Below are 144179 nucleotides of genomic sequence, written 5' to 3'. Positions count from 1 at the left end.
ATTTCCCCAAAATGGAATAACAATTGAATATCGAGCTGTAATTAAATTTTTATTTTTGAAAGGCAATACGCCTTCACAAATCAAAGATGAGTTGGACCTCTGTCCGCTGTATGGTGACTCTGTGCCCACCATCGCCTTTACCACCGTAATAATTTTGCGGCCCATCCCTGAAATTTAAACGTTCAAGGTCGCAGGAGCTTGGAAGATGAATGAACGTCCTAGGGCGTCCAAAAACTGTTAACCGACTAACGATAACACTCGCTGTTCATCAAATTGGTACTAGACTGCACCCGCCGCGATTAAAGTTAGGGAAATAGCTCCTGAGATTATGAAGATGTCAAAAGAAACTGTTTGTCACATAATTAAACCAAGATTTGGGCCTATAATGAGAGAAGCTGTCCGCGCGTTGGCGTGCCTGCAGATATTGCTTACGCCTAGACCACAAACGTGCGCGAATGAACATTTCCAGCGCTCTGTTGGCTCAGTTTAGAGGCAATAAGATCGAGTTTTGGCGCCGATTGATAACTGTAGACGAAACTTGGATTCATCATTATACGCCCGAAACAAAAAAACCAATCTAAACAGTGGATTGAAAAGGGGGAACCAGCCCCAAACAACTCTAAAGCTGTGTATTCGGCTGGGAAAGTGAGGGCGAGTGTTTTTTGGGACAGCCATGGAATTATTTTTATCGACTATCTTGAAAAAGGAAAAACTATAACAGGAGCATACTACGCATCATTATTGGACAAGCTAAAGGAAGAAATTTCGAAAAATCGGCCACATTTGCAAAAAAAGGAAGTCTTGTTCCACCAAGACAACGCACCATCTCACACCTCAACAGTCGCCATGGCGAAAATCCACGAATTGCGGTTCGAACTGCTTGACCATCCACCTTATTCACCGGATCTAGCATCAAGCGACTTTTTTTTGTTTCCTCAACTTAAAACTGCGCTCGGCGGCCAGAGATTTTCGTCAAATGAGGAGGCAATCTCTTTCGTGAACTCGTATTTTGCAGACAAAGACGCCAAGTACTATTTGGAAGGTTGCAGAGATGGGAGCATCGTTGGGAGAAGTGTGTGGAGTTACAAGGAGACTATGTAGAAAAAAAAAAAAAAAAATTTTGAAAAAGTCGCGTGCATCTTGGTTAGGTCGGTTATTTATCGGACAGCCCTCGTAAATGTATAAATTATCAGCATGATGAGCTGAGTCGATTTTGCCACGTTTGTCGGTCTGCATTTACGCAAACTAGTTCCTTAGTTCTTGAGATATCGATCTGAAATTTTGGACACGATTTGTTCTTTCGAAGAAGCTGCTGCGATCGGCTTCAAGTACTTATAACGTCAAGAAATTTTTCATAGATTATTGTCTAAAGCCATATTGTAATCTCCGAAGAAATTGTTCAGAACGAATCACTATAGCAAATAGCTTCTACAATACTTTGTATGGAAAATTCACAAAATAGGGTAACGCTGCAATCTCCGAAGAAATTGTTATAATCGGATTAATATAGCATATACATAGTTACCATATAAACTGACCATTCAAAATGTAGTTCCGGTAAAGATCTAGTTTTTTTTTTTTGCAATTGTGAAGTTAACGTTTCTTCTCTTTTATTTTTTTTTTTCGATGAAAATGCAAAAGTGTTGCATAAATTCGAAGGTAAAACGTGCTGTGATTATTGAACGTGATTTGGATTTGTCGGTTAAAAGTTTCTATATGTATTGAAAATAATTTTTTTTTCTCACAGCGTGTCTTTGAGTTTCCTGTACCCTTCAGTCCTATTCTTGCACATTTTTCTACGCCGCCATCACTCATTTGTATGCATGGCAGCTGCAGCAGTTGACGCAGTCCACTTAAGTATGTGTATTGATCAAGTTTTTCTTTCTTCTCGTAACGGAAATGTACAGCAAGTCAGCAAGTAGCATTCGCAGTTTTCAATTTGAAAATGCAGCATACATCAGTCAGCTGACCACTTGTGGCCCAAAATAAACCTTTTATTGAGATTGTTTGGAATAATTAGTCACTATGCAGGCTTGATAACAATACTTTGTGGTTATTGCATTTTTTGTAAATAATTTGGATACATTTTAGCGAATGATGTTAAATTATACTAAGTGAATATTATAAATGGAGCAGACGGTCCATTGCCCGACCATGAAGCGGCGGGGGCTGATGGACTGCCGGCCGAGCTATTCAAACTCGACGGCGAAGAACTGATGAGCTGGCATCAGCTTCTTTGTAAAATATGGTCGGACGATTGGAATTTAAGTACGCTCTGCCCAAGCCACAAAAATGGAGGCACACACAGAATCTGCGCCAACTACCGGGGGATAAGTCAGCGCATATAAGGTTCTATCAAAGGTATTACGTGAAAGATTAAAGCCCACCAACACCACAACTGATTAAAATATACATATTTATACCTGGAAAATCAACAACCGACCAGATATTCACCATGTGCTAAATCTTGGACCCGTGAAAAGAGAAGCGACACACACCACCTTTTCGTCGATTTCAAAGGTGCTTTTGACAGGAGCTGTCTTTATGCCACGGTTTCTACGACAGTAAAGAAGAAGAAGAAAATTATAAAAGAAATAAATAATTAATATCATTTATTGCCCTAAACATATGATACTGAATGCCCTTCATTACGTAAAAAAAATCCGAAACAATCAAAATCAAGTGCAAAAAAATAAAGGCACGATTCCGATTACTTTGGCGGAAACGAATTTCCGTATAAATGGGGTATGTGCGGATAGTGGAGCTTCTCCAGAGAAGGAATATCCAAAAATAAAAATAACTTATATTTTTTAAAATATTCACGATTAAAAGTTCAAAAATTTGCACTAAAAACACATGATATTTATCTATGTTTTACTAAATTTTTTTACATTTTTCACTTAGTATATTTAAATATACACTCTAAACATTGAAATGAGTTCACATTTCACTTTTTTTTGTAATATTTTACCTAAATTTATTAATTTAAAAATCACTTAGCACACCCATCGCTGCAAAGGTTACATTGTTTACAATTATGAACCAAACGAGCGCCGCCACGTCATAAACACCAAATTTGAAGAATTCTTAACGATTTTTCTTTATTTTTTTGCGTGATTCTTTTTTATACATTAATTATAATAAAAAATACTTTCCGACACAAATAAGTAAAAATCTAAATATGATAATATTGTGAAATGTATATCATATCGTGGTGACTGAAATACTTTCGCATAGTACTCCTTTCTGCCTTTGGCTGCGCTTTAAAAAAATAACCCTGGTCGAACGAATACTCGGGGTGACTGAAGTACTTTCGCGTAGTACTCCTTTAAAAAAATAATCCTGATCGAGCCAATACCCGGGGTAACCTAACTATTTTATTATGTAATATTATTATATAATATTATTACCTAATTGTTTATTAAATTAAAATAAGAAAAAATCCATATGCATGGAAAGATTGTTTATAGTCATTTTAATTTGAAATATTAGGTCTACAACTTTTTACAACGTTTTCCAATAGATGTCTCTAGGGTCAAGGACTGGTCGATTAAATCGTTTTATATCGATCTTGGACATTTGTGTCAACATTAACCCAACAAAATATTTGTAGAGATCTGTTTGCATCCCAAACTTATTCTCAACTGAAAATGTCACTTTTTGAGCCGATTTGTCGACATTTACGGAAAATTTTGCTTTTCTTTTTTAATTCCAAGAAAAGTGCGGCTGAGGCTGACACATCCATAGATAATACTATTACTCTACTACTACCATCTATATGATTTCTATTAGGTATTAAAAAAATATAGAATTTTTGTAAAGCAACTTGTGTTAGTTTACAAAAAAATGGATCATAAAGCATTTCGTGTGTTAATTAAGAACTGCTTTTTGAGGGAATAAGGGAAAACACTTTTGGACCGTTTTTATACAATAAAGCCTTAAATTTACAAAAAAAAAAACGGCGGAAGCAAAGTTGTAGACCAATATTATTTATAGACACACTTGTTTTTATTAGAACTAAGATTGCTAATGAAAGAAAGAGGAATTATATCGAGAAATATAGATTATAGATTATAGAAATTCAGCGAATTGCTCATATTTGCTTATTATCTATCATATGGCAGCGCTCCTTTTCCTCGTAATTGTTAGCACATAAATGATGGATGTATTCAAATGTTTATAGATTAATTTAATTAATTTAAAGTAAAAAATGTGCGAAAAGTGTGTTTAATGTGGTGAAATAGCTTGTTAAAATCTTCGAATTTTGAGAATTGAATATCTCGTAAACTAAGCGTTTGCGGTCTTCCTCTTTCCAACGGAACTTTCAGATCGCGGCGCCAAAGAAATCGGAATTGTGCCAAAATAAAAAACCAAGCATAACAGAAAAAGTGTATAAAAATCAAAACAAATGCAACAAGATAAACACTTGTATGCATAATTAAATGTTCAACCGTAATAATAAAATCAGCAGCAACAACAACAACCGTAAAAATAACGCAGAGCAATAGCTATAAAACAATGCAAATAAAATAAAATCAACATCTACAATAAAGTACGATAGAACAATTAAATAATAATGAAAAACAAAAAATATACAAATTGTGTTAAAAATATGTGACACCAGCTGCTACTACCGCGCAAACAAAGTCATTGAGTGACCTTGTCGCCAACAACAAATACTTATGTATGTACCTATGTAGATATGTACATGTGTTGAACCTCGGTAGCAACAGAAAAAAATTAAGCAAAAATTAAATAAAATATTTGTAGCATTTAAAAAGAAATAACTAGAACAAACTTATTGTAGAGTGGAAAAAGTAATTTCAATGTTAATTTGTTGTTATTTCTTCGCTTAAATTAGCAACGTACGTAATTGCCTAAAAGCGTATGCATATTACATATTTTATTCTATTTTAGTTCATCAATTAAGTGATTTTTTCTAATTTATTTTTGAGTCTTAAAATAGCACATACACACACTCTCAAATATATAAGCGAAATACATATATTTGATTTGCTTTTTAATAACTTAAGCTTCCTATTTAATGCTTAAATCCTTCGGAACTCATTGCCATATTAAAAGAACTGAAATGAATGTATTATATATTTATTTTTTATTATTTTAACCGACTTTATTATTTGCGTCGTTTTGGCAGAAAGCCAAGTTCTTAATAAAAACATTTACATATTTTATAAATAAATTTTCTCATATTCCACATATAAAAACTAAACCAACTGAAAAGTTACGTTTCATATACATACATATGTACATACATATACGTTCATACTACATGCCAGTATACGTCTAAAGCAAGCTTAATAATTGAAAAATTTTTAGTAAGAAATTAAAATTTTAATTCCATTAGATTCAATTTTCAATTACAATTAATACAAGATAAAAAATTAAATGTCCGGTTTTGTATGGGAATAAAAATTAAAAGCATTTAGTTTTTAATTTATTAACAAAAATTTAATTTTTAATCCTAAAAAAAAGATTTAAAAATTGTTAATATATATTTCGTGTAAGTTTATCGACCAGTGAGTGTTCTAGGATATTAAAAGTGATGGCTCTGTGCAAGTTTAAAATGGTAGAACACGAAGTACGCAAAAATGTCAATTCTAGAACAATTTCTTTTTTAATTATTCTGGTTTTTTTGATTGGTTTTTAATACGGCATTTGGTATTAAATTTGATTTTAATCCCGTATTTGGGTATACATTTTCATTATCTTTTTTCAGTCTGGTATTTGGAATTAAGAATGTGATATTTATATTTTATTCAGATTTTCGGGATAATAAAAGAAAAAAAATTAATTCATATAATTTAATTATTTGCAAGCCTGGTCTGAAAAATAAATATTACAGTTTTCTTCTGCTAATTAGTTTGAGTTAAGTTATTGAAAATCAGGACACTACATTTAAAAATACAAATATATATTGAATTTCTAATACTAATTTAAATTTTTTATATTTATATTTCTGTACACAATTGTTTCCCTCTCTATGTTTTCATTTTAGTTTTGTCGTTAACCTACTTCCAAATTAGCTTAACATTTTACAATGCTGGTTTTCTTTTTAATTTGTTCTACTTTCAATTAGGATTAGAAATATTCGCAAATTGCACTACTATTGACAACAAATTTTTGTATATGCTCACATACATTCACCGCCTGTCATGCAGCTGCTTTTATAAAGATATATTTAAATAAAAACGCAAACCAAAGAATTCCTAACCAATGCTTTTACTAAATAACTCAGTATTTAGATGCCATAAAATGGCAGTAAACGCATTGGCATAGTCCCGACCGACCGCAGCCTAGTGCCGTACTGCTTGTATGGTGCTGTGTACTACATACATATGTAGCAACCACAGCCAATAGCAGAAGTTTCCACAAGCCACATTTTCTGAGTTATGCAGCTGCCTCCAGTGAATGCCTTAAAACTGGAGCAGTAGGTGGGCTTACGTAGCAGCACACTCAAACGCACCCGCCCCTTAAGTATTCACACTTTCTAAGGTACTTAAGCATGCATGCATGTCAAAAGCAGCTCCGAAAACTTTACAAAATGAGTGCTCCTGTTCCGCAGCTGTACCCACGCATGCATTTCCTATGTCTACCATTCTTTGGAGCCTTTTTTTTAATAATTTTTCTGTTTGCATCTTTCGTACGCAAATTCCCCATTTCTTGGGTTTCCTCTTTAATGTTTGTGTATCTCCTTTCAAATTTCCTCTTTTTAAATGCAATTTACAATTTTCACAAAATTATTAAAGTTTAAGGGTTTTGGCGTTTTCGTAATTGCTAATACGAAAACTTGTGATGAATTGATATATTAGCTGATACAAAGTTAACTGCCATTCAATGCCAAAAAATAAATATAGCTTAAAACACTAAAAAAAAAACACGTCAAACTAAAAAGTGAAAAATAATTCTTAGTATAAGCTAACACTAATAATGAACCCGAAATTCGTGTATTATTGTGAAAACAGCGTGGGATGCTCGCATGGAAGCATGAACAACGACAAACGAATTTTACTTAAAGTTACTACTGAAGTTGAACAAAATGCGAACCCATTTGTTATTAAATAAAACTGTACATAAAAACCTAACATTTTCAAATAATTCTGTTTTGCGAAATTTCTATTTATCAATTGCTACACTTTACTTATTATAAACTCATCGTAATAAATTAATTTAATTTTTACATTTTTTGTTTGGAGCATTGTGGTTAGGTAGACAGATGTCCGACGACGCTGATAGGCTTTTTAAAGGCCCTCTTTGAATCACAACGTGCTGTTGATAAAGTTCGTCAGTACAAAAATTTTTACTTGCACAACCTCCGCGACACCGTAAAGAAACCCTCAACGGAAAGTCGCGATTTTTATTTTATGTATTTTGTTCTTAATATGGTATTTAAGTAGAGGCAATGTGAAATCCCCGGTTTATTTCTATACATATATCTAAATATCCATATAACTGGTTCTTATAATGGGTTTATTTTTTTACTTCAGAATAAAAAGCTAAAATATACGTATCTGCAATTTGCATGAAAAATTTATAAATTCCAATCGCTCACAAAAACAAAATCATCAACTCCAAGATAAGTAAAAAAATAAACAGAACACTGTGAGCAATCCAACACGCGTTGAAATAGCAAGGCCGAGAATTCACAAACAGTCATTTAACAAATTAAAGATTGGGTCGACTGAGCGAAAACTACAACTGCTTTATTGGCGCCAAGTCAGGGCCCGCTGCCACGTTCAACTATTCTAACGTTTTTAACTATACCTTTGGTACTGCAGAGTGGGAGAATACTCGGAGTACAATGAATCAGCAAAAGACCCACCAATTTCTATGAAAATTAAACAAGTGTCGTAATTTTTGCAAGCAAGCTTACACGTCTAAAATTTATTTAACTAATTTTTACATTTGCCTTTACATACATACATATATTATGGAAATTGTTAACGAATAAAATCACATAGGAAAAAGTTGTAAAATATTATGTAAGCAATACCCAATCACTAGCTACTTACTAGGCGTGTTAAGTTGGGTAGTGATCGAAAACACAAGAAGTAAAGTTTGTAGCAGTTAATGAAAAATGTAATTACTTACCTCATATAATAACCAATATTTGAATTATCTTATTGAAATTAATAGAGCATGTTTTACTAACAACGAAGTATCTTTGTACCTAAAATAAATAAAATTGGTACTAAGTTAGTACTTTCACTATCCCTATTATACCAATTATATGATTGTCAACCTTCGGTTGGCTTTATACAGTGATATCTTAGCACAATCTTAGTTGAATGTCGAAAGTGTGTGAATTATTTCTCCGATTACCCCAACTCCCGTATACAATTAGGGTACTCCCGACTTGTCATAACGCATCGTAAAATCATAAATTTTTACACTTGTGTAAACAATTTTGTTAGATTACACACAAAAATTATTTTATGCAATTACAATTCTCAACGCTATGTTTTTGTTTCATTATACAAGGAGCTTTCCAAAGTAAACAGGACTTTGAAAAAAAAACAGAACAAATGGTTTTTTTTCGGCAAAATCAATTTATTTTATTAAAAATAGTCTCCTTCCTTTCCTTTCATGGGCAAATGCATTTTTCCGAAAAGGAAGAAGTCGCATGGTGCCATATCACGTGAATACGGGGAGTGATCATCGGTTAATGGTTAAAATGTGATTTTTGGTCAAATAATCGGTCACAAGCGTCGATCGATTTGAGCAATTTTTGGTCGTCAGTCAATTTGTGCGGAACAAACCGTGCACACACCTTTCGTAAGCCCAAATGTTCGATCAAAATGCGATAAATCGAAGTTTTGGAAATGTTCAATTCCATTTCCATGAACTTCAACGATGGATTCGGCTGATTTTTGATGAATTCACGCACAACTTTGATGGAATTTCCGCTGATCACGGATTTTGATTGGCCCACATGTTGATCATTTATGTCTTCACGACTAATTTGAAAATGTTGAAACCACTCGTGCACTCTGCTACGGGATAGGCAATCATCGCCATAAACTTGTTTCATCAATTGAAACATTTTGGTAAAAGCTTTATCAATTTTAAAACAAAATTTAATGTTGGCTCTTTTTTTAAAGCTCCGATACTACAAACATACTGACACTTAAAACGTAATAACTTCATTTCCATGCGATGAAATGTCATGACATTCTCACTGCACAATCGATAAAGATAGCAGATTCTAACGCACCAGTCGAGATGATGCCACCACCAGTAGCTAGATTCCTGTTTACTTTGAAAAGCACCATGTAACTTATAAATTTATGAGACTATTTGAAACCCATATGAGTAGTACATATATAATGAATTTCTTATATATTTTTTAAAGCGCTTATCCAGAATATTTCGATCAGTGTGTGAGTTATATAAATAAATACATTGTTCTTAAATATATCTGAGAAATGTCAAAGGTTAATGCCCAGAACTTTCTCTGTTCCCAATATACCTCATATATTGATGAATTTAAACTGTATAGATTGTTCAAAATGTGTGATATTTAAATGAAATTAAGTGGATAAATTTAGCACTAAATAAAAATAAGATTGTGCACTAAACTCTGTTCCGAGTATAAAGGTAAATTTTAGAGACAACTGACAAAAATCCATTTGAAGTACTTGTGAACGTAAAGAAGTTCTACCCAGACATAGCTAAGCGATTTTTATAAAGAATACATTTTCATTACCTTATAGGTGTGGACCGATTAAAAAAAAAGTGAATTCTGGAATAGACGATGGATCCCAAGTGATTTTAAATTCCATTGAAAAGGATGTCAGCGTTATACTTTACCTACATACATACATATGTATATATAAAAGTTGAGGGATTAAAAGGCATTCGAACTTAGGGATTTACACCACTAACTGCAACAAGAAGTTCTGATATGATCTCTGAAACAGCCTGAAATTCAAAATTAATTACCGTATTTAACTCTCAGACAAGATTCACAAAGCCAAAATAAAGTCGTCTACTTGAAGAACAAATAACTATTAAAAAAAACAAGTTTCTTTGTGATAAAGCAAAAAATTCTTTCAATATCTATTTCGATGCAAAATGACTAATTATATCCAACATTTGTTTTTTTTTGCAAAAAATTTTGCATTCACGTTTTAATCATAAACGAGCTTTGTTTTTAGATACAGTATGGCTTGGCATGTACCTACATTATAAATATACAGCAACTGCCCGTACTTTCTTTTTTAGACAGTAGTTATTACTTGGCATTAATTACCTAATGCGGTGTGCTGCTAAATTATAAACACGGAAAGTGGCGTTTGCCGTACCTATCCATGAATAAGTATATGTATATGTATGTGCACATGAATATATTATATACAATAAAAATAAAGTTGTTGCTCTGAACCCGTTGTAATATGCTTGAATGAGTCATTGTACCTAATAGGCAGCAGAGTACTTGCTCATTCACTAACCGCTGCCGCTATGCATTTTAAATACTTATTTGCACTTATTGATACACAACTGCACCACATATGTATGTATGTACGTACTACTCGTTGTATGGAAGCATGCATTTTGCCTTTTCAGTCATGTTGTTTTTTTTTATTCCCGTTGTGTCAAATTGTAAACTCCAACAGACAGATCGACAAGTAACATCATTGCCAATTTTAACGAAATTTTCCCTTTTCGTTTTGGCGAATTGACGTAATTCTCACACTGTTTGCATAGACATATGTACATAACGTTCTCCATTCTTGCTCATACATACAAATAAATACATTTATGCATATGCAAACTGTTTTCACATTTCTTCTTAAGCCATTTATTGGCTTATATCCAGCTTTAATACTTTAACTTTAACTTGGCCAAACTGACCAATATTAAAAAAGGTAATAAATAATAGAACGAGCTACGAAACTAATTAAAAACTTCACACTCTTGGCCACATATTGGCTCTAATGACCAGTTTATACTAAGCGTGCTGCTATAAAAACAAAACAAAATTCTATAAATAATAGCGTTTGACACGCGCAATATTTTTCTAATAACTATCTGAGATATCAACGGAGATGCCAAACCTTCCAATTGCTTTTGATGACCTCAATGTGACTTCTGATATTAAAATTTGAAATTTAGCAAGTTTCTTTAGAAAAGTAGTTAGTCTATCATTCGGAGAACGGTGGGTTTGAAACTTAAGCACGTAAATCTATACAAATTATAAGGTACAAGGCCGGGAGAAGCAGAGGAAGAAGAAGACTTTCACTCCGTTGGAGAGATTAAGTGGAGAAGGGCCTGGCTGCACTTAATATCTCGAATTGGTGCAACATGGCGAAAAAAAGAAACGACTGGCGCGGTGTTGTAAACTCGGCTATAAGCGGTGTCTACGCCAATAACGAAGAAGAAATATTTTACTTACGGGTTCCGAAATATGCCTTCTTTGTGAAGATGTTTCTCTACATCCATTCAGTTCATATGTTTGTCAGTATCTAAAGATGGGCGGAAGTCACACATGCTTTTCTTCTCAAGGAGTTGTCGGAACCGTCAATATCGCAGCACTACAGCGTATATCTGCCATACAAACTTAACGATCGGAATCAAGTTTTTTTATGGAAAACGTTTTTCTTTGACAGGATATCTTTATCAAATTTAACATGGAACTGACAGATCCAAATCAAGGGTTTCTAGGTGATCTTTTGCATTTGTGAAGGATGCTATAGCTTCGATGCAACCGAATTTAACGTTTTTCCTTATTCTATTTATTACTTCGTTTTCATCAAATTTTTAAGCTGAGCTGACAGTAAAATAATACATGTCATTTTGCATTTAATACTTGCGAATACAACTACACGAATTATGCACAACTTATCAATTAACTGCAACATCTGTTTTGGTTCCCAAGGAAGTTTTCAGCATGCCTTGCGAACGGTATAGATAAAATATGTTAACGTTATGTATACTGTATATTTATTTTAAGGTTATGTACTTTTGCTTGTTAACATCGAAGCATTAATTAAATGTTAGCTATAATTATATAGTGAAACCATTTTAACTAACCTTTCTTTTACTTATAATTCCAGGTAAGCACTCTTGTCCAAACCACATTATTCTACTGGTTGCCAACAGTGGTCATTTGGCCGGTGATACACCACAAAGGTAATTGCCGGCCATTGAAGACTTAGATTTGTAAGTACATATATGTGTAAGTATTTATTAATAACCTATATACACTGTAACACTAGTTTATACTCATTTTGCGACTATGATGTTAGAGGTTGTTTATAGCTAACTTTGAGTTGATTAAACTAAAATGATAGTAAAAATTTCATAACACGTAAGAATAGTGTTGCATTCAGGGGTTGTAGGAGTCAAACCACAACCATTTACTTAACTAAATAAGAATGAAAAATATCTGTAAGTGATGGAAATTTTTTTAAACTCAAATTAGTAATTAGGACACATCAAATGGCCCACAAACCTCTTAGCATACTCGTATCTATCGCAAATTCTCAGATTTGTTGAGTAGTGTAATAAATTTTTTTTTCTGAATTGTTCTAAACATATTTATATGTAAATAATTGTGTGCATTAGATATGTACATATGTATGTCCTAGATACATATATTCTTGCGCTTTCTTAAGATGTTTTATTATTAAAATCGAACGTGTGTATATTATACTCCTCGTATTAGTATAAGAGTATACCCGTTCACCTATCTACGTTTGTTTCTCGTTGTGTTTTTTTTAATTCAAATATTTTTGAATTGTTCTTGCATGTAATCTCTGCACCCAAGTTTTGCTTTCAGACTGAACCGGTTAGCGTACAAACTATGAGCTGCTTTGTAGCTTTAGAGTTAGTGGTGCTTTTAACCTTGAAATCTAAATAACATACTTTACCATATAACACTACACTTGACTCGTCGTCTGTAATAAATTAATAGTAGTAATTATTATTATTTAGTTGTTTTTTTTTTCTCTACATACATTGCTGCAGTGTTGAATATTTAGGTATAATGAATGTTGTAATTAGTCAGCAACGCAGTACAAGATCATGAACGCAGTAAAAATTAGACGATTACTGCAGTCTAACGGCTTTGTAAAGATCAGCTGTTTTAATTTACATGAATATAGTGTTGTCAGTGTGTAGTTTTATGAATACTTATGTACATGTTTTGGCACAAATGCGTAAACGTCTTATATAATTACTTTTGTATTAAAGACTGTAAATTGAAATATGGAAAGTAACTCGAAAAAAGAGAAACTCGAGTTTGAATCGTCTTATTTTCCTGTCCTACATCCTAAAATTGGGGAGGAGGTAGCTTGGGACCTCGGAACGGGCATTCAAAGTCACAACAATTCATATATAGTACATACATATGTACATACAAATCATAAGCATGTGTTCAATTTTCATGTAAGAATCATTAGAATTTTTTTTTGCTTAAAAAAAAAAACAAATAATAACATCACACAGGTACTGGCAGGGTACAGTAATTTTTATTTAATGATATTGATAGTTCTTACTAAGCAAGAAAAAGTTTAGTCATAATTTGATATGAGTGCATAATATGTAGTTCACAAATATTCCTGGAGCATTGCACAGAACAATGTAATATTTAAAAGGCATCAATCAAATTTTTGTTTTACTACCTGGGTTCTAGCCGTTCGATTACATTCGCTGAATGTTGAACAAACCATTACCATATGATTAGACTTCGCCCTCTTCTGCCCTACACCTGCACCACTATTATTATATACAATAACAAGAAGCATGCCATAAGTACGAGTACCACATGTGTAACGATATACGACGCAGTAATATGCGCATATACCGAAATATACAAGAGCACGGGAGCACCCATTGCAGAATCTAGTGATATACTCGTATGACCGGCTGATTCGGTCAATTTATTGTAATTGACTATTGTGCATGGCTATTGTGAATTGGCGCACGTTCTGCATTTATTTTTAACAAAAAAAAACTGTAACAAATCTTTATAATTTAAATAGAAATTATAAAATCTATTTAAAATTTACCTACCTCAACAATTTAACGTCAAAATATATATTTAGTAAAATGACAGCTAGCACAGGGTTGTAATTATATTTTTGCGTGACATTACACGAAATTGGTCTGACATATTTTACAGCCCTTGCAAATATTTTTCTGCGTGTGTTTGTTGTTGTGCCGTTGCATTAGGTGGAAAAATTTGCAATTGCACCGTGCAAGAGTTTTGCAAGACCAAGAGAATCCCCCTATTATATTTTACGTAATTCATTTCAAGGGATAAGAAATTTGAAAAAAAGTTTGTTACATCAAAGTATGTACTATTCCTTAAATGATTTACGAAGTAAAAAAAAAATGTTTATTGAAAATTTAACTATTCCATTATATTGTTATCATGTTTGATGATATCCTTGACAACAAGCCGAGCCGTGCTTTTTGGTTAGTTTTATTATATTTCTTGTTCCGTGAACGTGAACGTGAATTTTCGTAATAAAGTTGAACGATTTGTAAACGTTGTTCAAGTCTTAGTCTTCCAGTGATGAAAATCAAACAATATTGAACAAAAATAACAGGACAGCTTGACACGACTCACGCGCAATCTGCCAAAAAAAGGCTATTGAAATTAGTACTTCTATCTCTCTTATAACATTACACGACTATTTTCAGATATATATTTTTCATGGTAGAAGCATTAAATAACACTAAGGGGATATTTGAGTAACTGAACTATCACATGACTTATTAAGTGCTTTCTGATGCATTTATTTCATAAGAAAAGAATTATGAAATATGTTGGTGATAACCATAAATATTCGCTGTTTTATTTCAGCTTTGTTAGTTGGCGCTATTGATAATCTCAATGAGAAAATATAGTATGGTTATGTATGTACATAAGTACATACATTTTAAAAGTCCAAGTAGTTGTAATAATACTTGCGGATTGAAATAAAATTGGACTTGTTTGTTGTTATAAGCAGTAAGTAATCTTAAACAACTTCAGCACGTTGGCTATCTAATCTACGGCCTCCATTGAATTTTATTCAAGTATAAATGTGCAAAAATGCTGAAGTTCAAGAACACTGCGATAAAATTGTGATTAATTGCTTCGCATAGCGAAGAGGAAGAGATACAATAAGAAATGAAAAAAAGTAGAATTTGCTTTGTGCTGTAATAGATTATTATTATTTTTTTATAAAGAAACTGTAAAAATGTGGAATTTAGAAAAAGTACAAATATTAAAAATAAATTACATCAAAATAAATTTTAAGTTTTAACAAGCTCCTTTAATGAGTATTTCACTATATTAACCACAATAACTAACAATTTTTACGTCTATATCGAAATTTGAAATGTGATACAGTGTTACAAATAAGATTTCTGTCAATAAGAATGATTTTAATTATTAGTTACATATTGGGGAAAATACGCCAATCAGAGCAGCTGCTGCCGTTATATAAATAGCATTTTAATTTTGGTTAAATATATTAAGCTATCCTCATATAATATTCTAGTTTATCATAACTTACGTAGATAAGGGGTATTTATATTCTTATTTAGGTTATATAAATATACAATATGAGTGATTCAGAATTGTTGTTTTATTAACTATTTTTTCATAACAATTACTTGTTTGCCACTCTAGATAATGACACTTTTCCTCCTATATACACGTTACTCTTATCGCACTCTGAATCGTTTACTGGCATTCTATTTATTTTGCGTCGCAAAAAAACTGATTATTATGTACTATAACTCACCCATGTACATACTATATATATGTACTTATATTTTTATTACATTTAGTGTAGAGTGTGTGTATCGAAGCACTGATAGTTAGCGACAAAATCATCCCAAATTGCTATTTGAAGTATGGTTTTGGTTGTTGTGGGAAATCTTTATGTACTGACGTGGCGCGGCGCGTCCAATGGCTTAACTGATTAAATGTTCGACATAAAGTAATTAGTTATTATAAATATTGAAGTAATAAAGTTTTAAATAGTTGGTTACATATTTTAATGCTTGGAACTCATTACCCACTCTCCACTTCCGCAAATACACTAACCCCAATAATAAGCCTTACTTTAATGCCTCATTTCTTGCATTCATTATTTAATGTGCTATTGAGGTTAGTTGCGAGTCATTATAGTGTGCTTGCTGTCTTCTAAAGTAATTCTTTAAAATACTTATTATTTATAAACTACTTTTATAGGGTAAATGAGCACATTTATATATAATTTAGTGTGGAATTTTTGTATGGTGACATCTTGGCCATGCAAAGACTTGATTTTGGTGATTGTGACAAATGAGCAGTTTCTTGAAGAGAGAAAGATGTGTGAAAAATTTCAGATCTCAAAATAAAATATATCTTAAAAACTGAGGGACTAGTTCGCATATATAATGAAAGATGGACAGACATGAATAAATCGACTCAGCTAATCATGCTGATCATTTATATATATTTTTTATATTCTCTCCGATATTTTATTTTAATAAACGAATTTTTTCCTTAAATTTATATTGATTTTCCAAAAATACCAAATTGCCATTAATAATTTCCTCTTGTCCATTTTTATTTCACTTTTTTTTTTTTGAATAAACAAATCTCACAATCAGCTGTCTAAATGCACAATTCTGCCGTCTGTCACCATAAAATTAGAATGCGCATTAGCATTTCTTAACTAATTAAAATTATTCAAACGATTTTTTTTTTTCAAAATTACGCCATTTTGTTAATTTTTGATATTTTTCAAAGATCGTAGGTCATTGTATAGGAAATATCTTTAAGTTTAATAAAATTTTTGAATTTTTTTGTTTCAGCTACTCATTCGGTCGGAATCATGTCAGCAGTTGAGGCACTTTTTTTTTTGCACCTCCGAAGACGGCCCATAACTCCGTTATTTTTTCAATTATTTTGTAAAAAAAATCCTAACATATAACTGAAAATAAGCCTTATTACGTTCAAAGAATTTCCAAAAAAATCAATTGTTTACTTTCTTTAATTTTACGAAAATCGCCTAATTTTTCATGCGTTACACTGGTATAGCCCCTTAAGTTCAAACGTTACAAGCGTTGTGCGCAAAGCAAAGGTTTTAAAAGTAGAAATTCATGTGATTTGATTACAAATCGGCTTACGTGAAAAACACAAGTTCGACAAGATATATCGAACGACTAAAGCAGAGACCAGCTTGATTCGTAATACCCTATACATATGTATATGCACATATGCATAAATACATATGTATGTATGTATTTAATGCGGAGACTTTGTTTGGCCCATACGAGGTAGTGACTTGTTACATTTTGACTTTGCTTTATTTAGTTTTTCTTCTCATTACGTCTGCTCCGTATTTCTCGAGCTGCACACACGTTTTAAGCTCATTAAATGTTGAAGGAAAAATAAACCAAGCCTGTAAATTAAATAAAAATGAAAATGAAAAAGTACATTTTTACCGATAAAGCAGCCATAAAACCGGTTGAGGAATACATTATCTTATTTTTGCTGCTTTTAAGTCTTTTTTTCTTTCTTTGAATTTATTTATTTATATTTACGTTGTCGCTGAAGCTTTATTTTTTCTCAAAGCAAACCCCTCGCCTCCCACAACTTCGGCGCAACTCACGCTCCTACCAAAACATAGTTAAAACTCACAGACGTAGCAGACATATCGCGACTCATCTGCGTATATATGTATGTATGTAGACCTAATGTCCGTGAGCGTTGGTTGACGGCAGTGGCCCGTTGTTGGTTAATCATCGACATCCGACATTGCTGTGACTATCATGATCGACATCATCAACAATATTCAAGTGACGAGTACATACCTACAAACAGGTATATATGTATTTACGTATTACCCCATAAATTCAAAGAAGCTGCACTTGTTTTCTGGTTTAACACGTTCTTTATGTTGTTACTGTCATACTCGTGCTTGTATGTATGTGAAGTTGGCAACGACGTTGCCACTGTCTTGTCGTTGCTGATGTGGTTAATGCCGTTGGCGGCAGTAGGTAGAACACACGAAACTATGGTCCACATGTTGTCTCTATGCTTAACGTTGACGACGTCTCACTGTCATTCGTGTTTTTGACGCAGTTAGTTGGTGTGACCGCGCTTGTCTGACTAGTTTTGTTGGCAACATTGCAAATGCATTAATGCTATTAATTCTGTACCTCACTTGTCAGGTAATGCCCTTTAGCTTTAGCCGTTTCCATTTCTCACAACTTGCAAGCCACAGTGCAGTACGGGTACAAACATATATGTATGTATGTATAGAGATAACACCCAAATACTCAGGTTTCGTGCAAATATCGTCAAACTACATGCATTAACGCATTTATTTCAATACATTCAACATCGTAATGGTCTCACCGTCATAGTTTTTTACCCTGTACCCTAAAGTGGCTATAATAAAGGATTTTTCATTTCCTCTAACTGTACTGAATGTTAGTGCTTTTGTGGACTATGATTTGCGTTAGTAAGGTGGTAATTTAGATAATATTTGCTTATAGAATTAAGAAAAAGCAAGTTGGTGTACCAGACACAGCCCAGTCCTCAAGGTCGAGTATATCTGTTAGACCTTGTATCTATCTGTATAAGCATAGAAGAGACATTATAGCCTTATGATTCTTAAGTAGTCTAGTATCTTGATCAAAAAACTGAAAAAAGTTTTCTACGAAAATATATCCCTTTACTTAATTTTATGATAATTGAGAACAGCTGTTCGCTTCAAAGTAACAAATATAGTTCAACTGTTCGATTACTTAAAACATATTATATTGTATATTGAAGCTTTAACATTAATTTTAGTCTTCTTTTACCAAAATTCATCTGGTTGACATTAACTTAAATTTCGAGTCCTTGTGGTATCACCACCTTTTAAAAAATGACGCGGTGTATCATTCAAGGCCAAGAACAAAGCAAAAGTTTCACACGATAACAAGATTAGCATTATGACATCTTACGGTAAGATAACAGAAAAATGAAACCAAAAATACTAATAATAAATACTCCCACCGATGAGATTTTTCCGAAAGAAAGAGAAATGTAGCAGCAAAACATATTTTTCTATAAGTGTCTTTTTTATAATGCATTGAAAACTATTTCCTGCGTTACGCAGCAGAAGTAAAGCACTCCGTTATCAGCTTAGGTATAGTATTAATCATTCAGCTAATATTGAAAAAGTTTTTGTGTGCCAATAAAAAATCTGACATCATGAAATTAATAGCTGCTTTTCATATACACTCTGCGCAAATAATTTTTTATCGAAACAATCAAAAATTTGTCTGTTTGTAACTATAGTTATATTGTATAACTATAAAGAGGAAGAATATTTGCAAAGTGATGAATTGTAATAGTAATTAATAATATACACAAATGACACATTGTGCATTTTGTTATCGAGGAAAGATAATATATGCGATAAACATAAGGTGAAACAAGTAAGGAAGGACTAAATTCGGTTGTAAGCGAACGTTTTACATTAGACTTATGGGAGCTAACGGAAGCATTGATCCGGTTTAACCCATTTTTGACATAAGGATATATTATTATTAAAGAAACAAAATTTCTAGGGTTTATAGTTATATATTTAAATATCATCCGTAAATTTTTTGGATACGAAATATTTGATATTCTGTCTTTGGGAAGCAATTGCCCTATGCATCTCGCATGTGCATTTGTCGGACAAAAACAAAAAATTCGAAGAGTCATATTTGTTAATAACTTATCTTCTAGTTACACTAAGTAAATTCCAAAAAAAAAAGTGTAAATTTTTTTAAAAATTGGAAAATATATAAGTATATTAAACTTATTAGGGGGCTCTCTTTAGTGAGATTTGTTGTACCAATTTTGTATAAAGTTTCATCAAGATATCTTAATCTTTAGTCAAATTTTGGTTTGCACAGAAGGACAGATAGTCAGTCGAATGGAATTCATCCCATCTTGACCGTTAGGTGAACAAAAAAATTTCATTTTGTAGCAAAAGTTTAAAAAGTCTGCTATATTTTAAAGAGGTACAGGAAAAATGACAAGATATTGTATTGTGTTGTTTGTAGGTTTTGCTAATAATGTCATAAGAATATATTCCTTTGTTCAATGACTAGATAACGTTATTTCAAAAGTATGTGTAAAATTTAGACAAAATAACTTTATAACTTTTCGTGTCCACCTACTTAACAAATGACTACAATGTCATTGATTACAAAAGTTTGAGATCTATGAAAACTTTTTAAGTTAGTCAAGAATTAGTTATAGTGACTGTTATGTCTGACGAGCTCAAATCCGGTTTTCTATAGTTGTGATGTAAAACTAAAATCGTTTTTTCTAATCCTGTTTATTCTCCACAAAATTAAAAAAATCAAATCAATATTTTTGATTTGTAATTAAACAAAGAAATGTTTGCATACACTATTCTAAATGATTTAAATTTATAATAGTTTTTAAACCATTTTTGCTTTCCACATATTAAGTAAGATGTATATAGTATATATTTTAATATTTATTTATTTATTCGCTCACTCGAACATACAGTGACATGTATTTGCTTAGTTATACGATTCTTAATGAAAAGTTGTAGAAAAAACTTATATATTATATATCTTTAACGTGCTATTTTCCAAAGCAATTAGAATTTGCATTTGTCACTGAGCTCAACACAAGTGTTGTTTCGCCTCTTTGTATTTGCCCAAATCATTCACGCTTAATTATTCAACATTTACCTAAATTTATATACACATACAAGGTGGGTTCCAAAGTACACAGGACTTATAAACACAGAACAAATGTTTAGGCAAAATCAATTTATTTTATTCAAAATAGTCTCCTACAACTTTTTGCACGTTCAAAAAGCATGTCGAACGAGTGTTTTAGCTCATTGGTCGGTATGGCCGTCAGTATGCCGGTGCAAGCCTTTTGAATGGCCTCTACGTCTGCATAACGCTTTCCTTTCACGCGAGTGGTTAATGATTAAAATGTGATTTTTAGTCAAATACTTAGTCGTCCTTTGAATGTTGAATTCTAAGCAATTTTTCGTAAGCCCAAATGTTTGATCAATATGCGACAAATCGATGTTTTGGAGATGTTAAAATCCATTTCCATGAATTTCAATGATGATGTCGGCTGATTTTTGATGAATTCACGCACAGCTTCGATGGAATTGCCGCTGATCACGAATTTTGATTGGCTCACATGTTGATCATTTATGTCCTCACGACCACTTTGAAAATGTTGAAACGTAAAGTTTTACCAATTTTAAAACAACATTTAATGTTGGCTCTTTGTTCGAAGCTCATTTTCGCACCGATAACACAAACACACTGACACTTAAAACGCAATAACTTCACTTCCAATCGATAAAATGTTATGAAATCACCGAACAATCGATAAAGATAGCAGATTCTAACGCACCATCCGACATATGGATGGCGCCACCAGGGGACGCTAGGTGCAAAAAGTCCTGTTTACTTCAAAGCGTACCTCGTATTTCATGCGTAATAAATTGCAGTATCCAATTATTTTTGACTGCTGGCGCCCCGTACATCACACCAAATAGCACACCCAGTGCTTTCAATTTACATACCTTCCGTTTCTACTTATTTGCCATCACTGTTCTAGCACCCGTATTGCTCCATATTTGTAGGGGCACATAAATTCCAGCATGACATTCTAAAGCTATTTTATACCAATATTTTCCATTTTAAAATTTTGTATTACTGCAAATGTTAAGTAGAAAATTTTCCAACGGCGCACATACGCATACCCTCTACATTTATACTTTTATACAAACATTCAAATGTGTATAGTATGCTAGTTACCGATGTGGCGCGCAGAAGTGCTAAATGAGTAAGCACCTTTGTACATACATATGTACAAATGTATGTACTTCTGCAACCTCGATCAAATCATAAAATGTCATTGTTATCGGAATGATGAACAGCCCACGCGCTGATTTTAACTATTCGTTGAATTCTTAACGCCCAGGAAGTGTTGCTATGTTCTTAGGCAATACTAGATATTTGCATTTTTCATTATTTAATCTATCATTTTTTCTTGAGATCTCTGATTATTGGATTACATTATTTTTGGATTTTGTATTGAAGTCTTTGAAATTTTATTTTAAAACATTCTGTTAACATTCTGCTTTTACTTATTCTCTTGATATTCTTAGACAAATAATTATAATAAATGATCAATAAAAGTCTTTGTATGAAAACTCTTTTTATTTGACAAGAAATCTTAACAAAATTTGGTATGGAATATTGTCCAAAGCAATGCTACAATCTCCGAACATATTTTTTTGCCTTATTTTGCCCACAATAACGGTTTTTTAATACTTTTAAAACTCATTGACGTCAGTTGTTGACCCTTTTTTAAATATAATTTAATACCGTTGTACCGATATATTTTGGCTCTGTTTTCTCCATTGCCTCTTCGCAATTTTTGGCCGCTCTTTATTTTCTTTACATGTGATTATTTCTTTACACATGAATATTCTCAATTCGTGTTTGTCACCCGCAGTTCTAACAGTGATTATAGTTTCTAAGTAAAAGCATAAACTTACTTTTTGATTTTTTTTATTTACAAGAGCAGGTGTAACATCATTAACTTCTTGTTTCACAACTTATACTCTCTCTCTCCTTCAGTTTAATTTCATACATACCAACATTTTAACAATTCCTTTTTTCATAGAATTAAGAATTAAGTATTGAAAGAGTTTTCTTTGTTGCCAATTTCCAGGAGCTTTTAAATTGTGAATGACTCGTATTGCATTAATAGATAATGATCACGTCTGATGTTTCCAACACAAACAATACATCTTCATCAGCTGTTATGCCTAATTGAAAAATGAAATGTTGCAACAGCATCGCATATGGTTTCATTGCAGAACAACCTTACTTCATTACGAATTTTGTTGTTTGCTTGTCTGTCACCCCATTTCAGCTGAAGTTAAATTTAAAATGCCAAGCACAAAGGAAGGTTTCAGGCAGCGCCCAGCGGTAGACACTCAAAACGTGCCTGCAGACAGCTTCTACAAAAATAGCAACATTGGTTACCGTAAAAAATATAGCCAAAACAGGTCTACAAACACACCTACCGAGTCATTAACAAGTCAAAACCAGCCCTTTACTGCAGCAATAAAATGCCACCAACCTTAGCTACGCATGCTGAAGTTGACGTTGGCGCTGGCGTTATGTGTTGGTCACCAGATTTTGCATAAAAAAGAACTTTTGACATTTAAAGGACGTTGAAAGCAATAAAGTTTGCTTAACTCCTTACTAACCAACGTCAACGGTAACCTATTCCAGCCATTGTGAACACACAACCACACCTTTTTATGTGTATATACATATGTATGTAGTATGTGTTCAATACGGGGTGCCTTCTTTTACAGGCAATTCAGAAATGTTCTAAAGTTCCGTTATTGATTAAATGTGGCGAATGTCTGCAGCGAATGCGACAGGTTGATCAAAGGGTATGTGCTCGTTGCATATGTATATATATTTTTTTTAATTCATGTAGGTAGGTACATATGTACTTCTATACTTATGTATATGTATAATTATATTTACATATGCACATCAACCCCTCAGCACCACAGGGTGTGTTGTTTATACCGTGACATTACAGGTGGAACGTCTGTGGCGCATTAATATCGCGCTCAGCTCCGCTCTCGTGAGTGAGCGTAGTCTTCTCGAAGGCTCAACTCTCAACAACGGTAAATGTGCATACATATACATATGTAATGTGCCTGGCTGACTACTGTACGTCCCCTGTTGTTCTCCTCTCTTCATTGATTGGCGACTTGCTTTTATTTAAGGTGTTTGTTTGAGGGTGTTGTTCATGTGGTAGGTCTGCTCTGCAGTCCTTCAGCTGCTGCGGTCGCGAAGTTCCATCCTTTATTAATTTTTATTTACCTTTTATTGTTTTCTTCGTAGAGCAACTTCACTAACATTTAGTCAGGACTCCTTTGTATACAGTCAAGGTTGTTGTTTTAATATACATATGTACATATATATTTTATTTTCTTCCGACGTTCCACCTACTACCATTGTGAACTGACAGCCTGCACGATACGTTTTGCCTGATTAGAAATTTTTTATCTGATAATAAAAAAAACCGTAAGGCGGAGAGCCTTGCCGTTACAATTAAGAGGTTATACTTGGAGAGACTTTCTGAGGGGTGTCTAAGAAACAACTTTTTGGAGCATCAATCGTAAAAAAACAATTCTTTTACCTATGTACGTTAATGTCGCTATATCTCGGGCAAATCTATTTATCTTTGCATATTTGTTTCGAAAAGTAATTAATATTTTATTTTTATGTTGTAGTTACTCTAAATACATATCAAGTTAAATGCGAACACAAAATTCACAAGTGAAGTGAAGTGAAACATTTTTGGTTGCCAAAGATGAAAAGGACTTTAAAGCAAAACTAAAACTGCGCTTAACCGAAGAACTTCTATAAATAAACTGGAGTTTGATTATTTTCCAACTAACTAAACACAAGAATAGCAAATTTTTTGATACCCTTTTTGATATCCTGAGCAATATATACAGTCTGCATGCGTTCAGACCATTAACAAAGCTTAAATTGTACGACAATATTGATGGAACAGAAGGGCTGCTACAGAGATGGGTGGAAAATAGTAATAAGCCATAGAATGGAACAGAAAACAAAATGCGCAATAAATTACGAAACTATTTTGCAAAAATAAAAAGGCATCAACAAAATGAATGGCCCTCGTTAGGCAAACAAAAGCACAAAGCAGAAATCTTGCAACAACACTATGCAACAATAACAGCAAAATACAATATAAGGCGAAGAGTGCCAGGATGACACAACTTTTTGTATATATGTATGTACATACATATGTATTTTATATATTGGTACATAAAGCTAACTGAGAGCGACGAGAGATTTGCTAATGGTGGAGGAACGACTATCTGCCGGCTTCCGATGGAATTTTGTTGTGAGACTTGGGGGGTTTACTTAAATGTTTTATTTTTATAGCTTTGTTCTTCAGATTTGTTAAATATCTATCGCATGGCCGGTCTGATACCAATTAACAATAGCAACTTCCCAATGCTAAGTTTACTTTTTTACGTATTAATGTTACACTAACGTGTTGTTGGAAAACGCAGAAATGAGACGGACGAGTTTGTCGGGCACTCACATTTTCTGAACTTCGTTTGAATATACAGTGTATCAATCAATTTTCTTAATAGACAAAAATTTCTATCAGAATAAAATATTAAGAAGACCTAGAATAAAATATAAGTAAAATATTGATATGTTGGAGTTTAACTTATATTATCTGTAATATTTTTTAATACCATTTGGATTATTTACCTTAGATTAACTTCCTCGTAATCAACCACTTTGAGGTTTTCATCATGAGTATGAGCTTCAAAAGTATGAGAAAACAATAAACAAAACGAATCGTATGTCACTATTCTGCAAACCACAGGTCAGATGATGAAAACAATCACACATTTTTTTTTGCAATTTTCGAACAAATTCAAAACTTCAACTAGAATTTCGGAAAATAATATTTTCTAATTTCTCTAGGAGTATACTGTAAATTTATAGACCCCTTAACTTAAAACATTTTCTATTCATCTTTTATTACATTTGTTTTTTTTTTTATAGTTATATATTATCAGTTTAGGTCACTGTACGTGCATATTGAATTTCCGTTAGTTTACTTGCGTAATTCATCGTTTACTCTCTGGGGTGGAGCCGCCCAACAGCGAGCAGAACTTTAGGGTAAACAATGCAAATTCCATCCAAGTCAACAATAAAACAAAATATAAAAGCAAATACAATAAAATAGAAATGGTAGAGAACGCTGGAGCAATGCTTTCCGGGTCGAGAACGTCGTCTACTATTTCATTATATCACGAAATTGTTTTTCTCTCAGTTATCTTTTACAAACTAATGATATTCTGAATGTATGAATGTACATACATATGTTCGAATATAAACATATGTATGGTATATGTATGTACAATGTATATGTATATAAAAGCAAAATTACCATTGTAAAATTTTTTTTTGAAAATTTCAAATACAATCAATAAAGTTTACATACACCTAGTTCTATTAATCTACAACACCTTTATTTGTTTTAAAATAAATATATATTCTCTCTTTTTGTTCTATCTATTTCAAAATTTATACATACATATGTACATACATATATTTAACATTAAATATCGCATATCAAAATATTTTTTTTTTTTTTGTACGCAAATCAAAAAATTAATGCTTAAAATGCGCCAATTCGTATCAAAAAAGTACATGCACTTATGATTATTTACAACAGTTTTATGTCTATTTATAATTTTTTGGCTTTCATTTTATTGCAATTATTGTCCCCAGACATCGACGCATGCTCCCCACTCATTGTCTATTCTATATCTATTTGATTATGCCAGCCTAAATAATTTATAAATTTTGTTTCTTCGACGCTCTTTGAATTAAATTCAGCTCTAAAATACTACAATGTCATTTTCCAATACTGTTTGGTCCATCCAACATCCAGTCTTCAGAGATTTTACTCTCTGACAATTCGACGGTCTGTTCGGTTTAACAACTCTATATTTAAGCTCAGCTGTGCTCAGATTTATTTTTGCCTGGGCAGTGTATGTATAAGTGTATTGACGTTGGTAACTTGTTCTGATAAATGGTGTACATACATACATATGTATAAAGACTTGTTTTGCTTCTTTGCATATAATATATTACATATTCATACATACATATGTATATGTACATATATTAGATCTGATAGCAATGTCTGATTGTGAATGATGTAGCCCTAGCAGACAGTCATCTTGTTTCCAAGACGTCGTTGTCCCTTTATTATATAGTACATATGTAAGTATGTATGTACATGCATGCTACACTTTGTATCCAACCATCCCGTCCTCGTTTCTGTTGTTGATATCACTTCTACTTCGTAAAAAATGTACATACTTATATACTCATCTAGATATACATATGTATAACACTGACTCGGAAAAAAATTGTGGAAGGGTGTGGAAATCTATAATGCACGAAAACAGAATAAATACGAGTAAAACGACAGTGTCAGCCGCCAACAACAAACTTTTGTAGATCGTTAGCGAGAGACCGAAAAAAGAAGCCGACGTTGGCGAAGTGAATAAAGCATGAAATTGTATTTTGATAACTCGGAGGTAAATATAATACCTAGTAAAGATGTCCATATACATATTTATTTACATAAATCACAAAAATTAATATATGTACGTATGTACATATACACTAATTTTTACGTGCTGTTTTATATTATATAGAGCCTTTTTATACAGCGAATATAGAGCATATACATTGTTGCCACATGCCGGCATTATTGAATACATGCACATACTTATGTATAGCACATGCGTATATGCTGGTATATAGTATATACTCACGAGTACATAGCGAACATTTATTACTGATTCCCTTCGCTGACATTGCTGCAAATAAACGCAAGTCGCAATGTGCTTGTGTATTGCAAACACATACAAATAAGTGGTGCATGTACGTGGATACATGTTGTCTGGCTGCAGGTTGGCGCAGTAAAAAGTTATTGATTTTTGAAAAAAGCTTTACTCCCCCTAAAAGTCTCTACACCCCGTTTACGTTTGCTTCGTTTGAAGTTTTAAGCGAAGTTTTGTGATTAAATTCAAGTTTGACTCAATGTAAAAAAACAACAACAACTATAAACTTTAATGAAATCTCAGCAAAAGTTGCAGGAAAAAATAATCAAATTACTCAATAAATTCAACAGTAACAACTATGACTAGAAATCGCAGTTTTTATGTCCGTTTTGTTTACCAATTCCGGTATTGTTTGAATGTTCTTGTATGGCTTAGTTTAAAATATTTATTATTTACTTTCGATTTACGAGGTTTGTTCAAAAAGTATCGCGAATATTGTATTCCTTAGCAAAGTGTTTATTTATTCATTAATATATTTTTTTTGCCTTTATAAGTAATCACTCGCACATTAATACCATGTTTAGACCGAAAATTTAGGAATTACATTCACTAATCAGCCCGTTCTCACTGCCGTTAGAAAGATCAAAAAACAGCTGTTATTGTCATTCAAGAATTCACATCGCTTAATAGTTGTCAAAAGAAAAGATTGTCATATAGTATTTTGAAATATAAGCTATCTTCTTTTAAATATTTACCATATAATAGAAATAACGGATGCATATTTTCATTTGTTAAGTCGATTTTCAGGTAAAATTAGATTCATTGCTTTAAACAAAAAAAATTTGTTTACATTTTTTCCTTTGTAGTGTCTAAATCAGCTGGATCAGTTTCAAATCATTTCAATGAAGTGAAATGTATGAAATAAAAAGTTTGATCTCTTGTTGACATTTCGTAAAAATTTTAAGACAATTGGATAACTACATACAATCGATGTTATTGATCAAAAAGTGACAGCAGGCTTTGGTCACCGGTCGTAAAATGCATTTTGAACAAAGAGCAAATATTAAATTTTGTTTTAAACTTGGGAAAACGTTTACTGAAACATTTCAAATGATGAAAAAAGTTTATGGTGATCAGTGCCTATCCCGTAGTAATGTGCATGAGTGGTTTAAGCGATTCCAAGAAGGTCGTGAGGACGAGAGCCATCACCGAAAAAAAAGTCGTCTTCAGATGTCAAAAATAAAGACAATGCTGATTTGTTTTTACGAATCCGAGGGTATTGTACACCGAGAGTTCGTCCCACCTGGCCAAACGATTAATGCTGTGTTTTACCTTGGTGTTATGAAGCGTCTTTTGTCACGCATTCGTTGTGCTAGACCACAATACCGTGAGGCAGGGTCCTGGCGCCTGTTGCACGATAATGCGCCGTGTCATCGGTCGACGCTTGTCACTGATTTTTTGGCAAAAAACTCCATATTAACCATTAATCACTCACCCTAATCACCTGATCTGGCACCCTGTGATTTTTACCTATTTGGAAAATTTCATTTGCCTATGAAAGGACACTGGTTTCAGGACATTTCATTTAATTTTTTTAACAGTCCTGCTTCTTTTGCGACAGACCTTGTAAATTGCACCTCTTACAGCTTTTTTTCCAGTGGTGTTATCATGGTCAATTTATGTTCTATCACAAAGCGGGGCTTTTCTGACATTACTTCGCGCTCATACCCAATTTTTTTTTTCTTTATTTCATTAATGTTTTTTTATCTTTTCTTGACATGCTCGGTCACGTCCGGCACGCTCTTCGTCGTTCACATCTTCTCGACCCTCTGAGACGATAAACGTTGCGTTTGTCCAAGGTAGCTTCTCTCCATTGCTACAGTCAACTTTCGGAATGCGCCCGCGCATTTAATTTTGTTTTTCACACATAATGTTAGACAGATTTTTAGATCCATTTTTGGACTATGGAAAAATCGAAAATCAACCAAATGGACCAAGAAAAACAGCTGTCAAAAATTAACTAAACATTCAAAATGACCGACCTTGTCAGCATATGTAAGGAATATGAGTACCAACATAATGCAATAAAACAATCGAAAATCGAATATCCGTAGCCCGCGAAAAGTCAAAATTCGCTATTTTTTTTTTTTGTACAAATTTTGTCGATACATGAGTTGTAATTTTTATACCCTGAACAGATATTCAGTTTGCCATGATATTTGTAACACTTAGAAGAAAGTCGGAGATCCTATATTGTATAATATATGTACTTAGGTACATATAGGAACGTAAATGACAAGCAAGATGAGCTGAGTCGATTTAGCCTTGTCTGTATATGCGCGAGAAAATCCCTCAATTTTCGAGACGTCGATTTAAAATTGTATAGTTGCTAAACAAACTAGATTACAACTTTTTCATTGGAAATTTTACACGAATTATTGTTTTAGTCAGCGGAACGATCAAAAGAAGTTTTTGCATAAGTACAATCAGATGTACATATGTATATGGTAATCTTTTGTATTTGTGAAGGATATTGTACTTAGCTAAGGCGCAATCAAAGTTAACGTTTTTTCTTGTTAGTCTTGCTCTTAACACATTCGTCGTTTTAACTCAAATTTCTAAAAAAAAATTATTTAACGGTTGTAAGCGAATTTTTGCAATATCTGAGTTGTGCATATTTTTAGATATTTTTTTAGGCTCCTCACACGCATTCTTTTTGTAAGTAGCGCATTTTCATTGCTTCTTGCTCTAAAAGAGTGTTACATTCCTGGGTATGTATTTATATATGTACATACAAGTATATACTTACAACGTTGTACATTTTTGCTCTTTCAACTTTACACCCACATTTTTTATGCCTAAATCAGGGCGTGCTCTTATTTTCATTACTCAGTATTTCTTGGCATATTCTCGCAAGAAAACGCCCTCGACAGCACCCTATTTACTGTTCGCCACACTTGTTCAAGTTAATCCCCATTGACGTTCTAGTTTATTTAATGAAATTGCTTAAATTGCACGGTCGTAACCGCAATTTGCTTCAATGAGCTCTATATCGCACCTTTGCTGCTCCACCTTTGACATTTGGCATTCCAATATTCCTACATTAGCGTCTACAATTTTATTCTTAGCTCACTAAATTTACTGTCCTCCATGGGCACAGATATTTGTGCTAAATCAACAGCTTAGCTTTTCAATTATGTCTCTGATGTACTTATCTAATGCGTAGTCATTTGACTTCGCCAATCGCTAATGAAATTCTCTTTACCCCAAAATCTCTTTTTACAATAAATTATCGGAATGAACCGTATATTGGCAGCTGATATAGGGTTAAAACATTGCGAGATATATTCCTCGCCGAACGAAGTGACACGACATGTACTTCTAGCTAAAAAACAAAAATTGTAAGAGATCCGTGATCCGGACAAAAACTCAATTTTATATTGAAACATATGTACATATGTATACATTTCTACTTCATCTAGTAACGGCGTACTCAGTGGCATTTTTTAAAAAACCTTTACCGGATTTTAATATTTTCTGTAAATGAGATTCGATTTCAAAAGTATCTCCGTTTTCTTCCTCGACAGTTTCTGCAAAGAGTTCGTTTAGAATTTTAATATTTTTCTCCCTATAAGTTAGGAATTTGTAAAACAAATACAATCTTATAAGTACAGATGATTACAGTCCCGGTAACCAATGCGATGTCACGAATAAGGTTAGACTTCCATTTAATTCTATTCCGTGGTTATTATTGGTTTCCGATTTTAAAATGTAACTTTTACATTTTGGAATGACGTCTGAAATGAAATAAATATACATAAGCAAGACGGGCAATTATTCGATAACTATTAGGGAACAGAATTTTCGATCACAACGTTATTCTATTCCCTCTTTTAATTTTCAATACTCTACAAATACCAAGTTATGTTGAAAGACATCAATAGACTGCAAGTTATATATGTATTTTCTTTCTCGCATTTCTATTTAATATATTTGATTTTATTTAACAATTCATGTACCGTACTTATGTAACAGTTATATTTTCTTTGCTATATGGGTTTGTATAAAATGAATGCGGCCTCCAGCTGTCCCCCACTTGGCGCTCAATGCCATTATATTGTGGAAGTCTAAAAACAACGGCGCTAGGGGACTAGCAAAAAAGTGTAAAATTATATGGATTGTAGATTGTTTGGAATTTTTTCGTAATTCACCTTATTTTACTGCAATTCTAAAGCGGCTTTCATTTCCACAATGTTGTTGGTTGCAGCAGGGCAACGAATGTAAGGCCGCTAGTGTATTGCATTTGTGAAAGGCATAGATTTATGCCACGGTAGAATAACATAGCCGATGTGCAGCACACTGAGACACGCTATTGCCGCATTTAACTATATCTCTATACTTACATATAGAAAACATAGGACAGAGACAGCGTCGTTTTGGTGTTGCAAATATGCTTTTCTTTCAGCGAAAAAGTTCAAACAAAGAGATAGAGGAAGAGTTAAAAATGTTTTAATGCATCACATGTATGCGTACTTACATATGTATATGTATGTATATGTTCATACATATGTGTGTGCATCATTTACGCCCACGCCTTGAGCTCGCAAGCGGAGCGAGCTTCTAAGCTTTCACATGTACGCCACACATCGTCCATCTGTCGTTGACCACACTTCAGATGCACAATAATCATAAAGCAGCATTCATATAAACGCTACTGCACCTTTATCAATGAATGGGAAATTTATTTTTATTCCCTGGTTTTATATCTCTAAAAACAAACGTCGGTAGAACCTATAAAGTATACATATAGTGAATATCATGATCAGCGTTTCCAGCTGAGCCTCTACATACTTGTATATGTACATACATACATATGTATGTATCTGCAATGCAGTCCCTCAGTTCTTGAGATATCACTATAGCGTATAGCTGAAATTTAAACTGACCTATCAAAAGATAAAGATTTTTTTATGCCCTTTAAGCTATACAAATTGCATCTGTGAAGGGTATTATAGCTTTTACATATCATTGGATATATACATAGCTATTACATACCAAAACTGATATCATGGTTAAATTCAGTTTCATTTCCTTTTAGAAATCACAAAACTTTAAGACTTTTTTTTATAATTTAATTTTTCAAAAAAGTTTAGCTAAACAAAAACCTGCAAAGACGCAAAATGTTGTTCCAACGGTTCAAAGTGGTCACCATCCAGCTGCTGTAATATTTTGGAGGAGAGCCTCTTATAAAGGCATTAAACGTCTTCACTTCTGTGAAAAAGGGGTTGAACGCACTACGCCGGGAGAAGTGCGAACCCGATTCCCAAATACGATGGAGGTTTACTCATACATCAAAAATTATATTGTACCCCCGCTGTAGTCAACTTAGTATAGCGGCAGGAGCCGATACATTGCCGGGCCGACATCAAACACGGCGCGCTGTAAGAACTGATAAGTATCAGTATATTAAAAATGGCAAATATGGATTATTTAGTTTTATGACCTGCCAACTATCAGGTGACAAATTTGAGACAATAATTTGTGACTAAAAACTAAAGACTGTTTGGAAATAGTAAGTTGGAGACTTTACTTCGAAATGTTTCAAATAGTGACCATAGAGACTGGCAAATCAACAAGCGCTGTATTCTACCCTGCGCCAATGTACTGATAATAAGACCAGTGAAAGGAGAATCGACACTAACACATAGGGGTCGATTTCTATGCTCTTGCAAGATTGGGAGCTGATATTGCAAAAATGTCTGAATTGGGGTATCCCGCCAAATATACAAGGGCACGTGTAGAGCACCCATTGCAACACGAATCTAGTGATATATGAGCGGGAAGGACTGATTCACTCAATTTATTTTAAAAAACGACTATTGTGCATGGACAAATTGGCGAATTGGCCCTTCTGCATACATTTTTAACAAACCTGGAAAAAAACTGTAACAAAAACTTTAACGAGCAGGTAATCTTAAAGAGTGTACAGCTGCTGGCGTAAAAATCTAATTAAAAATTTACCTTTCTCAACAATTTAACGACGTAATATGTCTTTATGTAAAATGGCAACTAGGACAAGTTTTTATGGCGTTGCAATTTTATTTTTGCGTGACATTGAGGACACGCCAAATTGTGACTAAAAAACATGTTTGGAAATAGTTTCTGACAGTGGGAGACTTTACTTCGAACAGCATTGCAAATAGTGACCATTAGACTGCTTTGTTGTTGTGCCGTTGTAAATCTGCCATTCTTGCACCGTGCGCCGGGTTTTGCAAGAGCAAGAGAATACCCCTAATATATGTATATAATAGAATATTTTACTCAAATAATGGTCACCATACTAATTTTAACGAAAGTTAGTTGCCTTTACGATGATCATATTCAAAACACTCTCGTCATTCGCATAAGTTCTACTAAAGGAAATAATAAAAAACTAAATTTTTCATAATTCGATAAATTTCTTTGTAGTTTAATTAACTACAACGCAGAATTTTTGATTATTTGAATGAACTTATGGAATTATGGATAAAACATTTTAGAAATGTAAAATCATTAATGTTAACTAAACTTCACTAAATTATTACACTTAAATACAACGATTCCATATTTTTTATTATGTTAACTTTAGTTTACTTTGTTATATATACATATGTATGAGTGTTAAATTATAATTTTTGAAAAACATTTGGTAATATAAAATTTAAAGTGTAATGTAATGGGATTGGGGAATATAGATGGCAAAACTAATTGAACACCATATATTTACCTACTAATCAATCATAATTCAATTTGCATTACTACCTAATCAAATCCAAGCAGGTATGAATGAAACATTTTCAAATAAAGGGAAACATGACGGAACTCAAATTAAACTAATAAAAAACTTTTTTCAAAATAACAAATGAGTTTCATGGGAACCATAGAGTAATAAGACGCAGCTAACAAGATGGAAAAAAGACGAAATAACGTTTAACCATCGTATTAAATCAGTATTTTTTAATTGAAGTTTAAAGGTTAACATTTTTAAGTGCAAGCAGCTTCTACGTGGGGTCTAAATATTTATAGCAATGGAGAACGTCCTCTCTGATTCAGGTGAGGTGACTGCAATGCAAAGGTTAAGATGGGAAATATCCTAACCTGATATTTGCATTTCGTGCCAACATTGTTGAAATGGCCAATTTTAATCTATTGTGAATGAAAAATAAGCAACACTGACAGATATTTTACAAATTTTCAATAATAAACCAAGAAATTTTATGTTATGATGTTATGTTATGTTGCAGTTTTAAAAATGACATGTTGATATGTTTTTGTAAAAATTGGTCGGACTGCAATGTTTATCTTCTATCCATTTTCATTCAAAATGTTATAAAAATGACAATTAGCAGTTTACGAGAGTTTCAAACTCATAAAGCTGCCGTCTGTCACCTACAAATTTGGATTTGATTTAAGTGCGCAGCTAATCCGAAATAACGCTGCCGTCTGTCAAGGCTATAACAGCACTTACATATGTATAAAGTAAGCAATAAATATTTATGTATATACATATGTACATAATTTCTTTATTAAACGAATGTGTCAAATATGTCTTAACTTATGGCACGCTTTAAGTAGAATTAGACAGCACATCATCTCAGACCTAAATTCTGCACTTCCTAGAATGTGAGATGAAACTTTCTATCCAGGCTTAAGAAAATAATTGTATAAAAGAATGTGAAATAAAGATATTTCTGTTTAGTACCCTAACCAAACTCACTAGATTCACGTTTTTCGTGATTTTTTTAAAAGCTACAAAATTTGCATGCATGTACTTATGTACATATGTATATACAATATGTATGTATGTATATTCTGCAGCTTTCTTAGTAATATGTAATATTCGCTTGTTCTGAGACAATCATAAAATAGTTACATACACACAACTACCAAAAACATATGTATGTATGTATCTATATTACATTTTTCAATGTTGTTCACAATACGCTCACACTTAACCATGTGCTCTAGTACATTGCTTTTGAGGTCGGAAATGGCGCGAGTGCGCGCGAAAGTTGTAATTTTTTTTTCCAACATCAAACAAATTATTAAACCCACATGGTGAGCGGTCGTCACAAGCAACGTTGTCGCATTTCCGTATATATACGTTATGGACAATTAACGAATCATCCGTGGTACTAATTTTCATTCTCAAAAAAATTACATATGAATTTGATTTAAATTCAACTAAGTTATATTTTTATTATGTACTTCATATCAAGTGCTATTTGTAGCAATAAAAATATTGGAACAAAAGAATTCGCGTTTTACAAAATACAAAGGTTAACAATAATTTGTTTTTCAAAAAAATTCGATGGACAAAAAAATAGAATCAAAAACTTTTTTCAATAAAACGAAAAATATTTTTTTAAGGGAACTAATAGATCAGAGTACATTGTAATGTATTCTTAATCGTGTAATCCCGATGCACATCTTCTAGCATAGACCTAATTAGGCTACCGAAAGTGTTCTGTGGAACATATACCAGACCTTTGTACTTCTCTCAGAATACATTCTGCTTCTATTTTTCGGGTTTATGTAGGGGTGCAATATTTTCCTTAACAATTTTCCGTAAGTTTTTGATGAGATTCAGATCTGCTGATTACTCTGGCCAAGCCATAACGCTAGCACCCATGATCTGAAACCATTTTTGGCAAGACCCGAAATATGTTTCGTATCGCTCTTGTTGGAATTGCCAAAATGCAAAAGCCAATTCCAGCCAGCATTTGAGAATATGGATTATCTAAAACCTTAACGTATTATAGCGGTCTAATGTTTTCTTGTATCCAAAAATTTATAGGTTCCGGAACACAATTATGAGAAACAATACTAAACCAATATATTGCCCCCACAGCGTTTGAAATACCTAGTCGTGTAGCGGACGCACATCTTTAGTTTTTTTTGGACGTCGGACTCATGCATAACTATCACATTTCCTATCATATTAATTTGCATTGAGGACTATAAAATGTCGAACCATTTTTTTTTCTAATTTTCAGCTCGCCCTAATTAATGTGTCGTTTTGCAAACTGATTACGATTGTATCTATGTCATTTTCTACTTAAAATAAATTGCACCTTCGGGAAAATGTGCCAAAGCAATTTTTCTCCACAAGTCGTCTTCTTACTGTTCTTCTCGAAGAAATTTTTGCAAATAATCTTTAATATGAATGGCTGCAGAGGCCTTTAACGGTACGCGCATCGCAATCATGGACAATATTTCGAACGACTTGCGCAGTCATTTTTTTGTGATCGGGCTATAGCGTTTTTCAGATATTTTACGCCTCATCAAACACAATCAGTAAAGGGACATATTTAAACGTGGATATTTGCAATTTGCCGTTACGCATGGAGAGATTTTGCAAGAGAGATTTTGGACGCACAATCTTTCCCCCTCTATAGTAGATTAAGTTTTGCTTGACCCATTTTTTTGGGAAAATAAATTGATAATTGATACAAAATATTCATTCCACAGATCTAATTAGTTAATAACGAACTTTTTACGCTTTTGTAAATTCAACAATTTTTCATTTATAAAAACTATTTCGCTATTGATTCTATTATTTTGTCACTAAGCACGAGGCATGCTATTTACACTTTTTTAAATTACAGTTAACTGTAAAAATCGACAATGCTATCTTTTCCTCTTTTTAAAGTACATATTATTGCCTTTTATTATGCCGAAAAGTTACTACATAGATGAAAAATACCGTTCAAAAAAACAACTTTATGATATTACGTTTCAAAGCAACACCTTTGATTCTATTTTATTGTTTTTTTTTTTTTTTCCATAACTGTACGTCATTAACGTTCAGCCGCTAATCGGTAAAAAGCGCGAAACATGGCAACAAAGCTTTAGCTACGGCGATCCAAAGTGAATAGTGAATAAGTGAATGCTTCTTCGCGTGTTTTATTACTTCAATATGTGTTTTTTGTTGTTATTTGTCCACTTTTTAAGTTTGTATAAACTATGACTGTTTTGTGTGCCGCACCGATCAGAGCTGGTTAATGTCTACTTAACGCCTACACCGTATAGCTGAAATGAATTTGTAAATATGGTTATACATACATTTGTATGTATGTATGTATGTATTTAAATACCTGTGGACACGGCAAACATACGTATGAGTATGTGAGCTTATATTGACATGCTAAATTGTTCAAATACATACATACGTATGTATGTTTGTTGAGCACATGTATAAAACGCATTTCATTATTGCAATTTATTACTAATTTTATTTATTGAACTTGCTCACTTATGGTACATACTTAAGTATGTACATGCATACACATACATATGCACATATGTACATATATACAGGCTTACTAAAGTACGCATTTCTTGAAGATGTGTGTAGAAAATATGTACTTATGTTTTATTTTTGTTTAAGGAATACGTAATAAGAAACAAAATCTGAAAGAATATTTTTCTACTTAAATAAATTAAATTCAAATTAACGAAATATTAGATTTTACACATAAAAGAATATACATATACGCTTTAAATATGAATAAAAAGTACGTATGCAGTCGCAATGACATTGAAAGAGCCAAGGCTATAGTGGTTTCTTCCGATATTTTACGCCTCTCCCCCCTCAAGTAAAACTGTTTTAAACGTGGATATTGAAGTAAAGTATCGAAGTTTGACCTACAAAAAAACAAGAGATTTAAATCTAGCTAGATTAAGTTTTTGTACACTTGGAAAATAATTGATCTTTAAAATCTTTATAAACATAGTCTTAACCATTATTCCTTGACTGAACTGTAGTATGTCAACGCCATTTGCTGTCATGGAACCCACTCCCCCTCTGGCTGATTCGGCCCTACGTTAGCGGGATTCACTCTAATATCTGGTCAAGGGCTGTTATTTCGGCGGTCTAATCCTGTTTGGATCGGTAAATTTTAGGTTAAGTTTGTCATTATTGGAGCAACACTGAACAGTACAGTTACCCCTGCATTCTCCTGAACCGTGCTGACATTAAATCAAAGCAAGATACCGTTACAACAACTACGAGTCTTACGTTTCAAAACACATTTTTGCAGACTTTTCTGTGGGCATTACCTCCGAAATTAATATTTTTATTTTCATCTAGGAACACTACGAATTTCTCACATGTAGTTGAATATGCCAAACGTTTGGTGCTGTTTACATTCCTTAGTTATATTTATGTACATAGCTGCAGAACAAGTAGAGGAGTAAAGTTTTTGCATTGAGTGATATTGCAAAATCATTTTCTACATATTTTGCGAGTTTTACAGGAATCCGTCGTGGGTCATCATCTTCTTCTTTGTTGACGTACACAATTAATTACAAAAAACACTCCTATATAATCTAGTATCATATAATTATGTGATATCACAATACTGTAACACAACAAAAATTTTTTACTGCAAGAAGACTTAAAACAAATAAATTTAACTTTCAGAGTCTGTAATAAGCATTTCATCAAAAGCAATAAAATATCCTCAATCAAATCAGATTTATATTCATTACATATGTAAGTACATATGTATGTACATACGAAATTTAGCTCTTATTCTTATTATCTTATACATATTAACATTGTAACGAATTCAATGTATTTTATTATTATTTATTTATGAAAAAGACGTTGAAAAAGCTCCTAGAAGTAAAATGCGTTGAACCCATTATACGAGGGCTGCTATATATATTTCTGGCCTAATAATGAAAATAGGCATATTTATCAACGAAAATGTTTTTTTTTTTAATTTTTTTTTTTATTTTTATTTTTTTTTTTCGTTGGATTTGGCTCGTCTTGGAAGACCCACACGGTCGATTTCTGCTTTGCTTCGGGCTCATACGCATAGATCCATGATTCGTCACCTGTGACGATCTTATAAACGTCTTTTGAAGCAACGTATTTTTCGTATTTTTTCAGCATTTCTTTACACCAATCCACACGAGCCCTTTTTTGAGCGATTGTCAAATTGTGCGGGATCCAACGAGAACAAACCTTTTTTACGGCCAGGTGTTCATGCAATATCGAATGTATGCTGGTGGGAGAAATGCATAGGCCTGCCTCTATCTGAAGGTATGTTACATGACGGTCTTGCATTATCAGTTCACGTACGGCATCGATGTTTTCTGGCACAACGGCTGTTTTTGGACGACCTTCACGGAATTCGTCTTTGAGTGAGAGTCGGCCACGATTGAAATCGTTGTAATAGTTTTTCACAGTGCTATAGGATGGTGCTTCATAACCATACAAAGATTTTAGTTCATTGATGCACTCTTGTCGTGATAATCCACGTCGAAAGTTGTGAAAAATGATCGCATGAAAATGTTCACGAGTTAATTCCATTTTTTGGCCGAGATGAATTTTTTAATTCCATGTAAATAAAACAATTCACGATTAAATGACAAAACGTTCTGAGTGATGTTATGCAAAAAAATGTCAAACTTTCCAATGGAAATGTCAGATTGCACCTGGCAACACTTAGTGTTGCCTAGTCCAGAAATATATATAGCAACCTACGTAATTAGCATTCAAGCACTAAGTTGGTTACTTTAATATACATATGCACATATGTATGTAAATATAAGTTATATCATAGATACATTGTGACAGAAAAGCACCCAGAATTGTAATTAAATGATATTTCAAAAAATGTATTCTGATATGAATATGAGCATCTCCAGTCAAACAGTTTGTTTACAGCAGCTGCTTAAGTCAGTACACCACAGTAGTGCGTTGCGATTTTTATATTGGATAAAAATATCGAACAAAAAATTTGTTCCACATTCATAGAGAACATTATAACCGACGATGAGTTATGAGTCTGACATGCAAGCAAGTCAATAAGCATCGGAATGGATCCCGTTTTCCGTCGACCGAAGAGATAAAACAAAATTCGCTGGAGAAGCTGAAAGCTATGCCGAAAAGTGCTTTTAAAAAGTGTTTCGAGGGCTGGAAATATCGTCCGCATAAGTGTATAACATCTGGTGGGGATTACTTTGAAGGCGGCAAAATAAATATTTATAATTAATTAAATATTTTGCGTTTTATTTACAATTTCCGGGTACTTTTTTGCCATAATATATACAATGAAAAAAAGTAAAAGTAAAGTAAATTTTCGAATTTACTCCCTTTATGATTGTGCATACCCTTATTATTTCATCTAATATATTCTACCACCAATTATAACGTATGAGCAGTGGAGTGCTCTTAATTCTTAATATTATCAGTTTCTTGTGCCATTCTGTCAATTTTTATGCTCATAACTTACTTTGTTATATTTTTTTTTAACAAATAGTACATAAAAGTTTCGTTTCCAACCACCTACTTTATATAAGCGTACGGACATACATTCATATGTACTTATATGTATGAAAAGCAACTGTATTTATCATGTCATGTTATCAGTATTGATTTTGACATTTGTCGGTTGTCTGTTCTTTCATTTGGTTTGCGCGCGCTCAATCAACTCTTCTCACAATCACTATATTTGGCCTACTAACGCGAGATTATTCACAAGGGTAAAATGTTTTACTTTAGTAAATAAATGTGAAAAGTGATAACGAGCTATGATCATAGAAGGCGCAATTAAATAAAATACCTATACGTACTATAAATATGTAATTATTGAAACTTATTTTAACATAATTTTGCGTACCTGAGTACGTATGTATATATTTACTCGTATGTATGTATATGCGTGCAAACAGCCAAATATATGTACATGTACATATTTAAATACATGTAGTATATATGTATGTATGTAAAACATACAGAATATAAGTATTTGTACAGCTATTATTTATAGTTTAAAAGTTATTTGCATCTAATTTACAACTCATTTTCATTATTTGCAGGTAAGACATTTTCTTCAACTTATTTTCGGAGAGTATGGATGTTGCACAATATTGTAAACAGTTCACTATTAAGGACTCATATATTTCAAATCTGATTGAAAGAGATTTATTGTAAGTGTCTTGTGCAATTTATTAATAACTAAATAAAATTAGTTTACAGTGGCTTAAAGTAATGATGACCAGGACGGAACGGAATATTCAAAGTAAAAGTCAAATCAGAAAAAATTTAATAATAATGTTTTTAGTATTTTCTTGGCAGTCCTTTTTGTCACAAAACAACTCTCAAACGATTTGGAATTGAGTCCACCAACTAAGCAGAAAGAGATTGTTTATTTTAAATTGTATATTGTTCCACGGTTCTTTTAAGACAGTTATCAGGTGCGTTTTGTTGATTATTTAATTTTTGTTGCAAATAATTCCACTCGTTCTGAATCACGTTCAAATCAGGAGCTTTGTGCTTTTTGTCGTTGGTCTTCTATTCCCAACTTCCAAGCACTTTTACATTTGACTTCAAAAAATTCATGGGGAAAGCTTAGTATAATGTCCCAGGATTTCGGAAATAAAATGGGTATGTACGGATAGTGAGGTTCTCCAGATCAAGAAAATATAAGTATGTACATATGTATATACAGTGCTCACAGCTTATTTCATGCATATGAATTTACAAAATTTGAAATGTTATATCTTGGCAACAAAAACACATATCGAAATAATTCGAGTTCCTAGTTGTTAATATGAATGTGTAGTTTATGAAAGACACTCCATTTATTATTTTTATTTATTATTTAATAACTTATAAACAAAAAACCAGAAACGTAAACAAATTTCATAGCACAGCTTATTTCATGCAGTGTACTTTTAATTAAAAATAAGATAAATGAGTTGTTTAAAACTTGTTTAATACTTAGTATGATATCCGTTAGCTTTTAATACAGCTTTTAGTCTAGCTGGCATGAACTCAACTAGCTTCTTTTGTACTTTCTGTTCCAATTTTGTTCCACTCTTCCATAATAGCACTTTTTAGCTGTTCCTTATAACTGATGCGGTGTTTGCGGATGTTATTTTCTAACAAAGACCATAAATTCTCCATCGGGTTTATGTCAGGCGACTGGGCCGGTGGATTCATTAGATGTGGACAATTCCATACTAGCCAGGTCTGTGCTATTGACGCTTTGTGTTTAGGATCGCTGTCCTGATAATACCGGAAATTTTGACGGATCCCAAGTTTCTCGGCACTTTGGATTAAATTTTCTTTCAATATATTAAGGTACAATGTTTTGTCCATAATACTCTCAACAAATACCAAATTTCCAACGCCGACTGCAGACATATGTACATGCCCATACCATAACACTGCCCCCTCACAGTATTCCAGAAGTTAAAATCCTTGTTTCCAGCTCCCTTGCAAAGGTAGCGCGGCTTAGTTGGTTTTTTTTTTTTGCTAATGAATGGCTTCTTTCGGGCTACTTGGCCATCGAAGTCATGCGCACGTAGTACCCGACGCACAGTTTCAGCACAAAATGATTTCCCTAGATCCTCCTGAATCTCTGTAGTTAATTTTGGAACTGATAGCCTCGGGTTTTCTTTAATTACACGCACAATTGAACGCTCGTCACGTTCATTTAAAATTTTATCTGGTGCGTTTCGGCCTTTATTTTGAATGCGACCTTCATGCACGAAACGCTCAACTATATTTTGCACTGTAGCACTACTTAAATTTACAATCTCAGCTGTGATTTTCCATTTTTGAAATGGTTTATGACTAATTCTCGCTGCTCAATCGTTGTACAGGCGCCCATTTTACTCAAATTTGTATACTGGTATACTCGGTACTCAAAAGCACATTAAAACATTCTTCAAACTTACTGAATGCCAGCCCTAAGGTTTAGAAGTGCCTAGTAACGTAACCCAAGCAACGAGATTTTCCCACAACATAGACGAGTGGGTGCATGAAATAAGCTGAGAGCAAAATTCCTGGAAGGTAGCTGGAATTCTTGACTTTGTAAACGTAAGATTATTCTTCCAAAAACTTTATTTTTTTACGGCAATATAAAATCGATGAAAAATGTTAAATTTGAACTCATCTGAGAAGATTACATTTCGCCAATCAAGTTGAGTCCAATTTTAATGCCTTTTTGTCCATCGTAAGCGTTTTTGACGCATTTTTGAAGTTATAATAGTTTTTTTTTTGGCACGACGAGCGTTCAAACCAACTTCTTGAAATCTTCAACAAACAGTTCTTGCGCTAACTTCCGTACCGACACCTTCAAATAACTCCACTTTAATGTCCTCAGCAGTTTTGAAGCGATCCCTCAAACTGATACGTTCTATCACCCGATCTTCCCTAGAACTTGTCTTCTTCTTTGCGCCAGAGCCAGTTTTTCTTTTAAGAGACCTGGTTTCATCGACATGTTTTAGAAGTTCTCCTATTGAAGATTTGCTGAAGCCAACTCTCACTAATTTCCCGAATGGTAAAAATGACTGCGAGCAAGTTTGATTATCTCAATTAGGCGATTTAACAAAGTGTTTTGAAATTTTTTCAATAAAAATAAAAAAAGTTTCTGAGAATAACAATTTTGTCGCGGTATTTTTTAACGTTTGAAAAGCCAACTTTATGAATATCTGATGCTTATTTTTGAGAAACGAAAATTAGTTGGTGAAATTTTATTTTGAATGAAAAAACGAAAATTTCTTTGTTAAATATGTATATGGGAACCTAAAAAAAAAATAGCGACCCCTTAGAGTAAAGATACAGCGCCTGGCTTGAGGGGGGATTTTTTGTTTGGCAATCACTAACATTTGAGGGGGTAAGAGTTTTTTTCAGCACCCTAGTATGTACATATGTACATATGTATACAGGCACATGCTTTCATGTGTATAATTAAATCAGTGGCGATATAGTCTTTTATCTACATACAATGTATACCTCAAACAGATGTGTAATGCATCTAGGCCGACAGTGGAAGTTAGGATTATTAATCTTGAACGAAACGGCCAGTTACTAACAGTTGCATTTGTCAAAAACAATGCTCATTCAACGGCAAAAAGATCATTGGATATTCATACAAATGGGAAACCAAGTCATTTATGATTTTTACAATGGCTTACACTGATATTTTGTAATTGAATACATATACATACATACATATCCAACTATAGTGTTGAGTTGTTTAGTCGAGGAGACCGAAACCGATGTCGTCGTCTTCCTCGGACTCCGACTCCTCCTTTTTGGCTTCTTCCTTCTTTTCGGCAGCAGCGCCAGCACCAGCAGCTGGAGCAGAGGCAGCAGCAGCAGCAACAAACTTGCTGGGGTCCTTGATGGTAGCAGCTTCCTTGAAGTCCACTTCGGTGGCAGCAGCAGTAGCCAACAGATTCTTGAAGACATTGGCAACACTGTGTGTATGTACATATGTATGTATGTTAAGGGATAAAATGCTAAATATTATAGCTTCCAAGCATGAACTTCTGTTAAAATTATGTATCTTTTGAGGTGACTGTTAGGAAAGCTTTTACGTTACGACAGTCTATCCTTCAGGAAGGTTCAAAATTTAAGTATGTACGGGTAACCCCCTACAACGCTTTTTCGCTTCAACGTGGTTCCCAAAATGCGGACATTTTCTTACAACGCGATTTTTACGAAAGTTTTTTCAAAAATTTACTATTTTAGTTTGAAAAAGATTTTGTTGCCCAAATAAAATTCTATGCATTTTGTCCATAATTTGATTAAGTTGAAATTGTTAATGCGTCACTTAAAGAAATTCATCCTTCAACATTAAAAGCTTGATGGAAAGCACTAATGCCAGAAATAGACTTTCAGGGCACTGTTTCTATACCAATAGAAGATGAATATAGGAACATAGTGAGATTGGCGCATGCAATAGAAGGTGATGGATTTGATAAAATAACAATGGCTGATATTCAAGAATTAATTGCGGACGACGAAATAAACGAAGCAAGTTTAGTGACAAAGACAAATGTAGAGTTAGTTGGAGGTATGTAGCTCTGGCCATCTTTCCGATGTTGAAAGTAAAAACTTTTCACTAAAAAATATCGAGAAAGTTTTTAATAAACAAAGCAGTTGAAAGAATACATTTTGGAGAAAGACCCTTTAAGTGGCAGAACAGAAATATTTGAACGAAATCTTTAAATCAATTTAGCTCGCTATCAAGAAATTTATAAATATTTGCGAAATAAGAGCAAACAAACTTCAAAGCACGATTTTTTCAAACCAATAATCGGCGAAAGGATACCCGAATCAGATAGTGGATCATGCTCAGATTTTGAACTAGTATATACAAACAAATCGTTCGAAACAAATCATACTAAGTGAGGAGAAGGTGTAGAAAGTTATCGATCTATTTGGCTTTAGTTTATTAAATCTTTTAACTTGAATATTTCAGGTAGAATTGAAATTTTATTTTGTTTTGTTTTTGTGTAAATAAATGGAATGGTATTAAATTACGTAATAGTATGTTTTTATGACTCAACAAATAAATACACAATATTGTATTAAGTATATATTTTTACTATACAAAATCCAATATTTTATTGAAATTTTTTTTCCTTTGGAACCAAACTCTGATTTTTGTATGGAGGTTACCTGTATGTACAGTGCATCACAAATATAAGTATGCACTGTGTTGATCCGTTTTGTTTTGAGAAAAAAATGCCGCAGAACTAATAACAATATCCATTTTTTTTATTTTTTTCAGTTAATTAATATTTTAGTTAAAAGCAATAGCAAAAAAAAAAAAAATAAACTTAAATTAATAATTTTTCAAATTAGACAAAAAAAGGTTTAAAAAGCTAAAAATTACATCACTAAAGTATGTATGCAATAGTAATACATTCCAAAGAAAAAGTTTCAACGGTTTTATTTTTAAGTTTTGATGGACCGTTAATATTTTACTTGATAGCCTTTGGATTTTTTTATTGCATTCAATCCGGATGGCATGGATTTTACCAGTTTTTGAGTCACTGAAGATGGAATCTTGCCCCATTCTTCGATTAAAGCAGATTTCAAAAATTCTTTGCGGGTTATTTGGTGTCTTCTGATTTTTATCTCTAGAAAATCCCACAAATGTTCGATAGTTCACATCAAGAGATTGGGCTGGTGTTTTTAAATTAAAATGTGTCTTGTAAAGTATCCATTCTTTAACAATGAGAGCGGTGTGTTTTCGATCATTGTCGTGTTGGCAGACAAATGATCCTTGAAGTCCCAATTTGGCCGCACTATCGTTTAAATTCGATATTAATAAATTAGTGTAATCATATTTGTTCATTGTACGCTCAATGAATACAAGATTCCCTACACCAGTTGCTGCCATACGACCCACCAACAGGTTTTACCATGGTAGCTATATTCTGTGAATCAAGCTCTGTATTTACTTTTCTCCATACTTTTTCATGTCCATCTGAGCCAAAAATGTATACTTACTTTCATCTGAGAAAATAACAGAATTCCAGAAATTCTCTATATTTGCTTTCGTGTTTTCATAAAATTTAATCTTTTTTGTCTGTTAATGTAGCTTATTAATGGCTTTTTACGGACATTACGACCATGGTAACCAGCACTCGACGTATAGTTTGGGGATGGCAGGTTTTACTGGTCTTAGTGAAAGTTTTTAATTTCAGTATGTACTTTTAGAGCACTTTTCTTCAGATTATCCCGTATCTTATGTGTGATAATGTGCCGATTCTTCGAATCAAATGTTTCTTGTCGTCCAGATCTTTCCTTATTTATTGTATTCCCCTCTTTTTTGTATTTTTCTACTATTTTTTTTAAGTAATTCTAATACTTTAATTTATTATTTTTCCAATTTGCCTCTGACTTTTGTTTTCATTATATAGTTTTATAATAGTATCTTTAAAATTTTGTGATAGCTCCTTGACGGGCGGCTCCATGATCAAAATGTAATTGCAATTGCCGATGAAATTTAATGAAAACTTTGGAAAATTATTATTTTATAAAAAAAAGAACTACTTATTGCTTTAAAAACGTATGTATGAACTCTGTCTATCAATCGAAACCATACTGAAATGGTAAATTGCATACTTATTGATATGACGTAATTTCCGCTTTTTACTGAGAAAATCTAACGGTTCTTAATAACGGCAATATTATGAGTAGTTGGTTTTGTAAAAAACACAAAACATATATTTTTTATTTTGCAAATAATTTGACCTTTTTTACTCCAATATATGTACATACATATGTATAGTGCATATGTACTTATGTATTTCTGTGATACTCTGTATGTTCCACGTCAGGGCTTTGAGGATGTTTGTATGAGATTGAATAATTATTTTCACATATTAAATGAATCAAAAATGAAATTAAGGCAAATACTGTAAATATGTACATATGGTATGTATGTATGTATCTATCCTAACTATCATTTAGAATAAAAATTGAAAGTTAATTTTTATGGTTAACAAAACCTATTTGTTTCCGTTTACACACCTACAAAGTATCTAGACATACTTGTGAACTTCCATATAATCTAAGAAATATAGGCTGCAAATTACAACTAATTTATGTAAATATGTACATACATACATATGTATGTATGTATAAAAGTTGATTTTTCCGCTGCCAAATTCATTTGGTATTCGCGATGAAAAGTTTAACATATACATACATACATATACTCACATACATATGTATGTATATTCCTTTTCTTTTCTGTGTTCTCAACTAAATGCAAACAATTCTTGTTTGACTTATTTATTCTTTTTTTTTCCTTTATTGTTTTTGTATTATTCAGTTGTGCTGAGTATGTGTGTTTTTCATTTTTGTTGTTTGTTTCTCATTCTACGGGTAAATGCGCCAAACAGAAACGTGATGAAAATTGGCAACGTTGCATTGTATCGTACTTAGCTGTGTTACTGCCCACAGTTATTTGGAATTTTCTTCGAGTTGCTGAGTGAATGTGGGCACCCTTGCTAATGTTGTTGTTGGTTATATAGCTGACGACCAACATAAGTATCAACAATAATAGCGGTGGGCATACGAACACACACACACACACAAATTATACAAGATTATTGTTATTGCGAGTCGGCGCTGTAGTAGAATTATAATGAACAAGCAAAAATAGAAATAAATCGACTCAACAGCGGTCAGACGAGTTGAGCGACGAAATATCAGACCAACCGACGAATGCTCGAACAAACAAACGAACGACCTCTGCGTGCGCGACGTACGTATGTATGTATATTTATTGAGGTCTGTATATGCATGTACGTTGATAAATCTTTTATGTGCAAATAAAATCAGCAGCAAAGTAGGGACGATGGGGAGAACACAATCAGGCAAAAAATGCCGTAATAACAAGTTCGCTGCCTGTGCTGACGTCGTTGTTGAGGCTGCTCGGGCGCTCGTCACATTCTACTCTCTGTGAAACAGCGCTTCAAATTGTTGCGAAGTTGACGTCGTTCGTATTCCTTCACTGTATTGTTTTTGCTGCAGTTAGCAGCTGTCGGGTATTTTATTTCACTCATTCGTTTGTATGAATGTGAGGTGTTTCTCATTTTTTGCTTCGGCAGTCGCATGCACCAACACAAGCGCACGCATACATCCCGTCCAACACGTTCAATTATAATATATGTATATATAAGTACATATGTATCTTATATATGTATGTGTGACCGAATATATACCTTTTGTCGTTGTTATTATAATTATTATATTCTGGGCATACGTTGTTGCGGTCGTTATATTGCTGTTGTTCGTTGTTGGTCACATGGTTGGAGAGGGGGTGCACAAATGAGCAGGTACCCGATAGCATGAAAACGGAAAAAACCAAAGAGAAATTAAAAACAGTACAGCAACAATAATAATGTAGATTGTCAAGGGAAAACGTTCGAAAGGGGAAAAGTACCGCCGGCTTCAGACTAGCTTACGTTGCTGTCAAACTTTTTCTGTAGCTGCATTATGAATTTGCTATTGTTGTTGCTATTATTACTACAATCCGTTTTTTTTTTGCTGCTGTACCGACCGCTACACTTCAGTGCACAGCGTTGAATTTGTTGCTGATTTTGTTCAGTTCAGTACATTTTTCTTTTATTTTACATACATACATATGTATGTATTCATACATATGTACATATATTTTTTATTCCGTGATGGCTACTGCTGGCTTGTTGTTATTGGAAGGATTCACTGTTGTTGCGTTTTTGTTTTCCGTTGAACTGCACTTCAATATATATATACATACATACATTTACATATACTACATACATATCTATATACATTTGTATAGTATACATATCTATGTATGTCATTATTGTGCTGCTGATGTCCGTCACATACATGCTATGTATGTATGTATGCGGTGTTTATACGTACAAATGTTTTACTTAAATTCCATTTTTGTTTACATGCATACACACATATGTATGTACATATGTATATGCACATAACTAGCATAAGTGTACTAGAGCATGCTTTTATAAGTATTCAGCGGATGGAAGAGTAAATTTCATATGCAATTCTAACAGGTATCGGTATGCAACGTTAAACAACGTGACAAAATGATGCGTTGTATAATTTGACGTTATAGAACACTTTCCTGCAAAGTTAAATTTCGAAATATCATTTAGAATATTTTTGAGAGCGTATAAAGATGATGTGTATATTCTTGCCATCATAAGTAAATTTTTGGTCATATCTCAATTTAATGCAAAGTTGGTATAATTATTAAAACAAAAATTCTAAGAAATCTGAAGAATCTGCACATACATACACACATGCATATACATATGTATGTATGTGTATGTTTGTAAATGTCCGATCAACTTCGGATTAGAATAGAATATAATATTAATTGAGGTTCTGCACCGCGACCTAGGGTCTATTGTGCCCTCTCCTATGTATATCACATGACCTCCCAGAGCCCCAGCAGCCTGAACAGTTCCAGTAGTTTGCCGGGTGCTAGTGAGGTGATGTGATCACTGCTGATATATGTAGACGGAATCCAGGGCCTTTAGCCTTTTTCCACAGATTGCTGTGCAATCGGATTACTCAAGAGAGTCGAATTTATGAATTCAGAATGGACTCAGATTTATTTATGTGCGTATGTACATATGTATGTACATATGTACATCCATGAAGTGAAACTATATATTATAGGCTACTTACTGCGTTTACCAAATCTACAAAAGCTTTAACAATAAATTTAGGTTTCATTATAAACATTACATGGGCATGGGCGACATGATATACATATGTATGTACATACATATGTATGTATGTATGTATATTCATATGTATATGTAGACCAATGCAGAAGCCTTTGAAATTGATAAAAAGTTAAAGAAATTCGAGGTTGGTTTCAACACTTTGGAAGGGAAAGATAAATGCAACATAAAAAGATATTTTACGGGTTACCTGTGCTTGTGAAGAGAAAGGAAGACGGATAGTATAATATATTAAATCATACAAAATGTCGATAATATTAGAAATATAGTATGTGATGAACGTTTTTTTAAATTTCTTTATTGTACTAAACAAAAATGCTTTCATAACCACGTTCATACATATGTACGTATGTAAGTATGTATACGCAAATTTAACCAAAATTTCGTATTTTGCAATCATAAAATCTTCAAACATGTGTGCTTGAAATTATAAAACATGTGCGTTCAGACACAATTTGTTCCGGGCTGAACACATGTTGTATTCGAACAGTGAGAACCAGTTACAACTCCAGCATGTATGTCATACTATTTCGAACCGTTTCGTTGCTATGTCGTTTTGAGCGGCCATCATGGATTTACGCACACAAATTTAACTCTGGCACGAATCTGAGCAGTACAAATGTAAGAAATGTACTCATTACTTCTCTTTCTGCCGCTTTGTTATGGATGACAGACGGAATTCAATGGCCGCTTTATGAACTTTTATGAATCGGTTCGCAATTTAAAGATATAAACTATAGTTTGCTTTTTTACTCCACTGTGGTTGAAACGTTTTGTAAATATTCACCATACTTAACTAGTAGCGTCAATACTGATCAACTCGTTGGTTGCGGCATTATCAGTTTCAAGCGATTTGGCAGAGGGTTTGGATGTGCAAAGTGGATGTTAATAATTTTGCTTAGAATTATTCAATAATTAATTGCATTAACACAAATATTATATCAAAGACGTTGAACCACAAAAGAAACTAAATAAATGTCACTACATATACTGCTCTTAAAATATATAATTTGGAATTAGTGAAGCTGTTAATGCATTTGTTCGGCGCAATTTGACATGATTTGTAGTGGCTTCACAATTATTAAATGACCATTACTACAGTGGAACTCAAAATTCGTATACACTGCTAAATCAATGAAATGGTAAATAAAATAGTTGAAAATTTATTTAAAATATTCTAAACATCTTTTATCGTAGATATTTCACTGAATCGACGTTCGCATTTGGGACATTAACGGTTGTGTACAAATTAAGTGGACAGCCTGCAAGTACTTATTTTTTTGCACTTCTACCAACAGTTTTGTTAATATGACTACATTGGCCACATTATCCAACCCAGTCGGAAATGATTCGGCCAATACTGCAGGAGGCAGTTCATCAACAGCCGGGGCTGGGAACAGCAACAATGTTGAGCGACGATGTGAAAATGCTGACTGTAATGTTATTAAGCTAGTGTCAATGGTGCCGAAACGCAAAATTACACAATTTGTAACAGAGCCTTCTGTAATGGAGAAACCTATGCTTATAAATGGTTTTACAACTGTTTTTCAAGTGGAAGGAAGTTCTGCAAAATTAAGTGATTTAAAAAATCCCAATCCAAACGCAACACCCCAACCGAAAAGTATTTTTCGTATCGTACCAAATACACATGCTCATATAGTGAATTATGTTGTGGTCGATGCTGATGGCGATTCTTTGCGTAAAATCAATGAAGGTGATCCGGCTACAATGCGAAAATTACTTGAGTCGCAAAAGGTGAGTGCCGATCAAATGTTGAAGAAGCTTATGGCAGGTCATGGTGCCAGCGTTCCTATTGTCTGCAGCGCTTCGCCTGCGTCAACAAGCGTGAACACAGTATCTTCTGCGACATCGTCAAATGCACGTAGTGTGGTAACTGCGAACACATTTTCGACAACTGCAACCACTACGACCAGTAATGCCACAAATGCAAATATTCGAACAAATGTTACACCAGTTACAGGAAATACTACCCCCAATGGCTCTGCAAAGTCATCTGCCATACAATTACCTATTCGAATGCACCCAAACTTGAAAATAACTGCTGTGGTAAGTAGAGACACAATTGGACAATTGGTAGAACCAAATACTGGTACACAGCAGTCTATACAAGTGTCTTCACCAGCTGCACCTACTGTTCCATTAATCACGCCCATACCATTGGCGAATTTGCAGAGTTCGCCTGCTCCTTCTATTTCTACCCAACCAGCGGATAAGTAAGTTTTAATTGGAATGTTAACTTTGGCATAAATTAATAGGTAAAATATATTTTCTTATTTACATAGATCAAATATTGACAAAATGCAGGCAGAACTTGCGGAATTGCGTCGCACTGTTGCTATGTTGGCCGAAGCTATGCCAATGAATCCTCAAGCTCAGAAAGCACTCCAACAAACAACTCAACAACGTGGTGTAGCCGTGAAAAGACAGCGCATAAATTAATGAGTTAGATGTAGTCAGAATATGACAAAAATTCATTTTTAATCATTTTTTGCCAGTAATATATTTCCTTTTATAAAAGCATAAAATAGCACCAAAATTTGTTTCATAAATGCTTGCTAGCAAAGTTTATACTGGAAAAGCGGTTATTAATACAAAAATTTGCTGAATAGAGGACTTGTTGAGAACGAAAAAAGCTACTAGCCGAAAAGAGCTACTGCGTTATAAAGAAATCGTTGTTAAAACACATGTCACACTTATAATTTATAAAATTGTTTCCTCGTAGAAATTTTTCCCCGATTTTCATAAAACCAGCTCTGAATTGTACACTTAAATTTATTTTTTAACACGATTTTGGTTTAATACGGGTTGAAAATAAAACAATTTTTAATTTTCTACACGATTTTATTTCATTTAGCACAATTGAAATTTTCTTGGCCATAAATTTTATTTGTCAGATTTACATATCACAAATTAAGAGGAATCCTCTTTGTGGATACAATACTGGTAACTGTAAATAGCACAAAATGATCAATGTTTTTTTGTTTACACGGTGTTTAAAGTAGAAACAAAATTAGGTGTATAAAGAAATCGAAATTAAATAAGAAATCCACCGGTCAGGCTCTAGTTTTTCGTGGATGATTGTATACATTGCATTGATATCTAGCGGTTTTCGTGTCATAGTGGTTATAAGTTTTGAAAAAACTCATTTGAAGTTTTGCCATTTACTAATTATGGAATAATTCAAAAAGCTTTCGTCGAATTTACTTATAATTTTCTAAGAATCTTTAAAAATGCAAACAAAAAAAGATTTTATTTTGAAAATTCTGACCGTCTTCATCCTCTTAATTAAATTAATTACTAAATGTTTTTTAAGATTATGCTTAATTTATAGTTCATTGCTATGAAGCTATTAGAAGTGAAGATAGTATTTTAGAATAAAGTTGCAGAATATAAGGAAAACGGGTCACAGTAATAGTCAGATGTAAAAATGTATAAATAATGACGTATTATAATATTTAATTCTTAATTCAAAATTAAATTAACAATATCTTCATAATTGATCAGATGGTTAAACCATCTGAAAAAAGCAAGTAACATTGTATATTATAAATATATTATGTGCATTTTAAATACATTACTTGTTTATCATTATTCATTGTGCACCACAAATTGTTGCAGAAGAAAGGAAAACATTTTATTTCAATAGGCGAATTATTTCTTTTTTGCTCCAAAATTCATGTTTTCCGGTATTATCAATATCAACGCAATCCGTCAAAAAACGTTTTGGTTGATGTGTTGTCAAACATCATTTATTTTGTGGTATTAGAGGTTTCAACTCTGGCAATGAGGTTGTCTGGAATTTCAAAAAAATTGCAGTTATCACCAAGCAATTGCGGTTGAATAGTTTTATGAATAGCATAAGCATTCCTGTATATTTATGTTTGTACATCAGTGTTGATAGTTGTAACAAAAGAGCTGTTTTTTTAACCAACAACAAATTGCTTCCCAAACCAAAAAATTCTTTGGAAACTCGGTGTTTTTGTGTTTTAAACTCCTCTTGGACATTCCCTCTTTGATCTTCAACATAAAATTCACACCTGGAAGCTGAGAAAAGTCCCCAAGCATACAAGTCTCATCATCCATAAAGCAGCAGTCAATATTTTTAAAGATATCAATGTAGCTTGCTGTTTTGCAATATTGTTCTTTTTTGGAATACTGTCTGGAAGTTTCAGAACTCTAGTTTTAACGCTATTGTTCTCTCCGATATGTTGGTCTAGTTCCCACGTCACTAAAATGGCTATAACTTTGAAAATAATTTGAGTTTTGAAAAGCCCTTTTTGGGAGATATTTTTGAATATCAAAACTATCGAAATATGAAAAAAAAATTTCGATTTTTTCAAATTTCTAGACTAGGATACCCTCTTAAAAAGATTATTGGTCTCTTTTTCTTCTTAATTGGCGTAGACACCGCTTACACGATTATAGCCGAGTTAACAACCGCGCGCAAGTCGTTTCTTCTTTTCGCTACGTGGCGCCAATTGGATATTCCAAGCGAAGCCAGGTCCTTCTCCACTTGGTCCTTCTTTCGCAGAACTTTTCTTTCGAAAACTCGAAAACGTTGACTCATCCGTTGTTGACATCGTCCAAGCCTCTGCACCATATAGCAGGACGGGAATTATGAGCGACTTATAGAGTTTGGTTTTTGTTCGTCGAGAGAGGACTTTGCTTCTCAATTGCCTGACGAGCTTTTGGTATTGCTCAACGTCAGCTTACAAAGCCGTATAAGTTTTGCGGGGATACCAAATTCAGACATCGCGGCATAAAGGCAGCTCCTTTTCGTGCTGTCGAAAGCAGCTTTGAAATCGACAAAGAGGTGGTGTGTGTCGATTCTCCTTTCACGGGTTTTTTCCAAGATTTGGCGCATGGTGAATATCTGGTCGGTTGTTGATTTGCCAGGTCTAAAGCCACACTGATAAGGTCCAATCAGTTTGTTGACGGTGGGCTTCAATCTTTCACACAATACGCTCGATAGAACCTTATATGCGATGTTAAGGAGGCTAATCCCACGGTAGTTGGCGCAGATTGTGGGGTCTCCTTTTTTATGGATTGGGCATAGCACACTTAAATTCGAATCGTTGGGCATGCTTTCGTCCGACCATATTTTACAAAGGAGTTGATGCATGCTCCTTATCAGTTCTTCGCCGCCGTGTTTGAATAGCTCGGCCGGCAATCCGTCGGCTCCTGCCGCTTTGTTGTTCCTCAGGCGGGCAATTGCTATTCGAACTTCTTCGTGGTCGGGTAAGGGAACGTCTGCTCCATCGTCATCGATTGGGGAATCAGGTTCGCCTTCTCCCGGCGCTGTGCGTTCACTGCCATTCAGCAAGCTGGAGAAGTGTTCCCTCCATAATTTAAGTATGCTCTAGGCATCGATGACTAGATCACCTTTGGGGGTTCTACAAGGTAATGCTCAGGTCTTGAAACCTTCTGTAAGCCGCCGCATTTTTTCGTAGAATTTTCGAGCATTACCCCTGTCGGCCAGCTTATCAAGCTCTTCGTACTCACACATTTTGGCCTCTTTCTTTTTCTGTCTGCAGATGCGTCTCGCTTCCCTCTTCAACTCTCGGTATCTATCCCATCCCGCACGTGTTGTGGTCGATCGTAACTTTGCGAGGTAGGCAGCCTGTTTTCTTTCCGCTGCGACACGGCACTCCTCGTCGTACCAGCTGTTCTTTTGCACTTTCAGAAAACTAATGGTTTCGGTTGCAGCTGTACGTAAGGAGTTTGAAATGCCGTCCCACAGTTTCCTTATACCGAGTTGTTGACGAGTGCTCTCAGAGAGCAGGAGTGCAAGCCGAGTAGAAAATCGTTCGGTTGTCTGTTGTGATTGCAGCTTCTCGACGTCGAACCTTCCTTGTGTTTGTTGGCGTGCGTTTTTTGCTGCACAGAGGCGGGTGTGAATCTTGGCTGCAACAAGATAGTGGTCCGATGTTAGGACCTCGGAGCGCACGCACATCTAAAACACTGGATACGTGTCTTCCGTCTATCACAACATGATCGATCTGCTTGGTACTTTTTCGATCCGGAGACAGCCAGGTAGCTTGATGAATTTTCTTATGCTGGAATCTAGTACTACAGATAACCATATTTCGGGCCCCGGCGAAGTCGATCGATCTGCTTGGTACTTTTTCGATCCGGAGACAGCCAGGTAGCTTGATGAATTTTCTTATGCTGGAATCTAGTACTACAGATAACCATATTTCGGGCCCCGGCGAAGTCGATCAGCCTCAACCCATTTGGTAATGTTTCTTCGTGGAGGCTGAATTTACCGGCCGTAGTGCCAAAGATACCTTCTTTGCCCACCCTGGCGTTAAAGTCGCCAAGCACGATTTTGACATTGTGGCAGGGACATCTCTCATAAGTGCGCTCCAAGCACTCATAAAAGGCATCTTTGGTCACATCGTCCTTCTCTTCTGTCGGGGCGTGGGCGCAAATCAGCGATATGTTGAAGAACCTCGCTTTAATGCGGATTGTGGCTAGACGTTCATTCACCGGACTGAATGATAGTACTCGGCGACGGAGTCTCTCTCCCACCACGAATCCCAAACCAAACTTGCGCTCCTTTATATGGCCACTTTAGTAAATGCCACAAGGACCTACTCGTATCTGTCCTTGTCCCGTCCATCGCATCGCGGTGATGTCAGCCTTTAATTTCACGAGGACATCAACCAGCTGCGCAGCGGCATCTTCCCAATTAAGGGACCGGACATTCCAGGTGCATGCCCTCAAATCATAGTCCTTAATTCGTTTGCCATGGTCGTCATCAAAAGAGGGTCTCTCAACCGAGGCTGTTGTTGCGTTTTCATTGGAGTGTTTTTTACGTGGCGGGTCCCAAACCCAGCGCATAACCCTATGCAGGGGATGTATCGCCTTCTCACTTTAGCTCGCCTTCAAACGGGTGTTCTTAGGCTACCCAGAGGATACTTGGTCAAAGACCGGAAGTCGTGAGCTACTTGAGTCATATGTAAAAGAATCGTTTCTGGCCACTCTCAAGTGAATGGCGATCAGAGAACTTTCCTCACTTGCGTGATCTTCTACACATGACTCCATCCTCCATTATTGGTCTGGACATATAAATAACACAGGAGTCACAGGAGTCGGCTTCTGCGGATAAGAAAATTTACTGGAAATATTTTAAGTATTATTGCCTTTAGTCACTCACAACGTTAATACTTTATAGTTTGTCCACTATTTGCCAGGTATCCTCGGACAAACTCTCCACTAAATTCTGGCGTCTACTTTGTGGAATCGCGTACCATGCTTCTTCGATCGCAGTCCAAAGTTTTTCAGAATTTTTTTCTTGGCAATCTGCACCTTAACATCGCTCCATAAATTTTTAATGGGGCTTGCATTGAGACTTTGCTTTTAATACTTTCTGAAGCAAGGCATTGTCATGCATAAAAATCCAATCACAGTCATCAATTCAAACGCGAATGGTTTCATAGTATAGTATTTTTGAGAATGTTGAGGTATGAAAATTCGTCCCTTCCAGTGATGGTATGGCTACCACCGTCGTGCTTAACGGCTTTTGTGGTGCTTCTGGAGTTATATGCCTGACACCTGTGGTGATGGAAAAATGGTTTGCTATCGGATACGATTCACCTTTATTTGATTGGTACAAAGTACTATTTTCCAAAAATTTAAGGTATTTTTCAAAATGTTTTCCAGCAAAATGCAGCTGTGCACTTAGGTTTATTTCGTACCATGCCATGGTTTTCGACTCATTCGTTGAAACAACTGAGCATCATTGAGATGCCTTCGTATATGTTTACTGGACACGCCAAACCCAAATTCCTCATTTTTTGCAGCCATAATTTCTCGAGAAGGTTTAAAAGGAGCAGTCTTGTTTTTCTGATTTTAGCTCTATCCATTGTTTTACCTGCAAAAGCTTTGCGGATTATTATATTTTCCATCAATTTAAGATAACTTTTAACAAAATGTATGTTGTAAGTTGTAGAATTTAAGACATGCGCAAACGTAGAAAATTATTACGATGCACTTATTCTATAAAACTAAAAATTGATTTGACTTAGCCAAGCGAAGTCGTTGTCTTTTAATTAGTTGAACTATGTCAATGCCGTCGTATTTCTCACACAGCTTATCGTTCAATCGAATGCTGGCTAGGTCATATCGTCCGAATGGACGAAAACACTTCAGCTGTGAAAGTATTCGACGCAGTGCCCGGGGGAAACAGAGGAAGAGGAAGACCTCCACTCCGTTGGAAAGACCGGATGGAGAAGGACCTGCCTTCGTTTGGAATCTCTAATTGGCGCCACATTAGGAAAAGAAGAAACGCTGACACGCTGTTGTTAGTTCGGCTATAACTGCGTTAGTGTCGTTTAGGCCATTAAAGAAGAAGAAGAAGGAAAACTGATTTAAATATTTATTTTGTGCTATTCCACTGTCCATGACTGTATGTATTTGGGGAGAAAACAAATATAAAAAAAAAACTAGCTTAAAAAATTTAACTGCATTTTAGTATACTATCGTCAACAACACGCGATAATAAAGAAATGTTAGACGACCATAAGGATAAGAATTCGCATCGCGATACACGTAAAAACAGTTAAGCATAGGGGTGGAAATATACTGGTTTGGGGTTATTTCTCCTAACATGAAGTGGACCCTATTCATCTTATTAGTGTTAAAATGGACAAATATAATTACAAAAACATGCCGGGAGAAGTAAGACTACCCTTTGCTAAGGAGGATTAGCCACTTCGTTGTCGATTTGTGCAACATAACAACCCCAAACACTCCTCAATGCAAGAAAATAATGGGTTTCATCATAACAACACTATGGATTAGCCAAGCCAATCACAACACCTGAAATCAATTGAAAATCTTAAATGTTAAATAAAAATTATAATAATGTACATTTACAAACTTTAATATATTTATTTAATTGGCATTTCGTTATTAAAAAATTTTGGATTTTTTTGATTCCAAAGCCGATCTCCAGGAGCTGCTCCGAAAAAAAATTGTCTGGCTGTTTAAAATTATCTGAAATTGAAAATACAAAAGAAAAAAATATTTAACGTAAATACAGTATATTTTCAAATATATCTTCAGATGTGCATTCGATACATAGGCAAAATAAAATTCGCCTTTTTGCAAATCACAAATGAATATAATCTCAAAGAAAGGCGTCTTTAAAATTTAACTATTTCGTAAACGGCATTCAAAATGGTGATTAAAACATTTATCGAATTAGGTATTGTAAGGGTTGGCTCAAGTTATTTTGCTCTCCACACATTTACAGTGTTCCGTGTAGTGTTCAGCAGACAAGGTAAACTCATTTTTGTGTTTGTTTTAAAAAAAAGGTGGTTTTGTATATAAAGACCTACCATATGTTTTAAAGGTTATGATTTTATCGCTGGCATTTATGTTGTTTCTATCAATTTTATCAAGGCACTTTAAAGATTGGCGTTGTGCTATTTGTGTAAGTGTTTGAAAAATTAAAATAATTCAAAACATGTTTAATGTCGTGACACTACTATAATGCCGAATTATTTGTGTAGTTGTTAGTCACCACTTTTCCAATAAAAATACGAAGTTGCCTCTGGTATGATGCCTATAAACTTTTTAAAAATTATTGCTTTAACTCACAGTATCCAATATGTACCATATACATATGTATGTTCTTTTGTCCTTATTCAATTTTAATCCGTTTTCTATCTATTTGCATCAGTTATATTTAATCATTACAAATAAATCTAATAATCGGTTGGTTTTCGTCCCAATTTTGATTCTACAGGCCAATCGATGGGTCGCAGTCGTACACGAAGGTCGGCGGCGCACTTGGTCAGCAATCTACACACTCGGCCGCAACAGCAGCAGCAGTCGCTGCCGCCGCCCAGCAACAGCTACATCAGCAAATGCATCAAATGCATCAGCAACATCAACAACAGCAGCAACAGCAGCAGCAACAGCAACAACAACAGCAGCAGCAAGCGGCTCAGCAGCACCAGCAGCAGCAAGCCGCTCAACAACAACAGCAGCAGCATCATCTCCACCATCATCAGCAGCAACAGCAACAGCAGACCGCCCGTTCTGCAGCTAGTCCTCTATCACCACCACGACCCGGTCCAGGCTCAGCGGCCGCCGCCAACACGTACGCCAAGTTTGCGGAACTCAATGCAGTGCGGGAAGCGCCGCATCCCTATATCCAGCAAACTTCGTATGGTATTGGTCCACCAGGCGCTCAATATCGTGACAACCCCTACACGCGAATACCTCAGATGGCGCCCGATTTTCAACGAGCAGCAGCAGTTGCCGCAGCGGGTGGTAGCGCGCAAGTGCCCACCAGCGTTGTGCAAGTACCGGGAGGTGGACTACAGCCACCACCACCTAGTGTTGGCAGTGGATCCCACCTTGAAGCTTTACATTTCGCGCATCAACAGGCATCTTCGGGACAACAAGCGGTCAATGCAGCGCATGTGCTCAGCGGTGCGAACGTTGGGGGCGGAGGCGGTAATGCAGCATCGCCTCTAAATGCAAACAACGCAGCAGGCAATGCTAACTTAATACGCCAGCGAATAATACTGCCAGCGCATCACTATTCCAGTGAATATCTGGCGAACGCTAATGCTGTAGCGGCAGCGAATGCGCGCAGCCAGCAGCAACAACAACATCAACAGTTGCCACAGGCTCCACCCGATCCGGGGGGACAGCCTTACAAGAAAATGCGACTGACAGAAACGACGGCAAATACAGTCAGCAACTCAAACCACCTGCCACCCAAAGTAATGAACGCCGCGCAACCACAGCCACGTCAGACATCACCATCTGCTGCATCGCTGGCAGTGGCGCAACAGCAACATCAGCACCAACAGCAGCAACAACAACAGCAGAAGATCATAGCTGGAGGTAATTTTCGTAACAGTGCATCACAAATATTGCACCAGTCCCTTCCACATTCGCATTTGACCGTAGTTTCAAGCAGCCACGTAGTTAATACCCAGCCACCACCCTCAGCGATGCAACAGTTGAAAGTGGATACCCAACCACCAATGTTAACATCAGCGGGCACACCACCTACTAATCGCAGTATTACAAGTACAGTGATGGGTGGAAGCAGTGGTATTGGAGGAGTTGGCATTGGCGGTAGTGTCAGCGTCTTAAATGCTCCGCCAAACGAATCCTTTTTGATAGCAAGTAGTGGCGCAGTTGCACCTCCCGTGAAATCTTCGTCCTCATCTGAGGGATACCATCCGCAAGTTGAAGCCATCTCACCCACACTGCCAAACGACAACGTCGAGGAGCGTGGCAGCGCCGTCACGGAGGATCTGCTAACGCAAATACAGAAGGTGGACGCAGATATACAGAGTGCAGAAAATACGATGGAGACGTTGCGTAAGCAGGAAAAAGGCCTCAATGACAAGGTCATACTGAGCAAACAAAAGCGTGAGCAGGAAATACTTGCTGCTGAGAACGATGATGCAGTAAAAATGGAGCATACCTGGAGATTGCAAACATTAGCGCAAAAAATATACGAGGCGAACCGTAAAACGGCTGCCGCGCAACATTCCATACTTAACCATTGCGGTAACCGCATCACATTGCCGTTGTATAATCAGCCGTTGGATGTAGAGCTACTGACGACGTTAATTAAACGACATCAAACGATAGTGCGCACGCCATTGCTGGAGCACATATGTAAACTGAAACATGAGCGTTGGGAGCACAATAACGGGTTGGTGGAAACATATGCGCAAATGTCCAGTGAATGGCAAAAGCGCGTCGAAAAGTCGGAAGGCAGTGCGAAGCGAAAGGCACGGGAGGCTAAGAATCGCGAGTTCTTTGAGAAAGTCTTCACGGAGCTGCGTAAGCAACGTGAGGACAAGGAGCGCTTCAATCGCGTTGGTTCACGTATCAAATCCGAGGCCGACTTGGAGGAAATCATGGACGGACTGCAAGAGCAGGCCATGGAGGATAAAAAGATGCGTTCATATGCCGTCATACCACCACTGATGTTTGATGCTCGCCAACGTCGTTGCGTCTACCACAATGAAAACGGCTTTATTGAGGATATGGTTGTGGTTCATAAAGAGCGACAGACACTGAATGTGTGGACTGCAGGCGAAAAAGAGATTTTTAAAGAAAAATTCTTACAACATCCGAAGAATTTTGGCGCCATAGCGGCCAGTTTGGATCGCAAGTCAGCACAGGATTGCGTACGCTACTACTACCTCAGCAAGAAAACGGAGAATTACAAGCAACTGCTGCGAAAGTCACGGCAACGTACGCGATCGTCACGAAACCCGCAAAAGGCACAACAGCAACAGACACAGTGCATTATTGATTCACTGACGACAGGCGTAACAACTCGGTTGCAACGTGAACAGCAACAGAAGACAGGCGGGCGTTCTGCTGCGGCGGAGCGAGAACGCGTTGAACGAGCAGAGCGTGCCGCGGAACGCGCAGCAGCGGATGCGGCAAAAGCTGCAGCAACTGCTCATGCAAAGTCCACAAATAAGGGAGACAATGGTAACAATGCTACTGCGGCAGCATCCGAAACCACCATCGTCGCAGACTCGACTGAAGTAGCCAAAGGCAAGGCGAACGCCACATCCACTGCAGCTCAAAAATCTAACAACACGTCCAATAACAGTAACAGCATAACTGTAGCTACCGCCACGCCAACGGTGTCTACAAAAGCTGGCGAGGTTGATAAAGCTTCTGAAAGCTCAGCAGCTGGTCAACATGCAATAACCGCAACGACAGATGACGCACAGAGTGGCACTGCGGCGAAAGCGAAAAGCGACGACACAAATGCCAGCGAAGCAAATTCAAAAAGTACAATTTCAACAGCGGCGCCAGCTACCACAGCCACCAATGCAAGCAGCAATGGCTCAAATGTGGATGAAAATAGTAGAAAGTCGCTAGCAGCTTTCGTACCAATTGCGGCGAATAGCGAAATGGATGTGGATAGTAAAAAACTTATGGACGAAAAGAGTGTCGTTGTTCGCAGCAGTGGTAGTGGTACTAATGTTCCACCAGCGGACACGAACACCTTTGGCGTTACAAATGTCGTGCCTGGCATGATACATCATCCGCCTTGTGTCGTTCCGAATGGCATCAAAACTATTTATGCTACCACAATGGCTCAGGCGGTGGCTGCAGCTAGCGCCAATGAAGATGTCAAAATGATTGCTGTGGCCGATAAGATCGGCGCAGCAGCAACAGAAGCAACGGTCGCGGCTGTAAACACCTTAGATGCTGCCAGCGGTATTAAGGTGAGCGCTGGCAATAGTGTGGCCACGCCCACTACCTCAACAACCGCTGGCAATTTTCTTGGGCAAAAACTCAAAGCAGCGCAAGTGGAAGGCGTTGGTGCCGGTAATGATGTCAACTCAGATGTTAGGTGAGTATCAACTAAAAAAAGTACTCATTGAAATATTTTCTATTATAATTTGCAAAAAAGGTAGGTAATGGTCAATAAGGTTAGACTAGGGTGAAAAGAAAAGGCAGATTTTCTATATATAACGTATATATGATAATGTTCTTCAAAAATCTTATTAAGCTACAATATTAATTTAGCGATTCACCTTCTAAAGTCCATAACTACGAGTTGTTTTAACTCTCTTTTCAAAAACCCTTAAGGAATAATTTAAGGAACAAGGTTTAATATTTGGAAAATATCGTTAAAAACAATTCATATCTACCAGCTAAACTTTCCATGAATAGTTTTTTATGAATTTCAGATACACATAAGTCAATTTAAGTAATTTAACATATTTCAAGTTGAGATTTTAGTGCCTTGAATTTCGTAGACTTCGCTGCTGTGTTAGAGTTTAAAAGGTCCACATAAAGTATTCCATGTGAGATTAAGATATAGATATCAAGAGAAATTTCAAACATAGACATGATCATATTGTTGAATTAATATATTTTATCAATTGTCACCGAAATCGGGACTTAATCTGTTTTTTTTTTTGCAAATATGTGTAAAGCATGAAAATTATTAATATTCCTCTCTTTTCATCACAGTGATCCAAAACGGAAGCGTCTCGACGTCACGACGAACGTAGATGGCTCCACCATAAATTCCTCCTCCTCCTCCACAACTACAAAAAGCAACAGTAACAACACTTCCTCCTCCTCCACACTAACCAACTCCACTACGAATCTACACGCTCTTAGCGGTAATCCTGCAAATAACAATAACAATTCTATGGATGCTTTAGCTGGAGCTGGCGTGGTGATATCCACACCACTCGTCGGTGTTTCGCTCACAACAACATTGACTACGAATGTTGTGGCGACGCCGGCTTCCAATGGCAGCAGTGTGACCCTCAACGCCACACCGGTAACTGCAACATCAATAACATTTACAACGACTGAAGGCAACAATGCCATCGACGGCAAAGGTAAGTGGCACAGCAAAGTTGACATATTTATCCTTATACTTTGCTATTTTTAAAAGTAAAGAACGTGAGCGAAATAAGAAAAGTTGATATCGTGATTTTTTGTAATTAATAGAATTAACAATTGTGTAGGTATTAATACAAATGTAATGAAAAATACCTTAAAACGATTGAATTGACGCAAAACCGCAGCAGCTATATTGCAAAAGTGAATATTTAAGAAGCTTCATAAAGCAGCGCATGGTTAAAAGGTAAATTTGCCGAAGACACAGTGCAGCAAAAGCACAAGCAGCAAACCGCTGCGCGGGTATGCATGTGTGCATGCTCATGTTTGTCGTTCGTATATACATATACATATATGTATATATGTATATGCTTATATACCCTAAAGTTAAATTAACTAGTTATGAATTATGGTACTTTTCGACTAGTATAAATCACAATCGGAACTAGATTGTCGACTGTCTTGCTTCCATACAAGCAACTGACATATTGTACTTGTTGATGTTTAAGATAATCATTGCCTAACTTCGTTTGAAATATGACCAATCATACCATAATTGTCGAAATTTAGATGAAAAAGGGTCCCGAAAGTAATTAAATAATTGGTATAGTCCGCTGATTTTTTCTTAACTTAAAAAACTAAAAAAATTTCTAGTCCTGAATTGGCACACATATATGTAGTATGTATGTAACTAGTTTACTGCTTCATTGCAGGGTGCAGGTAAGTTTGTCTGCGTGTGAGTGGTCGTGCTTTTGTGTGACGAACTTAAACAAAATTTTTAATTAAAAAGACACTTTTTGACATCAAGCCAACCGATCAGTCTCATTACCCACTCTCGCATACGGCAGCTTTTCTCTCTACCTCGACCGCAATGTACGAAGGCTAATGGTTTTGGTCTTTTGTTGACCTGCTCGTTCCCACTTCCACACACACAGTCAGACACACTTGTTTGTATTAACCGAGAATTTATTCTCTTTTTACATTTTCTTGCCGCTCAATAATGTGGTCTTATTTTGTTGAATTGTGCTTTGATCGCCGCTGATTTACTTCCACATGTACAAATATATACATACATACGCATATGTATGAAAGTGCTCATGCATAACTTTGTTCCTTAGCTTAACGTTTTAAAGAATACTCATACATGATGCACACTTAAATTAAAACTAATGACAATTTTTTTTCTTTTGTTTTCAAATGCTGCACCTAAAAACTTTTAAGCTAAAAACTACATATAAAGTCTAAGTATTTAAGGGGGTAAGGAGGTGGTTTAGAATTTCGAAAAAAAATTGATTTTTTTTGCATAGTTTTATAATATAACCCTTCAAGATAATGTTCCTCAGAGGATTTTTCGAAATTCAAATTATTTTCCGAGTAACAGCTCATTTTGTGACGCGCCGACAAAACCGTTTCGCAGGTGGTGACAACTTTAAACTCGTTTTTCTCATAACTACTTTTCTAGAAACGGTGTGCATGATATCTCAAGTTCTACTCAACCGATTCACATTAAATTTTGCGCACTACGAAGAGATTTCGAAATAATTTTTTTTTATTTTTAAAAAATTCCGAACCGCAAAAAAACGGGAAATACGAAACTTTTTTTTTCAAACCTCCACCATTTCAAAAAAAAAAATTTTTTTTTCAAAAACGTTTCGTAGTGCGATAACTAAACTTTTATTCTTCACGGATTTCGCATAAATTTTCATTTTAGGTCACGGAAAGGATTTATATCCTGTATAGCAGGAAGAGCCATTCTTTCATCAGTATCTTCTTCGCCGACCTGCAGTTTTTTTAAATTTATTTTTTTTGTATTTTTAGAATATCAATAAAAAGCATGTAAAAAAATAAAATAGTCAAAATAATTTTTGATTTTTTTTTATTGCGTCAAAAAGAAAATACCTAAAATTCGGGCTTCTAAACTAGAATACCCCCTTAATAGACGAATACCTCAGTGCCGCTGATACTATTAAAGAATCGAAAGACAGTCAGTGTCCTTATAAGCTTAACTTCATAGCATAATTTCCATTAGTCTTTCCATTCGAAACTATTATCATTGCTCCTTTTTTGCCCTGAAAGGTTATATTAAGTTGCCCTTTAAAATAGCACCGTGACGAGTTGAGTCGATTTAGCCGTGCCCACCTGTTTGTATATACACGAACTAAACGCTCAGTTTTTGAGATATCGATCTGAATCTTGCACACGTCCTTTTCTCCAAAAGAAGGCGAAACTATTTGCTGTCCTACAAATTAAACGATACATACATGTCATTGTATGGAAAACTTGGCGAGATATACATGATATATACGAAAATTGTCTTAGATTATTCACCAACACAACAATACAATCTCTGAAGAAATTGTCCACACATTAACATATACATACGTAGTTGCGATACAAATTGACCGATCGAAATCAGGACATTGGTCTTTTTTATACCCTTTTTTGTTATGATGCAATTGTTAAAATGCATCAGTAAAGGGTACTATAGCTACGGTTATGACGAAATTAACGTTTTTTCTTGTTATTCGTTTTGGCTGCGACTGTGATTCTCTTCGGTTATATTCAGGGGTGTTGTGGTATCCAAGACAGAATTGCTTACCTGTCAGAGTTGCAAACCAATTCTGACTTTCAATGGTGTCACAGAAACTGCCTGGATTTACGGACATACGCAAAGCCAATATTCGAATCAGCTGTTTATTAATGTAACAAAACTTGCAAATGAATACATTTTGAAGCAATCCTATTAAAGTTTTTAATGAGTTCCGAATTAAAGAAATATTTTAAGAGATAACATTTATCGAATTAATAAAGACGAATTAAGATGTTAAATTATGTTTATTACGTTTTCTAAATCTAATATCTTTAAATATCCGGATTTTTTCCAAAAACTCAATAATTAAGACATTTCGTGTTTTATACTTATGTTTTCCCCTATAGAGATAAATATAAATTAATTCGAAATAGTAAAATAACTTGATTTCTTAATTTACACTTCAAATCTGTGAGCGCCTATCTTGCTTTGTTTTTGAAAGCAAAACCGATAAAATTGGTTTCTGTGACACCCAAAACCGATACAAATTCTGTTTCGAATATTAAACCAATAATATCTGAATTCATGACATCTACTTTATTTGATCGGTTTCAATTCTGATTCCGACAACTATCAGATTCCACAACACCACTGATTATTTTCATATTTTTTAAGATTTTAATTTTTTCACCTCAATCTTTTTTTTTAAGTTTATCCGTTCAGGTTCATTTTTCATTGACTATCCTTGAAATGTTAGTGCTGCTTCAGATCCTATCCCTATGTATACATGTATGTATGTATGTAAATTGGCATCGTGCTCAGCGTTAACGGGGATTGTCCAGCGGCTCTTGCTTTTATTCAATTTATCCATTAACACATATGAACATCCTCAAATACAATGCATTCACATATGCATATATGTATGTGTGTGCGGTTTTTGGTCGTAGGTATGTAAGTGTAAGCTGAAAAAATCATAGTGTCAAACCCTTTCGTATATACACTTGCTTACATACAAATATTTATACATACATATATAGAGGTAAATATCCATGTATATGCATATGTGTATATATAAAGTACCAATTAGCTCACTTTCCCTACTTTTAGCAGCACTGGTGAAAAAAGTATGACAAACTTTTATATATTTGTAAAAGGGAAGCAAAAAGTTCGCCCCATTCTGTATTTCCCCTATGCCTCTTGGTGGAGTTGCCGCCTAGAGGCAATACCGGAAACAGGGAATTTAAATTGCCTCTTTAAATAAAAAATAAATGCACAACTGAAGGTACCGCGGTAACAACGCGCGAAAAAACGCAAAATACTTTCAGGCGCATCATCCCCCTCAAAAAATATTGCGCATGCCAGCTGGCAAAACTGTTTTAATTAACAGATTCTACTTTAGCGCAACGACAGCAAAAAGATAAAATGCAGCAGCAAACAATCAAAAAGCGCGTCAAGTTTAATTGCTGTCGCCTGCAACATTTTGTCACACTCGCGCTGTTTCTAATACTGTTTGTATTGCAGCAAAACGCCGATGTACTGATTTTTTTTAATAACTGTTTTTGCCCTGACACTGGCACTAAGCAAAGTGGGATTCTCACTGTGGGCCGTTAGAATTTTTATCAATTTTGCACTTTATTTGCGTGCCTTGCTCGTTAAAAATGTATTCGTTGGCCCAAAAGGCTGCTCCCCTCTCTTCACGTTCCGCCTTACCTAACAAACGGCAGCATATTGCTGCATTTGGACGCCAAAATGCACAAACCTTAATCTGTATACATAAAAAAGTGCTTTTTTGTAAAATTATATTTTTTACCAGCGCATTACTTACATAATTATTCAGCGTTTTTTTGTTGTGTCACGACTCCCCCACAATTGAATTGCTATGTTTTTACACAATAATATTTTTTCGCTTGTATTGTGCAGCATTTGAGTTTTTTTATTGACGCTAATGAGTTTTAATATCAATTTGCGCAACAATCAGCGTTTTTATAATTCTAATTGGATATTTTTTTCAGAATAATAAATTTATTATTTCCGCTTAAATTTTCTGTGCTAATTATTTTTTTATTTTTATTGATTAGGTTTTTTGTAAGTGTGTTCTTAACTGCTGAAAATTGAAAACAATGCAAAATTTAATTTTCTCTGAAACTTAATTATATAATTTTTGCATTTACTGAATTTTTTACGGTAAATTAATTATTTTTAGTAATTGCAATAAAAGTATCAGCGCTTTTTGAAAAAATGGAATTAAAAATAATAAATTAAATTTTAATGAGAAATAAAATAATATATTTGAAATATTTTAGTGAAATGCAGCTTAGGCCAAACAATAGATTAATTACAAGTAGGACTTTTTATAAATAATATTAAAATGATATAAACAAAAGTTTATAATAATTGAAGCAAGTATCTTCAGAAGATGTCTTAAATGAAAATGTTTTCAATATATAATATTATAGCTTACACAAAAAATTTTAAATAAAATGCAAAATGTTTAATTATTCATCAATATTTTTTTTGTCGCCTTCAAAGTAATCCCAACCAGATGTAATAAACTTATGCCAATGATTTTTCTAGTCCTCGAAACACTTTTTGGTCACAATCGTACTCTGTTTGAAAAAAATGATTCGGCTTTATCGGGACGAGTCGAGCAAGAACGCGTTTCAACGATCTCTCGACCGTCTTTAAAGGCTTGTTGGCTTGTGTTTTTGCTAAAACTGAATTATCGCAAGGCTAACAATTCGTATTTCTAATATCCGCAACGATTTCGCACACGATATTTGGTTAGAAATACAGAATTTGTGACAAATTCTTGGTTTGATATTGTTATCCATCGTAAAAACTGCAACGCAAATTAAGTTCCTTCTGTAATCAAACTGGTTGACAGCTTGCGCACATATTTGGCATAGCAATTAAGGGCAGTCCTACCAACTTAGAAAAATAGATTTTTTAGAAATATTATTTACCCGGGAATTTAATTACAATTTCCGGGTGCTTTTTTTTTATCACAATGTATATAGTGATCAGCGTGATGAATTGAGTTGATTACATGCAGTAGTCCCTCAGTTTTTGAGATATCGATCTGAAATTTTGCACACATCTTTTTCTCCCCAAGAAGCTACTTATTTGTGGGAACTGCCGATATTATTACTACAAAATAAGTCGCCTACAAATTGCGATCACTAAGAAAGCTCTTGTATGGAAAACGTTTATTTTTGTAAAGATATCTACGAAATTTGTCATGAATTATTGTTGAAGGCAGCGCCACATCAATTTGAAGAAAATTTTCAGATCGGACCACTGTAGCATATAACTGCCATACAAACTGAACGATAAAAATCAGTTTCTTGTATGTATAATTTTTTATGCAGGGTAATTTAAGTTCGGTGCAACCGAAGCTCACCTTTTTTCTTCTTTTCATTCAACTGCACATTAATCCCCCGTTAACGGATACAATTTTTATGATGCCATAATTTATGCAAATATTATGTTCCGTATGCTGCTTCATTGGCCTTTTATGCACATTGTGGTGCGGTAATGAGTATTCATTATATTGAAGCATTGTGTAAAGAGTACAAGATCAAATATTTTTCGTTGATTCAGGTTGATTTAACTCTTAATTCAAGCTTATTTGAACAACTGACTAATATCTGATCCCTTCACCTTCGCTAGGGTCGTATTATTCAAATTATATGATTTTTTTCATACTATTTTTCACAACTAATTATTTTCACAGCGCAAATAAGTATTTAATTAATTTCAAATATTATTGCAATATTCATGGCGTACTCTCTTGATCGCAAACGTACTACCCTTTTTAAGCTGCTAATTTTAATTACAAGGTTTTGTATCACACTCGAGTTTTTGTTTTATTACTTTGTTTGTATTATTCCATTTGTAAGTGACTTTTTCTACATATTTTTCATATTTTATTTAACTTGTGCTAAATTAAGTTTAATTACACTTTTTGTTAATTACTTAAATTGTTAATTAAATTCGTACATTGCCCTTTTTTAGATCTTTGCTTAGCATTTATTATAGTCTTATAAATAATTGCAACAACCAATTTCGTTGCTACTTTTAGACAGCAGATATTTGCATTATGAAATATTTTTCCCGAATCTTTGTATACACGTTGATATTAATCCATAGGGACCTCTGCCGATTTTTCACGCTTACTCTCACCTCCGCTATTCCCATTACCGTTTTCCCGTTTGCTCGTGGCCTCTGCCGCGGCTGCGGCCTCCTCTTCGGCATGACACATCTTCCGGTGTTTGTGGACGAAATAATAGCTGGGAAATTTGCTGCCACATGTCTTACATGGGTAGTATTGCACATTCATGTCCAGCGGACGCACTTCGCGGCGTAGCAACTCGCATGCGCCTTGTTTATTTGTTGCAATCCGTACTGGAATACCAGCACCACCAGTTAAATCGTAACCAGCACCAGCACATGGTGTAGACTTAGCTGATGGTGTTGCTTTGTCATCGGTATCTGTTGCTGCTCCGAGATTGGTGGCAGCTGCAGCGGCTGCCGCACAATTGAGACTGAGCGGATTGAGATGACGCTTCGCGTGCTTCTGGTAGCAATATTGTGATTTAAACGTGTGTTTACAATAGACACAGACATAAATCTCGTTGTTAGCGTTCTTATTGTGCTTCCCATTGCCAGTACCAGCAACACCAACACTCGCAATATTTCCAGCACCGCCGCTGGATTCACTATTTTCGGATTCTTCATTGGCTGTGGCGAGTTGTCTGTGCTGACTGATCGCTTTTGCCATTTGTTGGTGAAAGGAAAGAGAAACGCTTTGTTGAGTTCGCTCTGGCATTACCGCATAGTCCTCCGGCTTGTGACCGTATGCTGTGTTGAGTATGCGTCTGAAACGCACTGGTCCATCACAGCTCGCGACATCAATGATTACTTTCGAGCTTTCGTTGTTATCAAGTTGAGAAGCGGGTATGGGAGCGTTGGCAACTTGTAGACCAGACACGCGGGAGCCTCCTGATTTGTGATATGTACGTGTTTGCTTGCGTCGATCACGTTTGCTTGTGTTGTTTGCGGTTATTCCATCGTTAACCGATGCAGTTGATTTGTTACGCGCTATTTCTTTGTCGCGTTCGGTACGCGCTTTAGCTAGCGTAACTGGCGCTTCAGCAACTGTTAAGATAATTTCATGCTCCACTTTGCTGTCGCTAGACTCGTGCTTTCTGTCGGCAGTGTCTTTATCGCGCTGAGAAGAGTGCGAAGTCACTGAAATGGCGCAGTCCAGTTCACCGTCTGCATCAGACTCTGTGTTGTTGTCGATGAAGACTTCAACGTCTTCGTCATCGTCGTCAACATCCGCTTGTTGCATAGGCGATGTATGGTCAATGTCAATTTCTATGCTGCTAGGTGGACGCAGTATACCACAACGGTTGCGTACAGCCATTGCGGGAGAGTTGTCGTATACCTGTGGTAATTGCTTAAAGTTTTGGCTGTTATTGGATGCTATGGCAGTTTGTGACTGTTGCAGCTGATGTGTCGCGACGAGGGGTACGAAACCAAAATTCGGGAGAGTAGCCTTACTGGGTATGGGGCGTATGACCTTCGAACTTGAGTTTGCACCACCTGATAAGTGGGCGGCCAAAGGATTGCTCGCTAAATAGCCTTCGGACTGAGCTCGTGCTAAAAAGGAACTATAAAATAAAAAAATATATATTGCATTAAACACTAAATTTATTAACTGGTAGCTTTTTCCGCATGATTCCGCATTTCCATCGTTGCACTACTTACCGACAAATTTCTAATGCACGTGGCATATGAAGTACATGTGTGGCCAGAAGCACACCAAATATATTTTCCACACTCAAATCTAAGTATCCGGTATACATATAGGTGAGCAATGGGCCGAATTGCTCTGCGGTTACATTGCCCAAATATAAAACTAACTCATTGCCCGCGCCAACAATGGCCGCATTCTCATCCAGACGAATTGCAGAGCGCAAATAACCGCTGTGCATGCCCAACACTATACTGTGTGCTACAAAGCGTACACTGGTAGGACCGGCTGGACCTACTTCGAGCACTACATCAGGCGGCGTGGACATAATGCTAGACGCCACAGATCCAGCAGCCGCAGCGACAGTACCAATCGGTAGCATAACTGGCTCTGCATTTACCGAAACTGTATTGCCATTACTAATGTTGCTGCTAGCCGTTGGTGTGCCGCCGTTACCAGTGCCGATATTTGAGCCAGTCGTTCCCGTTAACCAATTAGTGAACATATTATCAACACGCACACGTAATCCCTTTGTGTGTCGTGGAGAAATATGTGTGCAGAAAAAATATATTTAAAATATGCTTTTTAATCCTTCAGTGCTTATAATGTTATTTATGTAAATTTTAATTGAGCAATTAGTTGAAGTTAAATTGTCTCTTCTGTCTCTATTACTCTAGTACCTCACGCGTTCGAAATTTCTTTTAAACTGATTTATGACCGTAATTGCGCGCGCGTATTTATAGCCCATCGAGTGAAGCATACATTCAGGCGTACAAAGAAGCTTCCTGCCCATATGGCGGGCTGTTTGACCGGCAGTGTAGTTGATCATCATCATGCATGCAGTCGTTCAGCTGTTGGTCGGTCTGTCGGTAGTCATTCGTGCAGTCTTTCGTCCTTTTGTGTTGTGTGCTTTATGTGTGTGTGTTTTATGTATGTGTGTTTGTGTAGCAGTGCCAGTACGCATATTTTACTGTTATAATTGGTGTCTCTTTTGGTTTTCACAATGCTAAAGGACGACAGCACACAAACACATTTACGTAGATATGTATAAGCACACGACTTTTACTCACAAACCTTCTGCTCAGCAGCCACGACTCATTTCATTCCCAAAAGTATATATTTGCGCGAATGCAGATTTCAATATTTTCGACCAATTTGTGGGATTAACTGCAGTCTATCGCTAAAGATATATGTACACACAAGTGCGGCAATGTGCCTGCGGGTGAGCAATGTTTCTTCTATGTAAACAGAGAGCCGTTGCCGAATGAGTGGCATTGGAAAGCGTCTGTTGAGTGATTCCAAGCTGAGTTTATGAGAGAATATTTGACTATAGGGTGGTCGGAATCGGTCGGTTATTTTATGTTTAAATGTTTCCTTCTTAATGTTAAGGACTAATATTGTATAAATCTATTACCTGAATGTATAGAAACTTTAGAATTCAAAACCGTATTAGTTGTAAGAGAAGCCGTAATGGTTCTTGGAAAAGTACCGTCGACAAATGAAAATAGAGAAAGTGTCAGTTTGAATGAAACAGTAAAAGTGAAACTACAATTACTTACAAGTTTTTTTTAAATAATTTTCACTGAAATATGTGCAAATTAATTTATTATAAATTATTTAGAGAGTTTACTTTGACGCTGAGTCGAATTTTTGAATAATATTAAACCTTCCACATAACAGTGACATATATATTTGAATGATATTGAATATTAAAGATAAAAATTACTTAAAGGATAATTTTTTAGGCTAGGTTATTGAACCTTAAAAACATTTATTGAAATTGATTTTTAAATTTTTGCTAACACAAAACAAGCTTTTTTCATCTTTGACTTTATTGTGATTAATTCTTTAGAATTCGTGAATAGCCAACCATTTTTTGTTACCCACGCTTTTGCGCCTAAATATACTCTTCTCTCTCTGTTTATTTTAAGTGTGCTCATTTTTTGCTATAGCTTAAGGCTGAGCATGTGCACTGAGCTCTCACTGCATCCACCACCATTTAGTTTGGATGCTTTCTCCCCGCTCGAGTGCGGACTACGTACGTAGAGTTAGTTTGTTTACTTTTAATTGCTTTAAATAACTGCATCACTTTAATCCAATTTGCATATAATCATGCAACTGCAATCTGTGATGTGACGATTTGTCAATTTCTACCCCAACCTATCCCATACATTACTAGCGCAGCTTACTCTTTTGCTGTATATCGTCGTATATACAAATATAAGGTTGTGTGCATACACCTTATTTTTGTCTGAACTTCTGCAACGCATACTTTTCGGCTCTTGTCAACAATGATTTTTATGCTCCCTTGTTGCCCTCTGTTGTGTTGTGTCGTGCTTTCATTTGGCCAATTAGCGTGAGCGCGCAATTTTTTTCGTGGCGTACGTTAAACGCCGTGGGTCAAGCAACATACATAGATTTTTGCTGCCCCGGCGCTTGTTTCTTAGTGCTATGGCTAGGATATGCTTTTCAATTGCCTTAATTGAATTGTTGCGCGCAATCGAAAATCGCTTATCGAGCCAAGCTGCAAATGTGCTTGTATGTTTATCGGTGTCAATGTCTAAAACGGCTTATTGAAGTAGTTTGATGGCACGATACCAGGCTTGCATGGTTTGTGTGGTTGGATTTGATGTAAATTTATTTTTTTGTTTTCGCTTATGCTCGTGTGTGTGTGGGTATATGCTTATGCATTTTCGTTTGCGACTAACGCAACCTTTGTGGGGTCCTTGCGGAACTTACTATTTCTTTTTCAAAATAAATCCAGTTCTATTACTTATGTATGAATGTATGTGTGTGCATTTTTTCATGCTTCCTATTTACCTTCGTTCCTTGTTGTGTTTACAAGTGATTTGTATCAATTTGAGTTGATTAATTACCGTTTGCTGTGGCCTGAGGTTTGGTTTGTTTGTATTGCTTGACAGAATGTGAGCAAATTTCTTCTTTTCAACGGTTGGTTTACGTTTTATTTGTTGGTTTCAGTGAGTTTAAAAACTGTCATATGTACATATCCTTGATATTTTGTAAATTAGTCTTTTACCTGCCCATTTGACAGCTCAAATAGTCTTATCTGGTTTGGTTATCTACATGTGTATAAATATTATGGGTTTTATTCAACTAATTTAACATTAGCATGACCAAAACTGCTTGTGTTTGTTGTCTGCTCCGTTCAACCTAAAATTCGATTCAAATAATTGGAAAAAAACATGTCGTTCAAACTTAAATAGCCCGTACAGGGGTTTTTTTTATAAATATTTTTAAGGCCTGCTTAAGGGATCAGTAAGGTAATCTTTTTTTAAAAAATTTTATTTTGCATTTTCTCTTCCCTACACCCTTATAATTAATGTAGAAACCCACTTTACCATTCGAAGATTTCGAAAAAGCCCAAAAATAATAATACCGCTCGACGTTCGGAGCGCTCGGAGTGCATACCTCAAACTTTAAACGCGGACATGATTCCGGTCGAACTACTCAACCGATTTGCATATTTTTTTTTAATGTTCACAAAACTGCTGACTATCGTCTCTATTATTTTTATAATTTATTGACAATGTTATGACAAAATTTATGTAAACAAATATGGGGAAAATTAAAAAACAAAAAACGTTCATTACGGTTTTATTTATCAACATTTTTTCGTGATTCTATTAGGGACGATACTCATGATATGTGGGAAAAGTTCTATTGTAGAATAAAAATTTCTATGAAGAAAGTATCAAAAAACAGGCCAGATCACCCTACTGACCCCTTAATCAATTATGAAAATCTTATATTAAAAACTTGTTTTTTTGAAAAACTCTAAAAATTGTGTTATTAAGACATGTCTCAGATAAAGACCTGCCTTGTCTTAAGTAAAATAACGATTGATTAGTAAACCATATGAATAAATCAACATTTAACTTTATGTATTTAAATTAACATTTATTAAATGTTTGAATTTGAATTCTTGTTTCCTATTGTACACAGTTTTTTTTTATTGTTTTTTATTAAAAATTTAGCAACAAATAAAAAATCTGCAATATAATTTTGTCTTCATACTCTGCTCCACTGTTGTCTGCTGTCAGTTTTAATGGCTTTTCGCTGTCAATCGGGTTTAATTAAATCGATTATGAATAATATTCAATCAAAACTGTCCCGTGTATTTCGCAAAGTCAGCAGAAAATGCAACCAAAATGCCAAAGCATACATTTAAGCGCAGACTTTATTGGTATAAAACGAGCGAATTAATATGTCTTCTGAACATGTGTTCATGTGTGACCTGATTATTCGCAGTTATATAGTATGTAATGTTAGGGAAATACGGTTAATAATATTCAAATGACGAAAAACCTCAAAATTCCATTAACATGTTGCACAAACAACACCGTATACATGTATGTATATGTACACAATTGTGTGAGTAAATGTATAGGATAATAATCCTTATGTGCGAAAGTGTTTTGTTGTTTCATATTGCTGCATTCATTAATTTTTTCGTTTGGCTGCCCCACTTTCCCCCCGTTTTGGGCATTTGTGTATTATCACAAATTCTTCGTCCTGTGCGCCAGACTGCGGGACCAGCATTTCTGTTATTGTTTTTATTTATTTAATTTAATTTCAATCATGTGTGAAAATTAATTAAAATGGCCAATATTCGTAAATTATATATTGAACAGAAGTTTTAATATTTTACAATTGCCATGCGCGGTCGTTAGTGTTCGGCCTGTCGGTTGTTTGCTTGGCTGCTTGGTTAATTGAAGCAATCAGTGGAGTTAACTGCGCTACTGTGCTCAGCCTTGGCGGCTCTCAGCGTCCGCTTACCGCCCCATCACTCAAGTGAATTATTGCGCGGGCACCGCTCTACATAACGGCAACACTGGTGCTTTTAATAAATAATAAGCTCGCATACAAAATGCAAAAATATCGCTCATAGCGAAACAACCCGTGAGTTTTCGGGTAGGTGACCAAGAGCAAGGCTGTAGCGAAGTGCCAGTTGCAGCAAGAAGTGGCAGGAAGTAGTCGGATTGAGGTTGAGTGAATTCTGTGAAAAATGTGATTGCAGTTGCAACATCCGGCAACGTCGGTTCGCTCCTCTTACTGTAGCAACTTTAACGTGTTGTTGGTTTGTGGCATACGAGGTCATTCTTTTTGGGTGACATTTTTTAACTTTCAAAGACAAATATTGGTCTGACCCAAGCGGTTGCAGGGGTTTTCATGAAACTTGCAAAACAATTATTCATGAATAAAAAAGTTTATAAAGTTTTTATATGGTGTAATATAAGTTATACTTAATCATACATTTTTACACTCTTTCAATAAATTTTTACACTTTTTGAATAAGTTTTTTGTTGGAGTACATAAAAAAATTAATTTACTCCATTACAATTCTGAGCGCTATGTTTTCCGATCGATATAACTTTATGAGTCTATATGAATCCCCTAATATTAAACTAGTAGTACCCACGCAATGAATCTCTTCATTACATTAAAAAAAATAGTTTTATAAAATGGCTACATATATGAAAAAAATGTAGAAATATTGAAATATTTTTCTACAACAAAAGTTAAAATATATTCCAACAGAGTATTATACCATAATATTTTTGTATATATTTTTACGTCCGCTGCAAAAATATCTAAATTACGGCATTTGACACTCGCGAACAAGATACATATGTACAAGGTGCGTTCCAAAGTAAACAGGACTTTTTGAATCTAGCGCCCCCTGGTGGCGCCATCTATATGTCGACTGGTGCGTTAGAATTTGCTATCTTGTGAGAATTTTATGACATTTCATCGTTTGGAAGTGAAGTTATTGCATTTTAAATGTCAGTATGTTGTTGTTACGAAAGGTATGTGCACGGTTTGTTCCGCACAAATTGACTGACGACCAAAAATTGCTCGGAATCCAACATTCGAAGGACATCATTAAATTGGTCAAAAAGAACAATAACTTCTTTTACATTATTGTAACAGGAGACGAAACGTGGTGTTATCAATATGATCCCGAAATGAAACGCCAGAGTGCTGAACGGAAGGCACCGGACGAGCCGAAACCCAAAAAATCGCGCATGGAGAAGTAAAAAGTGAAGACAATGCTGATTTGTTTTTATGATTCCAAGGGTATTGTCCATAAAGGCTAAACGTTAATGCGGTATTTTACCTTGGAGTTTTGAAGCGTTTGGTTGGTTTAAGAAGTCACATGAGAGTCGCCTTGTCTGAAATATGGTATCGAACGGCGCGGAGAAGTCCTTCCCGAGCGAAGCTTTTGATGTTACTCAACGTTTACTCACAGTTTACACAGCCGTATTCGTTTTGCGGGGATATCAAATTCAGCCATCGCGGCATAAAGGCAGCTCCTTTTCGTGCTGTCAAAAGCAGCTTTTAAATCGACGAAATGGTGGTGAGTGTCGATTCTCTTTTCACGGGTCTTTTCCAATATTTGGCGCATGGTGAATATCTGGTCAGTTGTTGATTTGCCAGGTCTAAAGCCATACTGATAATCCCACGGTAGTTGGCGCAGATTGTGGGGTCTCCCTTTTTGTGGATTGGGCAGGGCACACTTAAATTCCAATCGTTGGGCATGCTTTCGTCCGACCATATTTTACAAAGAAGCTAATGCATGCTCAGTATCAGTTCTTCGCTGCCGTGTTCGAATAGCTCGGCCCGCAATCCATCGGACGGGTAATTGCTATTCGAACTTCTTCATGGTCGGGCAGTGGAACGTTTGCTCCATAGTCATCGATTGGGGAATCGGGTTCGCCTTCTCCTAACGTTATGTTTTCACTGCCATTCAGCGGGCTGGAGAAGTGTTCCCTCCATAATTGCTAATGTTCGTTTTTTGCTGCAGAGAGGAAGGTGCGAATCTTGGCTGCGACAAGATAGTGGTCCTAGTCGATGTTAGGACCTCGAAGCGTACGCACGTCTAAACGTTTTCGTCGTTTATTACAACATGATCGATCTGGTTGGTGGCCTTACGATCGGGAGACAGCGAGGTAGCTTGATATATTTTCTTATGCTGAAAGCTAGTACTACAGATAACCATATTTCGAGCCCCGGCGAAGTCGATTTGGGGATGTTTCCTCGTGGGGGCTGAATTCACAGACTGTTGCGCCAAAGATACTTTCCTTACTCATCCAGGCGTTAAAGTCGCCAAACACGATTTTGAGTGTGGCAAGGGTAGCTCTCCAAGGTGCGCTCCAAGCGCTCATAGAAGGCATCTTTGGTCACATCGTCCTTCTCTTCCGTCGGGGCGTGGGCGCAAATCAACGAAATGTTGAAGAACCTCGCTTTGATGCGGATTGTGGCAAGACGTTCATCCACCGGTTCTCGGCGACGGAGTCTCTCTTCCACCACGAATCCCACACCAAACATGCGCTCTTTTATATGACCACTGATCAGAGAACATTCCTCACTTGCGTGAACTTCTACACATGACTCCATCCTATCATAGCTATTTATTATACACTGAAGAGGGTATATTAAGTTTGCCAGGAAGTTTGTAACACCCAGAAGAAAACGTAACCGATCCTATAAAACATATATATTGTATTATATATAGTATATAAGTGATGCATGACAAGCTGAGTCGATTTAATTATGTCTGTTTGTATTTATTTATGCTCCTCAGTTGTTAAGATAGCGACATGAAGTTTTCCGAATGTTCGTTTTTCTTCAAGAAGCTGAAGTAGATCATTTGTTGGAACCGTCGATATCGCACCACCACAGCATATACATAGCTGCCATACAACTAAACTATCAAAATTAAGTTCTTTTATAAAAGATTTTTTACTTGAAAAGATATCTTCAAAAAATTCGGCATGAGTTATTATACAAACTAATTCAAGTGTTTGAATCTTTAGTATTTGTGAGGGGTATCATAGCTTCGGTGCAAGGAAGTTAATGTTTTTTCTTGTATATTTTTTACTTAACTCACACACTCATAAGGTGCATAATGTGTTATGTAATATTATATAACAGACTGCGTTCAAATTTTCATGACGATTTCCAAATATTGTCCACTTTATTAATAATTGCTGAAATATTTTGCATTTTTTATGACTCCTCTGTCAGTCCTAATATAAAAACACCAATATATTCGTACAAACCTTACGTATTAACGACATTAAATACAACAAACCATACACACATGTTCTGCAAAGCAATGCAACACAGAATTGGTTCATCCCATTGGATTTAAATGTTTGCACTATCCACTGACAATAAAAACCCTGCACTTCATTTTCCAAAAGGCTAAACAAGCACGGTAACAGGCTTCTGCTTCATGCTGGGGGCATAGCATACGTTTTCGGTTAAAGTGCAAATTGTTGTACATTGGAGAGAGGTTCGCAGTCAGTCATGTATATGAGAACATGTATACAAAGTATTGAATGTGAATGTGTTGCTAGATGCTACTGGTGGATCAATCTAGCTGAAAAATTATTTATCTGGTTTATGTAATATGTATCTATGTATATGTATTGTCACTAGTGTTTGTAACTTTATATTGTTGCGTCGCTGAGGTGAAAGCTTTTATGACAATTAAAATATAATTGACGGTTAACATTAATAACCAATGTGGTTTGTTGCCAACATGTCTGTGTGTTATTTTGTGTATATGTATTCCAAATAAACTGTTCTTACGGTACTACAATACAATCATATATTAAAAAAAAAAACAAATAAATCCCGCTAATACTGGGTGTTGAGTGAGCTTTTGCCCATATTTGATTGCCAAAATAAGTGATTAATTTTTCACCTGCCTCCAAGTTGGTCGGTTATACAATAAATGCATCCTGACGAATTCTAAAAACAGTATAATAAAGTAAATATTTTTAAACATTTTATATGCCAATGTTGACAAGAAGTATGAACTCAAAACTAAACAGGACAAATGATTTTTTCGCCAAAATCAATTTGTTTTATCTAAAATAGTTTTCCTCTGCTTCAATACAGCTTTTTGCATGGTTCAAAAGCATGTCGAATGAGTGTTTTAGCTCGTTGGCCGGTATGGCCGCCAGTATGCCGGTGCAAGCCTTTTGAATGGCTTCTACGTCTGCATAACTCTTTCCTTTCATGCGCAAATGCATTTTTCCAGAAAGGAAGAAGTCGCACGGTGCCATATCCAGTGAATACGGGGTGTTAATGGTTAAAATGTGATTTTTTGTCAAATAATCGGTCACAAGCGTCGGTCGATGGGACGGCGCATTATCGTGCAACAAACGCCAACTTTCATTTTTGCGATATTCGGGCCGAACACGTCGAGTACGGCGTACCAAACGCTTCAAAACTCCAAGGTGAAATACCGCATTAACGTTTTGGCCGGATGGAACAAATTTTTTGTGGACCATACCCTTGGAATCATAAAAACAAATCAGCATGTCTTCACTTTTGACTTCTCCATGCGCGATTTTTTGGGTTTCGGCTCGTCCGGTGCCTTCCGTTCAGCAACCTGGCGTTTCGTTTCGGGATCATATTGAAAACACCACGTTTCGTTCCCTGTTACAATATTGTAAAGGAAGTTTTTGTTCTTTTTGACCAATTTAATGATGTCCTTCGAATGTTGGATTCCAAGCAATTTTTGGCCGTCAGTCAATTTGTGCGGAACAAACCGTGCGCACACCTTTCGTGATTTTTGATGAATTCACGCACAGTTTCGATGGAATTTCCGGTGATCACGGATTTTGAATCGTGTACTCTGCTACGAGGTAGGCAATCATCACCATAAACTTGTTTCATCAATTGAAACGTTTCGGTAAAAGTTTTATCAAATTTAAAACAAAATTAATGTTGGCTCTTTGTTCGAAGCTCAATTTCGCACCGATAACACAAACATACCGACACTTAAAACGCAATAACTTCACTTCCAATCTATGAAATGTCATGAACCAGTCCAGAACCAGACATACTGTGCCCAAAAAATAAGGTGACATTGTATTTATTTTGAAAATTCTTTATTTATTCTTCCAAATCAACTTCATCCCCTTCAAAGTAATCCCCTCCCGATGCAATGCACTTATGCCGAGGGACTTTCCAATCTTCGAAACACTGGTTGTAGTCACTTTCCGGGATGGCCTTCAGTTCCGTCTTCGCTGCGGCTTGAATCTCCTCTATCGTACAAAAACGGTGTCCCGGAGCGGTCTTTTGAACTTGGTGAACAGCCAGAAGTCGCACGACGCCAGATAAATTGAATACGGTGGTTGCGGAACGATATGGGTTGAGTTTTTGGCGAAATGATCACGAATTACGAGGGCAGTATGGGATGGTGCACCAACAAATTTCGACATCGTGTAAAAGCCAAGAATTGTCTTTCCACATTCGTTACGCAAACGACGCATAACGTTCTAAATAATATTCCTTGTTGACTGTTTGACCGGTAGGAAGGAATTCATAATGCACAACACCACGATAATCGAAGAAAACAGTCAACATGACCTTGATTTTGAGCGACTTTTTGGCGCGATTTTTTTGGTCGGGGTCATAAGCATAGATTCAAGTCTCATCGCCAGTTATAATGCGTTTCATGATACCCTGGTAGTCGGAAAGCATCGTTTCACACACTTCAACGCGACGCCTTTTTTCCGAAAAATTCAATGTTTTCGGTACCAGTTGAGATTTGACACGTTAGAGGCCCAAAACATCCTTCAAAATGGTATTGGCTGAGCCTTTCGATATGCCAACTTCATCAGCAAGGTCTCTAATTGTTAATCGACGGTTTTTCAACGCCAAATCTTTGATTTGTTAAACGTGAGCTTCGTCGGTTAAGGTTGATGGTCGCCCTGGACGCTCTTCGTCTTCGACACGTTCACGGCCGACTTGGAACTCACTATACCACTTGAAAAAATTTTTTTTAGACATAGCCTCATCACCAAAGGCTTTCTGCACCATCCTCAATGTATCCGCAGCAGAAAATTTTTTCCGTAAACAAAATTTAATGCAAATTCTTTGCTCAACAAATTTCGACATCGCAAAAAACGAAAAACTCACTTTTAGCAGCTCGGAAAACGACACGTATCTCAAACATTAATGAATATTTTGACATGAAATTTGACATAAATGTGACTGACAGTACTACCAATTAAACAAAAATAATAATTTTTCAAATTCTTTGATGCGCGCAGTTTAAATTCAAATGTCACCTTATATTTTTGGCACTCAGCTTCTTTTCGTGCTGTCAAAAGCAGCCTTGAAATCCACGAAGAGGTGGTGCGTGTCAATTTTCTTTAACGGGTCTTTTCCAAGATTTGGCGCATGGTGAATATCTGGTCAGATTTAAAAAACTATCTCAAATACCGGGTTGAAAACAAAAGATATTTTTAACACAAATACGTTATTAAAATTAAGAAAATGTTAATCCCAAGCATAAACTAAAGTTTAAAAACGAAATTGTTCGCGCTTGCGTACTACTATTTTAAATAGAGCTTGCACTGAGCCATCATCTTCAATGCTCTAGAACACTGGATCAGTTTTTAATTTTTTAACCGAACATCTTAGATTCTCAACGACGGAGTTAAAAAATGAAAATGGAAATTTTAATCCATGAAAATAAAAATTTAATTTTTGATCCAGATATTGGGATAAAAAATTATATTTTCATTAATCCCTACAATTTTGAATTAAAAATTCGCAACCCTGCATATATACATATATATAAGAAAAGTCAACCTACTTACCAATATGTTTTATTTGTTTACTGTTTTTTTTTATAAAGGTCTGTAAAAAACTTAAAACAAAAAAAATGCCTAAAATATCATCCATTTAGGTTACTCAAAAATTCTATTTGCGCTGTGAAAATCAGCACAATTTCATCTAAACTCCCATCATCTCTGACATCATCAAAGTGTTACTCACTGCCACGTTAAAGTATTGTGTTTCTCCCGTTTTTTGCGGGCACTCAGCTGCTCGTACTATAAACAATCCAATTTGTTCATGCCTCGGTAAATACATACCCATATACGAACATATTTATGGTGTTTTTAACACATAGGCATTAGTTTTGCATTCATACTTATATTTTTGCTTATATGTTGTACAAAGGTTTTACATTCGGTAAGGCACATCATCCTATTCGTGGCATTAATTTGTTTATTGCTTTTTAAGTTGATTGGATAGCTAAAGCTAAAACAATGGTTTGAGGCAAATGCCAGCTTTTGCTATTGGAACCAAAATTTACACTTCGGCATGTGTCGTCAAATCCTTGCTAACAATACAGGGAATTACCGCTAATCGCATGACCAAACATTCTCGCATGCAAACACACATACACATTGCTAAAATTTACAATAGCATATTCTGCTTTCCTATGCTGTTTGTTTCGCAAAATTTGGCGGAAAGTCAAAAATTTATTCACTCGCATAGAACTTCATTGACCGCGAGCAGGTGGTATAGCAGCCAGAGAGAGTATCCATAACAACATACCAATGTTTGTATGTGCGAGATTCGATTGTTTGTTCGGCTGGCGTGTGGTTTATGAAATTTTTAGCAAAATTGAAATTACGCTAATTGTTTGCCGCACTGACACCCACATAGACATATGTAAGCAGACATTATAATTCATACAACAACATCTAACCATAAAGAAGGAGTTAGACCCTTTACATGGTATGCTGTGAATGCTACCAAGCTAATACAATGCTGGTGCTACGAGTATGTGCAACAATATCACTTTTGACAACTTGCGCACACCTTCTCCCAATCTACTAAGCATTGTGACAAACAAGACTTGGTGCTATTGCATTGTCGGATTTCTGGTTCCATTACGCTGCTTATTTGTGTGCATGTCTGTTTGCATGCGAGCGCTGTAAGTTTTGCGCGGAAAAGTGCACTAATTAATAAAGTTTGCACATGCACATGTTACGTGCAACGTCATACATATGTACGTACGTGTGTATTTCTCTATTCAGCAGCAACGTTTTCCCGCCAAGCTTGCTACGCGTGTGAATTTGTGCTGATTGTGCACTAATTCGGAAAGCGCATGGGGGCGGTGCCGCAGCAGCAGTTGATTGTATTGCGGTTGTCGCATACACAGTACCAACACAGCTCTTCATTGACGCTGCCAACGAGTGGGGGATTCTGAACTTATATGTTGTACAAACTCTGAACTTTACAACATGAACGCCGTCCTGCACGGTTGCAGTGGGCTGTTGGAAGAGGTCATTTCGTAAAACATCACGAAATTAGGCACTCAACGGATTAGTGGGACAGGTCCTTTGTGCAGTGGATGCGACAGTGTGAGTGTTGGAAGATAAAAACGAAAAATGAGAGTAGAGTGGGTAGGACGAAATTTTTTTTGTCAGCGTTCATACTATTTATTAGTGTCATGTATGAGGTTAGGATAATTTTTTTGGTAACGAAATAAAGAACTCTAAATTGTGTAGTATTTCTATATTGCTGGTATTTTATGGTATAAATATCCCTTATTATAAATTAGGCGAGAATAGTTGGTTTCTATTCGCCATTTCCCTGCTCGCTTGCGCATTGCTAATTAAAAAAGCAATTATAGTAATTTATAGATAAAATAAAATAAAGGGTTAACGCAATGTTTTTAACTCAAAATTACTAATTAGACATGGTTGGACTACAAGAACTGCCCGGTTGTTTGAGCATCTCTCTAACGCTTGGCGAAACGAAGACAGCTACACTAAGAACGATTTGTATTCGACCCCCTGGAGGATGTTAGTTGAAATCCTATTATACTTATTTTATGCTAATATTAATTAGTTCTCACTGACATATAACCTAAAGGTCGTCATAAAAACGGTATGATCTTTAAACAATTATTGATCAATTTTAACTAAATAGCTATAAACACCATAAACTTATATGTACTTACATATGTATGTAGATACATATGTATCTCTGCCCTTGCACACAGCAGAGAGTAAACTTTTTTAGTTTAATTATAATCACAAGAACGCTTTTCACAAACCAAAGGATATCTTTACTTCCCCTTTGTGTGTAGCATTCAAATACGTACGTTTGTCTATACGTTTTGTACTCCAGCGCATATTTGATATGAATGCAAACTCTATGCTTACGCTCAATCAAATCTCAAATAAGTTAAGCAATTAAAATATTACAGTTAAGCCAACAAATGTATAACGTACGATATACTCGCATATTACGTAGCATAGCTCGCTACGCTATTTTATATGTATGTATGTATGATGTTCGAGATGCATCCCTACAAGAAACTGCTGATGAGTTCACCAATACATTAGTTGTGTTCGCAATTTACTTGTTAATTGACCTTCACTAGGCTTGTTAAAAGGATACAGGAGGAAAAACATAAAGTCAATAGCTTACTATAAATTTAAATACATACATATGTATAAATGAAATAAAAAAACATTAACATCGGTTGCACCGAAGCTGCAATATTCTTCACAAATACAAAAAAAAATCCTCACAAGGACTTGGTCGTCCAATTTTTATGGGAGTTATATGCTATAGTGATCCGATCTGAACAGTTCCTTCATATATTGTTTTAGACAATAATCCATAAAATTTTTTTTGTAGATATACCCTTAAATTAAAGAGCTTTCCATACAAGCACTTGATTGATTGATCGTTTATTTTGTATGGCAGCAATATGCTATAGTTGTCCGATATCGTCAATTTCGACAATTAAGCAGTTTCTTGGGGAGTAATAGACGTGTGCAAATTTTCAGACCGATATCTCAGTTAATCAATTACAAATGCCGATGGCTTGAAGAGAGACGCAAGCTGCTCACTCGCATACAATTGTTTATATCATTTCTTCACTTCCCTTAAGAAATTATAGAATTTTTGTTCTACGCTGACAAAATTTGTCCAGCTGTGTCTGTCACTAGTCTTGTAGGACGCCCCACTCCATGTTTGCCTGTATAAACATTAGTACATTCCATTAATCCTTGTGAAAATATTTGTAATTTTACTTAGTAAGCAAATGCTAGCAACGCAAGCTTTGTGGCAGTAGTATGGGATCGCTACAATCGACATCTCGCAACTACCAGCACCTTCTCCCTCAACTCCTATACACGCAAACTAACCAACACATCTCGTTTCATACTCAACTAATTACAAACTCCACGCGAGAGTGCACCTTTATCCATAGTCGGTCGCCCCGTTGTAGCGCGAAGCTGGCGAAATTGTGTTGGTGCGTATTTTTACCAAGTCAACATGTGGCTGCCTGGCTTGCTCTTGCTTGCTACACGCGTACTGGATATGGGCGAGTTTAACAACATACATATTTCTCAATTCCTGCTCGTTGTTGTACTCTTCTCTGTCGTTTTATTGTTACTCTCCTCCTTAGTTCGCTTTTGGTGGCATTTTACTGCGCCATATTGCTTACACTGGTAATTAAATTGGCCAATTAAAATTGCACACCCTTTTGATTATCGCTGCTCAACGAAAGCAGCAACAACATTGACTGTAACAATTCGGTAAAACCGCTAGCTTCAATCATATAGTTAAAAAGTCGGTTTCATTGGCAAATATTGTGTACAAGTTAGTTGCTCTGTTTTGGACTTTAGTTGAACAAAAAAAAACTATTTTGAAAATTTCACCATATTTAAGTTTGGTTCGTGTAACATGTGTTTTTACCACCTAAAACAAATCGGCTATATATACCGTATAGGTTGACATCAGTATAAGCACTAAGCACTGCTAGGTTACTTAAAATTTAGGAATTAAATTGTGAGATGTATTAATGAAACATAGAGTGAATTTTTTCTTGATAATAGTGTGACCTTGTGTCAAAAAGGAATAAAATCAGGCCAAAATTACTCCTAGCCTCTATATATGTACATATTTCCTATAAATATTTCATATATTGATATGTGGGTTGTCTTATTGAAGCTTGTGCCTGAAGTGAATCAAAACGGGTAAATGCATCTTCTAGCTCCCTATACCTAATATAAGGATTTTCATATAAAATATATGAATATGTCTGAATATAAATGATTGCATGACGTGCTGAGTCGGCTTAGCTTTGTCCGTCCGTCCCTAAGCGAACTTGAGATATTGATCTGAAATTTTTTACGTGGCTTTTTCTCCCAAAGAAGCTGAACATTTGTCGTAATCACCGATATCGGACTACATGGCAAAGAACTGAACGAACGAGATTAAGTCCTTGTAGGGAAATTTTTTTTATTTGAAGAGATGATGAATGACATCGATTGTTGTCCAAAGCAACGATATAAACTCCGAAAATTCATAATCATATTCTATTTTCACGGGTTTTCTATTAAATACTTATTTCAAAACGAAAAGATAACTAATATTTGACGGTGGTAGATTTTGTAATTATATCTCATTGCCATATAATTAAATAGTTATTAAATAAATAATAAATGTCAGCAATATGGTTTTCAAATCTTTTTGTTTTAATTTTTTGTACATTTTTCATTGAAACTTACTCTCTTAAAATTTTTACGGCTACGATTGTGGTGTTAGTACGGTTTCTCCTTGGACTAATCAAAGTTTACATTTTGCACGTGCTTGGCTTGGCGTGCGCTATTTAACAATCCAATAAACTCACTCCTCACCCCCGGCATCATTTACGCATGCATCCACTAACTGAGACTCTTTTAAACTGCACAATTCCCAACGGTGCTAATTAGTGTTGTTTATGCAAAAGTTAGAGAAATTAATTGGTGGTGTGGTTGAAAGGAACACATATACTGCACAAGCATCAAACATAGGATAAGCTGTTACTATAAATATAAAAAAGCAACCCTGCAGAGAAGCTTACTTGGTTGCATTTGATTAGGTGTAGTCGGTTAACTTCTTAGTTCCGATTTGCAATGTAAATGTGAAACGTGATTTTGATGTGATTTCTTTTGCGAAAATATTTAGAAGCCAATTTTGCTTTGTGATTTCATATTTCATATGCTATTAAATTTCGCACCGGAAATTATAGTGGGTGGCTAATTTCATATCTCATGCCTTTTGAATATTCATAATTCTTTAATTTTTATTTTTACTATTTTTTTTTAATTGCTTGTTATAAATGGTTGCTGCTGGCAAATTTGATCTAAATATGTGAAGTGCGTATGAATCCTTAGAGTAGCCTTTTCTGTTTCGGAACGTGAGATAAGTTTTCCATGTCAATTATCAATATTTCTGAAGCATTTTCAAAAAGTTGAAGTTCACGTTTGTGTGGTTATGTCGATACAGATGTTTTATGATTTGCGGTTTTTCTTGCACTTGTGCGCACAAAACTTCGAAAGAACGACATAAAATATGTAAAAAAAGACGAAATTCAGAAATCATCGAAATAAAAATGTTTGCCGCCGATGAAATGAAGCAGACTACGACGGTACTATGGCGGCCGAAGGAAGCTCTTTCAAGTAGATCAAAAACATAAATTCTTTTATTTTTATTTCTACGGTGTTTTTATTCGGAACTCTCCTCTGGTTTGGAGCGCGTAGCAGCGGGGTGATTATTTGCGCGGCGCTGCGTACTTAATATTTACTCCTTGTCGATGAAAAAGAAATCGCACTAATGGAATTATATAATTTTTTCCCTTGTGTAAATATGAAGCGCTGCTGCGTTTCCATCAAGGAAGAGAGTCGAAAAATGAGAGAAACATATAAAACACACAAAGTTAAGGGACAGGCACACAGGTAGTAGGCGGTCTAGTTTGCCGCTGTAACCTCACCCACATTTTAATTCGACGTACAATATAAAGTAAACGAAAGTCATATTTTCTTTATACTGGCGCTTCAGCCGACTGATATCGCTTGGCGTGCTACGATTTTCACTGATTGAATTATTAATAAAATCAGTAGAAAGTAAAAGACTGCAACTGCGACTTTAGTTGACGATATTTCGTTTGAATTTGATTGATGAAAATAACAACGGCCGCATCCAATATAAACAATGCGATGGGAGTCGAAACACAGTAGGAAGGTAGACGAAGTACGAGATGCAAAGCTAGAACATTTACCGCGAGTTTCTTGTGTACCTGTCTCCCGGGCGTGCCTTAGTTCCTAAGGAAAAGTTAATCGAAAATATTGGTCAGATAATTTTTTTGTGCTGTCTGTTGCCAGTGAAGTAAACAAACATACTTTGGTGCGCTGTTTGGTATTGAGTACCTTTTAAATAATTTATCTTTCACTTACTTCATTGCCTATTTGTGAATTTATAATGATGCGACTTCACAGTCCTCTGATTACGGTCACTTTACATTGAGTACTATAATGTTGATTGACAATTGACTTTTTAATAAGTCGAATATTCTTGTAATTATCATAATTTTAATCAAAATTGTGATGACATTAAAAGTGGACATAGGAAGGTGCCAAGAATTGGTTTAGTAAACTTTTATCGAATGCCACAAAAGTTTAAGTACCACAACAGTATTTTTCATTATAAAAATATACAAGATATCTTATCTGACACATATTACATCAATAAGTTATATTTATTTTAAATTCAAACAGGTAGTTTTCCGTTGATATACAATGATACATACACAAAAATTAAATTGGATAGGTAAATTATAATAATGCCAATTAAAAGTTAATTTTTTTTACCTAAATTGGAAGCTTCACATCAAGCACAGCTAATATAACCTCACAAATATTTTGCCACATTTGTATAACCAACGAAAACCGATTATTTTACGCAATCACAAGCATATAATTATAATAATCATCCATAATCAATGTACATACATATTTTTGGATATGTAAATCCGGTTGTGTGTATTCGAACGCGTGAAATTAAATTAGCCTCCTTCAAGTGATAAAACACGTCTCCTAATCCCATAATTACTTACATACATATGTATGAGTATGTATGAGTGTAAATATGGATTTACATTTCATATTTTGTGTGCTTAAATATGTATGTTTAAGTGTTTGTACGCTTATTATAGTGCATTCCCTATTCATGTTTGTTTATTTATGTGCTATTTGCTGTAAATGTTTGTCCATCTGATCTGCAGTCAATCAAATATTGTAGATTTGCTGTTGAGTGATGTATACAAAATCAATTGGCGCAACTCATATGCATGTATGTATCTATTCGTGTGCATCCTCACTTATACTTGCCTTCACAATTGGCATGCATTTGTCCCCGCCTGGATTTGCATGCATACTATGTATGTTTGTATTAGGGTGTTCTTTATGTTGCTCATACCACATGGTGTATCATATGAATACAACACATTTGATGAATACGTTTTTTTTAGATAGAAAATGAAGGAATGTCACTTTATGTGTATTTATTTATTTTGAAGATAGGAGCAAAAGATCAAAAAGTCCCATATAAAGTAAAATGATTTAGGTTTACATTGGAAATAAAAAGCTTCTTCATTAAATTCGTGCGTGGAATAAGCACTATGTGATACTCTGCAATATTATGAAGGATATTTGATTATTTTTTCTACATACATAAATTCTACATTGTATGAGGTATTAGAACCTCGAATGTCTTCGAACCATCTGACTAATCAGAAATAAAAAAACGAGTATGATTAAATCAGAACAAACAGTCGTGCCAAAAACACAATCAAATCAATTCAATTCATCATAGACAACATTGTTGATCAATTCGATTACCCGTCAGCGTCAACTGATTTGATTCAACATGAACAATCCATTCTTATGCAAAATACATACATATGTATTTGAAATAGAACAGAAGTGCACGAGTAAATCAGTGTTTAGGGTCGATCCTTTCAATCATTGAAATATGAGTATGAATGATTTACGGGTATTTTCTGCTAATGCGAACGTTGATAAACAAATCATGTACGTATATAAGCTGATCGCAAGTGATTCAAAGTTGTTCTCTATCGCTGATTTGAAGACAAACGGTTCGATTCGTGTACATGTACTGAACTGACAGAATCAGACAGAGTAACGGATCAATACTCGATTATGAACAACAATTTATTACTCGTTGCAGTTCTCTGGTCGTCATTTGAATCCTCACGACCATTTTTAAATAGTTTAAGTAACTTAAGTACGACTAATACAATAATCACCATAGACTTTATTAATACATTTGCGTTTCTCAGTGAATTTTCATACTCTTGCAACCTGTTGCTACAGAATATTATAGTCTTGTTCACCTAACGGTTGTACGTATCACCTAAAACTAAAAGAGATAAATTTAGGATTATTTATATAAATGATTAGGATGAAGAGAAAAGCTAAAATCCGGGTGACTGTCTGTCTGTCCGTCCGTGCAACCTGTAACTTAGTAAAAATGGGGCGATGGGCATAATAGGACCGCTGTCACTAACCGAAAACCTATAAACTGCACAAGGGATTGCAGTAGCAAGAGACACCTTTGTGTAACAAATTTTGAAAAATGGCTGCCGCTTCGCCCTCTAATTCTATGTATGCTATTTCCTGACTTGGATACACTGTTCTTTTCACAATACATATTTAAGTAATGTAAGTTGGTTATGTAATTGTTCACAAGAAAGGCAATGTGAGCCGCGGATTTGTCGTGGTGCAACTTCCAATCGGCTGCGATGTCTTGTCGAACCCGATTGACCCTTCGTTTGAGTCTCTTGAGGACTTCCACGAAAAACTTGGGTCGACGGTTTGTCCAGGAGGAACAAATTTGTGGTGGAAGATGCCTTTGATGTCAAAAAAGACAATGAACGTCGTTTTCACTTTGGATTTGTATATTCTTCCCTTTTTTGGGTGAGGAAACGCCCGATCCTCCAAAAGGCCTGGTGCCATCGAAACACACGACTTCTTGCTAAAATAACATCTGGGTAAGCTTGCTTGAGCATATCAAACGTCTCTGTTGTAGATTTACCGAGTTTTGCACAGAATTTTATCGCAGAATCACGTCGCGCGAAAATGTTTGTTCTGACTCTCCTGACCAGCCGCTCTTTCTGTAGCTAGGAACGCCCTGTACTGAATCCAGTCGGTGCGCGCACGCTCCGAAGTACAGTCTCGGTGGAAGAAAATTAGTCCTATTACTTTCCGGACATACTCTGTACATATGTATGTACATATATGAACCTTCCAAAATCTATCCAATTAATTCCAACTCACATTTCAATTGTAAAAGAAACCAACCGCTATCGCTCTGCTTGCCGCCCGTTTGTTGGCAAACAGTGACAGTTAAAACCCATATAAAATCGAATACAAATATGTAGCAAAGTGTAAATAATTCGAATTGATATTTTCCACTCGCTGCATTAAGGTGTCGCCATCGCTGCCGCACAATTCCATATTCTTTTATTACCAAAAACAAATAGTATGATAAAAGAGCGCCAGCGACAATCCGATTGGTGAGAGTACTTGCATTGACACCAACAATCACAATTGACAGCAACGGAATCCCGTTTTTCGATACTGACGTACAAAGCGGAGTCAGCGAATAAACGACACACACGCTTTCTCAAGAACCTGGTAGACAAAATTGCGAAGTTTTCATTTTCCATAAACAAACTACTAGTTCATTTCCCGTCTCAACTAGTCCCATTAATCTAGGAGTCTGTAGTGGCAACTACTCACTTTCATTTAAGCTTTCACTAATTTACTAGAGTGTAGTTGTTGCAAAAATTGAAGTGGCTTAGAAAAATAAAATAATATTTCCAGTTTAAATGTAATGTAACATATTATATGTAGTTAGTATGTTTATTCTCTGCTGCAGAAACTAGTAATGCGACTGGTGCAGCTGAAACTGTTACTGGTCGCTTCGAGTTTTGACCAACAAGACATAAGTGTGTATAAACATCAATACTCGTATCATGAAACAAAACCATGATAAAATAAAGCGCACAAAAACGTCGAAGAGCGATATTGTAATGAATTAAAATAAAATCGAGTAATTAATTACAATTGCGCGGCGTAAGCGGTGACGTTGGCGGCATTGATGAATTTATGCGCAGAGAGATAAGTGAGGTGTGCGATGGTTGGTGGCAGCTCGATGGACAACTTCGATAAACGTTTGGGCAGTTTTAATATCATTTTTATCACGCGCACCATCATCTGTATGTATTAATGTATCAGTATTTTTGCGGGAATTGAAATAAATACGTATGTATGAAACTACGTACATATGTATATACATCCATGGGCTTCTGTTTACATTTTTACATATGTAAATATATTTTTTCTATAATACGTTTAAACAACATTTAATTAACACAATTTTCCATTAATGCGAATTAATTACACATGAGCTAATTTTTGTAAATTTATTCGAATAAACAATTATGCCGATATCAGCATTTAATACCCAACATGCAATCAATTCATTGATAATTGTACAAATGCCAACCAATGCATGATTGATGGCCAATGTACTTATGGGTAGATGGATGAGTAAATGTTGGGAAGTGGGATGCATATACATATGTATGTACTTGTATGTAGGTGAAGCTGGTGCATAGGTAAAGAGTTTGATTTGGGGTATTGTATGCCAACGGAATTTTTAATGCAGCAACCATTTCTGAACCAAGGGTGATAAGATGAATATGTCGAAAATACAATGCCAAACTATTCATTGGTCAAATTAAATATACTCGTATATATGTACGTACATACATATCTAGGTTTATCATTTGTTTGCATATATTTTCTTGCTTGGGTCTGGATAATTTTATAATTAGCTTGCCATTTTAATTTTTTGTAAAAAATATAAAATTAATTAAATAACAATTAGCAGTTTTTGTACGAGTTTACAAAAAATGCTTTAATAAAAAAATAATAATAATTAATCATATTACCATAATGTGCCTGTGCTTCATACATACGTATGTACATATGCATGAAGATATGTATGTATTATGAGAAAATTAATATTGCATATACATATGTATGTATTTACATACTTACAAGATTGAATCAATTTGGAAAAATTATGGGAATAAAAGTAATTTATTGCAAAATTTGCTGGCAGCACTAGTACTCAAAGGATATTTTGTAAATAAAACCAAAAAATAATTTCATAGTATTACCGACAATATATGTACATATATTTGTATAATCGTACGAAAATATATGCACATGAACATTCGTATTTAAGTATTTTATTCATTTTTTATTGATTTATATATGTACCAATTATACATATGTACATACTTACATATAAAATATTTATTAAATTTCTTTTTATTTAAGCAACCATGCAAAACGTTAAAAAATTAACAGAGTTGTTCGCATTAGAGACCAAATTTAACTACCCGTTAAACACATTTCATGGTGAATCAACTGTCTTTGTGCTCATTCTTCGTGCAACTCCTCTCTCACCCAAACATTTAGTGTCACTTTAGTATCCTTTCCGCCGCTCATTTATTATTAAAAATCAACGCCCTCACAATGAATAAACGCAATCAGCATTTCGCTTAAATGCAATTAAAATTTTCATCCCTTCGCCATCAACACCCCACCCCAATGACGCACTGCCGCTTGACGCTTGTCTGCTACTGCTCCACATACTCTTCTTTACATTTCATTAAAATAATTGTACATAATTTGCTGCTATCATAGTGAGTGCAAAGCAAAAAAAAAAAATTTACGAAACTCATAAAAAGACGAAGAAGAATTTAAAAGGAAAAACCTTTCAACACTCAACTTTGCAATAGTATTGTCGGTTCATTTGTATTTCTCTCTGTTGTGTATGAATGAATATGCGAGAGAATGTACACTGCCCCATCTATATCTTTTTTGCGTTGGCTTATTAAAATTTAACCACCAAATTAGCAAATTAACTGGCACTTGGGTGAATGCACACACCCGCCAATAAACAAAGCTAAAGTGGTCGGATTTTTCTTCTATTTTTGCATAAGCATTGAGCGTACGGAAATGAGCCGAAAGTGAGAGTGAGTATGAGAGATCAGTGATGGTTGGTTGTAAAGTAACAATGATTATTTACAGCTTCTATGTTTTGGCAAATTGACAAATGTGAGCATTGGGTGTATTAAAAATTTAATATTTCAGATTAGAGAGGATAGGACAGCGGTAAATAATTTTAATTCGTTCTTGTCAATGATTTAGATTTTGTGTGTGTCAACATATGGTTTCATACTTGATTTCATAAAGTATTTGCGATTTGAATTAGGAAAATAGGCGACTGAAAGAATTTTAATATTAAAAAAATATATTCGAGCACATAAATATTTCAACATATTGTTAAATGTTTGGTTAAACAAAATATAATAAAATTGAAGTTCGCACTGGTTTCTTAAATTAGATATAGTAAAATTTTATTAAAACGAGAAATGTTAACTTCGCTTGCACCGAAGCTATAATACCTTTCATAAATAAGATTCAGTACAGGAACTGGAACGTGGATCGTTCTATTTGTGTGGCTAGTATATTTTATAGTGATTCGAACTGATATATGTACATATATTTTCTTAAATGGTACTGTTCCCTTAAACATTAATCCGTGCCAAAAGATGTTCCATTCAACCACTTGATTCCGATCGTTCAGGAATGCCATAGTGTTATTTGAGATCCACATTTCTAAAAATGAGGGGATAGTTCGCGTATATACAGATAGACGTACGAACTGATCATTTATTTACATATACTATATGTATATTTTATAAGATCTCCGACTTTTCCTTCAGACTGTTACAAACTTTGTGACGAACTTTATTTACTCTGTCCGTTTCTATATTAAGCTTGTTGCATATACATATGTATATGTATGTCTCTACATAACTTTGGTATTTTGCTTATTTCTATTTTTAAGTCGAAAAGCAATTCCATTTAATTCCTTAAATGTTCACAAACCATAAAGTCTCTAAGGGGCAGTCATTATTTACTAAAGTCTCCTTGATACCCATTGAAAAAAAATTGTCGGCAAGAGTACATACGAGTACGAATATTTATGTTTCTTTGATATAGTTAATTGAAATAAAAATATTTCATTAGTTATGTTTGTTTAAAATTAAGAAATAACTACAATGGGAACAATAAAACTCTTGAAAAAAATAGTTGACAGCGTTAATGAGTAAATGTTTTACAAATTTACAAAAAAAATTTACTAATTAAATTGTATCCGGATTGGAGCGAGTCTAATATAAGCGACTTCTAATTCACACAAAAATCGGAAGAAGTATAATAGTAAAACTTTCACGTAGTGAAATTCGTCACGGTCATATTTATTCTCATGAACAATATCCTTATGTATATCAATTTACATCCAAAAGTCTTCATGTCTACTTCCCTTGGTTTTTGATACCTTTGCATAACTGCTTTTGCAAACTCAGATTGGTTTTGCAGAGCATCGGTTTGTTGCCCTTAACATATTACTGCTAATGAGGAGAATGAAGGTAGTGGGCATGCAATTAATTAACTTAAAATTTTTAATATCTTCGCTTGTTTGCGCTGTTCACATACGTTTCTTTTGTTTTCATTTTGCATTAAATGTGGCTCTTCGAGATGTTTCATTATTTACTCATATTTTCTTTTGTTTCTTTTTATTATATGTATATATAAATGTAATAGTGAAATACTTACTTTAACACGATTGATTGATGTCGCTATATTTTCTTATTCTTACCATAAAGAAAAGTATTGCGGAGTCGCTAATACAACCCAACTGAAATATAGTCTTAAAATAGATTAGCTTCTCTTATTTGGAACTCACATTGACTTTTTTGTATTTACAAGCTTCGTCATCATTACTAATAACTGTTTTTTTCTCTTTATGCAGATAAATTGGCTACATGCTTCGTTTGCAAGGCAGAGGCTTGTCCTCGTACACGTCCTCTTAAAAAGGGTCGCGGCCAACAGTATGGCATTCCAGATGACACAATACCGGTGGGAGCGCGAGTCTGTAACTCGTGTCAATGTAAATCGGTACGTAATCGTTATACGAATTGCCCCATTCCGACATGTCCGAATCCGAAAGATCGCGCTAAACGTCTACACAACATTCCGGCACGTTTGTTCGATCTGGCGTCCGATATACGAGATCCCATCTTTCAAGAGTTCCAAATACCACCGCAGGCAACACGTTGTTGTTCGGCTTGTCTAATGCGTATACGGCGTAAATTGGATCTTGATCCGCAAATAAACCTTACAGACGAAGATCGTCGAATGGATGGTGATGAATCTGATGTAAGTACTTCGTCGTGCGATGAACGGGAAGTTGGTGGAAGTGATACTGCTTCTGTGGAGAGTCCAGAATCACAACGACATAACTCGATGACAAAGGATATACAAAAGCCACAGACGCCAATTGCAGCTAGTGTTGCCACTAATGCGGGGGATACTGCAACGGTAACTATAACATCTGCTGGAATTAAAGCCGATGAACGTTTGCTACCACCACTGGGACAAGCGCCAAAAAAGCAGAAAACATCCGAGGAGTATGATTCGTCAGCTACTGAGACTGCAGACGAGGAAAACGAGAATTCGCCAGCGAACCGTCAAAGTCCCAAAGTAATATTAAATAGCAGTGGGTTGGGTAGTCAAGGCAACGTTGGACTCGCACCGCCAATAGCAAATGCCCAACAAATTCACGCTGTTCAACTGAACGGACCACCACAGCCGGTCATGGGAATGCCTCCACGCGAACAAACTGGTGCGAATGTGCAAGATGTTTTATATTCAGTAATCGAGCTGTCGCTTAAAACCAAAGGCCCGCCACCAGTGAAAATGCCTTCACAAATCCCGAATGCGGCGCCTATGCATAGCGTGAAACCGATCATGGAACCCATACGCAGTCGGGGAGATCTCAGTAATAATAATAATAAGAATTCTAATAATGATGTTACAATAGTTGGTGAGTTCCGTAATGAAGGAGCTATAGTAAAGCAGCAAGCTCATGGGCAACCAATAGGTCTGAATGCACGTCAATCAAATGCATCGACTTCAAATGCTGGGCAGGGTCCACCGGGTAGCCAAGGCCCTCCTAGTGGCATTATGCACCCCGAAAATTTAGCAACAATATCTGTTGTAAACTCTCATTTGTCTCACCAACACCTTCCACCACATGGTATGTTACATCAACATGAAATCAAGGCCACTATAACACCGGTGGTGAAATCTGGAAAGACGCTATCCTCAACACAACAGCAGCCATCAGATGCAATTCGATATGCAATGTCCAGCGTTGGTTCTCAACAACTTCGGAACAACGAACCAGAACCTCAGACTCTTGACCTCTCAATAAAGAAACCTGCACGAGATGGTCCATCACCTCATACATTGAACAGCGGTACAAGTTCTTTGAGCACTGATAATGGGCCCCGCCATCAACCACCACCAGGTGCTGTTAAGCATGTCGGCAACGCTGCATCTATATATCGTGGTCCAGATCTAGGCCCTTCAAATCCAACGTATTTATATCATCCACATCCGGCAACAGTGGGTAAGGGACCACATGGTTCCGTCTACATGCCTCAAGTACCTGGTCCCATAACACAAGGTGTCGTGAGCGCACGATCTCAAGCGGGCGGCGGACAACCGCCACCGCAACAGCCGCCTCTGTCCACGCACCAGACTCACATGCAGTTACCATCGGGAGTAGTAGGTAATAGTAGCAAAGTTGGTGGTAAAATGGCGCCCAAATTAAGTCCCCAGCTGATACATGGTCCATCTTCCCACACAACAACAGCATCACCATCACAACAACAGCAACAACAACAAATAATGGTTGGCCCGAAAGGTTCCATTACACATGGTACGCCAGTTAATAATGCCCAACAAATTATAGTACATCCTTCGCCTGCGACGCTGAGCCCTAAGTTTGAGAGTATATTGAGACAGACTCCTCCTTCTGGTGTCGATGCAAACAATAAAATTGGCTCTATAACCCAGGGCACACCTATTCACTTGCCTTCACATCACATGGAGAGCAAACGTTCATACGAATATTATAAAACTTCGCAGCGTCAAAGTCCAGCACAACAACAGCAAATTTCAGTGGTTGGCCATCCCGGTGTGTTGCCACCTCCGCAACAGTCATCGCCACAAGCACCACAGCCGCAGGGCTATGGTGGCAGCTCGCCTTATGCGCGTTCACCTTATTCCGTAGATCAGTCGTCAGTACTGAGCACTCGTCAGATAGTGTTGCATGACTATATAACGTCACAGCAAATGCAGGGTCAACAGCGAAACGTATCACGTGGCAGCAGTAACAGTGCCGGTGGAGGAGGCGGTGGTTCGGACAAAGAGTCTCCATCGCCTCGTAATAGTGTTAGTGGTTCAGCCAGCGCACTGGTATTCTACGACAAGGACCGTGGAAGAACTGAGTATTCAAGTCGTGCCTCACCCGCTGAACATGTGAACAGGTAAGAAATAGTATTTTAAATATACCACAACAAATAAACAATGTTCAACATACTTGTATTATCAAGCTTTTATTAAGTCGAATCGACAAATTTGATTTTACCCGGAATTTATCTACGTTTTTAACTTACAGCACTCCCAGTCCTCATCGCACACCGCCTCCCCCACGACAAGGTGTAATACAACGCCATAATACTGGTTCAAAGCCACCCTCACCTGCAACAATGCCTCAAAGCCGTTTACATGTGATGCCACATAACTATCCGCCAGGTCAGTACTTTATTAAGACGTTTCCGCTTCCCATTGAAACATTTATTGGATGTATTTCCCTGTCATTCTTTAGCTGGTCATGATGCATTTTCTTCGTTTGTGGATGTTGCCGTACAACAGCCACAATTACCAGTGCCATCACAACAGAAGGAGGAAAAACAACTGCGACATGAAGCGCCACAGCCACCACCTCATCAACAACATTCGTCTCCGAACCAACCGCCTCCCACTCAACAGGAAATACGGTACCAAATGATGCAGTTGAGCTATCATCAGCAGCAACGCGCAGCGGCTCAACAGCATCACCAATATCGCCAACAACAGGCTGCGGCGAGCGTTGCTGCTAATGCTGATCTCCAGCGTAGGATACATGCTATCGAGCGGGATCGTGATTTACAGCAGAAACGCGACCGAGAGCGTGAAAAAGAACGTGAACAGAGAGAACGTGAGAGGGAACGCGACCGTGATCGTGAACGAGAACGGGAACGCATGGCGGAATGCATTGCTGCGAACGAGCGCGATGCAGCGGGTCGACGCATGACAGAGCGCATGAGTGCAGTTGCAGCGGCTCAGCATTATATGCGAGGGGGTCCCGAAACCGGACCACCGCGTGCTATACCCGATCGAGAAAGAGATATGTAAGTGAATACAATAAGCCTCAAACGGAAACTATAAAGCATGATATAATAACAGTACATAGTACATTAAACATCACTAACTCAAGAAGGATGAAGCAATAAGTATCAACTAGGTATTTGAACATTGACACAGTTCAATAAAAGCTATAAAACTACAAGCTACTACTCAAATATAATGTACTCGAAGCAAAACTGGTGATTTCAGTAATTTTAAATAATCGGCAAATAATCCATAATTCTAAGGGACAGCAAATTAATATTGAAATTAAAAATTAAGTATTGTGTCAGTTAAAATGATTTTTTTTGACAGTGCATCTTTTATACTCATTTGGGTGGCTTTAGCTTCATTGAATCGACTGATTTAGGAAATTTATATTTGACGTCTGAAATTCAATGATAGATGAAGAGGCTTTGTGGGGTCACAATATTTCAAACAATTTCATTTTATTGCATCCATATAATATGTCTTATGTCATTCCCACATGTGTTTGCATAACTTATACATATACATATAATGCATTCGAAGGTCTTACTAGTTTCGAAGGATTTTTTTTGGATTTATTACGGATTTATGTTAATTGCGCTGCTTACATATATATTTATGCAAGACAGTTAGATACTAATAAATTATTAATACATACATATATATTTCTCATCAACAATCTTCGGCTCATATTCTCATGGTTCTTTCTTTTTCTCTTTCAATATTTGTGAATATGTATCATCACCAACATGTTTCGCCCATTCATCAACTGCTAACCATCAAACCATCGTTCATTCACCGTTTACCGCATGAATGTCTCGACCAAACGTTGGCATCTTCATCTGTGTGTTTGTGTACGTGTTTGTAATCTTACTAACGCGCAGATATCATAGGACACCACAGGACAGTACATTGTCAGCACAGGTCTTAATCGATGCAATCATAAAGCAATCGATCATACAGGGCAGCTCGGAACCGAATCCAGCCAATATGAACCGACCATCATATGTGAGTACTTTATTATCTATAAATTGAAAAAGTGTTAGAATGATTTCAATGCAAATATTTATTTGACAGTATAATTCGCGTGAATTGCCTCCCTCAGTACGGCAACATCCTAGTGCTACCTCACTGGCCGCAGCCGAGAATAATGGCAAGGCGAATTCGCCGAGTGTCATCAACATTGACTTGGACAACGATCGTGCCAGCAGTAGTAGTAATCAACATGAATCGCCAAGTGTTAGTGTAGTAAATTCGCGTGGTAGTAATGTTTCTCATATAAACCGAGGCGGTATTCAGAGTGGTGGTCCCCCTGGTAGTTTATCTACTCAACCAGGTGTTTCATTATTGCCCCCAACATCCCAAGCACCGGTCCAGGCACAAAAGCAGCCGCAAATACTGAAAACGAATATCACATTCGGCGAGTTGGCGGATTCTATTATAGCGAATGATTATTGTCCGAACCCGATGCAGTTAAGACCACATGTTAACTATATGCCCTACCTTCAGGAACAGCAACCGATGGTGATGACTGAACATTGGACAAAATATAATAGACGATTGCAACAGAAAGAAGCAGAAGCGGCCGCTGTGGCCGCGGTTACCGAACGAAATAAGGCAGCTAACACACAAAACAACAGTAGTGGAGTTACGGTCAGCACCAGTGGTGCCTCTGGCCTTCAAGGTAATAGTGGCATGTCGGCGACCGGCAGTGGCCGTTCCAATACACCAGCTGATGAGCGCAACATTATTCGAATGCAGCAAACTGTGAGTCCACGAAAATATGATCTGATGATGCAACCACCACATGATCAGAATGCAGCTGCAGTGGCTGCCAGTCATTATTACCACTCGCACGGTCCAACCCCACCGTCTAGCGTAGCACCACCTATGAGTTTGCATGCACGTAGCAGTAGCGGGGGCAGCGGTGGTTCGTCGTCGATACCATCACCTCATGATCAACGTATGACAGGGGGCAATAGTGGTAGTGGAAGTGGTGTTGGTATTATCCCATCTAGTGGTTCAGTGACACAAAATCATCCATTTGACACAATGAACTATGTAAAAAATCGCATTGTGGAAGTGATGCGCACCGAGGATGAAGAAATGCAGCATCAGCATGCACACAACGATCATCGCGGAGGCAAGGATCTGCACGATGGCCCAGTTAATAACACAATGCGCAAAACACCCAATCAGTACGATGATGGGCGCGATAATAGACGAGCGTCGACAGTATCCTCCAGTGGTAGTAGTGCTGGTAGTGGTAACATCAATAACGATACACATCACAGCATAGTATCTTCACAGCCGCCACCATTAGGTGCGTATCAGCCTCAACCGCCGGTTACAACATTTGCACCAACGACGTACGCATATCCGTACAGCGCGCTTAATGTTCCGAGTTCAGTAGCGGCTTTAGCACCTCCTTCACAAATGACAACATCGCAATTATCATCGTTGGGTCATCAGGTACCAACATCACACATTGGTAAGCAAACATCCAGTCATTCGATAGGTATCACTGGCAGTGGAGGTGTTGCCATGACAGTTTCTAGCGGCGCCGCAGCATCAGGTGGTGCGCCAGTAGTTGAGCCGAAGCCGCTGTTGTCGGCGCAATATGAAGCACTCAGCGACGAAGATTAGTTGTGACTGCAGGCGTCTGGACGAACGCCACAACAACAACCGATACAGAAACATCAGCAGCAGCAACAACAGCAACCACCTGCTCCACAAATTTGGCATTGTGAACACGAACGCATACGGCAGCAGCAACAACACTTGCAACAACATTACCAGTTGCAAAATAATCGCAATTACAACAAGAGCAATTGCAGTAATGGTAACAGCAACAACAACCACTATTACTAAATGAAAAACCTACTGAGTGAGAGTGTGCAAGAGATATATTGTGAGAAAAAGTAACTATTGGTATGCAGCAAAGATTCTGCCGTCTGCCCAGGTCCACGCTACATTGTCATCCAACTTTAATTTGCATTAAAAATTAAGCGCCGTAACTGATGCATTACCAGTTGTCTTGGCATAATTCAAATTAATAGTCCAGTAATCGCCTGCAGGAAAAAATCTGAAATTATAGAATTAAATAGCCTTTACCAGTATATTTTAATTGTATACAGACGGTACATTACAGTTAATGGACAAGAGTTATTGTAAACGTTTAGCAGTTTCAGGCAGTTGTAACTCCGAAGTATAAGAACTAAAATAGAAAGCAAATATTTTTGTTTCGAAATTTCTTAAACCGTTCCAACATAAAAATTATGGCAAAGTTTCAAAGAATACTTTTGCACCAAATTTTCAAGAACTCACAAAACTTTGTATTATAAAAATAATTTGTATACCGTAGCATTCCCATATACACCCATCAACATAAGCCTGGAATTTTAACAAACCAATGCAAATTCACTAAACTATATATATGTAAATATATAAATGTGAAAATTAAACTAAACACGTAACAACTGTATAAATTTATGGATTAAAAAGGAGCTGGTTAAATGAACACGAAAATTCAGTACAATTCTTTGCAGTCATGAAATGACGCAACTTGGAGATAATTATTCAATTGGATTTTTTCTTTTTTTTTATTTATTTTATGTGAGTAGCGAATTGTAATCCATTTTATTTTCTTTTGAGACTGCAATTGTCATTATAGATAGAACATAAATTAAAAAACAACATCGAAATGAATTCACAGTTTTGAGAGTAATGTGAACAATCAAACTGTTTTACGGTTCAAATACACATAAGTTCGCTGTTACCAAAAAATCACGTTTTACTTCGGTTAATTTATTAGATATTTTGTTACGTATGGATAATATTAATCGTTTACAAAATATTTTTTAGTGTACTTCTTTAACCAGCTCTTATAAATTTGGAATCCTGTGAAAATGCTTAACGTTAGAAAGCACGGCAAATTGAAATGCAATAATACAATCAACGCTCTAAACTCACCACATACAAGTCATCACAATACAAATCAGTTTTGATGGTAACGATGTTTAAAAACAAGGCATTATTTTTAGCATTCTTAACTTTTTATGTTGACGTTTTTTGCTTATTTTCGAAAAAAAATATTGTGATCTGGCATGGAATAAAGAGGGCGAATTACAATTTGTAAGACTCATTAGATACAAGTGAAGAATCAATCATTAAATAGCTTTGGCTCAAAATTAATGTGCATTTTGTTTATAAATATGTATGTTCGGTTAAGACTAATTTATGCTATTTTCGACATAACATTGACAGTATGTGAGATGAAAAAACTATATATAAAAACGCTAAGACTTATGCAACAAAACAAACAAATAGAGTAAAGAAATATAAAAATAAAATGCAAAAACTGCTGATTAAATAAAAAGAACGAGTTACAGTTATAAGCCTGATTTAAGAATAAAGTATAGCTAACTTATTTAAATGAGAACAAATGGTTTTGAGTAAAAGCACGCTGCTGTGGTTGCGCGGAAAAAAGTTAAAAATATATACATATATATATATATAAACCATTTAAGCTTTTCTATTCTACAATATATTTAAATAAAAGAAAAATTATACAAATGTAAATCTAATTTAAATTATGTAAACATGAAAGTGAAGATATATATTTGTATATATAAATTTATAAAAAAAAATAACAAGAAAAAGAGACGACGAAACGCTTAAGTTTTTGCTATTCATACAAAACAAAAAAGAGAATACAATAAATAATTATATTTAAAATTTACATATACTACTTAGTTAAAGAAAATATAATGAGTGTTGCATAAAGCATGATTGTAAAGAATTCAAAAATTTGAAATAAAGTTGGAAATTGACCACGTGGAGTAAAGAATTTATGAATCAAATTAGTAGTCAGAATAGAGTGAGAGGGAGAAAAAGCTGTGAAAGTTGAAATTTTTGACTCATATATTTAGTATACGGCTTGTTGGCTTGGAGGAGCAAACAAAGCTAAATTGAAATGAGAAAAATAGTTGGAGGAGGAAGGAAATTGTGAATATAAATATGTGTCTGTTATCTTGAAATTCATAAAAATGAGTTTCCAGTAGGACTGCATAAAATATAGCCAATCACGTTAGGGTATGGCAAAAAAGGAAAAAAAGTTTGAGGAATATTACAATAATAAAATGAAAATAAAAAAGTTTTGTGACTAAATTATATTTAGTTTGTAATTATGCCTTAAGTTGTAAGCTTACGGAAATATGCTGAATCTAATACAAGTAAAGCAGCGTGTATAAGAAAATAAAAAATAACAAAGAAATGTGAATGATAAAAATATACATTAAATTCAAAATTGGTAAGAATATAAATAATAATTATAAAATTATGTATCGTTATTATAAACACAGTAAAGTAAAGGTATATAAATATTATTAACAAAAAAATAAACCATAAATAAATTGTGTAACAAAAATCATATGGGTAAAATATAACTAAAAAATGAACACAATTAATAAAACCTATAAATATATATAAAAAAAAAATATTTACAAAGATTAAGAAATACACACCCTTCTTACACAAAAATCACCAATTTCTAAAAAGGCAAAACAAAATTAGCCACTAGTTATTTAGTTTATAAACAAAAACACTATAAAAATTGCATATAACTGGCGTAAAATGTTAGCATTACAAATACACATTCATCAATATACCCCAGGCCTGCCCATACCACATCTCATGTAATAATTTAAACAAATCTGTAAAAATTCTATTATTGAAAATAGTGTGAACTGAAAATTTTGGAAAATGTTAAGTTTTTACGCTAATATAATTATTATAGCATACTATAATTAGTTTTCCTTAATATTATTTCTCTTACTTTGATGCAATTAGCAAAAATTTGAGGTAGCGGTGGCTTATTAAAGAAAAAGTGGTTAATTTAAAAATATGTAAAATGAAAAAGGAATTTGAGTTTTTTCATTTGTTAAATCAATATACCTACATCTTTGCAGGCAGTAAGCAAAATGCAAAATTGTCACTGAATATTTATATATTTATTGCTGCCAATGGGGGATTGTAAATCATAACATAGAGCCATATGTTTAGGTGAGAATTATTTTTACATATTGTATTTCTTTTTTTTTAATAAATTGGTTGTTCATGAAAGTGAATTATAAATTATCTATTGAATTTCTTACAGCAAATTGCGATCGTCTTTTAAATTATTCATTGTTAAATTTATATCCGTTAATTCAAAGTTATCAAGGCATGGAAAATAATTTAAAAACATTTCAAAATACTTTGTACAATAATGAACAAAGACATGCAATTGGGAAAACCCGGTTTACTTTTGTCTTTTTACAAATAATTTAATTATTTTTTATTTGTGTATCTAAGGTTTAACATTATATATAAAGTACATATGTATAAATATTACATGTATATGTGTAGGTATATGGAAGAATGTTAGTATTTAATTGCAACAGAAAACTTGCGTTGAGTTTTGTTTTCTTTATTTTTTGTACCAATTACAAACATACATATTTAATTATAACTAAAATGTAAAATTAGAAACAAAAATAAATATAAACGTCTAAAAAATTTAATTATTATGTATGATTATATATTAAATGTTAAAACGCTCTTAAATGTAAAACCTATATTAAACATAATTAATTCACTATGATTAATTTTGTAATTTATTTTAAATCGATTAAATTTAGTTAGCAATTGTGTGAATTATTAAAAGATTAAATTTTTATTTTTAAATTAATAATTATAATTATCATTTTGTTTTTTATTTTATAATTGATTAAAAACAGCAAAAAAATATATGGAAACAAAAAAATAAAACAATGAAATGATAATTTTTAATGCTAAAATATAAAATAAATAAATCAACATATTAAAAATAAAAACAAAGTACGGTGTTATATTAAGTAAATTCAGCCTTTTATTTCTTTCGATTTAATTGTGCAATACATGTTTTTCTGCTTCTGTTTTTTGTGTCCTTTAAAAATGTGTAATTTTCGGTCTTTATTCATTTCGGAAAACTATTTTCTCCACATAGCTCATACAAGTTTTTATATAACTTTGCATATGTTCACCGTTGTAAGATTAATCTTGTTTTTTGAATAGGTGCCAGTGATTAAAGCTTTGGTTCATTTAATTAGGAATTATTGATATACTTATAATTTAAGAGCAGTGGTTCTGCAATCGATTTTCATTTTTGGAATCTGAACAGTCTCCTAGTGAGTTGAAGGCAAGCATGAATTGTCTGTTTGCTTCCTAATGCAGAATATTGTCTCTTGTGTTCGCTGAATTTCGCTTTATTCAAATATTTTAACAATCATTTTTTTGATAATTACATTTCGTCATATAATTGCGGAATTACTTCTTAGTTAAATACGAAAAGGAGACACCACTACATCAAGTAAATAAAAAAATTATTTATTCAAAATTGAATGTTGTTGTAACAAAAACTTTTGTTTGTCTTTTGGCAGATCTAAATTCATATATAAAGAATGAGGGCGTTTTCCGTAATGTAAACTGTGCAGTATGCATGAAGCAAACAGTTCGAAAAAACAAATCTGACTTTTTGCTAAAATTAAAAGGTCGAAAGAGCTTCACTGACGCAGCTATTGCTCAAAAACGCGCAAAACTTGCAAAATTTGAAAAGTAGTTGCACAAAATATAACAACAAACCCCACTTGACTAGCTAAAGTGTCATTGTAAGTGATTTATGTTAAATAAAACTATATTATATTTCTTGATTCTTTTATATTTTATATTAATGGGATAATAATTTTCTTTTTTTACGCTATTAATTTTTTACTCTTGTAATAAAAATCGATCATTTTGACTATCTAACTTATCTTTGAGAGTATTAATAAAACATATTGTTCACATGCACACTTTTAAGTAGTTCCATGCAAGGGCATCAGCCATCATAAAATCTGCATTGCAAACTGCGCAGTATTACCAGTATTAACGGCAAAAGCCCGGATTTATGGACAAGATTATGGCAAATTATACGTAAACACTGTTAGAATGCAATTACTAAAATTATTTCAGCAATATCATATTTATTCCCTCAATAGGATTGTATATTTTAAGTTCGAAAAAAAATGGTAACACAAAGATTGAAACTTAAGGTCCTATAAAGGGTTGGGGATATTTATGTTCATTAAAAGAAATACTTGCATACATAAATACGTTAATTTTAATTTAAAAAAATCATTGATTATTATATTACATGTATGCATACGCATATACATACGTGACACACATACATATATACAAGCACACGCTACTTACTATATGTATGCCTCTGTTACAATATAAAGAAATCAAATTTTATCGAATTTCTTAAGGAGTACTCGTTTCTTTTATTACTATCACTTAACTTCATCACAAGTGTTTACTAAAACCCATAAAAAGATTAACACAGAATACAAAAATCGTAAATATTTACGCCAAATGTTATAACCTATTCTGAATATGTACTGTGTATGTATTTCTTTCTGTCACTTATTAGTTTATGAATAAACTGTATAAAATTTCTCTGTTTGTGTGCGCATGCATAAATTCACAGTTACATTAATCCAAATGTCCATACAAAAAAGTGTATGTGTGAAGAAGTAATGATAAAAATATTATTGTATAAAATTATAATATATATTGAATTTATTATAACTAATTAGGTTATATAAAATTAATTAATGTAAAACATTTAATTATAAATGATAAACGTAAGATAATACCATCACAATGAAGTTTGCAGTGTGATGTCTAAACACAGAATAAAACTAATGATTCCAAACTAACCTTATTACCAAAACAACAATATAGACAACCAGGATGAAAGAGAAATTTAAATGAGAATAAATTTAGAAAATAAATTAAAAGGAAAAATAATTACAAAAATAAAAACAAAGACGTTTGTGAGTTTTAGTGATCTGGGAGAAGGTTTTTTATACCCTGGAAAAGGTAAGATTAAGTTTACCAAAAAGTTTGTAACATCCAGAAGAAAACGTAGGAGACCCTATAAAATATTTATGTAAATGATCAGCATGACGAGCTGAGTCGATTTAGCCATATTTGCCTATTGGTCTGTCAGTATATATGCGCACTAGATCTTCAGTTTTACAGATATCGATCTGAAAATGTGGAAAAACGATCGAAATAATGTGCTGGAAAAGAAAGCTTTTTCATTTGCCGAGATATCTTTAAGAAATTTATTATTGTTTAAGACAATGATGCAATCTCCGGAGAAATTGTTCAGATCGGTTCACCATACCATATAGATGTTATACTAACTGAACGATCGGAATCAAGTGACACGATATTTTAAGCCTCCGCTATTATGCAGGCTCAAGGATTCCTAATCTGTTGAAAATTGATAAGCTACATGAATATATTTGATTTATTGTTATTTTCAGAAGTTATAGAAAAAGTAAAAGATCATGTTGATATTTTTCAACCGTTAGTTTTTATTTGGTTTCAGCAGCCTGTAGTCGCTTAAGTGATTAACCTACATATGTATTGTTTGTACACTCAATCACTTCAGTTTTTAATTTTTTGCGTATTTTAACGAACTATTAAGATTATCTTACAGCTTTTTATATTTTACGAACTCAAATATTTTTAATTATTCGTTGTTGCGAACACTGTTATATTTTTAACTTGAGCTTCGCATTCTTTGCAAAAACAAAGATTTCGTTAATTAAACGTGAGCCAGTTATTCAAAACATTATTTTCGTACGGTTAGTTCTATTTCGTTTGATTTAGAATGTGCAGCGTCAAATAAAAAGCGCTTTACATTTAAAAATAAATTAAAATTTGAGAGCAGCTCATAATGGTCGTTTTGTACAACAGGAAATAAAATCTAAAATCGATGAATACGTTTAAAAAACGCAACGTACGAAATCATTCCCTTAAACAAAGTGAATTTTATGGAATGACCCTTTACAAAAGGTTTATGTCTCAACTTTGAAACCACATCCGCTTTATTAGGGTCGTTTTAAAGGTAATGGCGAAGAAGTTTAATTTAAGTTCTACGAGATAATTTTTTTTGTCAGATATGGTTGGTTGAAATTCAAAAACAGCTTCGGAAAATGTTTTCTTATGAAATGTCGTGAAAAGCCGTCATTTAACGTACATAGTGATTAAAACTAATATCTTTTCCTACGAAGCAATTTTTAATATACATAAATTCAACCATTCAACCCATTGAATACAGCAATCCTTTAATCAGGAGTATCTACTTTCCACTATAGTCTATGTCTAGATTATTTTAGTATTACCTTATCCAAGAAATGTAATTCCTTTGATGTTCTCATATACGTTGCATCGATTTGAATAATCTTCTTTGTTGGCCAATGATATTCCTCTGCTCTCAACCATTTGGGACCCTTCCACCATAGATCGTGTTCTATGTATCAGTTTATTCGCCAGTATCCGTCTGGATGCTACATCAGCTGGGTTGTCTTTTGTTCCAACGTGTTACCATTTCGTAGCGGAAGCAAGTAATTTGATTTCTTCTATTCGTGTTCTGATAAACCCGTTTTTACTTTGGCAATTATTTATTCATGTTAACGTTATAGTTAAATTGCTCAAGCAAATATTTTTACTTCTCTGTTGATAACCGTTTTTATCCTTTGTAGCAATTTAGCAAGTAGGTGAGCGGCGCATAGTTCTAGTTTTAGTAACGTTTTCTTATTTTTAATTGGATTCACTCTAGTTTTACCAGCAGCTATTGTTATAACTGATCCAACTTTAGCATATACAACTTCTGCATAAGCTTTCTCTGAAGCATCTGCGAATCCATGTAGTTCTAATTTAAAGTTGTTTTTAGTTTCAAACCATCTAGGAATTTTTATTATTTTTACCTCTGTGATATGTGCTGCATAAACGCTTGCCATTCTTTTGTTAAATTCTCGTCAAGTAACTAGCCCCAGTTGAGTTTTATCAACCAAAGTGTCTGTATAAAGAACTTTGTTATAATGGTTATTGGTGAGAGCCATCCCATTGGGTCGAAAATTCGCGCTAAATCAGACAAAGCTTGTCTTTTTGTAATTAGATTTTGCGTTGAAAGATTCGTATTAAATCCAAATGTGTCTTTGGTTGGATCCCATTGAATACCTAAAGTCTTTATTGTTTTGTCTTCTGCTATTTTTATTATTTCATTTCCGCTATTTATTAGAATTGTTGCTTTGATTTCACTGTTTTTGTAGTTGTTTCGATATTTCATACTGAATGGCCTCACATTCATCTATTGAATCTGCTCCCGTCTTTAAATCGTCCAGTAAAAGTTGATTTTAATTATGTTTGAAAGCAAATAGTTGTGAGGTTCGCAGATTGTAGATTATGAGTATAATGTCAAATATATATTTTTGAGGTCTCGGTCCTATGAAGAGGATGTCATTTAAACTACTTCCACTTGCAGTTTTTGCAGATAGTCGTTAGAATGTCTTCTCGAATCACTACTTGATGTCCAAAGGCCTTGGAGTATACACAATTTTTTTGTGCAGCTGTATAAAATGAGGCTAAAAGTGGCTGCTTTTGATTCTTCCATTTCGCTGGATTTCTAACTCATGTTGCTTCTATAGCTTGATATTGCTGCTCTAGAAAACTGAAGACATCATTTAGGCTTTGTATAAACCTACTTTTTTTTACATCTTGCTCGTATAAACGTAGATTTTCTTTGTCTAGTTTTCGAACTAGTATCCGAGCTCTGATGGCTGCTTCGTCATTTAAATTCAAATTTAGTCCTTTTAAAGCATAAATACATTCCTTTGTGGTATCCAACAGCTACTGCATGCTTGCTGCACTTTTTCCATTTGCTGTCGGTTGATCATGTAGTCTGTTTATTTGTGCTGTAAATTGTAGTCTTATATTCTCATATCTTTTCTTGAGAATTTGCAAAGCGGCTTATAAATCGTTTCTTTTACTGGTAAATGTTGAATTAACCTACCAGCTTCTCCACCTAATGATGTCTTCAATCGGAACATCCTTTCCACTTCAGTAAAATGCTTCGAATCATGCGCCAAACTTTTAAAAAGATCGCGGAATGACGACCATTGTTTCATTTCACCATAAAACTTCGGAATTTTAATTTCCTGCAGTTTTTATTAGAACACATTGTTTTTGTTGTATTATAATTGTTTAATTTTTTCGTTGTTCTTGCGGTGATAATTTTATACTCTTGCCGATATTCCTCTATTTTTCATCGATAGAGTCTTCAGTTATTTCTTTTAATTTGATATTTCGAGCTTCTTGTATTTCAATTTTCTCATTTGCTTGAGAGAATCCAATGCATTTTCTTGAATTTCATCAAATGTATTTTTCGGCTTTTTTGCTCGACGTTGATATTTTCTTTCAGAGCCAGCTTCAGGTGGCTCGACCAGATTAACTTGTGGCATAAATCCTATTTGCCACTTTTAAATTCTGAATATAATTTTCCATTGTTTGTATTACATACTTGTAGTAATTCTTCGCAATGCATTCTTCTGCTTCTTGACTTTTCTATTATTTTATTATTATTTGTTGTAAACTCTAATCTTTCCGCTGAGAATTTTCTGCTCCTCCATCGTAGCAAGATCGCCCAACTCCTTCTGTATTTTTTTTTAGCAAATTCTCCGTATTTTTTTTTTATTGTTGATTTTTGTTGTTGATAATTTTTTTTAGCACTGTACTCGTTGTTATAACCACAAGGGCGCTTATAACGCTTTTTCGCTTCTACTATACTTGTATATAAGTACATTTTAAAAATGTGGATAGTCTTTGCTATTCCGGCTTACATTTAACTTTATTTTGCTAAGTAATGTTCTTTTTCTTTTTAGAGGCTTATAATGCTTGCAATTAGACTCTTTATTTTAAGCTCCATTGACCAAACATATCCAGTTCAACAATAGGATCGAAGGACCAAATGCACAGAAAAACACTTTGTTTGTACTGCACTCTGTGTTTAAATGAGTTAAGCATCCACCCACTCTACCCGTGAAAACTGCCCCATCCTAGTAAGACACAGCTAATACAGAGAACGTAAAGTATAGACAGAGAACGTTTATCATAGAGAAGGGAGAAACTAAAAACATAGAGAAGGTGCAAATCGAAATCTGTATGATGGTTCGATTGCGCGGCTAACAGAGCTGATAGATTTTTATTAGGGAATTCGCCGTGCTCGCTGCTATTTAGCATAATTGAGCACGTGGAGTGGCAGAAATATATGTAAATGACTGAAAATAAATAAAGAGAATTTGCTTCGTAGAAAAATATACAAAATATACAAAGGCACACAGAGAATGTAAAAAAGCATTCTCTGAGTGACATATGTACGCATATGTATATTGTATTATATGACCATTGTCACATATGCGTGATTTTCACATATGCATGCTTATATTGAATTAATGAACCATTGTCACATATGTATGCGTGATTACTTTGTATCAAATGAACCATTTTTTTCCGAAAAATGGTAAAAATTTTAATTTTTTTTACAAAATTAGGAAAAATAAGGGAAAATTATTTTAATGTTATTTCTCTTTATTTTTATTTTTTAAATTAATTAATATTTATTTCGACTATTACAAAGTGAAGATGAGCAAAATGATATAATATGCATATTCGCATTATTTCGTTATTATTTCCATATTTGTACCAATAGAATTTCTATGGCATATACATATGTATGTATATTATTTCTTTGGCACATTTGTATGTTTCCGAAAGCAAATGCGAGCCACATACATACATATGTACATACATTCATAATAACAAGTGTCGCACGCATCTTTCGCATCTCCGTTTTCACGGTCAACCAATGGCCGAAACAGACGTTTTGTCAAAGAGTCAAATGCTGAACACATTGAGCGGGGATGACTGCAAGCGACATCTGTCAAATATTAAAATATACACGTTATATGACACAGTTATGTAGTTGTGCAGCTGTCTAAATAACTATGTCCATAAGAATGTGTGTATTTCAATATCAGATTCAGATGGCGCTTGCAGTCTGTCGCATTCTATGTGTTCAGCACATCAATCTGTCGAAGCACTGACGCGACGAGACGCGAAAGAAACTAACAAACGATTGCCGATTGTTACCGCTTCCCTTGCCGCTGTAACAGCTTCGCCAACGAACTAGCGTAAATATGTATGCATATGTATGAACTTCCATACATATCGACGCTGATTTTTGCGAGCTAAGGAAAAATATTTTAGAATTGAATATTATAAATCGACAACTCCGTTGTTGCCACTTTTCTGACTTCTTTCTGTGAAGAAGCATCAGAAAGTTGTTTAATTTATGATTTTTAGCTTTTGCCATCGTCGCGAAAAGACGCTTGTTGGCAAAGGCATGTTCGGGAAGATGTTATGGCGTCTGTTTTTATGAATGAAGCGAGGTCGCTTGTGGCATATGCGCCTGCGGTTATGAATGAAATCGTTTTTGTTGTAACATTTACTACATTTGGGCTTCGCCAATTCGGCTGCCATAAATACATATATTTCTGTCTCTTCATATTCTCGGTTAGAATGTGTGAGAGAATTGTAAACAATGTTAAAATTGTGAAGCGAATTCCGACCTACAATGTTAACAAATGCGGCGAATTCCCTATTACGAATCTATCAAATGTTCGCAGTCGAACCTGCACCTTCTCTATACTTTTAAGTTCTCTGCCTTCTCGATACTTTACATTCTCTGCTCTGACTTTACATTCTCTGCCTTCTCTATGTTTTAAGTTCTCTTCCTTCTCTATACTTTACATTCTCTGTAACAGCTAACATTTCTCTATTTATTAACATTCTTTGCCCCATTCATGAACATTCTCTTGATTAACTTACCACGTACAGCGCCATCTCTATGTGGAAATTTATTAAAAATTTTATTGGTTTAAAAATGTGGCAAGCCTCTTACAGGTACTTTTATTCGGATTAAATTCGGACATATTTGTTTTCACTGGGCGGCGTAAATGTGATGAAGAGTGAAAAATTCTGTAATGCCATCAATTGAGTATTAGTTCGGTAGAAGATTTTATAAAATTTTATAAACATTTCTCAAAGTCTATTTTACTATAAATAATACTGTAAAAGTGGCGGTGTTAAATATTTGTAATTATATAGGCTGTGTCCAAGGAGAGCAGTCGTAAATAGTGCAATTTAATTTATAATAAGTGTAAGCAGTATTACTTAAATCTATGTACATATGTAAACGTTAAAAATTGCAATAATTATATATCTTTGAGTAAACCGAAGAAAATTAGTAAAAATTACTTGGAAAATATCTGCAAAAGATATTCGTGTCTGGATGTTCAAGACCTGTGACTTGTGCGCAAGAACGGGTTTGTAAAAAAAATGCATTGTTCATTTTGAGCTAAAGGCAGTCCTGTGGTGTCCCATTAAGTCTCGTTTGTATGTACTCTTAATAAATTTACCTGTAGCATACTTCCTTTTGGTACATTGAATTTTTCGGAAATAAATGATTATTCACACAAGCTTTAAAAACTATGTACTTCAGACAATTAATAACTGAGCTTTATATACACAATGGATGAATATATATAAATTAAAATTTATTTTTTCAATTACCATTAAATTTCTTAGAGAATGTATCAACTACATTTGGCATTTGTAGCTTTCTAAAACTCCTTTTCATTTCAGTGATTTTGATACTGATGAAATTAATAGCATTTATGTTTTACCATTCGTTATCATATGCGAAGTACTTATGTATGTAATAAAAATTGGATGCTGAATTGCTTTATACTAGAGTACGAAAGTCAGTTCAATTCCTTCACTTCAAATATTGTTTTCTTTATTAATACGTCAAGTACGACATTATATAAAACTACATGCATAAACATTTTGATTGTTCTAATATGACTTATTAACAAATTTTAAAAATTTTATTGTTTTGTTATGTTTTATATTGGGAGTATTTAATATATATAGTATTCTTACAGTTAACGCGGGGTTTTATGCAATTTTTTTATTTAGGTTGATATTTCTTTAATATTTTCAAAAGTTGTGATTCAGTTTTGCCCCAAATACAGTTATGTTTATATTTTCTACTTGTTATTCTTAAAAACCAGATAACGAACGCGATTATCAACCATTTCCTGCCTCGGTTCTAAATTGGCTTTTATTTCCCAATGGTAGAAGAATGATACAACCTTTTATAGTTTCAACAACAAAAAACGTTTTCCATATACAACAAAATGTTGGGTGACGGTATAAGCTCAGAAATTTACATTATTACGAAAGCAAAATCATATTTTTGTTCATATCTAAACATCGATTTTAAAAAGTTTAAAAATGTTTGAGTTTAAATTTTACATATGTTGGTTTTGAAAATAAATCGATGAAACAGTGGTCGGCAAAATAAGTTAACATCCAAACATTCGCCTTAGTGTTTTTGTTTTTTTATTACCCATATGATTGCTAGTGCCTGAGCCGAAGATAACGGGCGTGAAAAGAAGGATAAATTTAAATTGCTATTCCTAACTTTTTCGCTATTTATGCTTATAAAAATGACCAGGATTAATACAAAGTCGCATACGTGTCATTAATGCACAAGATTTTTATTTTCTTTATATTATTTATTTTTTGTTATTGCCCCTGCAAATACGAATAATTTCGAATAATTTTGAAAAATACTGTCAAATTTAAGGACCGAAAGAGTTCGGGATCATTTCTGCTGGTTGTAGGAATGGGCACATACATAGATATGCATTTTTATAAATATATACTATTTTACTGCAATAGAAGAAGAGATGCACTTCAAAATATTCCTCGTATGTCTAAATATTTATATGACTTATTAATAAATACATATATGTACATACATATATGCATACATCATAGAAATTATTTTAACCGGATTTATTTCATTATTTTTTGAAATATTTGTTGTATAATTCTTAAACAGGTGAATCATGAAACAGATTAATGTGTCCGTAATAGGTCTTTCGGGGACTGAAAAGGATAGGGGTCAAGTTGGTGTTGGAAAATCATGTCTCTGCAACAGATTCATTCGTCCGATGGCCGATGATTACTTTATTGATCACATATCAGTGTTGAGTCAGGTAGCTAACCAAAAGAAGGCATATAATAATATGTTATAAATGTGTTTCATTTGTAGAGTGACTTTAGTGGACGAATTGTTAACAATGATCACTTCTTATATTGGGGAGATGTGCGAAAAACCACGGAAGATGGAGTGGATTATAATTTCCAAATAATTGAACAGACGGAGTTTATGGATGATTCCACATTCCAACCGTTTAAGGTTGGGAAAATGGAACCATATTACAAGCGTTGTGTTGCCACTAAGGTTTTTTCAGCGGAAAAGCTTATGTACATATGTAAAAACCAATTGGGGATCGAGAAGGAGTATGAACAAAAAATAATGCCCGAAGGCCGACTGAGTATAGATGGTTTCATTGTGGTATTTGATGTGAGTCCTGTGCCAAATCGACCGGTTGAAAAGCAAGTTGACTTTGTTCACAATGTCATAGTAAATATATTGAAAAATAAGAAACCAGTTGTGCTCGTTACAACAAAAAATGATGATTCCAATGAAATTTATATACGAGAGGCCGAAAAAATTTGCCAGCGTAAGGAATATAAGGGTTTGGTTCAATTGGTAGAAACATCCTCTCATGAATCTATAAATATAGATTTAGCTTTTATACTTCTTGCTCAAACTATAGATAAAGTGAAAAGTCGTGTAAAAATTACTTCATACTATGAGGCTGCAAAATCACGAAAAGAACTTTTGGACACACGTTCTGAAGCTGTCACGAGACTAATTCGTAACCAAATAATTGATTACCATGTGCTTTGGTCGCAGGGATCCAAAATATTAGCACAGTACAGAGAATGGACAGAATTCTTAAATATTTTTGGTGTAGAAGCTGGTCAAAAGCTCTTCAGACGTCATATGAAAAAGCTTCGTGATGATCATTTAAATAAGAAACTCAATGAGTATATTGATAAGTTTGCCAGTGTATTGGAGTATCTTTTACCCGACATAAGTTCTTTGGGTACAGTAGATGAAAATATATGGGGAAATGCCAAAGGCATATTGAGAAGCCATCCTGATTTTGATCGGCATTTTTTTGAGTGCCCTCAAGCTTCATGGACTGAATTAGTTGATATGGAAGAAACCGAAGACGAAGTTCGTATTCCATTCGATGTATTGGATACTCCGGAAGCCGAAACAATATTTCGAAATTATGTTAATGCGGTGCAGCAAGATAAGAAAAAAATTGGGTAAGTGTGTTAAGACTGTTTATTGAAAATATTTCGATCGCGTCCATTCTACTAACAACAATCACAACGATAATTTACATTAGTTTACATCTTCCATATCCGTAATATTATTAATTAAATATTAATCTCTTATTTTTAATGTCCTAGGTGGAAGCATCAATTTAAACTATTATTGGAAGAATCCGGATTTGTGACCCCAGGTAAACAGCTATCAGAGGTGCGCGTGCTTTTCATGGGTCGTGAATGCTTTGAAGCTTTATCAGAACATGATTGTCAACAAATTTATGACATTCATCAAGATGAAATTATCGAGAAAAGCAAGCAAAACTTTATAGAACTATTGTTAGAAAACGCACAATTCTTCCAGCAGTTTAAAAATGTTGATATTATTACTCAAGAAGATGTTCGGGCAATTACAGATCTTATACAGGACGATTCCAGGTAAATTATATATAATACTTTTATTTATAGAATATCTATAGAAATACAGCACCAAACCGTTCACAAAATCTCAAACAAGGCTCTATCGGGCGGTAGGCCTATAATGCAGTTTAAATCGCATTGCATGAAAACTATTTAGTTGTTATGTTGCGGTGCACTTGAGGTCATTGCCTACAAGAATATATGGACATGTCCACGCTCGAACCCAAATATGTCAGGACTTGGAAAGCATTATTCCTCTAGGATGGTACACCTAGCTCAGTGCCGTGAAAACATCCACACGCCAAGGATAATCCTTCACCAAATTTCAACGATTGACATATGTTGGGGTTCAGCGTTCATCTGACCCTCTGCGGTTAATTTTAGTTCCATCTGACCAAGTGATTTTAATCGTGTCATCAACGGTAAAATGTTCATAATTTTTTAAATCTGCTTTACGATATTTTTGACTTAAAATTTGCTCATTTATTAACACTAGCCACTCAGACTATGTTTATTTATTTTCGCATTGTTTTGTCACAGAAATCAATCCCATGAACATCCTTAATAGCTTTATTAGTATCTACCGCAGAGCACCAGACACGATTAAGCGCCTGGCTATTGCTATTGTCGGAGATAATCTTTTTGGACGACCACCAGTCTTCTAGGGAACTAAAAAATTACATTGTGTTTTCATTTTGTAAATGAAGCCGACTCATATTTTATATTTTCAAACAAAATTTCCATAGGAATCACCATTCTCAATGCCTTTTTCCTGATGGAAGATTTTATAGCTTTTCCCATTAAACGTAACTAAACTTACTTAATAATAATATTTTTCACACAAATTTTCTCACATTTTCGCTTCAACGAAAATTGTCAAGTTCCGTTATTAGAAAAATGATTGTCAGAGTAATATTAATTAATAATAATAACATGCACCATAGACAGCACAAAAATATTCATACAATATTATTTTTATAACACATATTCATATTTAGTAAACAGTTTATTCCCTTACTGTATGGTAATAATACTCGCGTACTCTACTTTAACTTTGCATGGTATTCATCAAATATGAGCGTGCAGACCGCATAAACGAATTTAATCCATATTTAAATTATGAAGAACAGTTTCGTTATTTGTCTAAAAAAAAAGAATTTTGACGAAATATGTATATCACGGGGAATGCGCCTGACCCCCTCTCATAATGAACTGCTGATTTTCAAAATCGGAGAATCATGGACCACTTGACGTGGTTTAACCAAATTATAATTGCAAATTTCTACTCAATATACAAATTTTTCAGGTATAAAATATTAGACAGACTTGATCAGGAGAGACGAGTGATTCTATTTCAACATTTGGGCTTTATACACTGTCCCATACGCGAGCATTGTCCTTTCTTCCATAATTGCGTTGATAGTTTGGTAGATGAATGCTTGGTTGACAAGTCGCCAAATCAGAAGAATTCCAGCAACTGGAAGTCTTCGAGCTCCGACAGAACTTTAAATTTATTAATAGTAGGATCCGAACATCTTGCAAGTGATTTGCTCAATGATATTCGAATGTGCACGGGATCAAAAGGGGAATATGTTTATGAGAACCAAACCTATTACCTAAATTATCGCATTGCCAATGGAGATATGGAAGCATTTAAGTCAATTGATGTACATTCGAGTGGTAAGTCTTCTAGCTTGTATTATATATCAATATATAATTATATATATATACAGTTACGGACAGTAAAATATAATCAAAGTTTTGTTTTGGAACAATGGTAAAATTTTTTGCAATAAGCAACTTTCCTGCAAAACAACAGAAGAAATTATATACAAAAAATAGGAAAGGATAGCATTGTCGAGTTTTACAGTTAACTGTATATTAATTTGGGTCTATCAAAAACAAGTATTGCAAAATTGTCGATGTGCGATCCGTTTAAGGCCGCTGCAACCATTCAATAAGAATTAGGTGTCCACAAAAATATGCAAATGCTGAGACAACTGCATAGATGAAATCGTATTCAGTTTGCAAAACGACACATTAATTATGTTCGAGCTGAAAACTAAAAAAAAAAAAACAAGTTAGGAAGGACTAAGTTCGGGTGCAACCGAACATTTTATACTCTTACAACTTTCAGTAATCAAAACAAAGGAAATACCTTAAGATGTAAAACGTCAACCTGGGGATCGAAATCCAAGCAATTTTATATATGTACTCGTACATATACATACTATGTATAATAATATAATATGCTGACAGACACAATTTTGTTAGAAAAATGAAAACCATTATGTGTAATATATGGAATTTAGGGTAGTATCAAACAAATTTTATCTATTTATTCCCAAAATCACATACTAATAACATGTCACTTACTAGAAAACTAATCATATAGAGTAAAGTCAGTTGGATGTTCGAAAATCCTGATATTAGTTATATGGGTGGTAAGCCAAGTTTTCGCTCAAATTTATTTTTTATTTTTGGCAGAAATATACACGGTTATGAGTAAAATATGCCAGCTCATTTTCATTGAGATAACTCACATATTGGCCGATATATGCGGTACAAAGTCACCCGGAAGTTCGATTATCTTTATATTAGATATATTGGGGCTAATAGCGGGAAAAGAGTCCCTAGTCTTTATTTGAGGCATTTTGAGGTAAAGTCTTAATTTGTGACTAGTTACTATTAACTAAACAGTCTCTAGCGTTAATCTCAAAATATTGCCTCAATTTTGAGACCTGACAGTTAACAGGTCGCAAAACTAAAAAGAACTCTGGTCTGTCATTTTGAATTGCCCTTTTTTTATATTTTGAGAGCAACTCAATACGAAAAGATTAAAAATAAATCAATTTTACATAAATTTCGTAAATATTATGAAACAAAGCCAACATATACATATTTTTATATTTATTGGTAATTATGTTTGTTAACTATGTTATAGAAAATTTAATATTTGTTATCGACATATTCATTTTCATGCAAGTGTAAAAAGATCTCTGAATAATGTCTCAAGTCTCAAAAATTGCCTCTAACTTAAAATCTCAAATTTAGAGACTTGAGATCACATTTATATCACAGTACAGAAACGCACGGTAAGGGAAGTATTGATCCGATTTAACCCATTTTTGACATACATGCATATCATTGTCAGAGAAGTATGTACTATCCTTGAATTTTATTTATACGAGTATATCTCAGACATTGACCGATATTTTCTAACAAAAGTCAACTATATGTACTGGGTTCTAAATATTCGGTACCTAGGGGAGTTTTTGTTGGATTTTTGGTCATAAGGTGGCATACACTAAGGGCATTATTCGTGCAAAGTTTAATCACGTTATATTAATTGCTTCTTGATTTGCGTACTGGAAACTGAGCGAATCAAATGGAATTTAAAATGGGGCTATATGGAAAGTATGCGTGGTTATTGTCCGATTTCGCTTATTTTCACAACGTGACATAATAAAATATGCCACGCACCAAATTTTGTCGAAATCGTTCAGTCGGGTCCCGAGATATGAGATTTCACTAAAAAGCCCATCGTGCAATTTTCGCACCGGCTCCCATAAAGGTTTCTCATACAATCCCGGCGGAAAATTTTTACGTCTCTGTCGCTTTTAGTTATTGATTTATCGCGCTTTTAGTAGTTTTGAACAGTACCGTTATATGAAGAGTAAACGGTATTTTCATCCGATTTCGTCCATTTTCACACTATAGGTAGTTTTTGTAGTATTTGCGCAGAGGGAATTTGGTTGTTATAGCTTAAGCGGTTTAGGAGATATTCACATTAAACTTAAAGTTTCAACAAGATACCTCAAATTTTACTTAAGTTACAGCTTGCACGGACGGACAGACAGGTAGTCAACCGGATTTCAACTTTTCTCGTTACCCTGATCATTTATATATGTATATACAAGGTGCTTTCCAAAGTAAACAAGACTTAAAAAAACAGAAAACCGAAAAAATGTGTTTTTTCGGCAAAATCAGTATATTTTATTCAAAATAGTCTCCTTCTGCTTCAATACAGTTTTTTGCACGGTCCAAAAGCATGTCGAACGAGTGTTTTAGCTCGTTGGCCGTATGGCCGCCGGTATGCCGATGCAAGCCTTTTGAATGGCCTCTACGTCTGCATAACGCTTTCCTTTCAGGGGCAAATGCATTTTTCCGAAAAAGAAAAAATCGCGCGGTGCTTTATCTAGTGAATACGGAGAATGGTTAATGGTTAAAATGTGATATTTAGCCAAATAATCGGTTAAGGATATTCTTCAAACGTTGGATTCTGAGCAATTTTTGGTCGTCAGTCAATTTGTGCGGAATAAACCGTGCACCCACCATTCGTAAGCCCAAATGTTTGGTCAAAATGCGATAAATCGATGTTTTGAAGATGTTCAATTCCATTTCCATGAATTTCAATGATGATTTCGGCATTTATGTCCTAACGACCACTTTGAAAACGTTGAAACCACTCGTGCACTCTGCTATGGGATAGGCAATCAACGCCATAAACTTGTTTCATCACTTAAAACGCAATAACTTCACTTCCAATTAATGAAATGTCATGTAATTATCATTGGACAATCGATAAAGATAGCCGATTCTAACGCACTAGTCGACATATACATAGATGGCGCCACCAGGAGGCGCTAGATTCAAAAAGTCCTGTTTACTTTGGAACGCACCTTGTATAACCCTATATCTATCTCGATTAGTTTTAGGTGATACGTACAACCGTTAGGTGAATAAACCCATAATATTCTGTAGGAACTGGTTGCAAGAGTATAAAAATGGTTCGGCATTCTATGGTTTGAATGAAAAATTATTTTGATAGGATATGACAATTGGGTGAATGTCCTGCGTCCAAAAGAAAATAAATGTGCGTCCGCTACACGACTAAGCCATTCGAACACCGTGACGCCATTATAATGGTTTGCGGCTCTTTCTCATATTGTGGCGTGGGACTTATTTTTTGGATATTTGAAAACATGGACGCCATATAGGTATACGTTAAAATTTTAGATAAGGTCATACTTCCATACGCTGAAAGGTATTCGCCTTGCATTTTGACAATTTTGTGTTAGGGTTATCCAGCGCAATCATCAGATCGGAATCCAATCGAAAAATTATAGAATATATTAGACTCGTTAAACCGAAAAATACGGCGGAACTCTGAGAGAAGGTCTTTGAAGTCTGGTATTCTGCTCCACCCTTTCCGTAGCCTAGTTAGGTCTATACCTAGAAGATGTGCATCTGTATTAGACGATAAAGCGTACAGTACAAAGTACTAACAATTTTTCTATTAGTTCATAAAAAGAAAATGCTTTTTGTAATGTAAGATATTTTGATTATATTTTTCCGTCCTCCGAATTTTTAAAATATGTATTTTACCTTTGTTTTCTCTTTTTCAATATCAATAGCACTTGACATGAAGTAAATAATAAAAATATATTATTTCTGAATTTAAATCAATCTCATATTTTTTTAGAACGGAAAATTAAAACCATGGATGATTCTATTTTATTGTCCGTAACAGTATGTATGTACATATGTAGTATTAATATATTATTTTCGATTTTAGGGTTAATTTGTGTGTACTCAAATCAACAGTCGTTTGAAACGCTGAAAGATAACTTGGAGCGCACTTTATTATGTAATTTGGAATTAGAGGACAAATTTGAAAACTTGCCTATCGTTTTGGTGTATCAACCTCAGGATCTGAAAGAAAACGAAGTTGAGTACCTGCGTAATGAAGGATTACGATTATCTGAAATGCTACACTGCGATTTTATTGATCATCAACAAAATCAACAAAAATATGTCTACGACATTCTTAACATTGTTATTCTATCCTTAAGACTTTCAGAGATGAAAAATTTTGATTCGTATTCTTCAAATCATATTGATTTAAGAATACTTGTTTGTATGTTTTGTGGGGATCAATATGATATTGAAAATATTATAAACCCGCTAATAGCTGAATCGACAAACTGTAAATCGTCAGAACATTCCATTTTGATTGACGTATTTATAGGAGATTCAAAAAAGCGAATTGAATTCATCCTTTCATCTTATCACGGAATAAACCAATATCGTGAGGAATTAATTCATGGATATATTTATTTTTATTCTGGAAAACGTCGATCATCACTTTCGAATTTAAGGTACTTTTTTCGTTAATCAAAATTAATAAAAAATATTTTGTGAAAAATGTAATTATGCAACATGGTATTAAAAAAATATATAATAATAACTACAAAAAATATGTGGTTATTTGATAAAGACTAATACTATGTAAACAACATTTGAATTACATTTTTTTAGCTAATAAGTTTTTTCGAATTCTATATTTACTAGTATTATTAATATAGCTACTTCTATGCATTTCTAGTGTTTTAGCTGTACAAAACTCTAATATTCCATTACAAATAATTGCTGTAACTGAGAGTGGAGGTGCAAATGCATTTTTCAACAGCGAAATTTGTCAATTTCTAATAACGGAAGGAAATTCATTAGCTGACAGGTGTAAGGGCAATTTCATGACATTTTCTGCCGATCAGTATGTTAAGTGTAAGTGTATTATGCTCTGATATAGATTTGTGTATTTTTCAATAATAATTTGCTTATCTTTTTAGTCGCTTTCTATACTCCATTTTTGAAAAATGTTTGGGAAAATAAATATGAAGTTGAAAATTTGCATGTGGAAGAGTCAATAACATTGGATTCCGGAGAAGGCACGCTAGAGAATTCAGTCAATCAGCTTCCACGACCACCACCACGACATGAAAGTTATATGTTATCTAGCACTATGGGTACGGATGGATCTGGAAGTGAAAACTATGAAATGTTACCGACTAGATCTTTGAATTCACTAAACGGTAAGCCTTTCCTTTCCTGAATACGATATAAATATTGTGGCATAAACAAACTTTATCGAAAATCTAAAACTTTAACAGTACATGCAAAAAACGTGTTATATTAGTTAATATACGACTGAAGTAGTTTATTTGGCATAAGAGAATAAAAAGCTGGACTTATTATATATTCATATAACCAGCTTTATAAATAATATACTTTATTTAAATATGACCTGTAAATAAATTTACAGGCAGACTAGAAAACAAAGGAAAACAGGCTGCTTAGGCCTTCGCCTTAACAGACTAAATTATTTTTGTCATTCATTATTCATTGATAGTATTATGAAATCGTAATTTTTGCTGGTTTTAATTTGCGCATTAAGCAGGAAACCATTTCGTAAATAATTTTTTAACAATTATCAAGCAATGCTTTCATCCTGGTCTAAATCGATTAGTAAGGACCATTATTACTGAAGAGACATTTAAATTACTGAACGAAAAATCATGCTAAACTTTAAAAGACCCACTCCTCTAAATAAAAGATGCTTCTGGTCTGACAAATTTAAGCACATATCCAGGGCTCGATGAACTAAGATAAGGCTAAATCGGTAGATAAACAAGCAAGAAGACCAACGTTCGGGCGCAACTGAACATATTATGTTCTTGCAACATGATCAAAACCGCGAAATACTTTTACATAGATGTTGGTAAAACTTTATATTAAACCTGCACATTAGCCGATATACATATGTGACAAAAAGTCAACTGGTAGTGCGAAATTAGGTATATTGTGGTTAAGGGACGTATTGTTCAGAAAATTCCATTAGCACCCCCATTTACAATCCAAAAAATCGATGTAATCGGATTTCCCTTTTCCGCCCCCCTTAAGCCGTACTGTTAAAAACTACTAAACGAGCGATAAATTAATAACTAGATATGCTAGAGACGTTAAATTGTATCCCCGATATGATATGATAGGGCTTTAATGGAGCCGAGAGAAAAATTTGAGAATGGGAGTGCCGCGCTCAGTTGAAAATACATTTTTTGAGACCCGTCTAACTGATATAAACCATATTTTATACATAACATTCCTTTGCCATTATTATGTTATAGTGTGAAAATGGGCAAAATCCGACTACATCCACCCTACTTCCCGTATAATACAATTTTATATTTCATGCGATACTTTCCTTTCGGGTGTACACTTCAAGGTTCTTTCCCGGCGGTTACTAAGTCGAATACTTTCAGAGCTGGAGTGATTCTGCGTTGGATTACGCGGCTGACATTGTTGTTGGTACTGGCTCCAAGATAAACGAAATTATCTACGACTTCGAATTTATGACAGTGTCGTGGGAGCCTAGTCGCGAATGCGATAACTTTTTTTTTGATTACAAGGGATATTCATTGCGCCCCCTTCCATTTTAAGACCCATTTGCTTCATTTCCTTATTCAGTCTGGAGAAAGCAGAACTAACGACGCGGTTGTTGAGGCCAGTGGCGTCAATATCAGCGACGTACGCCAGCAGCTGTATACTATAGAAGATTGTATCTTCTCTCATCTCTATAAGTAGTGAGCTGCTTGAGATATATGAAAAAGAATCGTTTCTAGCCAATCCTCTGTGAATAACGTTCAGAGAACTTTTCTCACTTGCGAGAACTTCGCCATCTTTCAAGCCCATAGGTACTGAATATTTGACTCCAGTACCTAAAACACCGAAAATATTGGTGAATGTGTCGGATTTAACATTTGAATTCAGAGAGAATAATTTCTTGATAGTGGTATATCTGTGTGTTAATCGGGTTAATACTTTCATTAGTCCCCGTATACCTCATAAAAAGATGTTCGAACTTCCGGATGACTTTATACCGCATATAACGGCAAATATATGATTTACTTACCTTAGACTTCATAAAACTAACAAAACTTATGCACCTGCAGGTATTTCCGCGCCTTAGATTCTTGGAAGATGCGATTTTCGGATGAAATGTTCGGTTACACCCGAACTTGAACCTTCCGTACTTATTTATAGGTTAGAAACGTGAAGACAATTAACCTTCGGATTAATTTTTTTAGTTGAAGTACTTCTTTGTGCTTTTTGGAAGAATTAGAACCCAATTGTCATCAACCTAACCTAAGATTCCCCATTAGGAAAATGTAACCTCGAAGAATTAGCGAATATCATTTTTTCGTAAAACTCACATTCCACAATTCACCACTGACTTCTCAAACAGCCCTTGTAACAGACATTTTTTTGCAAATATTTTGAATGACAGCTGCTAAGTGCCCACCGAGGAAATAATATTTTCACACCGCACTGCCGCGTAAAGCAATAATAACGGTATTTTTTAAATGATGCAATACTTGGTGTCCTCTTTTACACTGGACTACATTTCTTTAACTATTCTGATCTAAATACAATTTTTTTTCATTTTCCAAAGCTGTCGACGCATTATAAACTTGTAAGTCTCTGAATTTGTCAAATAAATAAGACCCTATTCCAATTTTAAACTCAACTGCGGTTTATTTGAAGTTTTGAAATTTAGTATTGTCGATATGAACATTACGCTTTTCAATCCTGTGCCAGTTGGGTTAACTACTTAGCAGTTGTAGTTGCAAATGCGTGCAGTTTATTTCGGAAAAAAATAAAAGAATTTGGAAATGGGTAAATAAACTAGTTTAAATAGTGGTTTTGGAAATATATATATATATATATATATATATATATATAAAGTAAACATTTTTGAAGAGAAATCAAGCCAAAATGTGGAAATGTTAAATTAAAGTAAAGTCGCAAATGGTGCGAATATGAATCCCATCGATACAATCAACCAATCCTGGAAATGCTCTTTTCGCTTTCTAATGAAATCTTTGAAGCATTATAGTCTTTTCATTCATTAAGATTTTTATCTATTGCACATAAACACATTGTTCAAAAATAATAACAACTTTCCTAACGACAACAGATACTCTTTGGTGCCAGATAAAAGTTAAAAATCATTCCCATTGCATTTTTAATAACTACTATCAGTAAGGAAACAGAGAGTTGTGCATAGTTTTAATATAGGAGCAGTTCCAAGAACACGTTTGTTAAAATATTCTTTCCTTTATAGCAAAAAAAAATATTCCTTATTTAAACGAAAATAAGTTAGGATCTGCCACAACCAACATTCTCGTAGTAAAATTCGCATTAATGCCAATAATTACACGGACTTTTTCCACCAATTATCTTCTAGACGACCTCTTTCAAATCGATATTTCCAGTTTCCTTTATTCATCAATTCATATGTCTCAGAGAATTATTTTTTCAAGTTTAACACGAAATTTAATATTTGCTATTTATAAAAATGGAATAATTCCACACTATTTCTTTTATTGGATGTGGCTGTAAATTTATGGCTTGAATGAATTTAGGTGCGTTTGAAAGAAGATGAATGTATCTTATTAATGCTGCATGTTGTATGATTTATACATATATAAATATATTTTTGAACACTCTTTTCTCTATTAGAGAACATCACACATTAGAGAACAACAACCAAATTTAATCATCGATAATGGCTTTAAAAATGACACTTCAAAACCACTTCATCGAAGTGATTTGAAATTGATCCACTTTAAATCTCTCGGGGCAACTCTCCTGTCAGCTATGGAAAAATATTACATTATCACAGCTGATTTAGACACTACAAAGAGAAAAAAATTTAAACAAACAAATGATCTACACGCAATGAATCTGAATTCATCTGAAAATCGATTTCCCAAATAAAAAAATGCGTCCATTATTTCAATTATACGGAAAATATTTAAAAGAAGACTGCTTTTATAACAAAATACTATATAACAATGTTTTCTTTTAATAAATGTTAAGCGATGTGAATTCTTGAATGACGAAAACATCTGTTTTATCGTCTGTTTAATGGCAGTTAGAACGGCTACACTAGTGAAGAGATTAAAGTGTTGTTTAAGTGGTATGGTTGCCACATGTTCAGTTTTTCAATAAAAACAGGCAACCGTTTGCTTGAAAGTGCTTCGTGCGCGAAATGCTTTTGTCGGATTCGGCTCATTTCGAAACACCAATACAGTCGACTGCTGTTTATTTTCAGTTCAGACATATAAATCCATGATACATCACTCCTCACGTTGTCATAGACGCGTTTCGAGATATCGCGCGTATTTTTTTTTTAACATTCCTCTCAACCAATCGACACGATTCTTTTTTGAGCGATCAAAAAGTTATGTGGGATCCCAAGTGAAGAAAAATGTCCACAATTAAATGTTCATGTAATATTGAATGTATGCTGATCCCACTAAACCCTATTGTTGTCTCAGTCCCACGATCGACCACGTGACGATCAGTTTTGAGCACAGCAGTGTCCAGAACAAAAACTGATTTTGGACGACCTTCACGAAATTCATCTTGAAGTGTTCTACCACCTCGATTAGATTAACCATATCATCAATAACACTGGTTAAGTTCATAGAAGCACTGTTGTTGAGATAAGCTATGATGAAATTTGTAAAAAATAATCGCTCGAAAATGTACGCGAATTAATTCTATCTTTTGCCCGGAATGAACATTTTAGTTAACTGTCAAAATGTATCAAAAATGTCAAACTTCACTTGTGAGTCGCCAGATTGCTACACTGGGTTTGCCAAATCACGAAATATACGTACATATAATTCAATTTTGATAATATTAAAAAATGAAAAATTGAACAGAAAATATATTTTAAAAACCTGGTAATATACATAAGAGAGACACTGAAATTGTATGCGTTTCTTTTTTGAAGTTAAATATTCTTCGAAAGATACATATATGGATTATCACATTAATTTCGCTGTCGCATTTTATATCTGTAAAAAAATTGACAACCTTTGTTTTAGCAAACATGTACACATAATATACATTTTGAGTTTTACCGTAATTGATAAGATTTGCATATTTCTTTTTACAAATACAGAGGAAAGGGACATATCTTTAGATGAAATTTACGACGACAACGAAAAGCCGAAACACCATCACCAAAGTAAGTGATGTTGAGAATATATGTTTGATTAATTTTGTAAGTAAAAGCTCACCACAAATCACAAAACAATCGAAGTCAATGAATATATCAGACATATAAATGCACCGATATTTTAAATACATGATAATTTTCAATTCAATTCAACGCTAATTAAGAAGAAGAAGATAATTTTCTTTTAATTTTATTATTATTGAGTATTATGACCAATTTATACAAAAGTAGGATTCAATATTAAAACTAATTTTTAGTTGTGCCCATATGTTCTAGATTTATATCGCTTTTCGAGAGATGTAAACGATTATCATAATTTGGGTCATTGGTTTCTTGTTTGAAACCATCATATTATTTCAAAAAACTTACATTACATTGGAATTGTAATTAACAGTAATTAGTGTAGTGTTGTGTATATCTAAAACAAAACACAGTTTGGTTGGGACTATTTCGAGCTATGTACCAATGATCGGTCAGCTTCTTTAATTTGATAAGAAAATATTTTCTGAACCACAAGAAATATGACACTTTATTTTGATATTCATAGTTATATTTAATCCGCTAATCATTTTCATCCAAAATATGTAACTTTGTTGAAATAAAATCTTTTAATGACGCATACTAATTACTGATCTTGTGATTTGTGGCTAACTTTGCTTATGTAAATTAATAAATTTAAATATGTATGTTTATCTCAAAGTCTCTGTTAGTTAATTTAAGTTACATGTTTTAGTTTTTTTTATTAAGTTCATCGATATGTTAGTTTATACTGTTTATATTCAATCAAAATGAGTAATTTAGAAAACTCAGTAAACTATTAAATTGCTATTAAGGGTTTCAGATTTTCCCACCTCCAACAACTCCTCCAGAGCCAGCTCCACCTGATCATCAACTCATAACGTGTACATATAAGAGTCAATTCGTATCGGCTTCCGAGTCTAGTTTGGAAGAAATAACATGTAATCTATTTTATTTATTTCAAAGTTGTGCAAATTTAATGCTCTTAATTATTTTTTCATGCCTTCATTAAGCAGCTGATGTAAGTGGATCAAAGGATTCATTGGCCACACATGAAGCAGGTTGATTTAAGCTTGGTTTATTGTACATTGTTGTAACGATTGTTATAATTTTGCGAATTTTAAAAGTTTTTGTTCACTGTTTTTCACACAATTTTTTCCTTTATATTTTGTTTTTCACTGTTTAAATAGTTTTCCTCCATACACCATCATATAAACGAGTATATCACAAAATACATACTCTTGTAAGAGATAAAATAAAATTTGATATTTCGTGCCCAAAATTCGAGTTCACTGATCACCAAGCAAATTTACTTCAGTTATTTTATTTTCAACATCCTGATTTCAAGTACAAAATAGCGAATTTCTAAACCCAAATATAATAGCATACAAATTCGCCGAAAAGGTATTTTTGTGAATGAAATTCATATAATTACACTGTTAGGTAATACAGTAAACATTAAATTTTAATTAAAAAAATATGTTTAATTTGTAAAATATGGTTTGAATTATTGGAAATATCGATGTAGGCATAAAAAGTAAAACAAATTTCAAATGTTTTTAGAAGCGGACTTTTAGAAATAGTTTACAAAATACTTAAAATTATTCATATCTTATGAAAATGGCTGTAGAATCAGTTAATTAGAGGGAGGAATTTTTAGAAAGCTTTCTCGAAAGATTCATCTTTGATTAGCACAAACAGCAAATGTAAAACATGTTCCTTTTACGCCACAAATTTTAGAATAAGATCAAAGAAACAGCATCTACATAAATTGAACTCCTTGAGAAACAAACTGAGTATGTTCAATCATATTTTATCTTGTCAAATAATTTGAGTATTTACAAGTTATGCTTTGCCTGTAAAACATTTATAAAAAAATAATTTCCGCCTGAATCACGCACTGCAAAAAACACTGCCTCCTTTATAATGTATAATATCGTATTTCACTAAAATTTATCTATTCACTTGAAACGTTTTGACAGATACGATTTCCAAATAGCAACAATCAAATATAGAAACTTACAATTTATATGCAAATGATTTCGGTATTTATTTGATTTCATTTCTTATTTTATACTTTTTGTGATGTTTTCATTTAGTTACCCTGTTTTATTTCTTAGTATCTTAGTTTGTTCTTAATTATTATTTCTTTAATGTTACATTAATGTCATAGTTTTAAAACTCTCACGATTATTATAGTTCTAATGTTGTGATATTATACATTTACTTATTTTTTTGCAGAGTGGCTGGAAGATAAAAATGAACCACGAAGAAATTTAAACAAAAATTCCATTTGGAACAACTTTAGTGGTTCCACCCATGCTTACACAACTGGTCGTCGTCACATTGATTCTAATTTAAATAAAATTCGTCCAAAAGGCCCCAGTCAAACATTAAAGGTGCGCAGTGTTTTCATATATACTCAAAAAGAGCAATAATTAATATGCTTATAATTTTGAATTGTAGCAACCCGGTAAATTAAATATGAAAAACTTTCAACTCGTAAGTGAAGCAGTAGCTAAAATGAATTTTGGAGGTGACACATTTTTGCCAGTTTCTGATGCTGATAAATGCTCAAAACGATATCAGCATTTTAATCATACTCAACTTGATTGTGACGAAGATGATTCAGAGGAATTGGCTGAATACGAACAGATTTATGAAAATGAAGGTTTGTACTACGACTCTAAAGGGCCTTTAAACTTTTAATAAATACATTTGTGTTTTTTAAGACTGTACAGAGTCGGATAGCTGTGCAAGTTCAACCGAACGTAAAGTGCGTCAGCAGAATAGCTCATACTACAAGATTAATAAAAAACCTCAGACCAACAAGAAAACCAAGAAAAAGAAAGTTGCCATCCCCGTACAAACACCAAGGGTTCCACTCTTTGGCTCCTATGTAAGCCCACCAGAGATTCCTCAACATTATCATCGAGCTGTGTCAGATGCTAGTAAGGCAATTTTTTGTTAGTTATTTATGCATAGATTCACATATCTACTTCTCTATAGAAAAATCCGCCGAACATTGCACCAATGAGCTTGTAAAGAACGATAAATCACCAGATGTAAGCATATATTAATTTTTACGTAGTTTCTTTTTAATTAAATTTGTTTGTATAGTATTCCATGGTTCCTGAAAGTATCAATTTGTTTGGAACAGACAATTTGACAGAATTTAATATTAATCCGAAATCTCTGAAGGAGTTCGAAAAGACGGAAAAACGTCGGTTGAAAGAAGACAATGCAAGACTACGCAAATTGCAAGAAAAGGAAAAGGAACAAGAGAAAAAACACAAGCGAAAGTTGAAGCAAGCTTGCAAAGGCTTAACAGATAATACTGAATCTCATTTTGGCAAATTACTAATCTCGGACAAAGATGAAATCCCAACATTCCTTATAAGATGTGTCGAATTTATTGAGAAAGAGGGTCTTGACTCGGAAGGAATATATAGAGTACCCGGAAGTCGAGGTCATGTTGACTTGCTTTTCCAAAAATTCGAAGAAGGTAAGCGAATATGGACAAAACACATAAATGTTGAGTGTGTTGGAGTAACTTTTTATATTTATGTCTTTTATTACTGTTTTTCACATATAATTCAAATTATTAATAACTTAACTCAGTTCTACAAGAGTTTAAAGAAGTCAGTTGTGTTTAGATTTAGATTTTGGTTGTTTATAGTTTTGTAAAGAGTCATTGCATTAAGGATTTTCAACATAATGCTCTAACCCTATTACAAATCAACTCGATTTAATTTGCGTTTGGGCGAGTTAACTTAGTTTTAGTGACTATAAGGCCAATAATTTTTTAACATAGAAATCCTTGATTTTGTTTCATTATTTTTAGCAAAAGGTTAGGTATACATATATGCCTTTATATTTATTACAAAACAAAATTAAACTACCCTTACGTGCACTTCCTTTTTACTATGTATAATGAAATTTTAAGAATTCTGAGAAAAAAAATTCATTGAGGATAAGTCTTTCGTTAAATTGTGTGTATTTGTGCAATTAGAGATGTTTCGATAAAGCAGGCACTCAAGTTCTTAAAGACTCTGTCCAGTTTGTTTCCGATGTTTTAATCTTTACAGAAGTTCTTGCCTATTATAGCCGAATTTACTTCGATAACCTTAAAGCGTACGGAACATCGAATAACTACTTTTTAAAATAAATTAGTTCCTCATAATCGGACACCCACCGTCTCAGTTTGTCCGGTTAATAGAAATAATTTGAATGAAATACTACCAGAATAGTGTCCGTACCCGGTCATTGTAATGTTTTCATGTCCGGTTATGCGAATTGGTCTAGCATGAAAATTTGAAAATTGTCCGGTTATGGGAGGTGTCCGGTTATGTAAAACCTAAAACTAATCGAGATGGATATAGCAAAATAAAGTAATCAAAAAGGTCCAACTTAAGATATAAAACCATCAATTGATACAACGCATCGCAGTGGAAAAGACCATTTGTGGCTGAAAACTTTTAAAAAGTGTGTGTGGACCTACCTTCTAATAGGTTCAATGAGCATTTCTCACAAGCCACTAGATCTATTAAAACCAAATTTACTGAAATGAAACCATTTGACCATTTCTTTATGTACTGTAAGAATGGGTTAAATCAAATGACAATCACGCCCAGTCCGCATATACCGGTTATGTTGGAAATTGCTAAAACGGACGAAACTCAACAAATAATTGCGCTAGAAACATTTAATTTCACACCCGAATTAGTAAGTGGCACCGCACACCTTTATAAGAAATACTATATCTCAAGAAATAATCGACTTATTTCAACTACATAAATACGGTACATAACAACACCAAACGCCATTAAATGAAACCCTATAAAATATCATAAATAAGCACTAATTGAGACATAGAACTGTAATTTTGCGCAGGCGATCGCAGTAGCATGAGATATCTCTTAAACCGCTAAAACTACAACAAACAAATTCACCTATCCCCCATGTACCTAATACAACGATTTTCGAACTTCCTGGTGACTTTATGCCGCATATATCGGCCAATATGCGAGGCATTTTAATAAAATTGAGAAAGCGTGTTTTTCTAATAACGGTACATATTTGTACTTAGAATGATTAAGATCGGGTGAAAACTTGCACAATACCTGAATGTACTTGTTTATTATAAAGTTGTTGTTTTTTTTATGGACGTATGATTTTCAATGCACAGTTTAGTTCCATTTCTTAATGAGCAGTCTTACTCCAGATAAGTGTTGCAAATTGATTACGGAAATATCGGTTCGGTTCGCGAAGATCATTTTGTTCAGCAATGAAACTCACTAATCCTTGACTGTGTACGTTAATAAACAAAACTGTAACATTTGGAGTGATGGTAGTCACCAACCCATTATTAAGACGCTGTTATATCTTCAAAAAGTCAGTCTATAGGTAGAGTTAATCATTGTGGTGCCGATTGTTTACGCAGATAAGCCCGGAATGATTGAGGCTTCGAATATTCATTATTTTGAAATATTGTCCCAGTTGCTAGTCGCGACAAAGACTGGCCTGAAATCATTCTTAAAACTTAATTGCAAACACTTAGTATATTAAAGCATAATAAAATTGGTCATAACGTTAAATTATATGCGACTTGTTGCTTCTTAAAACCCACATGTCTAAAAAAACACCCTTCATTTCAAATTAAAGACCACTTGTGATAATTTACTCTTGCACTGATATACTAAGGGTTTGATTTCTTCTTGAAAGAACTCCGGATTGTTTCCAAATTGTATGCAATAATACTTTGATTGTTTCAAACCTTAAAACTCTTGTTATTAAAATTATATCAAAGTAAACATTGTCGTATTTCGTACTTTTCTATCTTTCAGATCCACACACTGTAATTGATGTACTTGATATTCCAGTTAATGCCGTAGCAACAGCATTAAAAGACTTCTTTTCCAAGCGTTTACCTCCTTTATTTAGCAAAGATATTATTAAGGAGCTTGAAGATATTGCAGGTAATGTGTATTGACATATTCTTTCATTGTGGAGTTTAACAAGTTTACTTACACTTTTCATTGAAAAGGTTCTCGTGGTATTGGTTCATCTAAAATTAATGTGGAAGTAAAAACTGATCGGAGTTGCCGTTTGATATTATTGAAGACTTTATTACAGAAATTACCGCCCATGAATTTTATGATCCTGAAGTACATATTCGAGCACTTTGTTCAGTAAGTATAAAACTATTCGATCGAAATGAGTTGCAGGAGGTAATGTGGCACAATTTTTGTATTATTATAGTGTATCCGAGAATTCAAAACTAAATAGCATGGATAGTAAAAATTTGGCAATTTGTTGGTGGCCAACTCTGATTCCTATTGACTTTACGGATATGAGCCATTTTGAGCAATTGCGGCCATATTTAGAAGATATTGTGCAGACGATGATTGACCAGTTTCCATATTTGTTTTGCGGAAAAGATGCTTTTGTTATGGTTTAAATACTCATATATTCCAGCGTAAAAGCTTAATTTTAGATGTTATTATGTGGAAGAATATAAAGAAACTGTGTTTTAATGGATTTGTTGTGTGAAGTGATGTTTAATTAAGAATATTCGAATATGCGTCTAAAATAATAATTTATATTATGTGTTAAATTATATTTAAGCTATAAATGTTTTAAATGTCTTGTATGTATGTTTAACGAGTTGTGTAGTGATATCTATGCCATGTGTATGTATGCTTATATATATATTTTTTAAATTTGGATGTATTATTATTGTAGATGTTGTTCTTATAAATTGGGCTGAAAAAACTTTATCAAAGGAACACTTCTGACATGTACTAATAATGTGAATGAAAAAACAATACATTCATATACATATATACCTAAAAAAATAGATAATGGAAAGATTTGTATAAATGTGTGTCTATTTCATGATATACCTTATAAAATTATGCATTCGTAATCAACGCGATTTGGTGTAATTATATTTTTTAAAATTATGATATTTACGGAAATCCATACGGATACCCGTCATAATCTAAATGCACAAACATTATAAAAACAAATAAAATAATTCCAAACAAATTCGATACTTCTGTTTAGTGGTTAAATTGCGGATATAATTTAAAAAGGTAAGAAAGAAGAAACAAAATTCAGAGTAGCTGTTCAAAAGCTTTTTTATTTCTGAAATTCTTGGTATGTATCCGTTTAATGCTTATGTTATATTATTAATTAATCAACGTAAGTCAGATTGTGGAACAGCTTTATAAATTCGAAAGAGCTTAAGGGGGAGGTTGTAAGGTTTGTTTCGTCTAAGACCTTTTTCATGAAATTTTTTAGAAAATATAATTGCTGTAGGTTTATTATATGAAAGTACAACATTTGAAGGATACTTAAAAAATTTTTATCGAAAATAGCGAGGAATAACGTGTTTATCGTCGATCTCTGCAGGCACCTCGAAAAGAAGTTTTTGTGCGGTGACCAGCCTACAGCATCACTGGATCATCTGAAACCAAAAAATCAAAATGCTTTCTTAAGTTTATTAGTTTATCTTTCAATTGACGTCGAGTTTTTTTTTTAATTTTTCAATTTTTTTTTCAATGACGATTTTAGACGAAAAAATCTACCTATTTGTTATTGTAAAATTGTTAGTTATTAAAATTTTTGGAAAAACTCGACGTGATTCGAGTGCTATATACATGTGGAATATTTGTACAAAATTTCAAAACGATCGATGCAGTAGTTTTGCTGTAGGCTGGTCACCGACTTTAAAAATGACATATTTGGGAAAATCGATTCAAAGTTCTCGCCGCTCAGCTCAGGTAGCTGGAAGGCGCGCAAACCTAGGTTAGAGGTACCGTTATTCAACCTGCTGTAACTTCGTTAGTTTTTCTCCGAATGACCTAAAACTTGAACACAATATTCTTGAGATGTTGATGGTTCAGAAAAAAATAAAAAAGAATAGAAAAAAAGTTGTCAAACCTTATCCCCCCCTTAAGAAAGTATTTATGATTGGAAACTATTTACATGAAATGTACGCAGAGTGGTATAAAGCGATTGAGGTGTACGATGTAGTCAGAGACATGAACCATTACAATTTTATACGTTTCTTATAAGTATATTATTTTAGTTTATAAATGCAAAAACACAACATCATTAAATAAGGTTTCAACTAGACAGAAATTTAAAAATAATAATTGTAGTATTAAAAGTGGAAAATTTTTCTAGAAAAGCTTTAAAAATTCCATTTAAAGTTATGGTGATGATCATGATTTCCTAAATGCTCTATTCGAGAGCTAGTAAGACATTTTTTTTATTATAATCTGGAATACTGCTTTCTTATAGACAATGCTTACAAATACTTTAAATCAATCTATCACCAGAGAATATTAGCAGTTATTTCCGAATACATTTTATTCCTGCATAAGTGAATTGAAATTAAAACAATTCAGCTTCAGATCAATCAAACTCGTTTTTGGTATACGTATTTTCAATTGAAGTTTCCTTGATATTGCCGTCATAGAAACTGTAGATTTGACAGATAATTAGACAGGAAAGAAAAATTTTAATCGAAAAATCAAAACAATTCAATTCAGTTATTGCTCTCAAGAAGGTGAATAATTAAAATGCATATTTGTTTTTATTAATATTCTTCTCTACTAGCGTAGATACCGCTTACGCGACTATAGCCGAGTTAACAACAGCGCGCCAATCGTTTCTTCTTTTCGCAACGTGACGTCAATTGGAGATTCCAAGCGAAGCCAGGTCGTTCTCCACCTGGTCTTTCCAACGCAAGGGAAGTCTTCCTCTTCCTTTGCTTCCCTCTAAGGATATTTCGTCGAATACTTTCAGAGCTGGAGTTTTTTCGTCCATTCGAACGACATGACCTAGCCAGCGTAGCCGCTGTGTTTTAATTCGCTGAACTTTGTCAATGTTGTCGTATATCTCATACAGCACATCGTTCCATCGAATGCCATATTCGCCGTGGCAACGCGCAAAGGACCATAAATCTTTCCCATTAAATGTTGTTATCGTCCTTCGCTTCTGCACCATATAGCGGGACGTGAATAATGAATGATTTGTAGTGATGGGTTTTTGTTCGTCGAGAGAGGGCTTTACTTCTCAATTGCCTACTCAGTCCAAAGTAGCACCACTGGAGAAAGCAGAACTAACGGCGAGGGTGTTGAGGCCAATGATATCCATATCATCAGCATACGTCAGCAGCTGTACACTCTTGGAAAAGATTATACCTGCTCGAATTATGTTCTCCAGCAGCAGGTTGAAGAAGTCACACTATAGGGAGTCGCCTTGTCTGAAATCTCGTTTGGTAGCGAACGTCTGGAAGAGGTCCTTCTCGACACTGACGCTTTTGATGTTATTCAACGTCAGTTTACACAGCCGTATTAGTTTTGCATGAAGGCAGCTCTTTTTCGTGCTGTCAAAAGCAGTTTTGAAATCAGCCACACTTATAAGGTCCAATCAGAGGTCAAATCGTTACATCTGTGCATCTGTGGAGAATTTTAGGATATGGCAAAAAAGGAAGATTTGCTAACGTTTATGAGACATTACATAACATCTGCATAAAATTTACAATAAGTTACGACCATCAAAATTGCGATTTTTATCACACACAAGAAATGGACACAGGGGTAGCGAACCGCCTCACCGTAATCGACCAAACGATAAGAGACCAAATAAAGTATTCTTTGATAAATTTAATTCAAAATTGTATATGTCCTTTACCTTGCAAATAATTTTATTTTTAATGTCGACTAAAATACAAAATTTTGTTCATATAAATAATTTTCATTTTTTAATTTTTAATGAGATATTCCATTCATTGGTTTCTTATTTATGTTCTTTATTACTAAAAATTATAAAAAATATAAAATTTAAAAAAAATTTGCTCACATTTCCATAAATTTTTATTTTACGATTGGTAATTTGCGTTTGAATGACGATTCGAACGAACGAATTCGCTTATATACTCGTGTACCTTGTCATCATGTCAGATTACATTATAAGCCTTACCATCACGCGTGCCATAATACGAAATACAGGATTCGACCCCTGGGTTTGATGTAATCCGATAAGGAGTAGATTTCATAATTTTTTATCATTACGCGTTAGAGCTATGTTTAGCGGCAAGCTAAACGACGACTCGTTTTTAGCTTACCACAAATACTACAATTGCAGCGAGATTGACTTTGCTAAGAGCAAGTAGCTCAGAGGACCTCTTACTTTCTGAGCCAAATGATCTCGTAGTCACAGATCTACACGTTCGGATCGATCGTGGGCGATAACAGTATTCAGTATACACATTTTTTCAAAATTTCTGAGTTTATACAGTTTGAAAATTAATTTCTTATTTTTTAATTTTGTCTTGCAAACTAAGCACCTATTTCAGGGGCAATAAAAAAGTATTATATTAGTAATCGAAAAGTTCACACTCTCGAAGAAATGCTTATACCACTTCAACTGTTACAAAACGGGTAAATTTTGTGTCGTTGATTTCATAACTAACGTGAACAGTTAGCAAATATCATATAAAGTATTCTAGCCGGAGCAGAGCATGACCAAAAATATGTAACATCCGAATTCGCAAAAATCCAAAACCTTCCACCAAATTGCGATAAATGAAAAGGATATTTTTCATCGAACTTTGTTCGAATATGGCATCTGAAATAGCAATATCAAATTGACAAAAGCAAATGTTTGTCTAAATTTTTATTAAAAACAGTTTATAAATAACATTACTATTTGAAAACAGAAATTAAATAAGTGTACTTGATGTAGTAGAAAGTGTTATAAAAGCAATATTACAATAACTGTGGTAGAATTAGATCTTAAAATAGATTTTTACAACTGATACCATTTTTTATCTTTATATTTAAGCATTAATTGATGTGCTGTTCCACTGAAGTCTTGAGCTGTGTTGGCCATGCGTTCCGCCCTCTCCTCCAGTAAGTTAAGCTTCTCGCCTCTTTCCATTGCCAACTGATGCGCTCTACTTATCTCAGAGGCTGCAGTAGAAGCTCGCTGTCCTAATTGATCCAAATTCGGACCAGGTATATGTTTGGCAACTGATCTATTTGCTTTCCCACTTTGTTCGCCAACTAAGACAGAAATTACCGATCAAATTAAAAGGATAAACAGTATGTAAGGGTAAAAAATATAATATGTGACCTGGTCTACGGAAAGGGGGCTTAGGTGTCAAAAAATCAATTTTCACTTTTTAGTTGACGAAACGAGTTGTTTATTTTAACAGCTGTTTCCCAGAAAACTAGTTTTCGCACGTTAGCTCCCTTTTCGTAAACCAGGTCACATATAACATTTTCATGATTAATTAGACTACACTTACAAAGTTCTTCTCTATCCAAACTTTTCGCACCTCCTC

General features: G+C 34.7%; 5 protein-coding genes and 1 long non-coding RNA gene across 14 annotated transcripts in view; 3 read left to right on the top strand and 3 right to left on the bottom strand.

Annotated features, from left to right (window-relative positions):
- Positions 1-22701: 22701 nt before the first annotated feature.
- On the bottom strand, positions 22702-23355 carry LOC125778180 (uncharacterized). Its single transcript, XR_007422547.1, has 3 exons — positions 23091-23355; positions 22892-23024; positions 22702-22829 (listed from the first exon to the last, which is right to left on the bottom strand). It is a non-coding gene; the product is annotated as an uncharacterized LOC125778180 (long non-coding RNA).
- Positions 23356-40900: 17545 nt separating this feature from the next.
- On the top strand, positions 40901-109645 carry LOC105222178 (uncharacterized). 3 transcript variants are annotated; one of them, XM_049454592.1, is made up of 8 exons: positions 40901-40979; positions 60292-63900; positions 64527-64906; positions 98798-101381; positions 101513-101649; positions 101723-102287; positions 103155-103278; positions 103348-109645. In XM_049454592.1, the coding sequence occupies exons 2-8, from the start codon at positions 60413-60415 to the stop codon at positions 104914-104916; spliced, it is 8847 nt and encodes a 2948-aa protein (XP_049310549.1). In that variant the 5' UTR covers positions 40901-40979; positions 60292-60412; the 3' UTR covers positions 104917-109645. The 3 variants fall into 3 exon arrangements, with proteins under 3 accessions (XP_049310549.1, XP_049310548.1, XP_049310547.1); XM_049454591.1 differs by lacking the exon at positions 40901-40979 and adding an exon at positions 41292-41426 and having other exon boundaries at positions 103164-103278; XM_049454590.1 differs by lacking the exon at positions 40901-40979 and adding an exon at positions 41292-41426.
- On the top strand, positions 50893-53371 carry LOC105222176 (uncharacterized). The gene is made up of 3 exons (XM_011199386.4): positions 50893-51658; positions 51714-52750; positions 52820-53371. The coding sequence occupies exons 2-3, from the start codon at positions 51825-51827 to the stop codon at positions 52974-52976; spliced, it is 1083 nt and encodes a 360-aa protein (XP_011197688.1). The 5' UTR covers positions 50893-51658; positions 51714-51824; the 3' UTR covers positions 52977-53371.
- Positions 71382-73700, bottom strand: LOC105222177 (uncharacterized). The gene is made up of 2 exons (XM_011199387.4): positions 73210-73700; positions 71382-73112 (listed from the first exon to the last, which is right to left on the bottom strand). The coding sequence occupies exons 1-2, from the start codon at positions 73698-73700 to the stop codon at positions 71576-71578; spliced, it is 2028 nt and encodes a 675-aa protein (XP_011197689.3). The 3' UTR covers positions 71382-71575.
- A 7531-nt stretch (positions 109646-117176) lies between the features above and the next one.
- Positions 117177-139867, top strand: LOC105222179 (rho GTPase-activating protein 190). 4 transcript variants are annotated; one of them, XM_019988958.3, is made up of 19 exons: positions 117177-117406; positions 119159-119315; positions 119372-120504; positions 120652-120945; positions 122234-122607; positions 126506-127088; positions 127316-127494; positions 127560-127802; positions 132743-132808; positions 133633-133758; positions 133834-133878; positions 135059-135216; positions 135284-135488; positions 135550-135768; positions 135827-135882; positions 135938-136322; positions 138664-138795; positions 138864-139008; positions 139079-139867. In XM_019988958.3, exons 2-19 carry the CDS (start codon positions 119166-119168, stop codon positions 139275-139277), a joined length of 4692 nt encoding a protein of 1563 aa, XP_019844517.2. In that variant the 5' UTR covers positions 117177-117406; positions 119159-119165; the 3' UTR covers positions 139278-139867. The 4 variants fall into 4 exon arrangements, with proteins under 4 accessions (XP_019844517.2, XP_011197691.2, XP_029404520.2 ...); XM_011199389.4 differs by having other exon boundaries at positions 133831-133878; XM_029548660.2 differs by lacking the exons at positions 133633-133758; positions 133834-133878.
- A 3627-nt stretch (positions 139868-143494) lies between these two features.
- LOC105222181 (syntaxin-binding protein 5) overlaps positions 143495-144179 on the bottom strand; it is a 61374-nt gene continuing 60689 nt past the window's right edge. For all 4 annotated transcript variants that reach the window (XM_049454600.1, XM_049454603.1, XM_049454602.1 and 1 more), the window contains exons 23-24: positions 144144-144179; positions 143495-143898 (exon numbers count right to left, since the gene is read on the bottom strand). The exon at positions 144144-144179 is cut by the window's right edge and continues 89 nt beyond it. In XM_049454600.1, coding sequence (XP_049310557.1) covers positions 143642-143898; positions 144144-144179 — 293 coding nt within the window. In that variant the 3' untranslated portion in view covers positions 143495-143641. The remainder of the gene's footprint in view (positions 143899-144143) is intronic.

This window comes from Bactrocera dorsalis, chromosome 4 (assembly GCF_023373825.1).
Source record: "Bactrocera dorsalis isolate Fly_Bdor chromosome 4, ASM2337382v1, whole genome shotgun sequence".
Classification (NCBI taxonomy): domain Eukaryota; kingdom Metazoa; phylum Arthropoda; class Insecta; order Diptera; family Tephritidae; genus Bactrocera; species Bactrocera dorsalis.
The sequence above is the reverse complement of the archived record's forward strand: the minus strand, read 5'-3'. Positions and strand labels throughout refer to the sequence as shown.

Bases quoted from the DNA above. Each gene is read 5' to 3' on its own strand.
- LOC105222178 (XM_049454590.1), top strand. From the start codon at position 41,350: ATGGATGTTGCACAATATTGTAAACAGTTCACTATTAAGGACTCATAT. The intron at 41,427-60,291 runs GTAAGTGTCTTG...TTGATTCTACAG, and splicing joins CTGATTGAAAGAGATTTATT to GCCAATCGATGGGTCGCAGT. The intron at 102,288-103,154 runs GTAAGTGAATAC...ACTAACGCGCAG, and splicing joins CCCGATCGAGAAAGAGATAT to ATATCATAGGACACCACAGG.
- LOC105222176 (XM_011199386.4), top strand. From the start codon at position 51,825: ATGACTACATTGGCCACATTATCCAACCCAGTCGGAAATGATTCGGCC. The intron at 52,751-52,819 runs GTAAGTTTTAAT...TTATTTACATAG, and splicing joins TCTACCCAACCAGCGGATAA to ATCAAATATTGACAAAATGC.
- LOC105222177 (XM_011199387.4), bottom strand. From the start codon at position 73,700: ATGTTCACTAATTGGTTAACGGGAACGACTGGCTCAAATATCGGCACT. The intron at 73,113-73,209 runs GTAAGTAGTGCA...TTTATTTTATAG, and splicing joins CGTGCATTAGAAATTTGTCG to TTCCTTTTTAGCACGAGCTC.
- LOC105222179 (XM_011199389.4), top strand. From the start codon at position 119,166: ATGAAACAGATTAATGTGTCCGTAATAGGTCTTTCGGGGACTGAAAAG. The intron at 119,316-119,371 runs GTAGCTAACCAA...TTTCATTTGTAG, and splicing joins ACATATCAGTGTTGAGTCAG to AGTGACTTTAGTGGACGAAT. The intron at 122,608-126,505 runs GTAAGTCTTCTA...TTTCGATTTTAG, and splicing joins AATTGATGTACATTCGAGTG to GGTTAATTTGTGTGTACTCA.